We start from the raw sequence: 144,179 nt of genomic DNA, 5'->3' as shown, positions 1-144,179 counted from the left end.
TTTGTGTTACTGATTTCCAGTTTAATTCTTTTATGGTCCAAGAAGATACTTTGTGTTATTTTATTTTTTTAAATATATTAAGGTTTATTCTATGACCTAGAATATGGTTTATCTGGTCACTTGTCATACACTTTCAATGAATATGTATTCTGCTGTTGTTAAGTGGACTGTTTTTTAAATGTCAGTTAGGTCAAACGGGTTGAGAGAATTGCTCAAGTCTTCTGATCCTTACTGAGTTTCCTCTTTACTTATTCTATTGATTACTGGCCACAGTGTTAAAGTCTCCAACTGTAATTGTACATTTGCGTATTTTTCTTTCAATGCTATCAGTTTTGCTACTGTATTTTGAAGCTCTGTTGTTAGACATACACATGTAAGATTATTACAGCTTCTTGGTGAATTGACTCCTTTGTCATTATGTAATATCCATCCCTATCTGTGGTAATATTTGTTCTTCTCCGTCTGCTTTCTCTGATATTAATACAGCTACTCCGACCTTCTCTTTATTAGTGTTTGCATAGTACATCTCTTTCATCTTCTACTGTTACACTATTCGTGCCTTTATATTTAAGCTAGGGTGTTTTTTAGACAGAATAGAGTTGAGTCTTGCTTTTTTATCTAATGTGACAAACTTTTTCTTTAAATGATGTGTTTATGCTGATTGTATAAAATGTAATTGTTAATATTGTTGATTTAAAACCTAACTTTTGCTAGCCATTTTCTATTTGTTCCCTCTGTTCTTCATTCCTTTTTAACTATTTTTCTGCCCTCTTGTGAATTGATTATTTTTCATGATGCTATTTTATCTCCACTATGGTGAAGATATATTTTATCTCCAGCTCTGGTGGTCTAGTGGTTAAGAGTCAGCACTCTCTCACCACCATGGTCCAGGTGCATTTCCCAGTCAGAGAACCAGACTACCTATCTATCAGTTGTCGTACTGTGGCAGCAGTGTGTTGCTCTGATGCTGAAAGCTACGCCACCAGTAATTCAAATACCAGCAGGTAGAGATATTATTCAAAATCTATGCATGGAGGGGCTGGCCCCGTGGCCGAATGGTTAAGTTCGCGCGCTCCGCTGCAGGCGGCCCAGTGTTTCGTTAGTTCGAATCCTGGGCGCCGACATGGCACTGCTCATCGGACCACGCTGAGGCAGCGTCCCACATGCCACAACTAGAAGAACCCCCAGCGAAGAATACACAACTATGTACCGGGGGGGCTTTGGGGAGAAAAAGGAAAAAATAAAATCTTTAAAAAAAAAAAATCTATGCATGGAAATGGCAGGCCTCTCTTTTTGCTAATCGTTTAGGGTGTGAGGTTGAGTAAATCGAGGTAGGGGTTCAGCTGAATTTGGAATTTGTTGGTGCTATGGGTGCTCTCAGTGCACACAAGCTTCAAAGTCCTCTAGCATTACCTTGAGTCAGGGCAGAGGCTAGTTTGTGAGAGGATTTTTCCCAATGTCTGCTCCACTCTCAGCTTTAGTTCTTCCCTTGGCATTTGCACCTTGGAGAAAGCCTCTCTCCACATTTGTGATCCTCCCCCAACAGTAGACACGTTGTTTGTTACTAGTTGCTCACCAGCTTGGTAGTGAGGGGCAGAGGGAGGGGTGCTCTCTGTTGTTCTGGTTCAGCTTTGGTCTTAGATGAGCCTATGTGCCTGGATCTCAGGATGCAGTCTGCTCAATGATCCTACCTCTTCCTTAGTGACAGGGGACTTCCAGTGATCTGGACCCATCACATATTCTTGCCCCTCTCCTATGGATGGAGAGCTTTTGTTCTGTGGGTAAGATAGACCAAAAGATCTGGACAGTGCCTTGTGTCTTTCTCATAGTGGCTTCTTCCAAGCCTACACCACGAGAGAGGCTTTCTCAATATCTCACTCTCCCCAGTCGTTCTCACGACCACTCAGTGAGGTTTGAGAAGACCCTGCAATCATCTCTCCTTGGAGGTTGGGATGGTCTGAATGTTTTGTGTCCCCTCCAAATTCGTGTGTTGAAATCTGAACTCCCAAAGGTCATGGCACTAGTAGGTTGGGTCTTTGAGAGGTGCTTAGGTGATGAGAGTAGAGCCCTCATGAATGGGATCAGGGCCCTTATAAAAGAGGCTCCAGAGAGACCCCTAGCCCATTCTACCATGTGAGGACAAAGGTGCCAGCTGTGAAGGAGGAGGGCCCTCATGAAAGCATGACCCTGCTGGAGCCTTGATCTTGAACTTCCTAGACTCCAGAACTGTGGGAAATAAATATGTGTTGTTTATAAGCCACCCAGTCTGTGGTATTTTGTTACAGCACACCAAAGGACTAAGACAGAGGTATCGTTTTTTCTTAGGTTAGATCTTTATATCCTAAGCAGAAGCTGGAAGTCTTTCAATTTGGTTTTAATTTGCATTTTTCTGACAATTAATATTGTTGAAAACTTTGCCATCTGCAAATTTCCATTTTTCTATCTTGCTTTGTGAAAAGTCTGTTCAAGTCTTTTGCCAATTTTTATTGGGTTTTGTCTTTATTATTGAGTTGTAGGCATTGTTTATGTGTTCTAGATATACATCCTTTGTCAAATATAAATTTTGCAAATATTTTTTCCAGTCTATGGCTTGCTTTTTCATTTTCTTAACAACGTCTTTTGATAAGCAGAAGATTTTTTGTTCAACTTTAATGAATTTCAATTTATCAATTTTTCCATTATGGTTTATGCTTTTTGGTTCCTGCTAAGAAATCTTTGTCCAGTACAAGGTCATAAAAATACTCTATGTTTAAGCATAGAAGTCTAATACTACAAGATTTTATGTTTAGATTTACGATCTATATCAAATTCTTTTTTGTGTTTGGTATGAGATAAGAGTTGAGGTTCATTTTTCTCCATTTATCCAGATGCCCCAGCATGATTTGTTGAAGTGATTTTCTTGTCCCATTGAATTGACTTTGTGTGTTTGTCAGAAATCAATTGGCCATAATTTTGTGGATCTATTTCTAAACTCTCTACTATGACATTGATCTATTTATTGATTCATAACATCCAGTACTATAGCTTTATAATAAGTCTTGAATTTAGGTAGTATAAGTACTTACACTTTGTTCTTCTTTTTAAGATTGTTTTACCTCTTTTAGGCCCTTTGCCTTTTCAAATAAATTTTAGTATCAGCTTGTTAATTTCTACAAAGTGCCTTGTTGGGATTTTAATTGGGATTGCACTGAATCTACAGATCAACTTGGGAAGGATTCATCATTTCTTAAAATATATTTCCTAACTCTATCTATAGAAAGGCCCTAGAAACAATGATACCCTACTAGCAAGGAATACATCTGGCATTCCCCAATAAATACCATTCCTCACTAAAAAGAACCAGGGCTCCGTGGAGCAATGTTTGATCCCAAGCCTTAGAAAGTGAAATTACAAGGTGAGACTAGAACATTTTGTTTTACCAGAAAGTAAGGATGTATTTTTTTAAAAAACTAATAGAGACACATCAAAGGACACAGGAGCTAGCTTGACTGGCCACCATTGGACACATTTTGAATAATTTGAGAAAAAAGAGCATAGTAATGGATCATAACACATGGAATTTTTCTTGAAAAGAATCTGTAAGTCTGTGGTGATATTCAAAGACGAGAGAGAAAGAGAAAAAGAGGGGACAGGGGAACAGTGAGGATGGGGAGTTCTTCTCTACAGAAGAATGCCAACCAGTAAATGTAGAAGGAATTTTAGAATTAGAAAATCACCATTTGCAATCCCCAATGTTATAATTTATTCAATCAAATGTTGTTAATAAATGCTAAAACCATGGAGTGAAAGGTTTTTGGGAAAGAGGATATTCACCTGCTCTCAAAATTTCAACACACAGATTATTTATTGACTAGGAAGAAAAGGTACCTTACAACGGAGAGATCGTGCAGAAACCATCTCAACCAAGTGATCAGAATTACCATCATGAGTAATGGAACACACTGTTATCACACACTTCTTGATGGAAGCAATAAGAAGTACATCACATCTTCGATGTGGTATTCTTACTAAAAATGTTTAACCTGAGTCTAAACACGAGGAAACAAACAAATGCAGAATGTGGGGCATTCAACAAGATTCCTAGCCTGGATTCTTCACACACACGCACACACACACACAATCACAAGGTTAACAACTGGTTAGTTTAGGTAAAGAGTACACAAGTGCTCATTATACTCATTTTGACTCTTCTGGAGATTAGAAAATTTTCAAAATAAAAAAACTTGGGGTTAAAACAGAGTGCACAGTAGCCATGTGGGCAACTCCCTTATTTTACAAAGGGTATAGAGGAGTTGTCATCATGGCAGAACACTGACAAGCCTGCCATCTCTTCAATAACAAAGTTTGGTTGTTTGAAAATAAGCCTAGGAGAGAAGGAAAAACCAGTCAGGAGTGAACAATGAATTATTGTTTGGGAAAATCTCATTTGCACTTGTGAGCTGCTGCAGAAAGACTCTTGAGAGCAATGATGTTCTCATTTGCAGCTCTGGTTCAGCCCAGATTTCTCTGCATGCTCTACGGTACAACATCAGCGATACTTTCAGCAAAGACTGGGACCCGAGGTGTGCCTGCTGCTCACCAAGATGACTGTTCAAACCTCCCTTTCCTATAGGAAAACCCAAAGAACCCCAGGAAGCTCAGTGAGCCATCCACCTGATACACAGAGCGTGAAATGAGAATAGTCATGTGACTGTTCCCGTGCCGCAGAATGGGAGAATAAGTCTTGGATGTGCAGAAAGAAAAGTAGATTTTTTAATGTTCAAAAATGCAGTGGGAGGGGGAAAAGGCAGAATATAAAATAATGTCTGTGCTCTGCCTGCAAATACACATAACCCAAGTTTTCTCAGGCTACAAATCCAGCTGCTCATGCCTCGGTCTGAATAACAAGGGACCTGCAGAGCTACACCACTCCCAACGCCAATGAGCTATTTCTGGGGATGTCTTAAATGAGCTCCTGAACAGTCCTCTTTATTCTTCCAGTTCCAGCCCCCACCATGATCACATGGATGTCCTTCCCAAAGCTCCAGACCCTAATGGACCAAAATGACATTATCCCCCTCAGCAATCACTGGGGTAAAGTCAAGATGTGTTCCACAAAACTAAATAGCTGATCATTTCTCTTCTTCTTGAGAGACTCACTTCCCTCAAACTTGTCTACAGAAATATTCATATATGCCATTTGTTAGTGCTTCCCATAGCTGCTCGTCTCGCCTGGGACTCTGGTTAAAATACAGATTCTGGCTCATTAGGTCTGGAAGCTGAGATTCTGCATCTATAACAGGCTCCCAGGGATGCTGAAGCTGCTGCCCCATGGACCACACTTTGATCAGCAGGCTCCTATAGTACTTGGTACTAAATACTGTAGTACTAAGCACCCATGTTCCTCATAATTAGTAGGTATCCAATAAACATGCTTTAGAGGGATGACTGTTTCTATAATAGCAGAATAAAGAGATGGGGGATTGTTAGGTTGTTAGGTGGAAGCAGAACTGTCAAAGGGGTGTTTGTCTTTTGGCCCGTGGAACAAACCAAGAAAGAGCATCAGTAGTTGAGAGCCCTGCCCCTTCAGCCCACTGATCTGGCATCAAAGAATGAATCTGCTTTTCCCACTTGTAACAGCTTCCATCCCTACACACAAAACAATTACTGGCCAACGTGGCAGATTGATTCATTGTTCATTCTCTCCCTTCCCCTATCTTGAACACATATATATACATACAAGCATACTCCTTTTAATCTAAATTGCTTCTTCTGCTTCTATAATGGAAATTAACTGTGTGATTTTACACTATCAAAAGCAAACTATAAGTGGTATTACTGCCTTCTAACCTAGCCCCAGATTTACATAGAACAAAACACACATTCTTTACCCTTCTTTATTAGAGATAAAATGTAATCTCAATATAATCTGACTCCCTACACTTGTCTTTTTTAATAAATGTCTAATAATCTCTCATTTTTATTTCATTTTAATAATATTATCTTCCATTACAGGCTCCATGTCTAAAACAATCACTCACTCTCAAGGCAAAGTTCGGTTTCTCCTGGTGGTCAGAAATGCAGCATCATCCAGCCTTGCAAAAGACGAGACTCTGGAGAAAGTTCACGTCAGGGGCCTGAGCCTGATACTAACATGCGTGTGACCTAGTCTAAGTGATTTAACACATCAGTGCCTCAGTTTCCTCTTCTGAAAAATGAAGAGACTGAACCAGACTATGAGGTCTCTTGTAGGCCAAACATTCTATGATTCTAGAATAGTTCACAGAAACAAAATCATTTAAAATACCTAAAGAATATCTGTTCAGGTATATGTGATTGATTGCAACCAGCAATCTCACTGTCTCTGTCTCTCTCTCTCTCTCTCTCTCTCTATATATATATATAAATTTTCTAGTTCTAACTTGTTCTAAGTTTTATAGATTAAACAGATTAAAATATAACCCACACAGGTCTAGGAATCAAATAAATTACTTACATGCTTTCCTCACTCTGCCATAGATTCCCAGCTTGATCGTCAACAAGAGTTATACAAACACACATACACACGCATACACACACCACCACCAGCACCACCAGCACCCATCGTATTTCTTCTTCCATTGACCCACTCCTCTCTTTGGCAATGGCATTTTTAGACTTGTGGCCTGGAAGGGTTGTTTGGTTTGGGTTTGGGTTTATTTCATTTTATTTATTATAAAGTAAAAGGCTTGTTTCAAAGAAGATTTTGTGCAGAACTCCATTATAGAAAACAAACGAAAGTAGACATTCTGGTTAAAGTATGGAGGGCAACTTGAAGCACCACCTCCTCAGTCATCCCTCACTCTCCTGCCCCCCACTAAGAAACATTCCACAGGATCCCAAAGTCTCCATATCCTGATCAGTGGTCATTTCATCACTGTGCTTTGTGCTTTTTTTTTTTTTTTTTTTTTTTGGTAGGATGAGGGAAAGTCTAACAGCTCCAAGATTAAAAAAATTCTGTCCCTTGGTAATTCTTATTCATTGAAACTATATCTATCATCTGTAATCATATTTTTACAAAACTCTACTCTCTCCTCCATACAAAGCCCTTCCAACGTGACTTAACATTTCTCTCCTCTGTCTTCTCTTCTTCAGATGATATTTCCCCGTTTATTTGGCTATTGTGGCATATCTTCAGGTCCTTTTCCTTAGACTCTTCAAGTCAAGCTCCAGTATATAAACATTGTTTTAAGTATCTAACTCAAAAAACCAATGATATTCTCAATACATACATGCCTTCAACCGCATTCTCAAATAAAATGTTTTGCCTTTTTCATTATCATCTAGAGCTTTTCCCTCCTTTCTCAATGTAGACACCAGAATTCAAGCTGTTGTGATAGCAAAACTTCACAAATAAAAGTATCTTATCATTGAGGATAACTTTGCAAATATAAATATCTATTTTGAACTTTACAGTGCATTTCGGGGTCCATCTTTCATATGTAAAACTGAGCTCCTACTGCGTGTCTTCACTCATCGTGAAAGTGGGTTTACAATTTTCGAATGTAAGTTTCCAATCTGTAGTAGGCACACAATCATGAGTCCTGCTCCACTAGTGCCACCCTCCACGCTCTTTGTAGAGGATAGGGATTAGGATATTCTGTTTAAAAAGCCTGCTTCTTATCCCAAAAAATAAAAGCCCAGGACCAGATGACTTCCCCGGAGAACCCTACCAAACTTTCAAAGAGAATTTAGTACCTACCCTTCTCAAGCTATTCCAAAAACTTAGGGAAGGTGGAATGCTTCCTAACACATTTTACAAGGCCAACATCACTGATACCAAAACCCGACAAGGAAACAGAAAAAAGCAAAACCACAGGCCAATGTCACTGATGATGCAAAAATCATCAATAAAAAATGATGACTGAAGATGCAAAAATCTTCAACAAAATACTGGCAACTTGAATACAGCAATATGTCAAAAAGATCATGTATCATGATCAAGTGGGATTTATACCAGGGATGCAGGGATGGTTCAACATCTGCAAATCAATCAACATGATACACCACATTAACAAAATGAGGAATAAAAACCACATGATCATCTCAATAGATGCAGAGAAAGCATTTGACAAGATCCAACAGCCATTTATGATAAAAACTCTCAATAAAATGGGGATAGAAGGAAGTTACCTCAACATAATAAAGGCCATATATGACAAACCCACTGACTACATCATACTCAATGGGGAAAAACTGAAAGTCATCCCTCTGAGAACAGGCACAAGACAAGGATGCCCACTCTCACCACTCTTATTCAACATAGTACTGGAGGTTTTGGCCAGAGCAATTAGGTAAGAGAAAGGAATAAAAGGAATTCAAATAGGGAGTGAAGAAGTGAAACTCTCTCTACTTGCAGACGACATGATCTTATATATAGAAAAACCCCAGAAATCTATCGGAAAACTAGTAGAAATAATTAACAACTACAGTAAAGTTGCAGGGTACAGAATCAACTTACAAAAATCAGTTCCTTTTCTATACTCCAGTAACAAACTTACAGAAAGCGAACTCAAGAATACAATTCCATTTGCAATCGCAACTAAAAGAATAAATACCTAGAAATAAATTTAACCAAGGAAGTGAAGGACTTATATAATGAAAACTATAAGACATTACTGAAAGAAATTGATAATGACATAAAGAAATGGAAAGAGATTCCTTGCTCACGGATTGGGAGAATAAACATAGTTAAAATGTCCATACTACCCAAAGCAATTTACAGATTCAATGCAATCCCAATCAGAATCCCAATCACGTTCTTCACAGAAATAGAGCAAAGAATCCTAAAATTCATACGAGATGACCAAAGACCCTGAATTGTTAAGGCAATCCTGAGAAAAAAGAACAAAGCTGGAGGTATCACAATCCCTGACTTCAAAATGTACTACAAAGCCATAGTGATCAAAACGGCATGATACTGGTACAAAAACAGGCACACAGATCAATTGGAACAGAACTGAAAGCCTAGAAATAAAACCATGCATCTACAGACAGCTAATCTTTAACAAAGGTGCCAAGAGCATACAATGGAGAAAAGATAGTCTCTTCAATAAATGGTGTTGGGAAAACTGGACAGCCACATGCAAAAGAATGAAGGTAGACCACTGTCTCACGCCATACACAAAAATAAACTCAAAATGGATGAAAGATTTGAAGATACATCCTGAAACTATAATACTCCTGGAAGATAATATTGGTAGTACACTCTTTGACATCAAACTAAAAAGGATCTTTTCAAATACCATGTCTTCTCAGACAAGGGAAACAAAAGAAAAAATAAACAAGTGGGAGTTCATCACACTAAAGAGCTTCTGCAAGGCAAAAGAAACTAGAATCAAAACAAAGAGACAATTGGGAGAAAACATTTGCAAATCATATATCCAATAAGTGGTTAATCTCCATAATACATAAGGAACTCACACAACTGAACAACAAAAAACAAACAGCCCAATCAAAAAATCAGCAGAGGATATGAACAGACATTTTCCCAAAGAAGATATACAGATGGCCAATAAACACATGAAAAGATGTTCAACATTACTAATCATCAGGGAAATGCAAATCAAAACTACACTAAGATACCACCTTATGCCTGTTAAAATGACAAAATCATCCCATTTGCAACAACATGGATGGACCTGAAGGGAATTATACTAAGCGAAATAAGCCAGACTGAGAAAGACAAATACCATATGATTTCACTCATATGTGGCATATAAACACATGGACAAAGAAAATAGTTAAGTGATTACCAGGAGAAGGGGGTTGGGGGTTGGGCACAGGGGGTGAAGGGGAGCACTTACGTGGTGACAGACGAGAAATAACGTACAACTGAAATTTCATAATGATGTAAACTATTATGAACTCAATAAAAAAAAAGAGCCTCCATCTATGACAAGGAATTTTCTCCATATTATTTCCACTCTGTTGTCCAAACAATCAATATTCCTTGTATGGATTACAGTACATAGTATTTACCGCAGTTATGACAATAAGGAAATTAATTACTTCTGCAGCTAAATGGGATTTCTAAGGAAATGAGGGAGAGAGTTTACTGAGCAAAGGTCTTGCTCCTACACATCTATGTAGTATACGCAGAGGGATAATATTTTGATGTATTAAAGTCTTTTTTTTTCTCATGATGGCCCATTTTTCTCTCCCCATCTCCTGTTTAATCAGTTGGGCTAGCCTCTTGTCAGTTACTCAAGGGAGAGATGGGACAGGCAGATACATGAGAAGTCTTCTTGACTTGGGTTTCCAAAGACTCAAGCAAAAAAGACAGCAGAAGGGACTCCTGGCATAAAGCAGATGTTTGGGAGAATCAGAAAGAGTCAAAGCAACGGTCTCCTCTACAAAAATTTCACCAAGTTAAAAGTGGGCAGTGGGCGGGAGGGAGGGGATCTAGAGGGGATGGGAATGGAATAGATAGGTTAGGGGCACCCAGTGTGAAAGAGGGACATCACTGCGGCGAAGAGCCACCAGCAGCCCACCTCAACTCAAGTGACTCCAGACATCTCCCACCTCCGGTTCACACAGCTGTCCCTCCCAGCTCTCATCTCCTGGCTGGTAGCAATAGCATCCCAATTTAACTTGGGCTTAACCATTTTAACTTGACCTTAAAAATGAATATTCCTGGACATACCCTAGATTCTTAAACATGTATCCTGATCCTTATCTCTATTTTTTTTTAAAGATTTGGAGAATAGAAATTATTGGATAAAAGAGTAAATAAACTTCTTAGAGATTCTTGATAAAATGATTTCAGAAAACTTTTACACCACCACCAACAGTGTCTGAAAGATGTTCAGCCTCATTAATACAAAGAAAAGCAAATTAAAACAAACAAGCAAACATTTTTATAATACTAATATTCAAAGGTGACAAGGGTATGAAGAGAAAGTTTCTCTCACACACTGTGACATTATTGGCTTAAGTTAGTGGGCTTTGTATTTCAGTTGCCAAGAAGAAAGGGAGAAAATTCACATCTTGTAAGCACCTTTCTGAGGCTGGGTACTATGCTAGGTAGTAACACAGATTATCTCACTTAATTCTCACAACAAACCAACACAGTGGGCATGATTATCCTCACTTTTGCTAATGAGGAATCTGAGGCCCAGATTGTCTAAAAAACTGCCAAAATATCACCCACATTAAAGTGTGGCAGAATCAGATTGTAAAAACAAACTTGTGTAATTTCAAAGTGCAAGATCATTTCACGGCACAGTTTCGACCTCCACAAATACATTATCTATCTGGGAAAGCATGTCCAAGTGGAATGTAATGTGATAATGGCCTAAGTAATTTTAATTTGTTCAGCCAAATTTTAAAAAGTAAAAGAAATAAGTGAAGTTAATTTGAATAATATATTTAACCCAATATATCCAAAATATTATCATTTCAACATATAAGGATATAAAAATTTGTTAATGAGATATTTACATCTTTTTGTACTAAATCTTTGAAATTCAGTGTGTTTTATACTCAGAGCCCATCTGAATTTAGACTAATCACACTTTAAGTGTTTGACAGCCACATGTAGCAAGTGGTTACCATACAGGACAGCACAGAGCTAGAGAGAGCAAACTTTTCTTAGAAAAATTGTGATAAGGCACTTCCATTGTACAACCCCAGAAGTGCTGACTATTTAGCACAGCCTTCCAAATCATAGGGGAAAAAATTCTACCATTCTAACCAAATATTTTAATTTCACAAATTCATTCAGTTCTCACAAGGAGCTAATTTTGCATTTAAGGCATTTTGAAGTTCTTCTCATTTCTATGTTAATTTATCTATGGAGGTTGTGCTCCTACAGAGAGCTTTTTGCAAGGGTCTCAGTTCTAACAACTAACCTTGCATGGCTCCAAGACCCTTGCCCCTGGTCCCACACAGACATTAAAACCAATGTCCCTGAATACTAGGACCAGGAATCTTCCCCAAGAGCAAATGTGGCAGGAGCCTAGGTATTTATTACTTTGATTTTTAGTCCCTCATGTCCTGGCACCAAAGGATACCCGCCACCTCCCTTTTTCCTCACGAGCTCAGAATGCATTTTAAAATGATGTATTTTTAACCAGAATGTCTATGTGTTCATAGTTGGAGGTTTTAGGTTATTGCAGTTTGCCATCTTGCCCAAACAGAAAGTTCTTATTTCTCTTGTGTTCTTTCTATTACATCACAAGAAAGGCAAAAAGCTTAAGGGAACTTGGTGTTACAAATGAAAAACTTTCAGTCGTAGCTTCAGGTTTCCTGTTTTTCATTCATCACATGAAGTTGATCCTCATTATTCACAGATTCCATAGTTTCCTGTCACTAGAGAAAACTTATTTATATCCTCTAAGCGGATCTGTTGTTATTGATCGTTTTGTCTACACATCATGTAAACAGACCACAGTGATTGGGCCCAAGTTTGGGAAGGTGGCAGTGGTACAGCCATGCAAGGCTATCCAAGAGGGAGTATGTCCTCCCTTCCCTGGAGAGAGACAGAAAGCTTTTGATTCTCTGTTTCAAGTGACCCTAATAGAGCCAGCTGCATCTTGCTGGTGGCCCCCAGGAGCTTTGTTCCATGAATCAATCAGCCACCAAAGTCCAATAGAGAGGACTATGAAATGTCTGATAAATCACCAGTGCACCTGGACATGGAGACAGGCTGGAACCTTTCCCACCTGTTTCCACTGCTGCTGGTTTCAAGGTGGATGCAAAGTCCAAAGAAAACAATTTCCGATAGGCCCATGAGAGGAAGTATTGGAGAACCAGTATCAGAAAGGATGGAAATGACTGCAGTGTAATGGGAATGCTATGCTGGCAGAAGGACTAAGTCTTAGTTAGGACTAAATAATCCTGCATGTTGGGAGAAACATGAGTCAAAGCAAGAGGCTCCCCTGACCAACAGACTTGAACAATTACCAGGTTAAAAGTGGCCCCTGGGGGCTGGTCCAGTGTCATAGTGGTTAAATTCGTGTGCTCCACTTAGGCAGCCCAGGATCACGGGTTCAGATCCCAGGTGCAGACCTACACACTGCTCATCAACCCATGCCGTGGCAGCATCCCACTTACAAAATAGAGGAAGACTGGCAACAGACGTTAGCTCAGGGCCAATCTTCCTCACCAAAAAAATAAATAAAAGTGAGCCCTGTTTATTTTCTGTGGGGTGCAGCAAAAGCAGTGCTAAGAGGAAAAATTGAGGCTTTAAATGGTTCATATTATAAATTAATAGAGGGAAAGATGAAAATGAAGAACTAATCAATCCAGCAGAAGACAGAAAAGGAGAAATAGGAATAAATAGAAGGAAGAAAATAAGGCAAATGGAAAGCATAACGTAAGACAGCAGAAAATCATCCAAGTCTGTCAGTCATCACCATTCACACAAATGTGCTAAAGTCCTTGGTTAAAACAGAAATTGTTAGATTAGGTATTTTAAAATTTAAATATGTACCACATACAAAAGAATTCTGACACAGAAAAGACTGGAAAATATGCACCAAACAAATGTTAACCAACAGAAAACTGGAATAGCTGTTTTGATATTAAGCAAAGCAGACTTTAAGACAAAAAGTGCTATTTGGCATAAAGGACTTTACAGTAAAACGATAAAAGGAACCATTCGTATGTACCCAGCACTCCAAATATACAACGCAAAAAAGGGCAGACTTACAAGAATAAACTGACAAATCCACAAACACAGTGGGAGATGGGCATACACCCTTCAAAAACCAAGGGGTCAAGGACGCGAAAAATCAGTAAGAGAAAATAAAAGAAGAATTAAAAAATAAGGATGTCAATAACATCCTGCATTCATGGAAAACTGTATCAAGTTCTTACAAATACTATTTGGACATCAACCTTGTTAGAAAAATAGGGAAAGTACACTAATCCACTTTCATAAAGCTGGAAACAGAGAAGCAGAGGATGTAAGTGACTGTCCCAATCAAACAGCCAAGCCAGCAACAGAGGCAGAGATGACAACTCTCTTTCCTGACACCAAGGTAAGACTTCTCTCCTATAAATCATGAATTCTTGCAATTCCCTACTTCCTTCTTCCTATCTTTTTCTTTGCTTTCTTCCTAGCTCAGATGTTAAGAAAATAATTAGGTTATTGCATGTAAGTACTTTGAGCACTTTGGAGAGATGAGCCATTTCTACTCATATATGAAGCCAATCAGCCTTTTCTTCCCACCCTGGCCCTCCACATATTCTCTACAGAGTATTTACATCCCTCGACAACATTCTAAAGCTGAATTCGTAGAAGACACCAATGGCTCAACAAGGCCAGAGAAAAGTTCAAGCGTAGCAGAAGGCCACATGCGCACTTCAGCAATGGGTGGGGAGGAAAGCAGCATTTACCGGAAAGGACACCCTGGGGATTTTGCTCACCAATCATCCTCTTTCTGTCCGAGACTTTCCAATCTTCCATCAGATGCAGCCAGAAGCAGTTTTTAAGCTGTAAAGCAAATAGACTGTTTCTTGAGGTTTCAATCTCTAAGAAAAGTACCTTTAAGGCTGCATCCTTAACCACCACCCAGGTCTGTGATGCTCCTTTGGGGATTGTCCTACTACTCACCTACTGGTGATCCCACTGGGGATCGAGCTAGCTACTCACATGCTGAGAGCTCGTGGGAGCCATTGGCCAGTCCCACAGCCACCCCAGGATGGGCCAGTGGGAACCGAGGAGCCTGCCTCTGTCTGAAAAGGGGACAGTGGGCTCAGGGGACAGCCACCAGCCACTGACACCAAGATGGTCAATACTGTGGAGCTTTGGACTCAGGTGGGGAGGTTTTCTAGGAAACTGAGAGGAGACAGGGCAGATCAGCAAGAAAAGAAACCAATGTTTATTGTCTCTCTTTCTAAATTCCATACTCTGGGGCAGTGGTTCTCAATTGGGGGCAATTTTGCCCCCAGGGGACACATTGGAAACATTTTTTGTTGTCGCAACTGGGCAGGGGATGGTGTGCTGCTGGCATCCACTAGGTAGAGGGATGCTGCTAAACATCCTACAATGCTCAGGACAGCCCCCTTGACAACATTATCTGTCCCACAATGCCAATAGCGCCAAGGTGGAGAATCCCCACTCTCGGGATGTTTGGTGACTTCACAAGACCGCCTCCCTGGTGTCCTGGAGCTCATAAAGGCAGAGAAGGGAGTTAAACTTGGGTTTCCAGCTATCTACCCCTCAACCTACACAAATCCCATTACTGCCTAATCATCTGAAATGGGGGAAAGGAAAAAAACCTTCTCCCAAAGACTAGAATATATGAATGAATGAACAAATGAATGAATGAACCTGGATTAGATCTCCTAGTTTCATGTGGCAACTAATCTCAAAAGAATCCCAGCCAGGCAGCTGAGGAAGAAGGAGCAGGGGTGAGGTCCAATCCCATGTCTCCTGATGAAGATTGAAACTGTGGGCGGCTTGGAGTCCTTCTCAACGAAGGTTTTCCGTTTGGTCCACGGAATACTTGTGAGCATTAAAGAGTTTCAAGAAATCCAGAAGTCCACCGACCTCTTCATCTAGAGGAATTCCAAGAGGGAAGAGTGCCTGTTCAGGATGAGGAGTCGAGGTCCAGGACGAAAGCCTGGAGAGAGCATGGGTCTTGCCTGGCCCTTCCTAACAGCTAAGCCTGAGGTTCAAGATAGATGTGAAAAGAGCTCTGGGCCCACGTTAGACCTGGAGTCTCGCCCTGACTCTGCCTCCAAGTACCTGCGTGATCCCTGGTGAGTGACTTCTCCCACAGGCTCAGCACCCTCATCTGTGAAATAAGGGGGTCACGTGACTAATTCCCCAACATGTCCGCCATTACATTTGGAAGAAAATCCAAACTTTCCAGTGTGAATCCAGCCTACTAGGCCCCACTGCCCACCCATCTTCCTTCCCACTAGTCCTTCTCCGCAGTGGGTCTCTCCACCCCAAACCTCCTTTCTGTCTGAAATCCCTCTGCCCTGCTCTCCAGGCACGCACATTACCTGTCTTGAGTCTCCAGGACAGGGAATCTCCTCCCTCTAAATATGGCATTTGCTGTGCTGAAATTAGGCTGTGAATGCCCTATCAGAACACAGGTCTCAACTTCTTTGAATTCCTGAGGGCTCTGGCAACACCTGGCACGCAACAGGTGCTCAAAAAATATTGGATGAATGGATGAATAAAAATAGGTAAAATTCAAGTGACTTCCCATCAAAAATCTTGGTTTATTGTGCCTGCCCCTTTGCGAGCCCTCTGATAAACACAAGCATATAAAGCTTTGTGAGTAGCCAGAGATAAAAACTGTGCATCAGAACCCACATGAATTACAAGACAAGAGAAGAACTCCAAGCTGCCTTCTCTACTTTCAATATGGGTCCTGACTCCAGATTTCTAAAGGAAGGGGTAGAGTGATGGAGAAGCAGGAAGGCTGAAATTAGTAAGAACTAAGATCAGTAACAAAACTACTCAAAGAAACTGCTTCTCAGTTTAACAGAATGTTTTTTCTTTTTATCAATGAAGCAAGTTGCCAGGGTGGAGGAGAAGTGGGAGGTAATGGGAGGGCTGGGCGGGAGGAGGGGTCAAGGGTACAGAGTGCCTGTCAGCTCTGACGTTGACAGCTGCTTCTGGTTGTATTTTAAACAAAATCTCATCCCAGTGTAGACACCACGTCTGGAATTACGATCCACCCTGTGATCTGTCACTTTTATATATATACATGAGGGAGCAGAGCAGTTTCCATAGCGAGGAAATATCTCAGCCCACTGACCACTAATACAAGAAAAGAAGGAGCCGGTGACCCCAGTGGACACAGAAGTTAAGGGGGATGTTCCTTGGGCAGACCTCCTGGTCCTGAAGCTGCCGCCCACCTCACTGAGCATCCACCGGAGGGAAGTCCACTCTCGGGTAAGACTTTGACTGGGGACTTCTTCATAAAGGATGTATTTATTTGTCCTAAATTAGTCAGGAGGTGCTGGGGACTGGATAGGGGTGAGAGATGAGAGTTGCAAGCACCCTGGGTGCCAGCCCAAGGGAACACACTGCTGGACACCACAGGCTATGTTTTAAATAAGGAGAAATTGGCCCCAAAGAGACCATGGGGAAATTTCTTAAGGGGCAAAATGATCCTCCTCTTGTTGGTACAGAGAGTCCTGCTTTGCAAAAGGTGTTAGATTGGTTCTTACAACCTATTTTTCTCAAAAGAGTTCAGATGTGAACACGAAAAGCAGTCCTTGGTAATAGTTGATAATTGGGGACGAGGAGGAGGAAATAGAAACTACAGGATATTATTCCCCACTGCATGCGGGGGGAGGAGGATGCTTGCATTTACTGCTTACCAAGTGCCAGATCTTTCACCCTTATCATCTCCTTACATTCTCTTGATACACCTCTGAGGCAGGTAATGTCTCCTTTTTAGGATACGGCAACTGAGAGGTTAACTGAGTCACTCAAGGAAAGTAAGAGGATGAACGAGGTTTTAAACAAGGTCCTCTGGCCTCAAAGCCCAGAGTCCTTTCCCACTTGCTACACTGGGGACACTGGAGGAAGGGGACAGACACCTGCAACGTTTAGGTGCCGCCCGAGAAGAGGAGGGACTGTAAAGATGGACATTTGATGTCTCCATTTGATTTCCAAGTTTCCTGAGAAATCCTGTTTGCAGTTTTCTCCTCAAACATAGCAATCTATCAAATGCACACACACCCCCCACTTCTGAGAATGGGTGAAATAAGAAAATGAATATAAATACTGCCAATGACCAGTGTTATCTTTAACATGTCAACTTTCTCCTGGCTGTTCCTCTCTCTTCAGGGGAAAAGCCTTTCCTGTATAAACGCTGACTGCTCACTTTGAGGGTGAATTGTTCAGAGGTCTGTGTGTGCATGTGTTACACGCAACACTTGCATGAGTCAACAAGAAGAGCTCCTTACTATAATACCTTTGAAATGCTTAAAGTTTCCCCAGTTTCTGCAGCCGCGGTTTAGAAAATGTCTTTTTATACAACTTCTTACTGGTGTGTGCAGACAGACAGGGTAAAATGGAGAATGATGCCTTCCTCGCTGCTGGAAAGCGGGGCGGGCAGTGGGCAGAGCTGTGGAGTCAGCACGTTTGCCTTCTGGCTTCACCGCCAGCACTCCCTCCCTTTGAGTTCTCTCCCTTGTGGGTGCTCTGAATGTGAGGCCGGCCCAGGTCGCTCACTGCCTCCATCCTAGGGCGTGACTCTCACAGATCTTGGAGGCACTGTGTTTCTTTAAAGCCCCTGGAGAAATACTGCCCTTACAACCCAAAAAGAATAGCGGAGTTTCAGGTAGCCTAAGGAGAAAAAACTAGAGCTTTACCCCTCATTCCAACTAGATGGGCGTCAATCATTTTCACAGCAGGGAGCGGGGACTTCCTAAACCTTTCGGTTGTTTCACTAGGATCATGGCAGAAGAACCCAAAGAATGTCAGAGGAGAAACTTGCTTAGGAATTAGCCTTAGTGAGGAGCAAAGGACCCTTATCTTTGTGGAGAGTTTTCCTTTACCGTGCAAACCCCAAACAAAGCTAAACAAAAGAAAGAGAGAATCTCAAATTCAACCCCTTGATCTCACAGATGGAAATATTGGAACCCAGAGCATTTAGTGCTGAGTGAGGACCGGGTCGGTCTGTGAAAGGAGCCGGGGACAAATGGGTGGAGTGATGGAGAGGAGGTTTCTCCACAACTCTCCCATCAGTATTAACCCTTTCTCTGTGAATTGGTTTGTGGTTTTTTAAATCCTTTCAGGCTTAACAAATGCTTTGAAATTGCTGCCAAGCTTTAAGATGCCCCCCAGGTATAAGGCAGCTAAAACCGTGATTCATACTATATTTACACAGAAACAACTAACTGAATCCTCCAAAAGTGAAAAAGTCGCAAGTCTGGTTATTGAACACAATGTTTAAAGAAAGAATAAGTCTGTTTTGCCACAGTACAGTACATACAGTACATACATACAGTACATACATACATAGAGACAGTACATACAGCCCTGTAAAATGTCCTCTGGAATTTGGCACACGATTCTAAGGAGCTCAGACAAGGAATGGAATAGTGAGAAAGGTGGTACTCAAAGTGTGTCCGTGGACCCCCAGCATCAGCCTCCTCTAGGAACGTGTTAGAAATGCAAATTCTCAGCCCTCGTCCCAAACCTACTGATTCGGAAACTCTTGGGATGGGACCCAGCAGTCTGTGTTTGAACAATCCCTTCACATGATTCTGAATCACTCTGAGGCTGGAGAACCTTTACTTAGACTGAGTTCAAGGCAAGAAGAACCTGCCTGGATTAGGGTGGAGAGGGTAATGTATAGCCAAAAATAAAAGCCAGAAGTACAACACAAGAAGGATATTGGTCTGCAGGATCAAATTACTGGATCAAATTACCTGGCAAATATAGATGAAGACGTAGATGTAGCTTTAGATGTAGATATAGTTGATTTAGATAGATAGAGATAGAGATGGAGATGATGGAGATGGAGATCGAGATGGAGATGGAGATATATCACTTCTGAAATGATTTTGTGTGAACTGAATCTCATCCTATTAGGACCTGGGGATTATTTATGTATAAACTGATATGAACCAGCCTTCTTTATTAAGTATGTGGTTAGACCAAAAGCTTTTCCTTTTCAATTTAATTTTTCACTTAACCTTTATGAGGGAGTTATTGGTGTCCCCATTTAACAGATGAGGAAGTTGAAATTCACAGAAGTTAAGTAATCTGCCCAAGGCTGTCAGGTGAATAAGGACAAAGATGGAATCAGAAGCTACGTCTATCTAACACAAGTCTGCATTGCTTTCACTGCACAACACAACAGGCCCACATGAAGCTAGTTCATACACTTGGATCACATAGATAGTTTAGATAAAATAAACTCCAAAATTTTTTAATACGAGACAAATGAACAAGCCAACAAAACAACCTGGTTTCTTAAAAAAAATAAGAAAGAAAGAAAAGGAAGGCAGTAGCTGCAATGTAGAGTGCACCTAGGAAAACACAAGTTTCTACAGAAAACTTGCCAAGTTGGAGTGTGTGTATGTGTGTGTCCAGGGTAAGTGAAAGCACAAGGATTTATATGATTCTCCTTTAGAAAGAGAACTAGGCTAAGATTTTTATAAAGGGTTGATTCTAGTCCCATCCATTCAGTATAAACAATTTGGAAGCGGGCTTGAGTTCATTCCCACTCGTTTCTTGGGAAATGACCTGCTCAAGGTCTTGTTGACAATAAGCTACAGAGCTGAGGCTAGAACTCAGCCTCTGACTGCCAGCCCCTCCTTGCCTCTACTCCACACTGTCACCACAGAAAACAAAGTGATCCTAAGCTAGCCTAGCACTGCTTAAAGCCCAGAAGAATCCCATGCTGATTTACTTGTCCAATTTTTCTTGTTTACTGAAAATCTACCTTAATAAAAGAATTCTCCCAAGTTCCATAGCTAATCACATCTTTCTTGTTTTCTTTTGTGGAGGCCAAGGATGTCTCATACAGATAATGACATAAACTCCAAGTTCAGATAAAGCACCCAAATGGGAGCAGTTCAGCTTTCACTCTCTGTGTCTCCTAGCATAGTCCGAGGACTGTTCATTCTGATGACGCAACTCAAGAACAAGAGTATGTCGGGGTATCAGGATGTAGGGGCAGACAGAACAGACAGCTGTGCTTATGCCAGGAGAAGATGAGATGAAATCCCAGACATTTGGACCTCACATTTTTTCTCATGCATAATGAAGGGATGTAAATGAACTTTATGTCCTTATTTCAGAGCTGGAAAGAGAATGTGCCCACAGAATAGGCAAAGGGGACCGGGGTGCGAGGTGGGTTGAGTTCAAGGACACAAGAGGTAAATTCTGCTCACTCACAATTTTCCTAAGGCCCAGTGACCACAGATACCCCAATTCTGATTATCTTCTGACACAATTGTGAATTGTTCCTACAACGGAGACTAGGCAGAGCTCTTCGCCCCCGCTGAAAAGCAATTTAAAGTCTTCTTGTGCCCTATTGATCAGTGGGCTGATAACTATGATGGCTTAAAGCTTGAACAGTCCCAGCTATGGGAAGGCCACTGATCCAGATGTTTTTGACGCCACAACATACTTTATACAGTAAGGCTTAGATTTTTTTCATTTTCTTTTTTTAAATAAAAGAGTAGATTCAAAAGGTCACTATAGACTATGATCCTTTCATGCCTCTAGTATCTCATGCTAGCCCTGGACATTGCACAACCTACCTTTCATTTAGAAATGCCAATGAATAGGCACCTAAAGAAGACATTGAGTCACTCCCAATAAAGCATGTCCTTGAACATCAGTGTCCTTGGATTGAGTCCCAGACAATCGCTCTCATTCAGTCCAACTGATAACCAAGAACACACAGATATTAGAAGTAACTGATAGTTTTAGGATTGAGGTCCCATGAATCCTAAGCACGGGAGACGATAGGTGTTCTTTGCAAGATACTTAGAGTCTCGCATAGAGACCAAACTGACTTCCACTTCATAAATTCTATAGGAAAACCAACCAAATTAACCAACTCCATTGCTCTTAAGAAACTCCGACAGCCTAGGAGGGGACGAGACTCGAAGATCTGCCTCAGAAACACTGACTGCACCACCAACAAAGGTCTTGAAGCGATAGGGGTGCAATGAATCAGCCTCATCAGTGATGAGAGAATTAAAAGTCACTTGGCCACTAAAATCAACCAAATTAGGCTACTAAATGCTTACTTAGAATATTTGTTGTTCATTTTTCAGGGCCAGTGGTTACCTGCAAGATGAATTAGATAAAACTAATCAATACTAGTAGAGTAATGATTCTCAAACTTTAGTGATCATCAGAATCATCTGAACCATTTGTTAAAACACAGATTGCTGGCCCCAGAATTTTTAATTTACTAGTTCTGGGGCAAGATCTAAGAATTACTTGCATTTCTAACAAATTTCCACATGCTGCTGCTGCTGCTGGTCCAGGGGCCACACTTTAAGAACTGTTGTAGTAGAATATTAACAAGGCCCTACTGGATTTTAGTCTGAGCCTTAAGCCCTTCTCACACCCCTCCCCATATTCTTCTTCTCTACTGCAGGGAGAGATGCTGCTGCCAGCCCACTTCCTGCTGCTACTGCTGCTGCTCCTCGGGGCCCCCCGGACAGGTCTCTCCCATAAGTTCTACAAAGCTGAGTCCCTCTTCAGCTGCATCAACACAGCCCTGTCTGAGGCCAGGAAGAGCCAGCTGGAGGATGCACCCCTGCTGAGCAAGAGAAGCTTCCCCTACCTGCCCAGCCAAGACCCCTCCTCAGGGGAGGATGAGGAGAAAGAGGAGGAGGAAGAGGACAAGGAGAAAAGAACCTTCCCTGCCTCTGGGGGTGGCGGTGGAGCTGGAAGCGCTAGGTACAAATACCTGTCCCAAGCACAGCTCAGGGGGAAGCTGTACCAGGACAAGGCCAAGAGTGACAGGCGCACCAAGCTCACTCTGTCCCTCGACGTCCCCACTAACATCATGAACATCCTTTTCAACATCGCCAAGGCCAAGAACTTGCGAGCTAAGGCAGCTGCCAACGCCCACCTGATGGCACAGATTGGGCGGAAGAAGTAGAAGCAGAGGTCAGCAGGAGCGCCACCCATCAAGGCCAGAGGTCACAGTGGAGGGTGAGGGGAGACCAAGGGTTTGCCCATCCAGCCCGTTTGTATTTTGAGGGTTAAAGGCTGCTTCACTGCTCATCCCCTCTGATCCTTTCCTGCCTCCAGCCCAGCTCCCTCCTCCTCTGTACATATACACAGAACGGCAGTACTGTCCCACTTTCACAGGTACGAGGCTGTTAATGTCTCTCCTTATGTTCTGTGTCTCCTTTCTCCTTCCCCAGGATGAGAGGCAAAGGTCATGCATTCCTGTCCTCCACGCTTCTCCCTGACGACACCATGTCTGAGAAGAGGAAGCACAGGGCTCCTCTTCTCTCCGCACATCAACTCCTGCCAAGGCTGGAAGACAAGGTGACTCATTGCTCACCATCCTCCCACCAGATGCCTTCCCTGCCCTCTCGCCCCCATTAAAACCAATGGCTTTTGAATTCCTGGCCTGTCTCATTCTTCCTCCTTCACTTAGCTGCCTTCAAACCTCTGAGCTAAGATGAAGGAGGGATGTTACTGATGAGTCGATTCCTGATCTCTCCCAGGACGGGAGGTCTTGGGATGAGTACAGACGAGCCTGAGAAAGGCCAAGCTGGCAGGATTCTGTCAGCTGTCACTTGATCTAGCGCCATCCCCATGGCCATCCCACCCAAGTGGCACAGCCTGGGATCTGCTGCAGAATGGGCACCTGGGCTAGGAGGGAGATGGAGATTTCAATTATCCCCCTTGTCATATCCCGAGCTCCTCCATGGCTCTCTAGGGCATGGGGCTGCTAATTCTTTAACAAGTGCCTGTTGAACCCACGGTAACTACCCAGCACATGCTGGGCATGGTGAGAGATACTGACGTGTGAGGCAAGGCCTCTGATCTCCATGAGTCAACAACCTAAGTGAATAGACAAAACCAAAATCTGAAAAGAAGATACCACCAGGGAGTGTGTAAGTGATGCACTGTGAAGTGATAGCAATTAGTGTAAAAAGTATACATGAGGAATTCAGAAATGAGAATGTTTAATATGAGTAAAAGTTCACTAAAGATGGACATCAGCAAGAACTCTGATGGCTTTCTGGCAGCAAAGCCTGAGGGCCAGATTCCCAGAAGACGGCCCATGTTCCACTCACTTCTGCATGGCGATGAGTTGTAAACACATAAAATAAACTTCTGCACGGTACAATACACACACACACCGGCAACTACTACCACCACCAGAAGCAAAATCAAAGACAAAAGAGGGACAAATCCAGAAAAATGTTTGCTGCTCATACAAAAGACAGATGGCTTATTGATCAAATGTATAAAGGGCAACTAAACATTGAGAAGGAAAAGAAGAAACCCAAGAGAAACATAAGCAAGGATATGCATAGATCTCGCACACACACAAATACCAATGACCCTTAAATGTATGAAAAGATGCTAAACTTCATTCCTAAGGAAACAAATAAAAACTGAACTCACATACAATTTCTCATCTATTAGAACGGCAAAAGTTCATAAGTGTGACAATCAGTCCACACTCCATCGATGAGCTGAATAGCCACCCTCATCCATTACTGGCAGGTGGGAGTATCAACTCTAGAGAGGCAACTTGGAAATATTCATCAAAATTACAAATTCATTTTGCCTTTAACTCAGGAATCCTGCTTCTGGCAGGCATGATTGGAAAAAGTGAAACTTTATGTTTTAAAAAATGTTAAGTTAAACTTGAAATGAAAAATACCCATCTCTTGACAGGACCAATGCTCAAATTGTAACTGTCATTTCCATCCTGGGAAAAGCCACATGGTAGAGCAGGAAGAATCCTGGCCTGAGACTCAGGATACCTACGTGTGAGTCTAGATTCTTCTTTTTCTTACGTGTCTCTGAGCAAATCCTTTACTTCCCAGAATGCTGATGTGCCAGGATCCCTGCTTTACGAACATTATCTCATTGAGTTCTCACAAGAATATTCTAAGGTAGCTACTATTTTTTCCATTTTGAAGATTTTTTATTTGCATTTACCTTTATTTATTTTTGCTTTAATAATGCATATTCTGTTCACACTAAAGGTACAAAGGGCAGGAAGCAGGGCATGAACTTGGCTGAGGAAAAATCAAGCAGGGGTGACATTTCTAGTTTCACAAACAACCTACAACTAGGAGAATTTAAAAGTTGCAGCTGGCACCACAAAGCACGCCCAGCCTAAATTTTGGACCTAAAGTTGCACATGGGGTAGAATCCTAGACGGGACACCAAGTGAGGCAGCTTTCCACCTGAAGCAAAAGAAGAGAGGGAGGCCCAGAGAAGTGAGGGAACACGTCCAAGTTCTCCCGGCTGTTAGCGACAGAGTCAGGTCTGTCTGGCCACGAAGCCCCTGCTCACCCCTCCACGCACAGCCGACCCTTCCTGTGTACAAAGGACATAAAAAACCAGCCATGGGGCTGGCCCCGTCGCCAAGTGGTTAAGTTCGCGCGCTCCACTTCAGTGGCCCAGGGTTTCGCTGGTTCAGATCCCGGGCGCCGACATGGCAGCACTCATCAGGCCATGCTGAGGCAGCGTCCCACACAGCACAAGCAGAGGCACTCACAACTAGAATATACAACTACCTACCAGGGGGCTTTGGGGAGAAGAAGAAGAAGAAGAAAAAAAAGATTGGCAGCAGATGTTAGCTCAGGCGACAATCTTAAAAAACAAAACAAAACAAAAAGAATCCAGCCATATCCCTGCCTCACAGCATGAGCCCCAATGAACCACGAATGTGGAAGCAGCAGGAAAAGCACCACAGGCGTTCGGACTTATGCTTATTATGTCTCCAGCAGGTGAGTCTGGTGTTTAGAAGGCTTTTACAGTTTCACCAATGATTTAAATGTGAGTATAAGCATACAGTTAATGAACCAGGAGAAGTTTGCCAAAACCAGACCCACCGACAACAGCAGAAAGCACAGGTCAAGTCCAGCGCCCCACAATCTGAGCTCGAGCACCCAGAATCAGGCCCCGATTTGAGTGCAAGCAGCACCTCCAAGCACGTGTCCACAGTCACGTCCACAATGCATGGGAGGCAGAGACGGCCACTTTAGAGATCACCTCCACTTCTGTCTGCCACCCTTGATTTCGCTTTGGAACATTTTGGGGGGAAATAAAGGAGAACTGCTGTCAATCTTTATTGTCTTAAAAGCAAGAAAATCCCCAGGCCCCCGGCCTTCTCCTCAGGGAAGAATAGATACATGGAGAAGGCACAGCCTCGCCAGCCCCAGGGATCTAACATTCCACTTTAATGCAAGGAGCTGTGGCCAGAGTATTTTACTAGAATATGGTAAGCCCCTGGTAATCCCTGGGTGACACATCAGGCCCTTGGAACACAAGGATTTATCACTGTGATTGGGACATCTGTGACTCCTTGATATGCAATAATTTGTCACTTTCCTGAGATGCAATTCTGAATTATTCTGCAAGGCAGATGTGCACGAACAGGTTGCTTGCGTGGTTATGAGCCCCGTCAATTACCTAGCATTTGCATCTCCAGGCAGATGGCGGTGCTCTCCACTAATTATCGCGGATGCCCTGTATTATTAAAGGCCTGAAGAAGGCTGCCCAGGTGCCTTGAGTTATGCAATACAGCATTTTGTGGAGGAGATTACTGATGAATGTGGCGATGCTCAAATGTCTTCAGCATAGACTCTCTCTGATTCTGTTTTAGGAACACATCAGAGAGCCACACATGACCCTATGTCCTACAACTGTAATGCACAGACACGTTAGAAATAGTCAAGGAGGGAACACTCAAAGAGGAAAGGATAATAGGATTCACATATATTGTATAATAAATATATTTTTAAAAATTAAAAAATAAAGAGGTTAAGTTATCCTATAAAGATTAGTGTGTTTCCTAACAATCAGAAGAGTTTATGAAGGATTATGCTATGTTAGCACTCAGGACCCTTCTCTGAAGCAAATTTAAATAATAATAATAATAATGCTTTGGCTGGGTCAGCATAGAGACCCTGGAATGAATGATAACAAAGAGGATGGCGATCTTTCCTTGTCAAGGATCAGTAAGAATGGTGGGGCCACAGAAAACACTAAAGTATCGATTCCTTACAGTCAGGAAAGGAAATCACACCATCGAAAAGAGAAAAAGATGTAATAAAAATAGTATAAAGAAAAATACAAAATTTTGGAAGAGATTTTTTGGGGAGATAAAAATGAGTTCATGTGAGTGAAAATTCTCATCACAATCTCTGTCAGATTATTTGTGTTGGTTTGAGCCTCCTTGGAAAATCTCGTTTAAGATCTCTTTTAAAAATAAAATAAGGCTGGGGGCTGGCCCAGTGGCATAGCGGTTAGGTTCACGTGCTCCACTTTGGCAACCCAGGGTTCACAGGTTCAGAACCCAGGCACGAACCTACACACCAGTCATCAGGCCATGCTGTGGTGGCATCTCACATATAAAATGGAGGAAGATTGGCACAGATTGGCTCGGAGACAATCTTCCTCAAGCAAAAAAGAGAAAGATTGACAACAGATGTTAGCTCAGGGCCAATCTTCCTCACCAAAAATAATAATAATAATAATAATAATAATAAAATAAAATAAGGCTCAAAAGCCAAGCTGAACCTCCTCCCAGGAGATAAGATGCACACATGGAAAACATGATCTCTAAATGTTCTACCTAACAAGAAATCCTGAAAACAAATGCCAACAGCAGACAAAGGTGCCTCCTTCATGACAGAAGGATAATTTTGGAAACTTTAACCAAATAATCAGGGAAAGCTGAGTGATATCCAGAATTCAATTAGATATTTTATAGAATTCTAAGAAAAGGGAGGTACACAAGTTCAAAAGTACATAGTATTAAACTAAAAAGACATTTACATATACCAGCCAAAGAAATACAAAATCTAATCAAATGGAGTAGCTAGCTACCTTAGTAAGAATTACAGATGTGATCTGACTTGAACTTAGATAATCACGTGACTCAAATCTAAGCACGGGCTATGGGGCACCTCATTCTTTAATTAAGGAAGTTCACATTACAAACTATTGCTAGGGTGCAGCATGTTCCACTAGAGTCACAAAGAACCTGGCACAGCCTGGTCAACATCACTAAAAAGCCTCAGCAAGCTGGGAAAGCAAAAGACAAAATAAATTATCTTGGGAAGGTAACCCCAAACATATGGGATGACACAGTGCTCTCTTAAAGGGTAAGCATATTTAGTCCCAGCAGATAGTTCTCCCTCCTTCCCCCTAAGCCATCACCTCCTAGTTTGAACCTCATGTCCTCATATTGAATCATCCTCACTGTCCCATTGTTGCTGTCACTTACCAACACCTGGGTCAGTCTACCTCATTTCCTGATCATTTCAGTCCTTGGCTCATCAATCTTTCTGACATCACTCCTGCTTAAAGTTTTGGGATTTCAACATACACACAGATGACCTGGCCAACACCCTGGGTCTCATTTCTACTCCCTGCCCGTGCTCTCCCTCCCCAAGCCACTCACTCCCACGGCCACACCCAAGATTTGTTGTTACAAATCATAAACTGTCTGATTACCCCCGCCTACTTTCCAGCAGGCTCTTTCTAGGATGCAACTCCAACAATCATTCAACCCCACAGAGACAGGTAATCGGTTGATCCTGCTGCCTTTTCACTGTCCCTCACCCCCACTTATAACTTCTCCTCACTCCTTGCCAATCAAAATGCGCGGTCAATCATTAGCATTGTTCTCTTCTATACGTCTCTAATCCGCTTGTTCCACTTTTGCCTTGCCTTGTTGACTAAGCCCTGATCACTTCAAACACTCCACTATTCTGCCCCTGCACCCCGAAGCTGAACACACCTTAAAACACACACACAAGCACATTCACACACATACGTGCACATGCTGATTGATCTCACTTTAAAATCCTGACAAGACTCTTTAAGTGGGCGCTTTACACCGTGCAGCAATTACATCACGTTTGCACACACCATTCACACTCCTGCCAGCCTAGACTTTCACTCATTTTCTTAGCATATCCTCCCCTACCCAATCTCAGCTGGTGATCTTACTGCCTATTTCTCTAAGGAAATTGGATGCTTCAGAAGCAAAATTTCACAAAATTCCACCACCACGTCCAGCTACCTAAAAGCATCTGTACTCATACAGTCTGCCTTCCTTTCTGAGTTAGATGAACGATCCATGCGCCTCATTAAGGACAACCCTGTCTTATGCACTAAGTTCCCATCCCTTCCTGCCTACTTAAAGACATTGATCCAACAACCTTCCCTTCTTTCCCCCGCGTCATCAACACTGCCCCCCACTGCATCATTCACATCACATACAAATCTACACGAGAGCACACAGACTCTTGACCAGCCACCTCTTCCAGATAGTGCCCATTACTCTGCTTCCTTTTACAGCAACTCTCTTTGACGAATCTCCCTGTACGCACCCTTCTTTCATTCTCCATGAAATCCACTTTAGTCAGGCTTCCATCCCTATGTTCCACTGAAACTGCTCACCAAGGTCCGCCAAAACCTCTACATCGCTAAATTCAACGGTCAAACCACAGCCTTCATCTTTCTTGACCTATATCATCATTTGGCACAGTGGACCACCACCTCCCCCTTGACACACGTTTTCCAGTCTGCCTTTCAGGACACCATACTCTGTTTTCCTTCTGTCTTAACGGCCACTCTTTCTAAATCTCTTTTTCTGGCCCCTTTTGCCAGGTACATTCTTCCACCAGATAGCTGCATTCTCCCTCTGTTACTTCCTTCAAGTCTATGTCGAATGCCTCTTTCTCATGGAGGCCTCAAGGGACCACCCTATTTAAATCTGTGGCCCCCTTTTCCCCTTACCATGCTCCCTGTTGTTCCAATATTTCCTATCACCTTTCAACATGAAATATAACTTAATTATTATGTTTATTGTCTCTCACCCCCGCCTTCACTCCCACACAAACTCCACGATGGCAGGGATCATTCATGTTCTGTGTAGTGATCAGAATAATGAGCAGCACATGATAGGTGCTCAGTAAGTAATTGGGGAAAACATAAATTAAATAAGAGGGTATTAAAGTTTTGGTGATAAGGAATCTGTCCAAACTTAGCATTTAAAGTACAGTTTTTATAATACTTAAGAGAATTTGGCCTAATGGAATCATACTCAGCTTTATAATTCCAATTTTAAAATATATAAATTGAGTACATAATTTATACTTGTGATAATAAGTAAAAATCGTACTAGTTTATAGACAGTTTTGGAACACAAGAGTACTTAGTCACATTTATAATTTAATTTATTAGATTTTAAAAGATTTACTCAGGATACTTGAGAAAATTTTTCAGACAATTATAGTTCTTAAAAGAAAATAAAATATATTAAATTTATAAATGCGATCTAAAATGTTTAAGAGTATTTATCTAAGATGGCAAAGGGGACCAAAAATTCATGTGTATTCTCTTTCAAAGCGACTATTTAAATTTGCTAAACTTAGAAATAATAAGATTCACAATCTGAACTTAAATGTTTAAGAGTAACTACGCTGTTTATCTTCATTTTAGTAGATTGTTAACTTTTAAAAACAAAAGAAAACCTCTAAATAGCCTTTTCTGGATGTGTGAATGCACACACATGCACAGACACATACACACAAATACACAATGCCCTTCCGAACACCAAAAACTCATGAACTGAGCAGTTATTTAAGCATTTCATTAGTGCCCTCCAGTGTCTGAAGAGAGAAACAGCACATGTACACTAAAGAAAATTTTTAAATATTTAGTAAAAGCCTAATAAAAGTTCAAAGCACTATGTAAGATACGCACAGGAAAAAAAATTCTCATCAATGAGTATTTACTACAATACTTTCAATATAGTGAGAGATTTCGTAGTATCTCAACTATCCATAAATCCTGGGGTGGGAGTAAACGGGATGATATAGATGGCTCTGGTAACTCATGGAGAGCACAAGGAAGAATCCCAAGAGGCTACAGGGAACAGGTGACATTTGAACTAGGTTTGGAGTGGGAATTACATCACACGGTCACAGAGAGAGAGGAGAGAGAAAGCAGTGAGAGGAGCGAAGGCAGAGCAGAGACAGAAATACGCGCTGGGAATAGTGAGCAGCCTAGCCCGAACGGACTGCCTGACAGCACAGTGAAGGACAGGACTGGAAATTTCAGTTGGAACTGGTTGGGACGGGTTCTGCATGTCGTGTGCAGGAGTTCACCCTTTCGGTGAAGACAGTGGGGAGTCACTAGAGCTGTGTGTCGGGGGGAATGATCGAAGCTGTGCTTCAGAATGCTCAGTCACAGCGTAGCATGCAGGATGGATCAGCATGACAAAGAGAAAGGCAGAAACGCATTTAGATGCTAGGGTGCTGGTTACGGGGAGAGGATTTGATGACCTGAGACAGGATGGCTTCAGTGGGAAGAAAAGGAAGGGAATGGATTCTGGAAACATTACAGAAGTAGAATTGGTAGGACTTGATTCTATGTAGACAGCAAGAAAGAGAGAGAAGTCAAAAATGATGGCGTTGTTTAGAATCTGCCTAAGTGGGAAGATGATGACATAAATAAACAAGATAGAAAGCACCAAAGGAAGAGCAGGTTTCTTTTGAGGAAAATGAGGTAGTTCTTCGAAGAAGTTAAATTTAAGTGTAGGCAATACATCTGAGAAGACAGCTCGAGCAAGTAGGTGGAAATTCGAAAGTAAAACTCAAAGAGAAGGGAAACAAAAGTTTCCATAGTTACTTATGTAGAGCTAATGTGGTTGTGAATAAGATAAACAACAGGCAGAGAAGACAACCCAGGGTATCTCCATTATGGGCAGATGATGGAGAAGAAGAAATGTCAGATGTAGGAGAATCAAGTAGTGCTACAGGAATCAATGGGAAAGTTTCAAGAAAAAAGAATTACCAAATGCTGAAGGTCAATAAAGTCGTTGTTTTGATAAATAAGGTATAATCAGTGATCTTTGAGACAATCATTTCATAGGATGGTGGGGAGGACACAAAATTACAAAGGTTGAGGAGTGAGCAGAAGGTGAGGTGAAGGCACCAGTGAATATTCTTTTGACAAGTTGGAGAGTGGAAAGATGGGAGTAGCAGAATCCAGAAAAGGGTGTTGATTTTTTGGAGGAGGAGACCTGGACTTGTAAGTAGGAAAAAAGAAAAAAAAAAACAATGGAGAAAGAGAGACAGAATATTCAAGGGAGATTGAAGGGGCAAAGTCTTCTAGAAAATAAGTGCCAAGGGGAGAAGGTGCAAAAATAATAAACGGGCTTGGAAAGGAGAGCATTTTTCCTCTGGGATAGTAGAGGATATATCAAGATTCAGAGTAATTTTAAGGGGGAGATCGAAGAGGAATTTAAGAAGTTAAAGTCAGATGGATGTGATTTCAATAAAGTAGGAAATCAGGTCATTTCCTGGAGCTTTTCAATTTAATAAATATTTGAGTACCTACTCTAGGCCTGACACTGCAGATGCACAGATGAATAAGATAGTCCTTGCCTCAAGATCACATTTAATTAGCACTTAGAGTCCTCAGAGTTAGTTCAATCATGATCTCACTCTTTGAGAAAAAATAGGAAAATATCATTCCCTCTCAACCCCATATCTACATTAAAAGAATAGTAAAGGGAGTTATTTTGTCAGAATGAAAATGATCCCAGATGGAAGTATGATAATACAAGAAGGGATGAAGAGTACCAGAAAGGATGACCATGAGGGTAAATCTAAGCAAACACCTACTGTTTAAAACAATAACCAGCGTCTTGTGGGAGTAAAATGTATGTGTCATTGAAATACAGAGTAACAATACACCAAAGGCAGGAGGACAGTAAATGAAGTTGAAGTGTTCTATGGTCTTTTCATTGTCCAGGAAGTGGTAAAACCACGAAGGCATGGTAGATGCTAATAAGTCAAGATCGAATATTGTAATTGCTAGGGTATCCACTAAAAGAATTTTTTAAAAATAGTGACTGTTTAATGAGCTAATTGAGAGAATACATAAATTATAAAGAAAAATACTTGGTAAATCTAATATTTATGTATGGTATGTAGAGGCAAATAGCATCGCAAGTTAATCAATTCTTAGACTCACAAAATCTTGGAACTAGAAAGGGCCCTAGAAATAACCTTGTCCAGGATGAGGAATTTAAGGTATGGAGAAGCTAGGTACAAGATCATATAATTGTAACAGTGCCATGACTTGGATCCATCATTCCTAATATCTAGTTAAATATTTCTTCCTTGTTATTCATTACCATTTTATGGTGATAAATTTGATTAAAAGAAAACAGCCTAAAGAAAGCTATTCGAGTCTTGATGACTACTCTTTAGGAGACCTAATCCTAAAGTTCACAAGTATGGGAAACGTCCATAGTATTTAGTTCACCAAATAGCTTTATTTACTACTCAATAAGACAGATATGATTTTGAAATGCAAATCTGAGAGACATTGGTTAATTGAAAAATAGAGCCCCCTAGTAATTTGGACACTAGCATAGGCTCCTTCAATCATTGAAGAGATTTTCTTCCACATTTAAAGAGCCAGACAGTCCACTATTGGTCTATGTTGGATCTGGTCAAGTGGCAGTGAGGCTCACTAAATCACTCCTTTTATTTGAAGAAAAAATTTTTTTTTTTTTTTTTTTTTTGCTTTCTTCCAAATGTTTGATCATGGCAAGTCAGACACATGAGAATGAGAATCATATTCCTTTCCCTGTTACCATACTGGGAGTCCTGGCATATCTTAGGAAAAACAGGTCTCAGATTCCAAAGGGAACTCCGGTACAAAGCTGTTTTAGTGTCGGCATAGACAAAGCCCTTGGCAGAGGCCTTGGAAGTAGATTATAAAGGGGATCCAGCCAAATACTTAGAGACTTGAGGACTGAGCAACAACTCACTGATAGGTGAATGGGCTAGAAAACCAAACCTTCACAGGCATTGAAGGGTATCTAAATATCATTTCCACCAAACTGTGATCATTGACCTCCATGGTGACAACGGTTTGAATTGAAAACAGGCAAAAAAAAATATATTGCTTGAGTTGAGCTCTTGAAGGCCACTTCTCAGGGCAGTGATTCTAGTACAAAAAAAGCATCTACAAAGGAACTGTTAAAGATGGAGTGCCAGTTCTGGGGTCCAGGTTGCCCATGCAAGAAGAAGGTGGTAGTGTTGTAGTCTGGTATATTTCACAAGAGGACACACAACTTTTTGCCTCCTGTCAAGACTTTAGAGCCCACTGCCTTAGATGTCTAGCTGGACCAAAAGCACTGACCATGCTGGGCCAAAAGAGAGTATAAGTGGAGGACTAAGGCTGAAAGGTCAACACTATAGATGAATGAGGCATCTGAAAACTATCTACCATCAACTTAAGAGCAACCTAAGCCTACGTGAGCATCTTTGCAGTAGCTAGTTCACCTTAATTCCAACTATTAGTCAATCTAGACATCATGGATTTTAAAAATCTGGCTAGTGGTTTTAACGTATTTATAGCTGTTTTGTCCATTTTAAATTATTAACATGTTTGAAAATGGGACAGTTTAATACCAAAAATTAGTTCCTTTAAGTGTTTTTTAAACTTTCAAATCCTCAGGTCACACCTCCTGCAATCCCCAGGGCTTCTCATTTAGCAAGACCGTAGTGAAGTTCAAGAATCTGCGAGTTTTCTAAACCTCTTAAACGGTTCTGATGCAGGGTTCTGCTGACCACACTTTGAGAACACCTCCTCAAGCACAGGGGAGCTGAAAGAGACCACTTTCATCTTCTGAGCTGCAGGACACATAGATTCAAATTTTTGAAAGACTCAAGAATATTCTTGTTTTTCGTTTGTTTGTTTGTTTGTTTGTTTGTCTGTATAAAAAGCAAACTGAGACCTTAAGGCCCATATTTGGAAGAAGGAAAAGAGTCATACTGAAAATATTTATTATTTGATCAATGTAAAAAATATAAACATGGAGACATAACAATAATCAATATGTGCTTCCACCTCAGGTACAAGAAGGAGAAAGCATTAACGTTAGCGTTTCACAGTCTCTCGGTTTAGAAAGCAAAGAATAAATCCAAGTTGCCATCCGACAAAAAAAAAAACCAACATAGACAGGATCCAGAAGTTCAAAGGACTGCGAGCCTGAGAAGGTTCCCAGGTAGCAGGCTGAATTACAAAACGGACAAGGAAGCATGTGATCATTGCTAATATTGACCCGTTTGATTCAGTTTGGGACTTCAGGTCTTGCTTGATTTGATTTCCTTTTTCTTCTCATCAAGGGAACTCTACCCACTAAGTGTATAACGTCTTGAAAAGAAAGCATGACACCTCAACTTAACAGTCATTTTCACCAGTCATATTTGCATCAGAAACTTTGCCCCACTTCTTCATAATCCTTCTCCAGGGCTGCCAAATCTTCCCTGGCTTCTGAGAACTCGCCTTCTTCCATGCCTTCTCTGATGTACCAATGTAGAAATGCCCTCTTGGCATACATGAGGTCAAACTTGTGGTCCAGGCGGGCCCACGCCTCCACAATTGCTGTGGTGTTGCTCAGCATGCAGACAGCCCTCTGGACCTTGGCCAGGTCCCCTCCTGGCATCGCCACGGGGGGTTGATTGTTGATGCCTACCTTGAAACCAGTTGGACACCAATCTACAAACCGAACAGAGTTCCTTGACTTCATGGCTGCAATCGCTGCATTCACATCCTTAGGGACCACATCCCCTCTGTAGAGTAGGCAGCAGGCCATGTACTTCCCCAGTCGAGGATCACACTTGACCAGCTGGTTGGAGAACTCAAAGCAAGCCGCAGTGATGTCTGACACGGAGAGCTCCTCGTGGTAGGCTTTGTCAGCAGAGATGATGGGGGCAAAGGTGGTCATGGGGAAATGTATTCTCGGATAAGGTACCAGGTTGGTCTGGAATTCAATTAGGTCCACATTCAAGGGCCCTTTAAACCGGAGGGATGCAGTAATGGAAGATACAGCTTGACCTATCAGCCTATTAATGCTGGCGTAAGAGGGGCGTTCCACACCAAGTTTACGATGGCATATGTCAAAGATGGCTTCATTGTCCACCATGAAGGAACAGTCTGAGTGCTCTATGGTGGAATGGGTGGTGAGGATGGAGTTGTAAGGCTCTACGACAGCAGTGGAGATCCTAGGGGCTGGATAGACAGAGAACTCCAATTTAGTCTTCCTGCTATATTCTATCGAGAGCTGCTCCATTAACAGAGATGTAAATCCTGAGCCAGTGCCTCCTCCAAAGCTTCGGAAAATCAAAAATCCTTGAAGTCCACTGCACTGTTCTGCCTGGGGAGAATAAGTGATAAGGGAGAACTCAGCCAAACAAACCCAGAAGCAGTGGTCATGGTGGGATCAAGTTCGCAAAAACAAGCAAAAACTTTCAGACAGGACTGGTTTACCATTATTAACTCCGCAACAAATCTATCTACTTTGAAACATACTTGAATGGTTACTTCTGGAGTGCGGGAAGCACTATAGAATTTTACTATAAGGAAAGCACAAACATTCAACTGTTTTTCACTGCCCCCCTGAATTTATTTGTATGTGATCTAAAGCAAGGTCTTTATCAATAACAAAATGACTAGCAAAATATTGAAGCAATATAATTTCCCACCCCCCCCCCCCCCCCCGCCGCCCCACAACAGATGAAGCATCCAATCTACTATGGGGGGTCTAAAGGTAGTGTATTACCTAATGATTATGCCAAACACCAAAACATTGGCTAAACAAAGGATTCTCCAGACACAAGTCCTTAAAGAAGAATTAACTGTCAGTAAATAGAGTAACTAATCTCCAGGTAGGATGTACTTCCTGTTAACTTCACAAATAGTGGTACTATCAAAAATGACAAGTGTACAATGCTTTGGAAGTCTCTGATAAGACAAACCATGAGTTAGCCGAAGCAAGAGTAGATGGAGGCTAATTATTAAAGGGAGGAAATCCTGCCATTTTTGACAACATAGATGAAACTTGAGGGAATTATGTTAAGTGAAATAAGTTAGACAGAGAAGGACAAATACTGTATGATCTCTCTTAAACGTGGAATCTAAAAAAGCCAAATTCATAGAAACAGAGAGTAGAACAGTAGTTGCCAGGGGCTGGGTGGTGGAGTAAATGGAGAGACATTGGTCAAAGGGCAGAAACTTTCAGTTAGAAAATTAGTAAGTTCTGGGGATCTAATGTACAGCATGGTGACTATAGTTAACAATACTGTATTGCATATTTGAAAGCTGCTAAGAAAGTAGGCCTGAAATGTTGTCACTACCAAAAAAATGTAATTATGTGAGGGGGTAGATGTGTTAACTATCCTTATTGCAGTAATCATTTTGCAATATATACATGTAACAAATCATCACACTGTACACCTTAAATTTACACAATGTTATATGTAAATTATATCTCAACAAAGCAGGGGAAAAATAAAACAAAACATTTCCTTATAAATCTAAAAAAAAACAAAGAGTAGACAAGGGCTATACAGTAACTATGAAAGCTTCTTTTGCCCTTCCTATGGAAAGCGTAATCAAAGCCAACATCAGGACACTTCCCAGGTCTGAGCATCCACAGGAGGTCCCCAGGTGAGAGGCTGGGTGGTGATGATGTTGGTGGTAGACAATGCTGGTGATGCTTGGGAGGTGTCCCGCAGGATCCCAGGCACACAGGCCTGGCCCCATCTAAGGAGAAGTGAGCCACTTGCCAGCTTTCGGATCCTCTCTAGCACAAGGTCGATGATCTCCGACCCCACAGAGTAGTGACCTCGGGCGTAGTTGTTTGCAGCATCTTCCTTTCCACTAACAAGCTGCTCTGGGTGGAAGAGTGAGCGGTACTTGCCTGTACGGATCCCATCTGCAGAGGGGAAAGGAGGTCAGTGCGCTCCACTGCATTCAACTGCTAACCCTCGGCTAATTCTCGCACAGCCCTGTGCTCCGATCCCCATACTTTCCCCGGTGTTGTGGTAAAGGAATTGTGCTGAATTGGCCTTCCTTACTCTAGAAAGAGGTATTATTATTTTCATATAAATTAAAAGTAGGTTTTTCCATCAAACACTCTTTGTTAGTTTTTTAGGGCTGCTGTAACAAATTACAACAAACCTGTTGGTTTAAAATGAGAGAAATTTATTCTCTAAAAGTTTAAAAGGCCAAAATCAAGGTGTTGGCAGGGTTGGTTCCTTGTGGAAGCTCCGAGGGAGAAACTGCTCCACGCCTGTCTCTCGTGACTGCTTCTGGTGACTGCTGACACTTCTTAGAGCTCCTTGGCTTATAGCTGCATCATTCCAGTCTCTGCCTCCATCATACATGCCCTTTTCCCCTGTCTATGTGTCCTCTCTTCTTCTTCTAAGGACACAGATCATTGGATTTAGGGCCTACCCTAATCCAGTATGACCTCATCTTAACTAAGTACATCTGCAAAGACCCTATTTCCAAATAAATCATATTCTGGGGTTCTAGGCAGACACAGATTTTTGGGAGACACTATTCAACCTACCACACACCCTGTGGCACTTTGACATTTTAGGACAAGTATCTCTATCTACAAATAGCCAACTGTGTGCTGGAAAAGCATGCCAACGTAAATTATTAGTAGTGTGTTTTAAAAGAGGCTTTAACAAACAAGGCATGGCCAACTCAAAGGCCCAGACAATTCAAACGTACAAACGTGTGAAGCAGGGAAATCAGTGTGTAGATGTCGGCAGTGTTCAATACAACCAAGTGCAAGCCTTGCCTGGTTTCACTGGCTTTTAAAACCCTGGGCAGCACGAGAAAACATCAACACACAGCATGTCTGAGGCCCATGCCCCACTACCCCGACCTCAGAATTACCCAGATAGCACAATTCCTGAAGAATTATGCAGTGGTGTTTGAGGGCTAAGCAGGCTGTGGAATGTTGTCCCGGTTACACTGCATAGTAAAGAGCATGTGTTCAAGAATCAATTTCCTGGGCTCACATCTTGCCTTCCCCTCTTAGCCATAGAGCACTTGCCTAGTTCTCTAAGCTTCAGTTACTTCATCTCACTAGTAAGGATGATAAGAAGACCTACCCCACTGAGTTACCATGAGGATTAAATGAGGTCATAGGGCATGATGCAGGCCCCAGATAACAACAATTATAAATAATACTGATAAAATTGGCCTCATGACATGTATGTACGCAGATTTACTTCATTGGCACCAGATACCTATAGTTAGTCCTAGAAGTTCACTACCTAAGGAAAAATGCACTAATTTTCTAAAAGCAAGATGGTTCTCTCAATTCACCTTGCTCTCCTGTATATGACAATGAATTTCTAAACCACAATGTTTAAATTTACTAAAATTGAGTTTAAATTATTTTTAACTAACATATACACACCAAAAAAAAAAAAAACAGAAAAGTTGGGATTTTTAAAAGATAAATATATAAACAGGATATAAGAGGGCATATAATTCTGGGTAGACTATGCTTCTCACCTGAAGCTGTAAGGCTGAGTTCAGGGTAAGGAAGGAATTTCTGGAATTTATGGAAACCTGCTTCTTCATGACAATGTCCAGTTGAGACCTTGAGTGTAGTTAGGTCCATAAATTCTTTCAGTAAAATCCACTTTCTCAGGGATCAGTGATTATAGCACCGCCATTCATAAGCATGCCCAAATCATCCACTCTAACTTCCTGACACTTTTCCACTTTTCTCTGACTTCAGCACCTGGCACAGCATCCTTAACCAGCATCCTCAGGGATTTCCATGGTTTTTAAACACAATTATTTGACGGTTCCTTAGCTTGCTTGCCTTCAATGCCATTCAGCTCCACTCCACTTGAGTCACCATCACTCACAACTCTCCGCCCCAAAATCTCACACTTGCAAAATCCCTTCTCTGACCACACTTCCTTACTTCCCCCAACCTGGGCCCATGACTAGCCCTGATGATCTTTCCAGCCTCCTCTCCCATTGCTCTCCTACTCACACCCTAAGTTCCAGCCTCACTGAGCTCCTGTTAAAGGTCCCTCCTCCCTCTGTGAATTTACTAATGCTGCTCCCTCACAGGAGTCGTTTGATGACCCCCAGTCAATCATTCCTTCCTCAGTAATACCCTTGCACCTTGCAGAAATTTCTGTTATTATTAAGTTGCATTATATGAAATTCACCTTTTTAGATGAAAAATGGTCATCTATTGGCAACTTTATGTGGCAATTTTATATGGCTCAACTTAATACATTTATTAGTGTTGTGATAATTATTTACATTTTCTTCTCCACTAAATTATCCTGCTTTTCTCTTTTTAAGAGAATGGCTTTTATGAGAAGGCAAACCTGGGATCAAAACCAGTTCTACCCTCAATAACTCGATGATCTAAGGCAAGTTCCTTAACATCCCCAAGACTCAGTTTCCTCGTCTACAAATTAAGGATAATAGAGTTGCTGAAAAGATTAAAGGGAAATATCTGTGCAGCTCCTCAACTAATAAATAGTAGCTGCTATGGACTGGAAGTTTGTGTCTCCTCCAAATTCACATGTTGAAATGTTGAAGCCCTAATCTCCAATATGATGGTATTTGGAGGTGAGGCCTTAGGACATGAAAGTGGTGCCTTTACGAATGGGATTAGAACCCTTATAAGAAGAGGCCAGAGAGATGATCTCCCCCCCTCTCTCTCTCATGTGCAGACACAGCAAGAAGGTGCCATCTGCAAAGCAGGAAGAAGGCTCTCACCAGAAACCGACCATGATGCCACCCTAATCTTGGACTTCCAGCTTCCATAACTGGGAGACATAAATTTCTGTTTAAGCCACTCAGTCTACAATATTTTGTTAAAACAGCCTGAATTGACTAAGACAGTAGGAGGGAAGGGATCAGTGTTTATTCATCTTTATACTCCCATCACCTTGCTGAAGTAGATGCTTATTGGAGTTTGTTAAATTCTTGCTCATCATGACCTTGAATCTCTCAGCCTTTTCTTTTTTCCACCTCCCTTCACATTATTTTCATTTGACTCCTCACACAGCCTGGTTCCACGATCAGAGCCACAGGGGCACTGCCAGCGCAGAGCCCTCCTCGCCCTGTCCCTACCTCATACGCAAGCCTGACTAAGCACCACCATCCACTCCCGTGCAGCTGCAGACAGGCAGGAACTTTGCTCTCTGGGTCCCCTTCGAACCCACACTCAGCAGACCCTTCACTCTGCACTTCGACCCTCTATTCTATTTCTCAAAATGAGTGTTCTAAACCTCTTTAAATTCTCACACACTATCACCCTCATTATTCCAATCATAGGATGCCTGAATGAACACCTCCCTCCTTGCCACGAAATCCCTCTGTCCTCTACCTCGCAGAAAATAGAGAAAGAAGGGAGATGTACAAAGCAACTCACCCTCCCTGAGTGCCTCTGATCCCTCCCTCCCTCTCTGAAACCTCTGCCTCTCACTCACTCTCTCTCCTTTGTTTCTGGCTACAAATATCATCAATAGAATTCTACTTGAAAAATGTAACCCAAACCTATCTTTCCTTTATTCTAAAACCACTCAGACTGACTTTGGTCAGGAAGATCATCCACTTTCCCAGCTTTCAGCATCATCTCTATTGGATAATTCTGCACCTCTAACTTCTCACTTAAGACCTCTGGTTCCACAATTTCTCCTGGGACCAACCTGCTAACACTTGAAATTCCTCATGCCCAAAACCGAACTTATTTTTACTCTTACAGAACTGAGTCCCCCTCTGGAATTCCTATTTCATTTATCAATCTCATTAGTGAACCAGTAAAATCTGGGTGGCATCTCTGACTTCTCTCTGGAATACTCACTGACCTGTAATCAGTTGCTCTGTCTATTTTAAACAGACATCTCTCAAATCAGCCAATGTTCTCTTTTCCGTTCTCAGTGTCACAACCCTAGATGAAGCCCACACATTACAACAATCTCATAACTTTCTCCAATCCATTCTCTCTTTCTAGATCAGTACTTAGCACACAGCAGGTGCTAAATAAATGTTGAATAAATTAATGAATAAATCTCTGTGATTAATTACTCAAGTATAGCTCTAAATCTGCCTTTCCCCTGCTCTAAAATCATTACTGGCCCCCTATTTCCTATCAAATTCACACCAAGCATCTTATTCAAGGCAGTTCCATGGTCTGCCTCCATTCCAGTTTAAGCCTTTCATGACTCCCCTAAATCAACATCCTCCCCATTTTCAAGCTGATACAATATTCACAAGTATCCGAATGTGTCTTTGTCCATGTTTTCCATTTTCCCTCAACTGTGAACTCTTAAAATCCTCCCACTCAGTCTTCAAGACTTAGAAGGAATATCACCTTGTCCATAAAGTCTTTTCTGATCTCTTCCAGAGAGGTAAGTCTCACGTCCCCACTTCTTTCACATCCCTACACGTCCCCTTCTCAGTAAGGCCTTCCTTGACATGCCTTTAGAAAAAGAACCCCCTCCACCTACACACAACATTCCCTACCCCAATGGCCCTTCTTTATTCTTCTCCATACTGCAGATTGCCATTGGGCACACTATTTGGTTTTTATAGGTCTGCACCCCACGAGAAAGTAGGCTCCGTGAAGACTACTGTCAAGAAGAGTGCCTAGCATATGTGAGGCTCTCTTATTTGTTGAATAAAACAAGGAAAATCAGTGCCTTCTACCTAAATCCTGGAGCTTATGTCTCTTTGTTTTGACCAGCTCAGGACCCTAAAATTGCCCTCCATCCAGGCTGTGTTCTAGAGGATTGGGACATTTCTTCTGGTCTTTGCCTGCTATCTATCTCTCCTCTGACTTGCTTACCATTGATCTTGGGCCTTAAACTTCCTATTTGCCTAGCATCTTTGGTTTGGCATGAGTTAAAATATCTGCTACAAATATCCATGGTACTGGGCTATGGCCTCTTATGATGCTCCTTCTGCTACCAATGTCATCTGGGGACATATTCCACCCCACCCAGGTTCCTGGGACACCAGACTCCAGCCAGGGCTCACACTTGCAAACTCCTATTTATCTGCAACAAAAATTCAGATATTCTCTTCGCACCATTATAACTCAAGTCAGAATACAAGGTATTTGCCTCTTTTAGCCTCCATACTAGTCTTACCTGTTCTTGAAGCCATCAGTACCTCCTTATTTTTAATTCTTTCACAACATCTAGCAGAGTAATGCTGAATCTATATATAGGCATCATGGCCTCCACAATTCTTAGCTTCCCCCTTTTAATAAAACTTTCTATCTTTTCCTTCACATTGACATCAATCTATTTTCCCCATCAGGTTCTTACTTGGTTCTGACTTTGTTCTGATAAGGAAATGAACCCGAATCCAGTATGTACAGATTGTATTTTCCCAAGATGGCCACAACGATATTTCCCATCTCACTATTTCCATATCAAGATGTTGGGTCTATGTCCCCTCCCTGAGTGGATCCTTGTAACTGCCTTGACCCACTGAGAACAGCTGAAGTGACACTATGTGACCGTCAAGTCTTGATTATAAAAATGCCATGGACTTCTGCCTTGTTCTCATGAGATGCTTGCTCTTGGAACTCAGCCACCACTCTGTGAGGAAGCACAAGCAGCCCATAGAGAGGCCCATATCCCCTAACAGCCAGCATCAACTTGCCAGCCATGCAAGTGAGCCACTTTGAAAGTGGACCCTCCAGCTGTCATTTGAGCCTTCTTAGCTGACATCCTGTGAGGCAGAGAGGAGCTCTTCCCTCTGAACCCTGTACAAATTGCAGATTACTGGACAAAGTAATGACTGCTATTGTTTTAAACCACTAAATTTGGAGGTAGTTTATTACACAGCAATAAATAACTGATACATAGTATCAAACCCAAATTCTGTCCCCCCCCCCACTTTTCTCTTAAGTAAGACCCCTTCTCTCCCCAGCATTTCTCTAGCTCCATTTCAAGTGTTTTTGCACAAGATACTACAAAGTTTGCCATTAATAATCATAACATTGTACTGATTTTCCCCATAATTTGAAGACTTATTTGGCTCCTTGCTTCTTTGGAATCATTTTCAAATATTCTACTCTTTATAAGCAAGTAATGCCAAATTTCAGATTTTTTGTCAGAAGCTTCTAGCAACTGGCTTTCAAATCCAGGAAGAGATTTAATGTTCTGTTACAACAGATGTGTGTGGAGAAATCAGCAAGGTTTTACTTCGTTTTATCATACAGAAAAAGAAGGCTAAGCTCCTCTTCCCTTTGGGTACATATGTCACGCTGATCACCACCCTAAGTGGCCACTGAGTGACCTTGTCTATGTGGAAAAGGTCCACATGATCCTGTTCAGAGAGATTCATATGATCTGATAAATCCCACGCACTGATACTTAATTTATCTGTTTTGATTGCGGACCTGGTTAAGCAGAATGGAAAACTTACATTACCTACAACGGTTGGCTCCAGGTCCATGAAGAGTGCTCTGGGCACATACTTCCCAGCTCTGGTCTCACAAAAGAAGGTATCGAAAGATGCATCCATGTGCTCCACGTTAGCATTTTCCAACTGATCCTTTTTACTGTCGAGAACACCACCATCTGGCTGGATTCCATGTTCCAGGCAATAGAGTTCCCAACAAGCATCCCCAATCTGGATGCCAGCTTGGCCAATGTGAATGGAAAGGCACTCCCTCTGAAATAAGCCATGGTAAGTTAGAACCGAGCAGGCCTTCTTAGGTACCATGAGCTATGTCACTCAGCACTTCTGCTACCAACTGACAGAAACCAAGCTATCTTAAACCAACAAGAGAAATCTATTATAAGGCTAATTACAAGTGTCTCACAGAAAGCAAAAACAAGGGTACAGTCAAGCTTTAGGAACAACTGAACCAAGGACTCCAATTCCATCAAAAGGTTTCTTTCAACAATGTAAATTAAGCACCCATTAGGTGACAGGATAAGAATGAATCAAGTTGTCTCACCCAGAAAAAAATTAGCTAGCTATTGGAAAGAAATAAAACCAAAATCAATGTATAGCCTTGACATATATTAAAACCCACTGCTGATAAAGATGTCACCTTTTCATATCTTGAGATTTTACATTTACTATTCATATGTGCTCTAAATAAGGAAAGATGTTCTAAGCTTAAGAGTGTGGGAAATTTACGGAGGAAACATGCAATAGATTTCACAACCCCAAAATGTAAAAACTCTATACCATAACAAACAAAAATACTGATGTATGTAAGAATTACCGTATATATAGCCTTTCATATGTAAGGACTATATATAAGAAATTTTATATACACCAATTAAAAAAAAAAGACTTCGAGACATCTGCTAGATAAAAAGGCAAATTACATAAACAAGTGAATCACAAAGGAAAGAAATAATCTAAAATGCAAAGATTTAGGCAGAATAGCACTCACAGTATTATTATTTATAATAGTGAAAACCAAAAACCAATCTACTTAACTATTTACCTTTTGTTGGGCATTTAAAGAAAGGTACATCAATACAACGGCATATTATACAACTTTTAAATATTTACCAAAAATAATTTATGACACGGGAAGTGCTTATGATAAAATATTAAGTAAAGTGTATATAATTTGCATAATTGCATATAAAGTATGATGTCAAATATATTTAAAAATAAGCATAGAAAACAGCCTTTAAAAATGCATCAAAATATTACCTCTAGTTACATCTGGACAGTAAGCGATGTTTTTCTCGTTTAAACTTTCCTGTTTTCCCTCACCCTCATCAGCCTCCGCTCCACTATCCCATTTTTAAATCATCATTCACATTTTTTTTCCAAAAGGGAAACAACTTTTTTGGTAATTTAGACAGACACAATATCTACTCATCTAAGAGAGGGAAAGAAAAAGTTAAATCCTAAAAATCTAAAGGGGCCACAACCGCTGATATTAATATTGTTGAGTTTTGATCGCCAATGGTCATACAACAAGTCTGTGCTGGGTGTCTTACAGGGTGAGAAGCCTGCTTTCTGCATTATCAGGGCCCTTCAAGCTCATTGCCTGATAAGGTAATAGGCAACCTCGTCCTTGTCCATGGCTGCACTTTCCCAGGCTCTGAGATTCAATTACAAAAAGACCGCTGTCGGAGGGTGCGGGGGACGGAGCTCTGGCTGGTCACACCCCTCCAATCTGACTTGGACTCTGTTCCTGCTCAGTAGCATCAAACCATTCTACTTTGTCTCCTTGATTCGCAAAGCATGACACAGCCCTCTTTACTTTACGGGGAATTCAAGTTCACCACTTGAGTAGAACTTCCCTCTTGTTTCTTCTCTGTGCAACTATCGGTCTCTCAGGACAAAGGCTGTGAGCTCAATTTAGAAAGCCCTTCACTTAGTCCAACAAATATTCCAACCTCTATCAGGCACATAAAAATCAAGTCAACGTATTCCATCATAAATAGCCTTCTAACACCCTTATCTGCAAAGCAGTTTCGTCCCTCTCCCCTCCTGCTGGACTTAAAATGGTCTCAGGACATTAGCTACCATGATCAGATCAAAACTTACCTAAATCCCTAGATTTATGGAAAAATTTAAAAGAGATGGGAAATTCACTGTTTTTACATCATTAAAATCACTTACATGTAGATTTCCCTCACAACATCCCTCCTCAGCTATTTACCACCCAGTCCGTGTGGGATGCACACGTGGCATTTGCTCACAATAATCACGGTAATAATAATCACCAATAAAAACAATTGCTGCTCTTCATGTGGTCTGTTACCCAAGTGGTTCAGACATAAGAGTCCTTTTGGAACTCGGCAGGAATACTTGGCTCAAGAAGGACCAATCTTGCCCTTCCTGGTTTGAGAAACAGCTGAGTTAGTTTGTAACATGACTGTGCTCCAGGGTACAGAAGGCTACCTTCACCTTATTTATCTCTTAGCCTTTCCTTACTCCCCAAACTATCTGTTAAAATATTAGTCCCACTATAAAATAAGACTGTAAAATACCCACTGAATATCAATAATGGTAAGTCACAGCATGTTAATAAATGCTGCTACAAAGCTTATTTGAATTACTAGGAAGGCATAATTTTCTAATTAACTTTTTATTTTGAGATAAATATGAATTGTAGATTCACAAGCAGTTGTAAGAAATAATAAAGATCTCATGTACTCTTTACCCATTTTCCCCAATGGAAATATCTTTCAAGACTCTAGTACAATATCACAGCCAGAATACCAAAATATATACAGTCAAGACATAGAACCTTTCCATACCACAAGGATCCTCCATGTAGGGAGGCATAATTTTCAAGAGCAAAACCAGGGGCCGGCCCGGTGGCACAGCGGTTAAGTGCGCACACTCCGCTTCAGCGGCCTGGGGTTCGCCAGGTCGGTTCCCGGGTGTGGACATGGCACCGCTTGGCACGCCATGCTGTGGTAGGCGTCCCACATATAAAGTAGAGGAAGATGGGCATGGATGTTAGCTCAGGGCCAGTCTTCCTCCACAAAAAGAGGAGGATTGGCAGCAGTTAGCTCAGGGCTGATCTTCCTCAAAACAAACAAACAAAAAGAGCAAAACCATTTGTACATCCTTAAAATGTTGGAGAGAGACTCCAACGGGGAGAGATCAAAGATGAAAAAGCAGTTGGAGAGGCTGTTTCCATTTAAGAATTAAAAATTCTAAGATACTAAAACTTACCGTGAGTGGCACATAAGAGATTAAAGGGAAAGTGGAGCTTAAAAGGTTGACCCCAAACAGAATCATTGTAAATAACCATATTCCTTATCACCCCCAAAGAACTAAACTCAAGACAGGACTAAGAAGAAGTCTGTGGACTTTACCCAGCCATGCATTTATGAGTTTAGCAATGAAACCTGGGTCTGAAGTCCCCAGAAACTCTGAAAGCACAACTGAAACCGAAGCAACTGAGTTCTACAGAAAAATCAGCACAGCAGGTCTAAAACAAACGTAAAACTAAAGGAGGGAGAGATGTTTGCCTCAGGGCTGCAAGTAAAGGCAGGGACAACTGCCAATCAACTGAGCTTTTCCTAAAAGCAGCCAAACCACAGATGAACACAGGAGAGCTCATCCAAACCCACTTCAAACATGGATATTGAAAGAAACAAAGGTGCCTTAAAATTTCTTCTCTCGTATTAAGAATCTACTAAGACTTTGGTAGGGAAAAGGGTCAAAGATGATGAGTAAAATTTGCTATGACACCGAAGCAACACTGTCAACAATATACAAGCACCGTAGCCACTCACCATGCTGATCTGAAGGTGCCCGTAGGCCTGTGGTAGTGAGGGTGGAGCACGCCCAGGTAAGCTTTATCACAGGGCAGGAAACGACTCCACCTGAGGGCTGAGACGCTTCTCCACTTAAAGCAGCACAGCCTCTTTTCAGTTGCTCAGTTCTCTATTCTCAAAGAAGCTGAGGTGGGCCTGAACACCCTGAGATAAGATTTGTGCACAACTATAGATGAATTAACCCGAGTTTAATCATGCCCCCCCGAACTCCTTCTGCATCTTCTATCTGTTGATTCTGCTTGGGGAGTGCCTCAATCATACTGTTCTTTGGCAATTTTCTCCTGAACTTATTATGAGTTCTACTTGTCTCTCTGAACTTGATCTTCATAAAGTCAATCCTGTCTATCTCTGACTGCCAATAATGCCCCCAATTTTTTAGGGTTCTGGTAGTTCTGTATAATAAAGAGAATGGGTAAGCTAGCTCCATTTTATGAAATTAGAATCTTTTTATTTCTAGCTGTATCAAATTTCTCCCATTGGCCTTTGGTATAATTTTTTTCTCTCTTTTTTTTTTTTTTGAGGAAGATTAGCTCTGAGCTAACATCTGCTGCCAATCTTCCTCTTTTTTGCTGAGGAAGACTGGCCCTGAGCTAACATCTGTGCCCATCTTCCTCCACTTCATATGTGGGATGCCTACCACAGCATGGCTTGCCAAGCGGTGCCATGTCCACACCCAGGATCCAAACCAGCAAACCCCAGGCCGCCAAAGCAGAACGTGCAAACTTAACCACTGCGCCACCGGGCTGGCCCCAACCTTTGGTATTTTTAATCTGAAACAAGATAAGGAAAAATCAGATGATTTGAGTATCTCATTTCTGGTCTACTGACATGTTCCATATTTTTCATTAATTTTTTAAAGTTCTCAACCTCACTTAGAGGTATGATTAACTTAGATTTGCAAAGGAATTAGAAGAAAATTAGAAAAACCTCTTTTGTAATATAAGAAATGCATCTTTTTTTTTTTAGTAATTCCTTTTTTCCTTGAAAAACTAAGTCTTAAAGGAAAAAAGTTTCCTCAAGTAATAATAATTGGGATTTCAAGTCTAGAGAAGTCTTCTTGTGAGATGGCTAGTTTTATGTGTCAACTTGGCTAGCCTACAGTGCTGTTATTCAATCAAACACTAATCTAGGTATTGCTGTGAAGGTATTTTGTAGATGTGGTTAACAATGACAGTCAGTTGACTTTAAGTAAAGCCTACCCTAGATATTCTGGGTGTGCCTCATCTAATCAGTTGAAAGGCTTTAAGAGCAAAATAGCACCTTCAGCTTCAACTCCTACCTGAGTTTCCAGTCTGCCCTTCCAATGTCAGACTTTACAGCACCCACAATCACATAAACCAATTCCTTGAAATAAATCTCCATATATATATACACTATTCCATTACATCATGTATATACAAATAAATGTATAAATAAGTCTCCATATATATGTGTATTGTATGTATGTATGTATATATGTGTGTGTGTGTGTGTATATATTAGTGACTGTTTCTCTGATGGAACCCTCACTGACACATGGAGTGGCTGTCCTTAGGTCCTGAGAGTGAAAAAATGCGCAAGTATAAAAGCGCCGTGTTTACACTCAGGATTTCCTTTCTTTTCAAAGTTCCTTTCTTAAGTACTTTTTCATATAGGCCAGTCAATTCACTGCCTATGTAATGGAAAAAAGAAAAACTTCTAAGCAGGGAATTGTTATATCAAAAATATTTCAGTTCTAAGAAATGATTCTGATTGATGTTCTGACATTTCTTAAGTTATCTTTGCTCATTCTCTGTTGGCAGCAATCACTGCCATAACCAAAGTCACTTTCCATTGTCATTCCCGCCCCTGCAATTCCCTCATCCCTCCCTTTTCCTCCTCCAGCCTCCTCTCCCACGACTAACATGAGTCAGTATTGCAAAGCTTCACTGGCCTCTTCGAAAGATAGTCTAAGCATACAAGAAATTAGTCTCAATCTACTTCTAATTAACAGTGCTTTTTCTGGCCACACATTTTTCTTCTCAAGTTTTATTCTCCTTCTTAAACCCTACAGCTAACACTCTAGTTTCTAATTTTTCTGTTTTTCTCATTGGAATATCAGACAGCAAACCAGTATAGGAAATAGATGATTGACAGCTAGATAGATAGATGCAAAAGAATGAAACAACTTCCCCTCCCCTCATACACACACATAATAGATTTTAAGGAACAACAAACCTGATTTCAAATATTCTGCCCCTTTGTGCCTATAAACACTCTTCTGCTTGTCAGATAAGATTACTGAAATTTTTCTTCATAAAATAAGTTTACCATAAGAGAAACCTTCCCATTGGCAGCTTAAGAAATCAGAGCTTCAGTAACTTTAAGGCATTCTCCTATTTCTGATTTTTCTGCATAACATGAGTCTGAGGGCTTGATGAAAGAACCGAAGTACCTATGACGCAGAGTGGGAAACCAGATGCTTGGAAGTGGCAAAAGAAAAAGAACCCAGAGCTGGCAGGAGGAACTGTGCATTCCTAGCATTTTTCCTCCAGAACCTGAGTTATATACATCTGGTACATACCAGTGTGACCTTATGGGGTGCTAAAACCAGCATGATACGTATCACTGGTAAGCACTTCTACAAACATAGAATTTGATTTATTTGGATAATGTAAGAGAATAGATTTTAGAATTACTGATTTACATATTAATTTATATTAGTATACTGGTTGTCAATGTATTTAATATCAACTTGCATATTGATTGACGTCATTGTATATGGCTGACAATTTTGAAAAGAATCTTTGAGGGAGACCCCATAAAGAGAATAGTTGTAAATCTATGGTTGAAGAAATTTGGGTAACTAACATTTAGGCCCAAACAAGATAACAGGAATATCTTCTCAGCAAGCGAGATCTAGTCTGCTTTTATGTACATATATATAAATCAATTTCCTCAAACCCTGTCCTGAGGAATATGTTAATGGAGGGTACAGTTTGCATGGACCTGGGTAAAAGAGGATTCAGGGAACGTTTGTCATGTATGTGGTACTGTCTCAGGCAGAGTAAGACATTGCATTTAGGGGCAGGGCATTCAGACACCGTAAGGGTGCATAAGGGAGGCCATCTCATTACGCTAAATGGCACCAGCCCCTCCTCTGTGTGACTGCTTGCTCCTCTGCACATACTCTAAAAACAGTCGCATGCTCTCCTGATTTATGGCCTCTACTATATATGTACTCCCCGATAGCTTAATAAATTAAGTTTCTCTCCAGGAACAGGCTGACCACAGGTGGGAAACACACCTACAAGGTATCCATCACAGCTGACAGAAGAATGGAACAATGTGATGCCTGGAACCCATCACGCCTGGGGACCAAAATCCCTGGATCCCCTCCTCACTGCCCATTTTCCCTAAATAACTGCCTCAAGATTCTGCAATTTTTGCAGACGGCTTTTTTGAAACATTAGTCTGCCATCTTCCCAATTGTGCCAGCTAATCAAATTAAAACTTCCTTTCTAAATCCCTAACTCCTTGTGATTGATTGGCTCAGATCGTGGCGAGCAGAGTAGGCCCATTGCTTGCTATCAATTCTGGCACCCAGATAGGACCATAGCTTCTGCCCAGGGCTAGTGAACTTGGAGGAAGCTGTTTGGGATTTTTCCCCACAGCTGCCAGGAGCTTTTTCTTTTCCTTTTTCTTTTATTCTGCCTAGGGAATTCCCTTGTGGCTTCCTCACTTGTGACTGCCTCTAATGCTTCAGTGATCAGGAAATGAAGGACTGGATCCTGAGCTGACGAGCGTGCAGCTAGGTGAGTCATCGGGAGTGCACTCCTGGGCACTACATTCCTTTTTCCTTGTCTGGGGGCCTTGGTCAGGTCAAGGTCCATCTGATTTAGGCACCGTTGCTTAGGAATAAAGGAAAGTACAGACTACCTAGCATATTATCTAGAAGACTAGTCTGGTTTTGCTTGTGGCATGCACACCTGTATGGTTTGTTCTCCTGAGTGTGTGTGTCGTTCCAACAGTCTGTGTGCCAGTTTTATTTTATGTCAGAATCCCACAGCATACTTCCGGTATACATCATCTGTGGGGATGTGAAATTTTCGAACTTTTCTGTCAAGGGTCAAGCCGGAATTGTATGCCTCCATGTGGGTGCTGCTGTTTGTGTGCTAACCCTTGGGAGGAAACCATGAGACCCCAGTCTGACCATCTTCTCCCCCTCTTCATCTGTCTTGTCTGGCATCTTCTTTGCCGTCATTGTGTGGAAGTTAGGTTTGGATTTAAAGTAAGCCAGACTTGGACTTCCTGCAAAATAGAAGATTTTAAAACTTTCCTCCAGGCACCTGACCCCCTACACTGGCGCTGGGAAGTTAGATCTTTACCCCGCCTTGAGCCTCTACTGCCTGTCTCTCTGGCTTGTTTAGCACTGGTGTGAGAACTGTGTGCCCACGCAGAGTGGGATTTGGATAAGTCCCATAGTTATTTGGACGCCTGGAGTCAAGCCCAGCACCCTTCTCCAGGTCCATTAATTGTCGGACACAAACTTTATCTATGTGCACCACTCTGTCTGTTCCCCAAAAAAGGCCCACTAGGGTACATGGTGCATGCTGGCCAATTGGGCTGATTTCACTTATGAGCCCATGACAAAGAAAAGGATGATCTTTTACAGTAATGTAGCCTGGCCCCAGTATACACTGGGCTTAGCAGAAAAGTGGCCCCGAAATGGGTCACTTAATTATGATACCATCTTGCAGCCAGAATTATTCTGAAGGGAGGAAAGGAAGATAAAATCCCCTATGGTCAAGCGTTTATGCTGCTATATCTAGATCAGGGAAGAGAGGAAAATGGATGGAGGAGTCTCCTGGCTCCTCCCCCTCCTCTCCCTTTTCTAGGCCCACCACTCGCCCAAGGGGAAATGCCTGAGGGATTGCCAAGTCTGAGAGAGGGACTCTCTCCTTCTCGAACCCAGCAAGGGACACAATTTGGTCAGGGGGCCCTTCCTGGAGTGGGGCAATGTTCACTGCAACAATATCCCACAGCCTTAAAAGGACAAGGGCAACTGGCTGGCTTTGTTTGGATGCACTCTCCTTTCTCTACCTCAGATCTTTTAACTGGAAAAATTTTATATGCCTGAATGCTCATGTGACTTTTGCTCCAGGCCAGCCAGAGGTGCAAGTGCTGCCAGAACAATCCTTATGGTTCCAGATGGCCCTGCTAGATGTTCAAACACCACCACCGGACCTGCTGCCACCAGAGATTCTCCAGGAGATAAGACCGGATGTGTGGGCAGATGGGAAGCCTGGGAAAGCAAAGAACGTCCATCCAATACATACAGCCTGAAACAATATCTGCTAATACAGGAGGCTCAGAAAGACATTCAGCCAGTGTTGCAGAAATTCCTGGTGGCAGGATTAACCAGACCTTGCCAGTCACCATATAATACTCCTATTCTCCTGGTCAAAAAACCCAATTCAGAGAAATATCAGTTTGTTCAGGACCTTCGTGCCATAAATGAGGGGGTTCAGGACTTGCACCCTGTGGTGCCCAGCCCTTATACTTTGATAACCAACATTCCAGGTGAATACGGCTGGTTTTCAGTTTTGGACTTACAGGATGCATTGTTCTGCATACTGCTTGCAGAAGAATCACAACTTTTTGACTTTGAATGGCATGACCCAGATATTCAGACCACTCAACACTGTTGTTGGACAGTGCTCCCCCAGGGCTTCAAAAACTTCCCTATGCTATTTGGGACGGCCCTAGCTAAAGACCTGTGCCACTTACAATTACAAGAAGGATTGCTGTTACAACACGTGGATGACTTGTTGATAGTGAGCCCCACTTACGAGCAGTACCTGGCCAACACGATAAAGACCCTGAATCATTTGGCTGAATGTGGGTATAAGGTCTCACAAAAGAAAGCACAGATCTGCCAAAAGAAAGTTACATACTTAGGATTTACCTTATCATAAGGCCAGAGAGGGGGCCAGCCCCATGGTGTAGTGGTTAAGTTCACACACCTGGGGTTTGCAGGTTCTGATCCCAGGTGCAGACCTACGCACGGCTCATCGAGCCATGCTGAGGTGGCATCTCACATACAAAATACAGGAAGATTGGCACAAATGTTAGCTTAGGGCCAGTCTTCCCCATCAAAAACAAAATGAAACAAACAAACAAGAGGCCTGAGGGAACTACTGCCAGACCAAAAGAAAGCTATAGCATGCCTAAGTCCTCCCACCAGCCCGCAACAACTGCGAGGATTCTTGGGCAGGGCTTGTTTCTGTCAGATCTGGATTCCTAACTATGGTCTCATAGTAAAGCCCCTCTGTGAGGCTCTAAAAGGGCTAGACCAAGAACCACTAGAATGGACAAAGGAATCTCAGGTGGCCTTTGATACCGTCAAGAGAAAGTGAATTTCAGCTCCAGCCTTGGGGCTTCCTAACTTGGACAAGCCCTTCAGCCTATATGTACATGAAAGGCAAGAAATAAGTTTGAGGCTTTTAACCCAAAAACTGGGCATGACCCCCTGGCCAGTGGCTTATTTTTCCAAGTAATTGGATCAGACGGTCAAGGGCTAGCCCTGCTGCCTCAGGGCAGTGGCTGCTACGTGCGACATCCTCAAGAAGCTGAACGATTTACCCTGGGCCAACCCACCACAGTATATGTGCCATATCAAGTACACTATTGAAATGAAAAGGGGGATCCTGGCGCAGTGGAGGACAGATGGACAAATACTAGACCATCTTTTTGGACAATCCAAACGTACAGATGCAAGCATCATCCTCCCTAGACCCAGCCTCCTTGCTCCCTACTGAGATATCAGAAGCCTTAGGACATGACTGCTTACAAGTTATCGAGATGGTGTATTCTAGCTGAGCTGATTTGTTGGACTGTCCATTGGAAGAACCGGACTTGGAACTCTTCCCAGATGGCAGTAGCTTCATGGATCAAGGTAAGAGACATGCAGGATATGCAGTCACAACTTTACAGGAGGCTTTAGAGGCTAAAGATCTACCCGCAGGGACATCGGCTCAAAAGGCGGAAATCATCGTCCTCACTCAGGCTTTACATCTAGCCCGAGGGAAGAGAGTAACTATCTATACAGATTCCTGATATGCCTTTGCTGTGGTTCGTGCTCATCGGACAACCTGGAAAGAAAGGGGATTCTTAACAGCAGGAAAAAAGGAAATCGGACATGGCCCTAAAATCCTAAAACTGCTTGGTGCTATTAATAAGCCTGCTCAGGTAGCTATGGTGCATTGTCCTGGCCACCCGAGGGAGAATCTAATGGGTCCAGAAGTACATCATAGGGTGCCACCTACAAAAGACTACACAACAGGTGTCTAAAAATTGCATAATCCGTGCAAAGAACAACCCCAAGACTGCATCCGGTCCCCCCACATCTGGGCACCCAACATAAAAACATTGGCGTACTAAGCACTGACAAATAGACTTTACCAGATGCCCCGGGCAACTGGAAATTTCAGGGATGTGTTAGGGTTTGTGGACACCTTCACTGGTTGGGTACAAGCCTTCCCCAATCAGACTGAAAAAGCATCAGAAGTCACTCACATGTTACTAAAAAATCATCCCTAGGTTTGATCTGCCTAATACCTTGCAAAGTGATAAGGGACCAGCTTTTGTCTCCCAAATAACCCAACCAGTGTCCAAAAGCTTAGGCATCTGCTGGATACTACACCCAGCTTGGAGACCTCAATCAGCTGGAAAGATGGAGAAAATGAATCACACCTTAAAGAAGACTACTGCCAAAATTTGTCAGGAAACACAACTACCTCGGGATAAGGCACTGCCCCTTCTCTGCTACAGGTTAGAGTAGCTCTCCAAAGTGGTGTTGAGTCCTTTCAAAATTCTACATGAGAGACCTTTTCAGGCATCGCCCCCGGGGACTGAATCTTTGGACATTTTCAGGAATGTCAGGTTTGCTAATTATGTTAAATCATCAAGCTCTGTATTAACTTCTGTCCATGAGCTTGCTTCTCATAGGTCTGCATATCTGTCTGACATCTCTCTACATGCCTTTCCACCTGGTGATCTTGTTTTGCTAAAAACTTGGACAGACCAGGGACCCGGAAAACAGTTGTCACCCAAATGGACAGGCCCCTTTGAGATTCTTCTCACCACTCACTCGTCTGTAACACTTAAAGGCATGAAACCCTGGATACGTCACTCCTGGATCAAGGCAGCCCCCAAATCACAGGAAAGTATCCCACCGGTTTTGAGGGGAAAGTGGGTCACAGAACCCCTTGGAAAACTAAAATATGTCTTTAAAAGAAAACTTTCTTCTATAAATTCAAAAGGAAAGTAACTTTTCCATGCTATGGTCCCCCCACAACATCCTGATTCAGCAGGAAGTAGCTAGAGAAAGTATGACGCCCTGTCTCCCCCTTGACCCTAAGATTATAGGTTACTACTGACAGGGGGGCAATTTGTAAGTGAGCATAAGCAAGGCTATCTTGTTACACTAAAAGGCCCCAGCCCCTCCTCTGCATGACTACTTGCTGCTCTGCACATACTCTAAAAACAGTTACATGCTCTCTTGATTTATGGCCTCCACTTACGTATGTACTCCCTAATAGCTTGATAAATTAAAACTTTGTTCTATGAGTTTCTCTCCAGGAACACGCTGACCACAGGTGGGAAACACACCTACAACTTATCCATCACAGCTGACAGAAGAACGAACGGAACAATGTGATGCCTGGAGCCCATCATGCCTGGAAACCAACATCCCTGGACCCCCTCCTTAATGCCCATTTTTCCTATATAACTGCCTCAAGATTCTGTAATTTTTGCAGATGGTTTTTTTGAGACATTAGTCTGTCATCTTCCCGATTGTGCTGGATAATCAAATTAAAACTTCGTTTCTCAATTCCTAACTTATTGTGATTGATTGGCTGAGATCACAGTGACTAGAGTGAGTCCATTGCTTGGTATCGACACCAGAAAGTTTAGCTCTTATAGGGTCAAGACACTTCCCCAGACTTCTCCATGTCCTGAATGACCAACCCTCAAAATGGTCCACATCCCTTTGCTCTGCTTCTATGGTACCAGCAATTTTCTGATTAAAAATTTGTCTTCTATTCATTGTTCCCTAGTATCTAGCACAGGGACTGGCATATTATAGTTTTATTTATTCAATAAATACTTGTGAATAATTTAAAAAAATAATAAGTTCCCAAGTATCTGAAAATTAGAAAAGGGTGCTCTGTGTGCAAGATGACATGAGTGGAGTCAATTAAAATAGAGCTGGGGTAGCCATTTCAGAGGAATTGCCTTGCATTTCTTGTTTTCTTTATCTTCCAAACTGGACCAAACCATCAACATTCCAAGAAGTCAGTAAGGACAAGAATATCTTGTTTGTAAGGAATGATAAAATTGCACTTTGCTGATCACTGAATTGCCAACCAATCAATGAAGTACAAGTCTAGCTTTTTGCCTGATGACTGAATCTCAAGCCAATCTATGAAGTACAAACCTAGCCTTAGCTCATCTACCACCAATGAACTCTTCCTTAATAAGACTTACCTCATCTTCCTCCTTTTTTTCCCACAAAAATCCAGAGCCATCTCCTGGAACTGGAGCACATTTGAGTTTCTACTTCAATTTGTGTCTCCTGAATTGCAGTTCTTGAAACCCCAAATAAACTTTTTGCTTCTCTTGCAATTTATCCCTCTCGTTTGTTGACATCTGCAAAAAATGACAGTATCCTGATCACTGGAAAGAAATCCCTCCCCACTGAGAATCCCCACATCAACCACCTGGATTACCTATTACTTTGGGAACTGATTATGACAAATTTCCAAAGGACTGACCACCTCTAATTACACCATCAAAACCAGTCTCAGGGCCTGCAGAGCTGCAGAAAGACTCTAACTGTACCAAAATATTAGGTTGACACCACGAAATTGTTGTGTCTGTGAGGGAAAATATTAAATGTCAGTGATTTCATATGGTTCGAACTAAATATGTGCATCCTATGAAGCTCTGTCTGGGTGGAGACCAGCTCCCCAGATGACATTTCTGTATTATTTCACTCTAACTGCTACAAAGCAGTTACTTTCTTACTTTTTGGGAGGGGTAGGATAACATGGAATAGAGGTGCTTCTTAACTAAGGGCATCTTACTCCCTAACTCCTTATCTTTTTAAAACTAAAATATTTTCTCCTTTGTGTCATAAAGGTAATGCAAGCTCAGTACCTCTCTATTAAATATATATATAAAATACAAGAGGGTAAAGAAAAAATTTTAAATACCGGAAGTCTGATCAGTTAGAGACATTTTCATACATTTCATCTTTTTTCTCTATTAAATCTCTTATAATTCATAACTCTGAATATATCTCTAAATTCCATGTTTTTATTTAAAAATTACAATATGCTATTTTATTACACACTTCATAGTTAATTTTTACTGGCTGGAAATATTCTTTCCAACAACCCACCAATTGGGAGAAAATATTTGCAAATCATATATCTGACAAGGGTTTAATCTCTATAATATATAAGGAACTCACACAAATGAACAATAAGAAAGCAAACAACCTGGTCAAAAGGTGGGCAGAGGAAATGAACAGACATTTTTCCAAAGAAGATATATAGTTAGCCAATAAACACATGAAAAGATGTTCAACATCACTAATCATCAGGGAAATGCAAATCAAAACTACACTGAGATACCACCTTACACCTGTTAAAATGGCTATAATCACTAAGACAAAAATAACAAGTGTTGGAGAGAAGGGAACCCTCACACACTGCTGGTGGGAATGCAAACTGGTGCAACCACGATGGAAAACAGTATGGAGATTCCTCAAAAAACTAAAAATAGAACTACCATATGACCTAGCTATCCCACTACTGGGTATCTACCCAAACAATTTGGAAGCAACAATCCACAGTATCATATGCACCCCTATGTTCGTTGCAGCACTGTTTACAATAGCCAAGACATGGAAACAACCCATGTGCCCAGTGACCAATGATTGGATAAAGAAGATGTGGTATATATACACAATAGAATACTACTCAGCCAGAAAAAAGACAAATTCATCCCATTTTCAATAATATGGAAGGACCTAGAGAGAATTATGCTAAGCGAAATAAGCCAGTCTGAGAAAGACAAACGCCAGATGATTTCACTCATATGTGGAGTATAAACAAGTACTCGGACAAAGAAAACAGTTCAGTGGTTACCAGGGGAAGGAGAAGGGGTAGTGGGGGGACACAGGGGGTGAAAGGGAGCACTTATGTGGTGACAGTCAAGAAATAATGTACAACTGAAATCTTACACTGATACAAACTATTACGAACTCAATAAAAAAAATATTCTTTCCAGTGGACCAACCATAGTTAACCATTTCGCTATCACTGTTTATTTAGATTATCTTTACTTTTTCTGATATTATAAATGTCATTAATATCTTCATGTTGTAGAGGAGAGAAAAATTTACTTTGACTTTCTTAGGGGTCAGCGGCAGGTCATAAGAATGAAAATAACAGAAGCCAGATTAACAGGAGAAAAGCATACAGATTTTCGCATGTAGATGACAGGAAAATGAAGACCCAAAGAAGTGTCAAAACCTAAGTGCTGATAGACTAGGTCAAATAAAGAGAGGTAATTGTGGAAAAGTAACTAAATCATATAAGGAGACCAAAGAAGGACAAGAATTATTTTAGTAAGGTCTGTTCGTACAGAATTCTCTATGCCTTGACTCCCCATCTCTGGTGATAAGAACTTTCTTTCCTCCCGGTACAGGGAGGGCATCTCTCACAACTGTTTCATCTCTTGCTCTCAGGAAGCAAAGCGGGGGTCAGAACGTCCTTCTCGCACCTGCTGTTTTTCAAGGGCCTGTAGCTCAAAATAATCCTCATGCCAAAGTGGTATATTCTGCCACCCTTCAATGCAAATATAATTTTATTTCTTAGGATAGATTCCCAGAAATGGAATCATAGTGTCAAACGAGAGATTTTTTTAAAGCCTTTGACACATACGAAATATTTAAAATCAAAGAATGTGCTCATTTAACAACTGTCTTTTTATTTAATAAGGTCCTTTATGTGACGCTGTGCCTTTTGCTGCCTTATTATAATCAGAGGATGAAGGCACTTTCACTCTCTTTTGCTAAGGAGAGACTGTCTTCAGCACTGGGAGACAGGAGGGCTCATAATTAGATATCACTGGTTTCCTAAAGACAGCCCTGATAACAGATTTCCACTCCCTCTGGTAACTGGGATTTATCGCACATGAATAATTTAGCACGTAAGGGGCCAAAAACCAAACCTCATTTAGGTCATTACTTTCAGCCTCTTTTCTCCCCAAATGCTAAGACCTACAATGCTTCCAATTTTCTTGGCATTCGGTGAAAGTCCTACTAAACAGTGTGGTAGGTACCAGGGCTTGGAAATTTAGGAACGGAGTCAGAATTCAGTCCGAGGCCACCCACTTATCTGCAGGACCACCCCCTCCCACCAAGCTCCAAGCTCCTTTTCCTGCCCTCATTTAAGAGCCTGGAGGGGCACGCCGGGGGAAAGGGGCGGGACTCACGTTTCCTAGCAACCTCCCGCTGTCCCCTGATTGGCTGGTCGCCGCGCGGCCGCCATTTTCAAACCCCGGAAGATGGCGGCGGTGGCGGCGCCTTCCTGACAGAAACTCCTCTCCGGGCAGAAGCGGTCGGGCGCCGTGCCCGTCCCTGCGGGCGTCCCGGGCACCGGGCCACCGCCCCAGCCCCCTCCGCGCCATGGAGCCCGAGCTGGCGGCCCCGAAGCAGCCCCGGCCGCGGAGGCGAAGCCGCCGGGCCTCCCAGCTCAGCGTGGACGGCACCGCAGGGCCTTCGGCCGCCACCCCTGGGCCGGGGCCGGACGGGAGGTGAGCGCGGGGGGCTGCAGCGGCGGGGCCCTGGGCGTCCGGTCCGAGGCTCGGGGGTGGGGGAAGCGAGAATGGGGGATAGAAGGGGGCGGGGGAGACGGAGGGGAGGGGCGAGGCGCAGGCTGCTCCTCCTCCTCCTCCTCCGGCCTTTCCTCAGGCGGGGGCGCGGGAGGTCACCCTCCTCCCCCTCCCCCCTCCCCCTCCTCCCCCTCCTCCCCCTCCTCCTTCTCCTCCTCCAGCCTTTCCTCAGGCGGGGGCGCGGGAGGTCACCCTCCTCCCCCTCCCCCTCCTCCTCCGGCCCTTCCTCAGGGGGGCGCGGGAGGTCATCCTCCTCCCCCTCCTTGTCCTCTGGCCCTTCCTCAGGGGGTCGTGGGAGGTCATCCTCCCCCTCCTCCTCCTCCTCCTCCTCGGTCCTTCCTCAGGGGGCGCAGCCCCCTCCTGGCCCTTCCTCAGGGGGCCGCGGGAGGTCATCCTCCTCCCCCTCCCCCTCCTCCTCCTCCTCCTCCGGTCCTTCCTCAGGGGGGCGCGGGAGGTCATCCTCCTCCCCCTCCCCCTCCTCCTCCTCCTCCTCCTCCGGTCCTTCCTCAGGGGGGGCGCGGGAGGTCATCCTCCTCCCCCTCCCCCTCCTCCTCCTCCTCCTCCGGCCCTTCCTCAGGGGGGCGCGGGAGGTCATCCTCCTCCCCCTCCTCCTCTGGCCCTTCCTCAGGCTGGGGTGCGGGATGGGCACCCTCCTCCCTCTCCTCCCCACCTTTCCTTGGTAGGAGTGCTGGGATTTCACCCTCCTCCAGACCTTCCTACTGTTGGGGCGCGGGCTGCTCCCCCTCGTCCTCCTCAAACCCTTGGTGGGGGGCGCTACACGGGTTCACCAGTAGAGGTGAGCTCTCCACACCCTGGGGTACCGGCTGGAGTGTGGGCGGTTCCTAAACGCAAAGGACACACAGAAACTGCTGGAGCCTTCCAGGGTAGGGGGAGAGGAACTGTCACCCGGGCCGCGATAACTTCTCACAGACGCTAGACTTTTAGCCTAAAAGAGAGCTTTAAAACGAAATGTTTGGCCGAGGCCAGAATCTTTCTTGTTGAGAACTGGCCAAGTCGGTGAACAGAGCACAGCTCGGGAGAGTCCAGCCTCCGAAGTGAAGAGACGGAAGAGGACGGTCGCTGACGTTAACTGTTGACACATTTCACCTTGCGTCTCGTGTGTCCGGAACCGGTGGACGCTAGATGAGGGTTCAGGAGGCTGTTTCTGGAAGAGGAGCGGTGTAAGAAAGTACTGAAGACATTGCTTTCCCATCACGGTGTTGGAGGTGGTAGGTTCCAATCACTGGTTGTTGGACCTTACATCTCTAAGGCTATGTCTTCATCTGTACCATGGGCATCATAATAGACTCACTTCCTATAAGTTGTTGTGAAATTCCGTGATAATGCCTGTAAGCTGCATACACAGTACTTGTATACAGAGAGCGCTCAATAAATGTTAAACTGTTATTTGTTGATTTTTATAAGAATAATTCCACATCTGCTTTATCTTTTCCAAAGTCCCTGTAATCTGTTTCACATTATTACTTTAGATAAACTACTTTCCAGTCATGCCTAGATGTGCCAATCTTTTTTTAAGAGATAGGAAAACACCTTGCTTTCATCAACAAGGCATTTATAAAGCTAGACTTTTTTGTTAGATACTGGTTTTTATTATTTTGAAGTTTAGGGTAATCCTTGCCTGAATATACCTTTGTGATGCCTTTGTACAGATCACACCCTGTATTTAAGAGGTAGATCAAAGAGCAGAGAGAAGGAAGTCTTCATCTCTGAGAATGAGAAATAGGAGAACCAGGAAAGACAGGTTAAGAGAAAAGGAAAATGGATTTCAAAAACATCAGACAAAGGGGGGCCGGCTCGGTGGCGCAGCAGTTAAGTGCGCATATTCTGCTTCGGTGGCCTGGGGTTCACGGGTTCTGATCCCGGGTGCGGACATGGCACCACTTGGCACGCCATGCTGTGGTAGGCATCCCACGTATAAAGTAGAGGAAGATGGGCATGGATGTTAGCTCGGGGCCAGTCTTCCTCAGCAAAAAGAGGAGGATTGGCAGTAGTTAGCTCAGGGCTAATCTTCTCAAGAAAAAAAAATCAGACAAAGGTAATGTTACATTCATTCTGCGTTCATTCGGTAATACTATTGAGCACCTGCCTAATGCCAGGCCTTGTTGCAAATACTGGGAATTCTGCCTTACAAATGAAGATGAAGTCCCTGCTCTCCTGAAGCTTAAATTCTGGTTGGGGGAAGAGGACAGTAATCAAATAAATATATAACATAGCAGGTGGTCATGCTGTGAAGAGGATTAAGGCATGGTACAGGGGATAGAAGTAAGGAGAGAGTGATGTTGCTATTTTAGGAAAATTCAGAAGGAAAAGCCTTTGTTGATAATGATGACATTTGAGCAGAGATCTGAAGAAATTAAGGAAGTAAGTCATGTGAATATTTGGAGAGAGGGGCAGCAAGTGCAAAGGTTTTGAAGTAGAATCCTATTTGCTGTGTTTAAGGAACCGCAAAGAAGCCAAGATGACTGGAGTGGAGTGAAACAAAAGGGAGAATGGTAGAAGATGAAGTCAGAGAAATGGCTGGAGCCAGATCATGTAGTACCTCGTAGACCGTTGAAAAGACTAAGTGTGAATGAATGAGTTGAGAAACAAGAGGAAATGATGTGATCTATAGTTTAAAGGGATCAGTCTGTTATGTGGCAAGGATAGAATCAGGGAGACCAATTAGGAAGTTATTATTGCAGTTGTGACATCTTATGAGAGTGGTAGTTGTGGTGAAAAATGTTCCTATTTGGGGATGTATTTTGAAACTAGAGCTGATAGGATTTGCAGATGGGTTAAATGTGGAGTTAAGAGAAAAAGTGGAATGAAGGATAACCCCAAGAGATTGGCCTAAGCATCAAAAGATAGGTCCCCATGTTCTCCGAAACGAAAGACTAGGATAGAAGTTTGCCTTGGGATGTATTAATGAGAGTCCTGTTAACAAGTTCATCACAACAATTTTTCTTTTCTCTTTTTTGCTTTTTTCTTTTTTTAAAGCTTTTATTGAAGTATAACTCTCAAATGAAAGAGTGCATGAATCACCAGTGTTTAGCTCAAGGAGAGTTCATAAAGTGAACCCATCTGTGTAACCAGATAAAAATTTGGGAATTGTTTAATTTTTTAGGTATTTTATTTTTTGGAAAAATTAGAGAAAAATTGGAATTAATTTTTTAAATGTTTAGTAGGATTCAGGGGTAAAGCAATCTGGGCCTGGGCTTTTCTTTGTGGGTAGTTTTTTGATTACTCATTCAGTCTCTTCCTTTGTTACAGATCTATTTCTTCTCAAGTGAGTTTCAGTAGTTTGTGTCTTTTTCGGAATTTGTTCATTTCATCTAAGTTATTTCATTTGTTGGTATACAGTTATTCATAGCATTTCTTTATAATGCTTTTTAACTTTGTAAGGTAAGTAGTATCCCCTCTTATTTCTGATTATAGTAATTTGAGTCGTCTTTCTTTTTGTCTTGGTCAGTCTATCTAAACTGCTGTCAATCTTGATCTTTTGGCTTCACTAATTTTTCTCTACTGTTTTTCTCATCTGTGTTTAATTAATTTCTACTTTAGCCTTTATTATTTCCATCCTTCTGCTTGCTCTAGTTTGCCCTTCTTTTTCCAGCATCTTAAGATAGAAGGTTGTTACTTATTTGAAATCTTTTTCTTTCTCAATATAGGCATTTATAGATATAAATTTCCCTTTAAGCTCTGCTTTAGCTGCATCCTGTAAGTTTTGATATTTTGTGTCTTGGTTATCATTAATCTCAAATTATTTTCTGATTTCCCTTTGATTTCTGCTTTGACCCATTGATTATTTAGGAGTGTGTTATTTAATTTCCACATATTTGTGAGTTTCCCAATTTTTTTCCTGCTGTTGACTTCCAATTTCATTCCATTATGGTTGGAGAAGATATTTTTTATTATTTATATCCTTTTAAATATATTGAGTTTTGTTTTATGCCCTAGAATATGGTCTATCAAGGAGAATGCTGCGTGTACACTTGAATTTATATTCTGTTGTTGGATGTAGTGTTCTCTAGATGTCTGTTAGATCTGGTTGGTTTATAGGGTTGTCCATGTCTTGTATTTCCTCGTTGATCTTCTGTCTAGTTATTCTGCCATTATTGAATATGAGGTGTTAAAGCTGGTTTTATTGAATTGTCTATTTTTCCCTTCATTTCTGTCAATTTTTGCTTCATGTATTTTGTTTTGTTGTTAGGTGCTTATATGTTTATAATTATTATATTTTCCTGATGGATTGAGCTTTTTATCAATATAAAATGTCCCTATTTATCTTTGGTAACTTTTTTTTGTTTTAAAGTCTATTTTGTCTGATATTAATATAGCCACTGTAGCTTTCTTCCAGCTTGCTGTTTGCATGATATATTTCTCTATCCTTTTACTTTCAAGCTATTTGTATCTTTGAAGCTAACATACATCTCCTATAGACAGCACATAGCTGGATCATATTTCTTTGTTTTTTTAATCTATTCTAACAGTCTATCTTTTGATTGTTTTCTTTACTCCATATTTAATGTTATTTATTGATATAGTTTTATTTGTCTGCTGTTTTACCTTTTGTTTTATATGTCTTTTGTTTCTCTATTCCTCCTTTATTGCTTTCTTTTGCATTAAATGAACATTTCTAATTTATAGCATTTAATTTCTCTACTTTTCTTCTTCATTTAAACTGATTTTGTTGGTGCTCTTTTTTGTGTGTGTGTGGATTCAGATTATCATCTGGCCTCACTTGCTTTTAGCCTGAAGTACTTCCTTTAGTACTTCTTGCAAGATAGGTCTACTAGCAACACATTTTCTCAGTTTTTGTTTATCTGGGAATGTCTTCATATTTGAAAGATAGTTTTGCTTGATTTAGGATTCTTTGTTGATAGTCTTTTTTTCTTTGAGCACTTTGGAAGTGTTATCCCACTACTTTCTGGTTTCCACTGTTTCTGCTGATAAGTCAGCCATTAATTTTTATTTTTATTTATTTTTGTGTGTGTGAAAAAGATTGGCCCTGAGCTAACATCTGTGCCAATCTTCCTGCATTTCGTATGTAGGATGCTGCCACAGCATGGCTTGATGAGCAGTGTGTAGGTCTGCACCTGGGATCTGAACCCACAAATCCTGGGCCGTATAAGCAGAGCAGGCAAACTTAACCACTACACCACCAGGCCAGCCCCTCAGGCGTTAATCTTGTTGGGATTCCCTTGTAAGTAGCAAGTCATGTGTCTCTTGCTGCTTTTAAGGTTTCCTCCTATCTTTGGCCATTTTTACTGTGAAATGCCTGAGATCTCTGTGTTTATCCTCCTTGGAGTTCATTGCACTTTCTGGATGTGTAGGTTATTGTTTTTCAGTGAATTTGAGAAGTTTTCAGCCATTATTTATTGGCATATTCTTTTTCTCCTTTTGGTACTCCCATTACGCATATGTAGGAGGGAAATCTGTTGGATAAAACAAGATTTTAATAAGGCATACATTGGGGCTGGCCCCACAGCCAAGTGGTTAAGTTCACGCACTCCACTTTGGTGGCCCAGGGTTTTGCCAGTTTGGATCCTGGGCATGGACCTAGTACCACTAATCAAGCCCTGCTAAGGCAATGCCACACATAGCAGAACTAGAGGGACATACAACTCTAATATACAACTATGTACTGAGGGGCTTTGGGAAGAAGAAGGGGAAAAAAGAGATTGGCAACAGATGTTAGCTCAGGGTCAATCTTTAAGGAAAAAAAAAATAATAATGCATATATTTAAACCAAGCAGCTTTACTTATAGAATTTTATCTTCAGAAAGTAATTGCATAAGCATATGTGGGTGGTTGTACAAAGAAGTATATGACAATATATTTTTATAGTAAAAAGCTTAGAAAAACAGTGGGAGAAAATTAAACTCCATGGTACTTTTATACAGTGAAATATCATTAGCTATAATAGTTTTTAAAATCTCTTTTCATAATTCAGATGGAGTTTATTTGGTATTTAAGGTATATTTGGTTTTTAAGTTCATTTCTTTTGTGAGGTGGAGGGTACATTTCCTCTGTGCGCCTGTGCAGGTTTTCTCTAGGGCAGCAGTTCTTATTTTTGTGGCTTCAGGACCTCTTTACACTCTTTAAAATTGTTGAGGACACCAAAGAGCTTTTGTTTATGTGAATTCTAGTTATCATATTAGGAATTAAAACTGATTAATTTTTTAAATATTTGCTTTGAAAAGACCCATTACATTTTAGCATAAACAGCATATTTTTTGAAACAGTGATTTTCAAAATCAAAATTAGAAGAGAGGCATTGTTTTCTAAGTTTCACAAATGTCGAATATCTAGCTTAACAGAAGAGAGCTGGATTCTTATGTCTCCCCTCTGCATTTAATGTGTTGCAGTACATAAAGTTGAAGTATGTAAAGAATGAAATATGAGTATATAAAGAAAATCTGCCCTGATGTGTATTTTTAGTTCAAAAAGGCATGAATACTTTAAGAGTCTTTTCAGATAATTGTGGATAATCTTTGATAATACACTAGAACTTGACATGTGGTAGTTTCTTAATGATTGGCTGCAGTTTGTAATCTGAAACCATATCAGTGAACTTTTCCTTCTCTGTTATGTTAAAATGCTTTGGTCTGCTTAACTTTTTTTTTGAAGATTGGTACCTGAGCTAACAACTGTTGGCAATCTTCTTTTTTTTTAATTCTTCTTCCCAAAGCCCCGCAGTACATAGTTGTATATTCTAATTGTGAATGCCTCTGGTTGTGCTATATGGGATGCTACCTCAGCATGGCCTGATGAGCGGTGCCATGTCTGCGCCCAGGATCCAAACTGGTGAAACCCTGGGCTGCTGAAGCATAACACGTGAACTTGACCATTCGGCCACAGGGTCAGCCCCTGGTCTGCATAACTTGTGAATAGATTTCTTTTTTTTTTACCCATTCATGATTTTGTGACATTTGTCATTTGGAAAATATTGATGCACTGAGTTATGCAGATCTTCCAAAATTTGAAACACTTTGTTGCATATCAAAAAAGCTATCAAAAATCACCATCATTAATGTCACCACCAATCTCATATGACAAGCTTGTTGAGTCTTAGGAAGATGTCACGCCCACAGTGATGGATACCAGTTTTCAAAAATTTGAATTTTCATTTGAAAGCTCAGATTTTATCTTTGGCAGCAATGCTTCATTATAGAATAAATGTCTGCAAAATACGTAAGTCCAAATAATAATGATTTCTTTATCTTTCTCTCAAATAAAAATATTGTTCTATGAAAATAAACAGCTAACTTCAGCTCACTAGATTGATTGCACAATTACTTTTCCTTATGAAAACCTCGTTTCACTGCCCATGTTTCCTTGCTCAGAAAGGATCTTCCCTTGGCAATTTGTGTCACTAAATTGTTACGTTTCATACATTTACACTTCTTAATTCTCATTCCTTTAGAGTTAATGAGTTTTGTCTCTGGCTGCTTTTAAAGAGTTAGGGAAGACAGGATATGACCCAGTGTACAAATGGAGAGTTTGGCCTTAGAAAATACAGCTTATCCATTATAACAAAAGAGAAGGAAAAGTTTAAGGTATATTGGTAGATTGGACAGTATAAGTATGTGGGATATTATATAATGAGATGCAAAGTCATAAGCTAAAAGTGAGGTGGGGGTAGGGAGGGAGTATTGGAAGAGTAATGAGAGAAAGACTTGAAATAGTTATTTTAGAGGATAGGAGAGGAAATGACAAGGGGAATGTAATGGTGTTGCTGGGTAGAACTGGAGACCCTCTTGAAATTTGTGGTCAGGAATTTAAAATGAAGCTAGTCAGCATGGGTTTGTGCGTTCACGTGCTGCTGTTTACTGGGCCTGCCCTTTAATCAACTTGACCCATGATTGGACCTCATTTCCAGCCACACTCATTGCTAATTGTTAATCCTGACCATCCAAGCAAGAAGCAGGAGCTAGACTAGAGTATAAGCTAGGAAATAGAAGTGGCTAGGATGTGCAGAACCTAGGAGAGATGGCTTACTGTTTTAAATATTGTCAATGCAAAATAACTAATAACCATTCTGTAGATAAGAGAGAGAAGGTGAGTTTTGCTTGAGCCAGGGTAAAGATTATAACCTACAAAGGCAGTTTCCACAAAGGAAGAAAGCATTCCAGAGAAGCATGGTTTTCAGTACAGTTTTATACCTTTTTAGAACAAAGAACATACATTAAACACACCCAGGATACATACTCATCAAAGTTTCAAAGAGGTATTCAGTTGCAAATTAGCAGGTCAACATGACCCTGATGTCCAGGAAAGGGAACTTATCTTCAAGAGTACTAATACACTGTACCCATAGGGCATTACCAGTACTGGCTTGTAGGAGGGGAAGTATGCATTCTTATCTGAAGAGAGTGCATTCTTTACTCTAATGGTTAAAGCAGATATACAATGCATGTTTGATTGGCCATAAGTCAGGCTTCTTTAGTTCAAGCCGAATCAGTTTTGAACCAGAATAGCTACCCTATGTACCTCAAAATGTGAAAATCTCTTGTCATTTTCCCTTTTGATCAATAATCTTTTGATAACAAGCACTGATGATCAAGATATTGGCCATCAGTGCCAGGGTGGTTGCTACCTGCCCTAGGTCCATCATGTCCATTGGTGCTAGGCTTTTCTTTCTTTGATTGCCTGGTTATCCACATTGAGGGGAAATAGTTGGATATAGTGGATAAGCATAGACGTATATATTGACAGGGGAAGCATTTCATAGGTTATGTAATTTATCAATTATCCTTAGGTTATTGCACAAACGTATGTGTGCTTTTACATAACTTATGGTTACATTGTTTATAACAATGGTAATAAACTTAATATTTGAAATGATTAGGTTAGAAGGATGAGTTTTGGGTATGGTCTTTATCAGGAAAAGAAATTCTTACAGAGTTACCATCACTCTAGGCTGCATTCCAGTCTTATACCAAAGGGTTTAAATGAGGAGATAGAAGGTTGAAAATACAGGCCTGGTCCAGAGTCTTGGGACAACTGTCTACAACAGGTGCTATCTTCTCATCCTGGTTTGGAAGTATTTGTCTTGGTCAGTCAAAGTCAGGTGTCAGAAACAGGAGTTGAAATCCACTCTATGGGCTGGCCTGGTGGCGTAGTGGTTAAGTTCGTGCACTCCACCTCTTCAGCCAGGGGTTTGCGAGTTCAGATCCCAGGTGCAGACCTACACACCACTCATCTTAGCCATGCTCTGGTACCATCCCACATACGAAGTAGAAGAAGACTGGCACAGATGTTAGCTCAGGGCCAATCTTCCTCACCAAAAATAAAAAGAGAGAGACATTAAAAAAAGAAAAATCCACTTTGGCGAGCGGCCTTTTTAAATGAGAAATGTGAATTGTGAGTCTTTGCCCTTTAATTTTGCAGCCCATGGATTGGTTAAAAGTGCCTGTTGTGGTTCTTTCCAACAGGGCTTCAGAGAGTCTTTTATTTGATGCTTCTTCCAGTAAGCAAATTCTCCAGGTTGTAGTCCATGATCCTTAAGATCTTCATCTCCCGGGAGCTCTTTGTGAAAGGAATCAGCTACCAAGCTTTCATTTCTGTTAAGCACCTCAGTGAGACCCTGACAACAATGTAATATATATCTCTTAAGCAAAGTTGGTTCATATGGTCCCTCATCTAATTGCATAGGCTCTCCTGTTAATTCTTTCAAAAGGAGACAGCCAATGTTTACCAAAAGGTATAGATCTAAGATTGAGAAGTACTAGTGGAAGAACTTTTGAGCATGAGAGAGTAAATGCTTCTGAAAGTTTTGCGAATTGAGTTTTGGTAGTGCCACTAGTTCTTTCCATTAATCCCAAGGACTGGGCATAATAAGACCTGAGAAAGTCTGCATTAGTGGCCAAATGTCACAGATGGGTTTAACTACTGGTCCAGGGAAATGAGTTCCCCAGTCACTGGTTAACTTGGTAGGAATTCTTCTAACAGGAATTATCCTACTGCAAGGTCACTTACCCCTTCCTAAAGGATCCTTTGAGGTATGGCTAACTCAACTTTGTTCAAATGCCACTGTCTCAAGGATATGAGTATATCTTAGTAATGATCTGTGTGTTCTCACATTGGGTTGAGGCCTTTCCTTGCAGAAGGGCAACAGCTTTAGCAGTAGGTGTGGGATGTCACCACAGCATGGCTTGATGAGCAGTATGTAGGTCTGCGCCCAGGATCCAAAGCAGAGTGTGCAAATTTTACCACTCGGCCACAGGGCCAGCCCCTCAAAAGGTCTTAAACCCTTAAACAAGATCCTAAGTCACTGTGAAAAAATGCTTAGTTATCCGTTTAACCATGATGACTATTAAAGATTTTCAGGCAAATGCAGAAAATTAAATAGCTGTAAAGAAAACCTTAGCTCCTATGATTAAAGACCTGATAAAGACAATACAGGAAACTTATTTTGATAAAAGATAAAATCCCTACCCTTCTGGTAGACTACTCAAAAGATACTTCATCATCTCTTTATCAAGAGCAGACTTAAAGTCCAAGAAAATTATCCTTTTAAAGGAAAGAAAAACCAAGTTCTGATTTTTGTATCAGCTTGCTTTTGATATTAAAACTTAAATTCATTTTAGTCTTAGCCAACTTGATCATGCACAGAATTCCTTCCTCAGGGTTCCTCGTCCACAATCTTTCTATAACTTTCTTTTCCCGTCCAGAATTTGTCCCATGCCTGCCCTCCTTCTTGGTACTCTAGAACAGAAATATCTCCATTCCTTATACTTGTCTGCTTTACTGGGAACATACATTTACTTTTCTTGTATACAAAGACATTTTCCCTATATTTTACATTATCACCCTGTGGATTGGTAGACCCACAAATACTGTCTAGAAATATGTGCGTCTTCATAGAAAATTTCTCAGTGTGGCACAAAGCATATTTATTAATAAACCCAAGCATTTTTCTAGTTTCTCTATAATAAGACAAAGGTAGATAAACCTATGTTTAGTAATTAATGTCTAAATTTTGTCTTATGTGGAAATGACCTAGATACTCAATAAATTTCTATCATTTAACTTCCTTTAACAAAACTCTTAAGATTTGTTATCAAAAGATCTTGAAGTTATTTTAAATACATATACCATAAGAATCATTATTCTTAGAAAGTTTACCCAAAAACTTTTCTCTTACTTACATCCATTTAGTTTGTTTCCAATTATTATGTTTAGATTGCCTAGAAAAACTTCATGAGACATTAGAGAAAATCACCTATCATTCTAAGCTATTATTTTTGCTGGCAAATTTTGTAACAGAGGTAACGTGTCTGTATCATATCCAATGCTAATAACCGTGGAAGCATGTTTATTTCAACCAAACCAACAAGCTTAAATAAGTTTTTGTTTACCAAGGATTATTTTATAACATGTTAACTTGAAAAATCTTTGGGTTAGTTTCTATTAGATTTAGAAATAATTTATGTAAGCACATATTTAAGCCGATTGGATAGCACTCTCTTATAAACTGGTCTTTAATAATACCATTTGGTGGTAGAAAAATATCGCATATTTATAATATACATATATAGACAAACACATAAATACACAGATGCAAGAAAGATTTTATAGCCTCCATTTTTAAATTTTTCCTGAGATTTTTGGGCAGTGCTGCTTTCGTAGCAGTCTACATGTCCAAAGCTGCTTTCCTCCCCTTTCTTTTTCTTTCAGTCTTGGGAATCTGGGATTGTCTAGATAATAGCTCCCAGAGAGATAAACAGTGGACGTTAGTTAGTTATCAAAGGACTGACATGTCTACCCAATTATATTACCCTTAATTTTCTTCATTCTTTCTAGATACTTAGTTTTATCTTAATTTAGGAAAGAAGGCCTAAAAAGTTCCTACTGGGCTTTGAATATCAGCTTCCAATTTGGCCAAATTTCTGATCATAAATTGCTAAATTCTTTCAAATATCTTGTCAGGTTTCAGCCAGGACAAACAGTAACTATACTTGGCAGCATTAAACAACTCTATTGATTTTTAATTTTGGTTTTCCTTTGACTATTTAAGGGTAGCACTTTCCCAGAAAATCAGTCTTGTTAACTCTGGGAGGGGTTCATAGTGGGCCCTCCTTCTAAGGTAGAGCGCGTCTGTAAAGCTTTGACGTAGTAGACTTCTTTTAGGTACCCCTTATAACCTAATTTTTTGTTAGCTTTTTGCAACAAAACTTCCAATAAGGCTATTTCGGAAACTTAAAGGCGTTGCTTTTAAGTGCACTTCTTAAAATGATCTTATCTAATTGGAACATTCCTTCTAATGGCCAATGTCATTTCCCTGAGGCTGACATCAGTTTGGTGGAACTCTAGCTGCAAATGGAGTGCAATGCACATTTCTGTCCAACCATCTCAGACCGCAGTTGAGGGCAACCCAATGTTTGTCTGACTGTGTTTTGGGGCCCCCAACCTGAGGATTATCGTCTAAGCTCTCAGGACACAAAACAAGCTCGGGAAGATTTTGCTGTTCTTTATAAATATTTACAGGTTCTGGAACCTTTAGTTTTTGATCACTTGTGCCAGAAGGTGGCGCACTTGGCTCTTTGGAGATTAAAGATTGTATTTAATCTCCGCTCTGCAGCTCTTAAATTTAGTACACAAAAAAGACAAGTTTTGGGAGCTCAAAAGAGCCCCCAAGTGGCCACTGTAATTTTAAATTATCCTGGGCTATCCTCTTCCAAAGATCCAGCCATTTACAGTTACCTCCATTTTGTTAAGCACTTGCAAGTATTGGCTCTGTACATATTGTACATGAAGCCAGCCACAGTTCCCAGAGGGAAGCTGCCTATTCCAGAACTGGTTGGCTTTTAGAAGTGCAATTTCTCATTTTAGTTTCATTTCACTTTACTATAAAGTCTGAACAATTTCTAAGGACAGTGTGATAGGTGAGAGATGTGCTGTTTGTGAATGTCACATCCTAAAATAGCCTGTGACAGGTGTCCCATCTCTCCAGAGTTGGAGTTTTCAGTCTCTCATTTTGCTATTAAACAATTTGCTCAGACTTTATATAGACACAGTTCTTTCCAGTTTAAAGCCAAATTAAAAGGTCAGCCTGCCCCATACACTCCAAAGTTCCCCTTAGGCTCTCCTGGCCTAGGAAATTCTCCTTAAGTTCCTCTTACCTAGTAAATTCCCCCTAGGTTCCTCTTACCTAGGATGTGTACCAGTACCCGCTTAAGACACCTAGTGTTAAGACTTGAAACAGCTCAAGTGAAAGTCAGGACCTACAACTTTAATAAGGAGGTCGGGGTTTCAGGAGGAATTCATCAGGGCACCCAAAGAGTGCAGTGAAGCTAGAGGGAGGGGAGGGTGCTCAATGGGCCCATGCTGAACCAAGCACCAATCAAATGTAGATTTCACATGGTCTCCAGTGGGTTTCTCTGAAATCTTGCCACACTGTGCCAAGAAATGTCAACGCAAAATAACCAATGACCGTTCTATAGGTAAGAGAGATAAGGTGAGTTTTACCTGACTCAGGGTAAGCATTATAACCTACGAAGGCAGTTTCCACAAAGGAAGAAAGCATTCCAGAGAAGCATGGTTTTCAGTACAGTTTTATACCTTTTTAGAACAAAGAACATACATTAAACACACCCAGGATACATACTCATCAAAGTTTCAAAGAGGTATTCAGTTGCAAATTAGCAGGTCAACATGACCCTGATGTCCAGGAAAGGGAACTTATCTTCAAGAGTACTAATACACTGTACCCATAGGGCATTACCAGTACTGGCTTGTAGGAGGGGAAGTATGCATTCTCATCTGAAGAGAGTGCATTCTTTACTCTAATGGTTAAAGCAGATGTGCAATGTATGTTTGATTGGCCATAAGTCAGGCTTCTTTAGTTCAAGCCGAATCAGTTTTGAACCAGAATAGCTACCCCATATACATCAATATGTGAAAATCTCTTGTCAATCTGTACCAAGTTAAAAGAAGGATTATGAAGCTGATTGGTCTCTGCTAAATGTTGATACTTGGGATTGTTTCACACTGAGGTAAAAAAAGTTTTTGTCCATAATATATGTGCGCTGACTGCTAAAGGATATGACAGAGGAAAGATAATTAGGGAGAGAAAAGAGTAGAAACATCTGATATCCAGTGGGATGTAAGCTTTCAAAGTAGGTGCTTCATGTTATACGATAGGCCTCTTAACTCTTTTCTCCCCTTTTCTCCCTTTTTGTTCTGGGTAGTAGGCAAGGGTCTTGTCCATAGACAGCCCTGGGCCCCACGACATGATTCAGAGCTCAGAAGGCCTGCATTTCTGGCCTCGTTTTCCTGACACTGAATGGCCTGAGCTTTGATTCACCTAATTATTTTCTCTGGGAATGTACATTCCTTTAGACTGAGACTCACAGCCAAATAAAACTGTAGTGTTTAAAGAGCTTAGTCTTTACAATCGGACTTCCTGGGTTCAAACTCTGGCTGCTGAGGACTTAATCTCTTTAAATCTCATGTCATAATATCTATCTCATAAGGTTGTGAAAATTATGTGAGATAATTCTTGTAAAGCATTAGAACACTACCTAAACATAGCATATACTCCATAAATTTTAGGTATTATTTTTACTTTCTGCAGGAAACACTAGAGTTATCTCTTACATACCTTCTATCAAAGAATATTTAGCAATTAGCTCTATTACCAGCTCTTGTTGAGGTGGTGTAATGTAATTGTTAACAGCACAATGCTGGAGCCAGGCTGCTTGGATGTGAATCCTGATTACTGATTGGCTACTTTGAGACTGATACCAAACCTCTTAATCTTAAATTGTGTACCTGATGCACAGTAAGCCAATCACTAAGACACTGGTGCTTGGAGATGGAGAAAGGTTTGTTCAAGTTGGCCAAAGTGAGAAGGCAAGAGGATAGGTTCTCTCAAATATGCCTTAACAAAGAAGAAAGCAGGGGTTCTTTATAGAGCTAAGGGGCTTGGGAGGAGGAGTTTCGGCGAAACGAAGGGGAAATCGGTATTTCTTTCATTCCAGATAAGCCCTTGGGCAATGAGACTTCTGGGGTCAGCAGCAACTGGGGGCTGGTTATTTGATGGTTGTAACTTCTTTAAAGGCATTCTTTTTCTTCTGCAAAGCAAGCTCATAAATCCTTGTGACAGTTGCATCATCCCTCAGGTTAAACAAGAAAACAGCAAATTAACAAGATTAACTTCTTTTCATCTGTGTCTGTGTGGGGAACAAGGTTGAAGGGTAATCATGTTCTTAATTGAGTATTTACAGTAACCCTTAAGTACCCAGCTTCAGGACTTAGACCAAGTTAGTTAAAGAAGGCGGGAATAATATTAGTACCTACCTTATGGAGTTGCCATGAGGATTATGAATTAATGCATATAACTCATATAAGCATCTAAAATGCTTAGAATAAGTAGTGCCTGGTACATAATAAACATTCAATAAATTTTTTTGTTGCTGTTATTATAAATAACCATTGACATGCATTTTAGGACTGAAAGAGAAGGCCTTCAAAATTAGTATAGTCTCTTTTTTTTTTTTTTAAGATTTTATTTTTTTCCTTTTTCTCCCCAAAGCCCCCCAGTACATAGTTGTATATTCTTCGTTGTGGGTCCTTCTAGTTGTGGCATGTGGGACGCTGCCTCAGCGTGGTCTGATGAGCAGTGCCGTGTCCGCGCCCAGGATTCGAACCAACAAAACACTGGGCCGCCTGCAGCGGAGCGCGCGAACCTAACCACTCGGCCACGGGGCCAGCCCCCTAGTATAGTCTCTTTTATATATGAAACCCTTAAAGCTCGATGAAATCTCACAGCTAGATACTCGAAGAATTTTGTCTTGTATCTCCATTTGCCATGCTTCCTCCACTTAATGTCTCTGAAGAGATATATCAATATTAATCAGTGAAACAATTACTATCACTCACATAGCCACATTTAAGAACATTACACATTACCTGTATGGTGGGAATATAAATACATACTGGTCTTTTTAAGTATTTTATAATATACTCTTTGAAGTTCATTTTTCCAGTAAAATTGATGAATTCGTAGAATGGATATCCAGGGTTAAAGGTACAGTCTTAAGCCAGGCTAGCTGTTGTACACTCAGATCTGAAGATTCCTATTCCCTTTAAGGGAATTTAACTTTTTAGATGGGATATTTTTCAGAACGTATTTTAAACTAAATTAGAGCATATAAACATAAGTAATTGAGTCCATTCTTGGTAACTCAATAATTGTCTTTGTTATTGCCATTTATATTAATAGTTGCTAAAAATAAGAGGATGCGCATGTCAGCTCCTAAGGCTGTTGGCTCCCACACTTTTTAACAGTGTTATTGAGATACAATTTTTATATCATAACATTCACCCATTGTACATGTGCAATTCAATGATTATTAGCAAATTTATAGAGTTATACAACCATCACCACAGTCTACTTTTAGAACATTTCATCACCCAAAATATTACCTCAGTCTCCGCTCCCACCCCCTAGGGCTGGGCAGCCACTGATCTCCTCTCCACCTTTATAAATTTCTATTTCTGGACATCTCATATAAATGGAATCATACAATATGTAATCTTTTGATTCTGCATGTTTTTGCAGTTCATTCATATTATAGCATGCATCAATATTTCGTCCTTTTTATTGCTGAATAGTATTCCATTATATGGAATGAATATTCCATGTTTTGGTTTGCCATTTACCAGCTGTTGAAGATTTGAATTGTTTCCAGTTTGGAGCTATTATGGATAATGCTGCTATGACCATTTAGACACAAGTCTTTGTGTGAACATATGTTTTCATTTCTCTTGGGTAGATTTATAGGAGTAGAATTGCTGGGTAATATGGTAAGCTTATGCTACTGCATTTTTAATGATGTATGCTTTTGGATATTTTTCTCTTCGCTCACTGTTAACTTGCTGCTGCTGTTTTGCCCTTTATCCTTCCCCCTGAATTTGATGCTGTGGGCAAGGCACCCTGATACGTGTATTCGAATTGCATAATACAAAGGCATTAAAGGTTGGTCTGAGTATTAGTGTAGGATATTGTCTGGAATGGTGTGTATCTGCTGGTTTCTAGATGTTCAGCTGTATTCTAGACTAGAGATGTTTCAAAATGTATCTATTATTTGGGACTCTCAGATACAAGTGAGAAAACTCTGGTATGGTAGGGGAAATAGTCTACTTGATTATCAGCTCCTCCGGAATCTTTATGAACTAGAAGAGGAGGCAATTATAGCAAAGACACTGAGCAGTCAAAACAGTAGATGTCTACTACATCAGATATTTGACGTACATAAATGGATTATTTCTGTAATAATATTCATTGTTTTTTGCCTAATTTGCAAAGAAATTGGGAATCTGAGTAGTTCAACACTCCAAATATCAACAAATGTTAACTACAGAGAATAGTTTACATCATTTTTCCTACATTCATGGTACCCTTGGCATTTACAGATTAACGTTTTTAATTTTTGCTATTTGTGAGTTACGTGTAGTAGTTTGTAATTAGGCTGAGGCGTTTATTTGAGGTGCACTGCTGATGTGTGGGAGCAACTTCCTTAGCCCAGCAGCTAGTTTTTCAGTGCTATTGTATTCTTTTCTTGTTTTCACATAGGAAGTCATTGTTAAAAGATCCAGAGGAATTCCAAACAATTTTAAATTATACTTTGTCATATTTCAGGTGTCCCTATGCCTCAAGTCATCTTTCTTGCTAATGTCAATGACCTCCTCTGCTATATTCCTATCATTAGTCTTTCTGTTTCACTTGCTTTTAAAAAATATTACTTTGCTCACTCATTTTGGTTGTTTTTCATTGTAAGCCTCTAAATATCTACCTTATTATAAGCCTGTATCTTTATATCTTTGTGATTTATTTTCCTTTTGAATTGGAAGAGTTATCTCACTTATATTGTCTGGTACACCTTATGAAAATGTTCATTGAGCTACCTTTCTGCCATTTATAATTCCAGTTCAGCTCTTAATTATCTGCTGTGATGGAGGAGGGCAGTGACACAAATCATAATCGCTGCAAATATAATTTAGTTAAAGAATGAATCAACAGAAGGATTAGGTTTTTGAACATCAACTTTACCATTGTAATTATGCTTTGTTTAGACTAAAACTAGTTTAGTGTAAAAATAATTTACGTTGTTTGAAAACGCATCAAATGATACGAAAGGAAGTATTTTGGAGGCCAAGGAATAATCACAATGGAGTTGATAGGAAATGTAATTTAATATACCAAGCTAGTTCCTTCAGGTATTAGTTTATTTTATGCCTTAAATGTTATAATTATTTGGATATATGAGAAAAGGGGATTGGACAAAAATTCTTGAAAAAATGAAGGACCGTCACTTATTTTAGCCTTTAAACCCCCTTTAAATAGATTATACTGGGTACCTTCTAGTAAGGCCACTTATAATCTTAATGTTTTGTGAAATCAAAAATTTTTTCCCACAAGGATTTAAAATAGCTATTCCATTTTGAGTCAGACCTCTGTGAAAAATGACTGTATGTCTTTCCAAGATTTTTGAAAGTTGGCACTGTCTCACATGTGTTCTGGGCACAGTTTGTTTTTTGGGTTCCTTTTTTCCATGAGTAATCAAAATAAATAGGTACTTGTTATTGAAATGGGAAAAAATAGCATTAGTGTAAAGCTGATTTCAGCTCGTGCTGGAAAGAATCTTGCCATCCAATTGGAAATACTTTTTCAATTTGTTGCCCTATTTAAAATTCCTGAGAGCTATTTTTCTGTCTAGCTTTCAGACATCAAGTTCATTCTGAGGGTCAGTATGGTCGATTCTAGGGAATAAAGAAATGAACAGCTTTGGTTTTGTGTTCTCCTTAACACTTGTCTTATACCTGAAAGGAAGTGTTTATTGACTACTTTAAATGCCACTGTGATTCCTACTTTGCAATGAATTTTTATATTAGATTAAAAATAATCTTCTGAGAAATTATAGTTGCTGCTTCTCTACCCAGTCCCCACTGATGGCTCTTTTTAATCATGTAGTATATGCTAGCACTTACCTAGAGCAGTGTTTTTGAAGAGTGTGGTCTATGGACTCATGGTCTGAAGGTCCGTTTTCCCTATAATCTTTAAGCATTTGTTTATTATATATATATGTATTGTTTAGTCATATGAATTATGATTTATTTCAGATGTCTTTTTGTCCTAGTGTTCTATCAAGAAATCATACTGTTTTCTTTATTGTTGCTTGACTTTTCTGCAGTGGCAAGAAAAATCAATTCCTTAAGTTATCTTGTTCCACTAAAGAGGCTCTCAAAAAAAAATTTGAGCTCTAGGAGTAATAAAAGGCTTACTGTGTTTTAATCTTTCCCAAATAATTATTTAGGAAATGTTTGCTTTAAATACCTAAAGATCTTTCTCTGTTTCTAATTACTATTAGTGACATCATACTTCACTAGGCCAGGAACCTTGGTAGTAACTGAACAGGCATAGGGAGGAAAAGGAAAAATCTACCAATTTTGTCATTGTCTCCTTCTTTTTTTTTTTTTTTTTTTAAAGATTTTATTTTTTCCTTTTTCTCCCCAAAGCCCCCCGGTACATAGTTGTGTATTCTACGTTGTGGGTCCTTCTAGTTGTGGCATGTGGGACGCTGCCTCAGCGTGGTTTGATGAGCAGTGCCATGTCCGCGCCCAGGATTCGAACCAACGAAACACTGGGCCCCCTGCAGCGGAGCGCGCGAACTCAACCACTCGGCCACGGGGCCAGCCCCTCCTTCTTTTTTTTTTAAAGATTGACACCTGAGCTAACAACTGTTGCCAATCTTTTTTTTTTTTTTCCTCTTTTTCTCCCCAAAGCCCCCCAGAACATAGTTGTGTATTCTAGTTGTGAGTGCCTCTGGTTGTGCTATGTGGGACACTGCCTCAGTATCACTTGACGAGCGGTGCCATGTCCACGCTCAGGATCCCAACCAGCGACACCCTGGGTCGCCGGAGCGGAGGGTACGAACTTAACCACTCAGTCATGGGGCCGGGCCCTGAGCCCTCTTTCTAATCTCTAACCCTGCTGCTATTGCCTCAGCCGGTTACCATCTGTCTATTGTAAGCAAAACTGGAGCTGCCTCGTAACTAGTCTTCCTAACCAGTCTTACCTTCTTCCAATCCATCCTCGTGACAGAATTCAATAGCTGATAGCTGCCATACGTATTCAAGATCAAGTCCATACTCTTTAAAGGTTGTGCAGAAGGCCTTTTATCATGATCTAGCCCTTCCTTATTTATTTTGATACTCAAACATAAGGAACTACTTGCAGTTTCCTGAATGTAATTCATTTCACAACCCCTTAACATGTGCTATTCCCTTTGCCCAGAGAGCCTTCCTGGCTCTTGCACACTTTACTAATTGCTATTTCTCTTTTATTCAGCTTTAGAATTACTTAAGAATTAATTCTTCCATGAAGTTGGTTTCATCCCCTCTTTCTCCTTGTAGCCATTTTCCCTTGTGTTCCTTGTCAAAATACAAACAGACTTCTGCTTTATATTTAAATAGCTTAGAAAACTACAGAAACCCTTCTGTTTGATTAAAGCTTGTAAATTTTTGTAGGAATAACAGCTATCTGTGGTGTTTCTGTAACTTAGAATGAAAAGAAGATCATACTTGGACAGTCAGAGTGAGAGACAGATATACAAATGGATGATGGCCTTACAATCCAGGAAACTAAACAACTTCTGTAACAGTCAGCCCAAAATGGCCAGGACTTGAACAACTGCCAGCTTCCCTAATTTTTGTCCTTTATTCCAACTTAGAACCAACCACAAAAAGCCAAATATGCACCCTAATCAATCACATAGGATGCCCTGCTCCTAGTTCTGCCTGCAGCTTCCTCTTTGCCAACATCCTCCAGTCAGGGCACACCGTTGTTTCCCCTCTAAAGCTTTCCCACTCCTCAGCCTGCCTTTCAGTTTGCCTAAACACAAGTGATGGTGGCTGACTCCCTTTGCTATAGCAAGCTCTGAACAAATGGCCTTTGCTTTTTTTTGTTTGGTTGGTCTTCATTTATTTCCACAAGGGGGAAAAAACCTATTTATTTACATCTGAAGCAATTAACAATAAGTATAGTTTATAAACTGTCTTTATTTCCTGTGCTAGCTTTGTTTTGTGATTTTCTACTTGTTTTATAAACATAGAGTTTGTGTTTTATAAAGGTGAAGATAGATTTTTGTCACAAGAATTCTCTTCCTTTATTTCTTTACATTGAATGGAAAGGTGACACAGAAGAAAAATCTGTCGATAGTAAAGAACAAAATCCTTGTCAAATTTAATCTTACTTGAGACCTTTGTCTCATATGTAGTTATTTAAAACTTTTTATTTGGTTTAAGTCATAATTTTTTTAAAAAATCAGTACATGGAAGATATGTAAACATGAAATGCAAATTAAATGCTTTTAGGTTTTGCTTTTTACGTTGAGTATCCTTTTATTCTTTTATTTTGAAGAATATTGGCCCTGAGCTAACATCTGTTGCCAATCTTCCTCTTTTTGCTTGAAGAAGATTGTCACTGAGCTAACATCTGTTCCAATCTTCCTCTATTTTATGTGGGATGCCGCCACAGTGTGGCTCACCGAGTGGTGCTGGGTCTGCACTGGCAATCTGAACCTGCGAACCCTGGAGTTTGCAAACTTAACCACTATGTACTGGGCTGGGCCCTCCTTTTATTCTTGTTTTTAAAATATTAGGCATGAATGTTGAGTTTTATCAAATAATTTTTTGCATCATTTGCTGTTTTTTATTTAAGCTATTAGAACAATGTATTAAATAAATACCTTTCATATTATTGAATCATGTATCTGTTTCTAAAATAAACTTGGCTTGGGTTGATGAATTATTTTTTTTTTAATCTTCTAACTCTTTTCACTAATTTTATAAAGGCTCTTTAACTTTTGTAAAGATTCTGAAAGTGACCAGAACCTAAATACCCTGATTTTTTGTTTTCCATACTCTCTCCTTAGTTCTGCACTTGAATAAGGCTACTTTAAACAGTTTTGAAACTGAAAAAGGTAGCTTTTAATCTGTCTAGTGCTTTATTTTACTGAAGTTACTCTCAATTTGTTTAATGTTTGAATTTTCTCTTAACAGATATTCCCTTCGGAGAGGTAGCTCCTTCACATTTTTAACACCTGGCCCCCATTGGGACTTCACTTTGGTGAGTAGATATTTGAGTTTTTTATTTCAAGACATTAGATATAGTTACTTCCTGGGTTGTCTTTCAGTCTGGTATACAGCTCAGTTCTCTGTACTTCTCTGAAAATCTTGAGGTACAGAATTTCTATTGCTATCTTTGGCAGCTTAATTTAATTATTTTCTTTTCTGCTAACAAGCTGAAAGAAGTTTTTATTTTAATTAAATATAAAACATGTTTTGAAAAGTATCAGATCTATTCATCTTTAACTCTATGCAATCCTTTCTCATATTCCTACCAGTGTTAAAATTCAGAATATATTATGAAACATGAAGTTAATTTTATGTACATACTTTAACAGCTGTTTTTCTTGATTGAAAAATATTAAAATGATTGCAGATAACTATTTAACGAATGAATTATTTTCTATTATTAATCATCCTAGTGTAGAGGGACTATTTCATTATTTTTAGAATGAAACTTTACAGAAGCCTCTAACTTTGTGCAAAGTGACACCAGAAAATTGATTCTTTTTGTAATTAAAAACTCATTACCTGGGGCCGGCCCCGTGGTGCAGCAGTTAAGTTTGAACATTCTGCTTCTTGGAAGCCCGGGGTTCGAGGTTTGGATCCTGGGTGAGGATGTGGCACCACTTGGCAAGCTGTGCTGTAGCAGGCGCCCCACATATAAAGTGGAGGAAGATGGGCACGGTTGTTAGCTCAGGGCCAGTCTTCCTCAGCAAAAAGAGGAGGATTGGCAGTAGTTAGCTCAGAGCTGATCTTCCTCAAAGAAAAAAAAAAAGATTAAAAACTATTACCTTATAAAACTCATATAAATAAAGTATGCACAATAGAGCATGATTCTTAATGTTTTTCTTATTTGAGGGAAATAGCAAAAATGATTCTGTTTCTAGTTTGCCAAGTTTGTGTGCATGTATTGATGTGCTGATGGGTTTAACAAAACTTATTTAATTTGTATTCTGTTCTTTTGTATTTAATGTATATTTCTGTTGAGGACTTCTGTTTAAGATTTCTGTCTTCTTTATTTATTGCATGTGTTAATTGGTCAATAAAGCCTTCATAGCAAGAGTCTCCTAATTTTAATGCAATTCTGCATTTCCCTTTGAAACCTTTTTCATCTTGGTCCCTTTCCCTTACTAGTTGACAAGCCTAAACTTAAACAGAAGAACTTGGGTAGGGAAGTGTCACCAAAATTGATTTTTCCAAGCCTATCAACAAAAATATATATATTTTTCTTTTTTTCCCCAAATCCCCCCAGTACATAGTTGTATATTTTAGTTGTGGGCCCTTCTAGTTGTGGCATGTGGGACCCCGCCTCAACATGGCCTGATGAGTGGTGCCTTGTCCATGCCCAGGTGAAACCCTGGGCTGCCAGAGCGGAGTGTGCAAAAAGCCACTCGGCCAGAGGGCAGGCCTGAGCAAAAATATTTTGATCATGTACTCCTGATATATTTATTTATAATTTTTATGCATGTACCACTGTTATTAGCTAATATCTCAAAGCACAAAACTCAGTTATACTGAGGTTAATGATAGTGGATGTAAATCTGTATTTCAAATAATCATGATAATTTCACAGTTTGGGGCTGACTTCCCATTGGATCTGATTAGATTACCATTGTCTTTAACCTTATAATGTGCGTAATGGTGAGCTCATCAGCTGTATATTAAATATTAGTAAAGCTTATTTTTAAGGATTAAAAAGTACATAAAAATAAAAGTTCTAACATTTTCCTTCTGCACTCCAGAGAAGGTATCTTTCGTATCCTCTGGGATTGGTGCATCCCACTTGAGAAAGCTCTTTTGTAGAGGTCTACCGTACAAAAGAAATACCTCATGGTTCATGTATTAAAACTTTTGGAAGGCCTTAATTAAGGAGTACTAAGGGGGAGATTTATAGCTTTTAAATACATAGTTTAAGAAAGGAAAAGAACAAAACTTACGCGTCTAACTCAAGAGGATAGAAAAAGCAATAGAGTAAACCAAAGAAAGTAGAAGGAAAGGTAAGAGTGGAAAAAAATAAAATCAGTACCCAGTCATTATAAAATTCTTGGCAAACCAGGAATAGACTAGAACTTCTTTAGCCCGAGACCTACTGCAAACAACATGTATAATGATAACATGTTAGAAACATTCCCTTTAAATTTAGAAAAAAGCCCACTGTCACCAAGTGTTTCAGCATTGTACTATAGTGTTCCTAGTCAACACAGTAAGACAGGAAAACAAGTGGTATATAGATTAGAAAGGAAGAGACAGAATGACTTCATTACTTAGAGACATGATTGTCTACATAGAATACCTGAGAGAATTGTAATAGCTATTAGAAGTAATAAGAGTTCACGCAAGTTTGCTGGCTATGAAAGTTATAAAAAGAAATCAACAGAATGTATGTATACTAGCAATAAACAATTAAATGTAATTATTAAAGATGCTTTTATTGAAATAAAAACAATTTTAAAAACTGAATAAATCTATGAAAAGATCTGTGAGACGTTTATGGGAAAAATTGGAAAGCATTAATAAAGAACATAGGACACCTAATTAAATGGAGAAATATACCATATTCGTGCAAGGAAAGACTCAATAGTTAAAAATGTCAGTTCTCTCCAAATTAATTCATAAGTTCAGTGCAGTTTTGATAGAACTCCCGTTAAGTTTTAATAGCTCTTCTTCTATGATTCATGTGTAAAAGTAGAAGACCCAGAACAGGAAAAGTAGTGTACAAGTCGGGAAGCATGTGGCTTACTGTATTGGCTAAGACGACTTATCAAAACGCACAGTAATTACACAGCATAATATGCGTACAGCTATAGATAAATAGACAAATGGAATAAAATAAAGAACTCAAACCTGACCCACATATGTATGAACTTACTGTATCACAGGCATTGTGAAGAACTGGTGCTCTCAACAAATGGTGTCAGGCATGGGAGCAATTGGCTGTGTTACCTCATACCACATACATACAAAAATAAATACTAGATGGATTGAATAGATAAATGTGAAAAGCAAAACTCTAAAATATTTAAAAGAAAAAAATAGTAGAATGTTTTAAAATCTGTTAAATTTCTTTATGCATATGCCCGCACATGTACGATTTTATATAAATGCCTGAGAATGATCATATACATGCCTTTTTCCCTCAGTACAGTCTTCTTTTTGCTTGGCAGTTTTCACCCCATGTAAGTCCTTTTATCCCCCAACCTCCACTCTAAAGCATGTCAACAACACTGTTGTATGTATCCCTCTACATTTTGCTTGTATAATTATTTATAAATACACACACATCCTCACAGATAAGATACACATATGCAGGAGTTTTGCTTAGTTTGCTTTTCAAAATTAGGATCATATTATTCATATTTTCTGCATCTTCTAGATAGGACCTTAGGATCAATAAAGATTTCTTGAGTTCCATCACCTCATTTTTTAGTTTTTTCCAATTCTGATTTATATTGTTCTTTCATGTCTTGTATTATTTTCTTAATGTCTTTTAGCTAAATTTGAAATAGTATGTTTTAGTTTTGCTCTGCTTCTTTGAGCATTTCCTTCTGAGGTGACTTCATTCCCTGTAGTGATTTTGTTCTGCCCCTTATTCTCTTTTTTCTTAGAGTTATTTTGTGTAGGATTTGACTTGGAAAATTTTCTGTTCATTTTTATATGAATTTAGTTTTCCTGAACGTTTCCAAAGAGGCTTGGTTCAGATACCTCTTCTAACTTCACAGAGCCCACTCTTTTGTTGTTTTCACAGTAGCTTACTTTTGAGACATTCAGGCTCCATATATTTTCCCCACTTCTTTCTGGACTTTATCTTTCCTTTTGTCTGTTGTCCCTATGCTGCTTAACTTTTATTCTATTCCCACCAGTTTCTCTTTCGGGTGTGGGGCCAGATCCTGGAAAGGAGCCCTGGCTAGTCTATTTTGAGAGTTCACAAGAACTAGACTGCATCACAAGTAATCTGAAAAGTCATTTTGAGATGTGGGAGAATGAAGTGTCACTTAAGGATTCTTCAGTATTGATTAAGGACCAGAAATTAAAGCTATTTACACAGTTTTGCCACTGTTGGCGCCACTGGGGCTAAATGAAGGTGATGCGCCGTTACTGGAAGGTCCTCCAGGGAGGCGTGTGTTCATCTTCCAGCTGATAAACCCTGCTGTAAGCAGCAAACCCTAATCACACTGGACCCTGAGAGAAGGCTATTTCTTATCTAGTGAGGACCCCTCTCCCCCATAGGGTAAATTATGGGTTGCTTTTCTAAAAATAAACTTGTTGCCTTTATGTATAAATATTTTTAATTTTTCTCTAACAGCTACAGACAGCCCTTGACTTACATAAGAGTTCTCTTCTAAAAAACTTACATAATTAATTTTTTAGTAAGGTGGAATCACTTCACAACAAGAGATGATTTAGTCAGCAGGTACTATTTAGATAATATATATGCTAGGGATAATTTATGAGCATCCCTCATAAAAATAATTTTCTTATGAATACAGCCAAAGGCTTCGCTTCTTTAAAGTGATTTTTCTAGTTGTGTGGAGTCTTTGTTTAATGGAGTAACATGCATTCCTTCTATATAAGAATGAAATCTTTTTTCTTATAGAAAAGAAAACGAAGAGAGAAAGATGATGATGTCATAAGCCTTAGCAGCCTTGATCTGAAGGTAAGCCTTACTTTTAACTCTGTCGAAGGAAGTCATTTAAAAATATGCAGATAGCATTTTTATTTCTGTACTATACAAATAATGAATGCTGATTTTTTTAGTGCAAAACTGAATAGTATTGGCTCTTATAGATATCCTCTTTTCTGTTCTACTACTTTAAAAATGAGGAGAAAACCTCCCTCAAAACATTGTTAGGCTATAACTAGTGATTACAAACTGAAATGCCTAAGGAGACCAAGCCTAATAATATGTGCAAAGAAGGGAGGTAGGATGGGGACTGTGGGGAAAAGGAAAGAACCAAGCCCCTCCCGTAACAGGCAGCTGCTACTGTGCTATAGCCCATTGCTGTGTGTAGGACTGTGGAAATCTGGAATTTTACGTAAAATCTCCTGAATTTTAAATGTCAGATCAAATTTTTTCTAAAAAACCGTGCAAGCCAAACAACTCGTCTACAAGTCAAATATGGCCCATGGATTCCAATGTGTGATCTATGATAAACTAAAACTCAATGCACACGTAAAAATAATTATATATCCTTTTATGTAAAATTATAATTAAGTCCAAAAACCTGGTATCTTTGGAATTACTTATTCCATTTTTGTCAGTTGGCAGATTTTAGAAAACTATCTTGGTTTTCAGGAATCTTTTTTAAATTGTCATGAAAAAGTTATATAGTTTTTAAGGGAGATTTTAAAAAATGTTTGACATCGTGTTTAATGATGGCAGCTGCTGCTTCTTTTTAAAGACAAGGTATTTTCTAAAAATTAATTTTTATAGATGTGCCCATCAGCATTTTGGCAAATCCAGCAAGCCAGGTTGTATGTGTGTGTGTGTACATAATGTCTTTATAGAAGAATCATATTTTAAGTGTTAGACTTTTTGAAAAACAATTTTAGTTACATTTTAAAAATGTTGTATTCAAAGAAAGGATGAAATGTGAAATAGCAACCCTGAGTATTGTTAGGTATGCTTCAAATCAAATCATATACAGAAATAAGGCAATATTTATAGTTTGCCACAATAAAATCCATGGTCAAATCTACTTAAAGATAATCCTCCTTTTCTTCACCCCAGCTTCAGCAATTATCAGTATATGATCAGATAAGTCTCACTTCATCTATCCATTCACCTACCCTTCCCTGGATTATTTTGAGCAAATCCTAGACATTATATCATTTCATCTATGTCATCAGATTTAATGTTTACACTTTTCTTGATTGTCTTATATGTTTTTTTATCTTTGTTTTTGTGCGTTTTGTCTGTTTGAATTGGAACTCATACAAGATGCAAACATTGTGATTGATTATATCTCTGAAGTATCTTTTAATCTATGAGTTTCCTCTCTAGCTCTTTTTTCCTTGCAAGTTTTTTGTTGTTGAATAAACCACATCTTTTTTCCTGTAGATCTTTACACAGCCTGACTATTCATGATTGTATCCCCATGGTATCATTTTCTATGTTCCTCTATTCTCTGTATTTCTGATAAATTGGTAGCTAGATCTAGAGGTTGTTTGGAGCTATGTACTTCCTGCAAGAGGTATATAATGTCTTTTTATGATTTCTCAAAATTAATTATCATTGCCTACATCCATTTATTCATTGGAAGTTGCATAATGGTGATATTGTACCTTTATCAGTCCTCTGTTTATTAACTGGAATACTTCTTCTATAAAGAGAAAATTCCCGTCGTCAACCATTTGGTTACTCCGAGGTACTGATTTATAATGAAGGCAGGTCAAGTGCTTGATTCCTTTCCTTTATCCGTTTTCAAGAATAATAAGTTTTCTTCATTAAAATTTTCTAAAAGTAACTAATGATATTTTTCATTTTTTAACATTATGATAAACTCATGGATATGAACACATTTGTTGTGTTTTGATCCATTTCAGTTATTACTCTTACTGTGCTCAAATTATCCTATCTCTGGCTAGTGGATGCTATTTCAGGATAGCTCTTATGTCTTTTTTTCCCCCTAGCTTTACAAAGATATATTTGACATATAAGATAGAGTAAGTTTAAGGTATACAACTTGTTGATTTTCTGTGTCCTTTTGACATGACTCTCACCTCATATCTGCAGGCTTAATAGCCACCTTTTCTTCCAGGATGACAACTTATTCCAGGCCCACTTGCACTTTTTTTTTCCTGCTCCCCACATGGAATCAGTCATTTCTCAAAAGCCCTGGTTTCCTTAGGAAATGGTAGAGGCTAAAATCTGGGCATTATGGCTACTGGATTGATCACTGTTTCTAGGCCTTTGTAATGGACAGAGCTAGGAAATATATATAGTTTTTTTAAAGATACAATAAATTATTTCAAATTCAAGCCTAAAGGATTTTTTTACTTAATCTCTTCAATCTTACTATCTGGATCTCTTTCAACCACACCAAAAATCTGGGTTCTCAAGGACATTGACATCATTACTCACTTGATTTACCCAAGGTTCAAAGACAACAGTCTACATTACTACAAATTACTACAAATCATACTATTACCAAAAACATTTTATGATTTATTTTTTAGGATTTTTGTTTTGTTTTTACATAAGGGTTATAGTAAGGACGTGCAAATTACTATGTTTTTAAATTGTTGAACTAGTTCTTTTCTATGAGTAATTATGCCAACTCACTTGTTTATATTTTCAATTTTTAAGATTTAATATTTTTTTTCCCCAGCAATTTTTTTTTCATTCTCTAGCACAGGGATCAAACTGTGGCCCACAAGCCATATCTGACCCTCCCATAGTGTTTATGGCTGCTTTTATAAATACTACAGTGTGGCAGAAGTTGAGTAGTTATGACAGAGACCATATGACCTGTAAAAACTAAAATATTTACTGTTTGACCTTTTACAGAAAAAGTTTGCTGACCCCTTCTCTAGAGTTGTGTAAATTCAGAGGAAGTGTTCATGGGAACAATATTCTCTGAGTTATTGAATGTTCATATCCGTTTAATTGCAACCTTTATACTTGAAGATTAGTTTGGATGGATACGAAATCCATGGCTTCCATTTTCTTTCCTTGACTATATTAAATATTTTACTCCATTGTGTTCTGGCATAAAAGCACCACTGTTGAAAAATTATAATAAATACATAGTTTTGAGTCATCTTTTATTTTAGGAACATTTTTTCTTGAACAATAGTTGTTGGTGTTTTGGCTATTCTGTTGTTTTGTCTCCCCTCCTTGCCGTTGATACTTAGGTTGGATCTTCTCTATTTATCTTTAATATTTATCACTTTCTCTCAGAACATTTTTTTATCTGTCTTTTTTATTTTTAAACTCATCTTCCTTTTTGTCTTCTTTTCCTCTGAATGCATTAGTCATTTTTTTTCATTTTGAAATAATTTTTCTTTTATTTTTAATTCTTTCTGTGGTTCTGTCACCTCATTTCAAATCTTCCTTTCTCCACTCACCTAATTTCTGAATTTTATGTTCTTTCATAGCTTCTATAATTTTCTTAATTAATATTATGCTATGGAGACATTATTCTACACATTTTCTGTTTTCTTATAACAGTTGTAAATGGGATTCGCCATTCTTTTTGTTGCTCTTTTTGTAAGTGCTGTAGGTTTTCCTGTCTCAGGTGAGAGGAGTGGGCTAAGACAGCCTGTCTGCAGCTTCATGACTCTAGCGCTTCCTCTTCGGTTGCTTTCACAAAGTCATTTTAAAAAATAATGGCCTCTTGGGTAGTAATTAGTCTTGGGTGGTGAATGTGATGTAATCTACACAGAATTCGAAATAGAATTATGATGTACACCTGAAAGTTATATAATTTTATAAACCAATGTTACTGCAAGAAAAAAAAAATACGGCCTCATGCTTTCTGAGATCTTTCTTTTCTGATCCCTTTCTAGCTGGACTTTTTCTTATCTTTACTTCTGTTGCCCTATTCTGCTCAATTTGGATCCTACTCCTGACAGTTTTTCTCAGAGCAGTGTTAGTTTAGAGAGTTTATATGGTCCAGACGGCTTTAGCACCAACAAACCTTATTGCTTAGCAGTGTTCTTGCCCTCATCCTAAGAATTTAATCCTCGCAGTCCTTCTCAAGTTAGGCTACTGTTCTCTGACTCGTATGCCACTTGGAGGGCGGTGCCCTTATTCTCAGGGCCATCAGAGAAGCCCAGTTGCCTTCCCTCTGCTTCGTCATGAACAATTACTGACACCATGTGGGTCTCATAGCTGTCTGGTTTGTCACTATCTGACAAACAAAAGGTTTTGGAGGAAATGTTGTCTCTTTGTTTTGCTGTAGACTGTATTTTCTGTTTGGCTATGCTGGTTGCTCTGTCTGCTTTTTTTTTCTTTAAAGAGTGAAGACCTGTCAAAGATTTAATTAACGTGATGAGTAGACCAACAGAATGGTAAAGTTGTTAAAAGAACTATAGGAAACACTGAAGTAGTCTAATCACTGAAAGAATGGGGAATAAGATTGCTAAATTAGATGCAAAACAAATTAATATCTTCATCTACATCTCTGCCTATGAAATGTATTTGCATTGCTTTCAGTTTTCTGCACAGATAACATCTACCCTCATGGAGTTGTAAAAAAGACCTAATCAGTAACAAATAGTGAATCATACAAAAGGTATGTGACCCTACAAAAGGAGATATCCATTGAAAGGGAATTCAGCCATCCTTTTTGTATGATTTCAAGTTTTGGATATTTTCTTTATTTCTGATTCTTTCCTTAATTTTATCATGTTTCTAATTCTGATTTATGTTCTTTCATAGCTAATTTGGGGATATTATAGTGTTTTGTGAGCATGTTTTTCTACCATGCTTTTATTTTTTGTAGAGATGTTATTTTTTTACCTTACACCTTTTTTTCTTATGAAAACTTTGTAGGGGATTTGACTGTGGTTCTTTTCTATTGGTCATTATTATATGACAGTAGTTTTAGAAGGGAGAAATGAATCAGGAGAGCTTTTTTACCTTCATGATTCTAAAGCTCCCTCTTCTGTTGTCTTTAAGAAATGATATAGATATACTTTCTGAGTTCTGCAGGATCTGTTTACCTCCTCAGCTTTTATCTAAACTTTCTCTTTCCTGTGTATCTGTCACTTCTATTCTACTCTATTTGAAATCTGTTCCCAGAACTTTCTCCATAGTATAGGGCTTTGTCCTGGTGTCAGCTTTGAAAGTTCCTACGGCTCAGGTGTTCCAGCTACAAACCCCTTACTGTCACCTTTAAGTATATAAAACTCTTCCTAGTTTCAATTACTATTATCAAAATGGCCTGCCTCACAACAGCAGTGAATAGCTGTTGATAGTTTTGGGATTCTTCTCTTTGCAAATCTGGCAGGTGCTTTGTTGTTTTTCTCTGCTTTCTCTTCCAATACCATATAGTAGGTCTTACAGTTGTTGGTAGTTTATCCATATTAACTTGTATTTTTGGATTCATGGGGTTGTGTACCTTGTTACATAGTAATGTACATATTGACTTTGGGTTTTTAATTTTGCTGTTCTTGTTCTGTATGTTTTTATGGAAAGATTGGGAAAAGTTGTGAAACTATGCCACTGTCACTGCCTTATTCCCAGAATTCTGCCTCATGTTATTTTATTCCCAATGTGGTAAAAGGCAAATTCAGCTTTCTTCTAAACCTAAAGTCATTTTATCGCATTTTATTGACATTGGATTTACTGGAATTATTTGAATTACTATAACCTTTAAGGTGGATACTATATTATGAACTATCCAAAGATAGGCTTCTATTGTCTTTTAGAATTTAGTAAGCTTGGGGCAGTAGTCATACATTTGCATATACTATTGTTAAGTTCTTGAAATTGAGGAATTATATTAAAAAGTAAGTCCTTATAAAATTTTGGTTACATTAAACACATACTCAACTACAAAGAGCATAATGCTACGATATATATATAACATTATATATATATAGTCTCCATTTCTTCCAAAGCTAAAGAATCCTACAACTATGATAAGAAAAGAATGAATTTGAAATAATTATTTATTGAGTATCATCTTTGTCTACTCAAAACTTCACTAGGGTCTGGTCTAAGTTCTTCCTTTTATTCTTTTTTTTTTTTTTATTTAAATTCCACAAACATTTATGGAGTACCCACAATGTTCCAGGTACTATACTAGACTTTAGAGATAAGACTATAAGAAAGTGAACATGAACTGGGGAAAACCAACCCAGATAGAGGAGGGACATCTATGAATACCAAGAATTACAATCAGTTATGTGTAAGGAATGATAAGAAAACTATTTGGAAAGAGTTAAAGAAATATATGAGGAAGAACTAAGAAATGAAGTAGTGTAGGGTGTTAATTGGCCTCTTAGTTGAAGGCTATAAATGATAGACTCTAGAATTTATTGATCTCCTATGAAAATCATCAGAAATAACATTCTGCATTTGTGAACTGGATTTGTGATGTATAGTCCTTCCATCTATGTAGAAAGTATTGGTTAGTGAGGGCCTAGTATAGAGTCTAGTGGCCTTGAGTTAGAATAATGAATAATGGCTGTGGAAATGAAAAGAGCATTCTTAAGGTTCCATCTGCATCAATCTTTTCTTCTTACTTATTGTCTTTCTTTGGAGAACTGTTCACTCAATGGATTCAACTGTCTATAACTGATGACTCCCTAATCTGAATCCTTAAGCCAGATGACAGTCCTGATTTTCAGATCCTTTTAACCACTTGCTTCTAGAGATATAGCCCTGTAACTGGCCTCCCCGCCCGTAGCCTCTTTATGATGCCATATTGATCTTTCTTCATAATTTGGTCTTTTCACTTCCTTGCTTAAGTTCTCTCAATAGCTACTAATTGCTTTAAAGAATAAAATCCAAAATATCTTTCAGTTAACATATAAACCCCTTTGTAATGAGCTCCACTACTCCATCTCTCAAATTTCTCTCTTATCATACTTCCTGTTTCTCTTTGCCTTGTACATCCTTGTCCCTTTTGTTTACCTGGCTAATGCCTCCTTGTCCTCCACTCAGGCATTATCTCCAGGAACCCTTCCCAGGATCTCACCCCGCTCTCTGTATCCCACCCCCACCAACCTGGGCTGGTTAGGCCTCCTATATGCCCTCTAGGTAAGGAGAATTGCATGGAGAAGTAGCAAATTAGGGTTTCATGAGAAGGAAAAAAGTCAGCAGTGAAGCTCTGATAATCACATTAACATTAAGCCGTATTTATACCTTGAAAATAATGACTGGTTAAAACAGGTCATTCAACCCTGGCTGTAGGTCACCTGGGGAGCTTTTGGGAGAGGAAATGTGCTGCTGGGCCCTATCCCAGACTATATGAATGTGGGGAGATGGAGTGGGGAATTAGGATGGTTAACACTGGGACCTGGTTTTAAGATGTCCAAGTGATTCTTATGTAAAGTCAGAGTTGAAAAACACTGGGTTAGAATGTGGCATTCTTAAAGTTATCCCTCCCCCACAAAAAAACACACCCTGAAAACAGACACTTTGCCAACTCCCCCACCCCTGGTTTTTGCATGGACCTTCATCTAAGTACAACAGTTAGTATATAATTAAATATAATCGGTTTGTATGATCATTTGATGACCGTTGCTAGGAACCGTTCTCCTTTTTTTACCTCTATTTCAATCCCCTAGCTACATGGCCACATAATAGGTACTCAGTAAATATTTGGAGAGTGAACAGGTGAAGTAATATAGGTCAAATGAATGAAATAAGACCTTGGACTTAGGTAAGCATGTAACATGAACATTGTGTTATGTATTTTGACTTTGGATATCTTATATTAAGAATTTACTATTGATGTTCATTGAATTGTCATGTAATGGATCATTGGCTATTTAGTCTTGAAGCTGTGATTATCAAATTTGTCTCTAAATAAAATTTCAGCACTATCTTTTATCTGGTTGCCTTACTACTATATTATGTATAAAATTATTCATTTTAAAAAGAACACAATATTTGTTTTCCAAAGGTGTTTCTCTGCTCTTTTAGCAACTATAAGCTTGCCTTTTTCTTCTGATAGGAAGAGTCAAAAGTGACTGTTTACTTTATTAATGTGAAATAATACTGGGATGAGTAATACTGAGTCATATTTTTATGACTGAAGTTCTTTAACTCTGATAGTCAGTGATCAAAAAACAAACCGGAACACTTCAAAATAAATGTTTTTAAATATATAAATGGTTGGTTCCTTTTCCAAATGTTCAGATTGGGGAATCTCATTTTCTTAAAAGCTAAATAGTATGTTTAAGGTTATATTTTGAGTATTGATGTACTCTGAAATTTTAGATTAAATGTAATAATGAATTGTGTATTTTATTCTCAATAAAATAAAAATGATTTTAAACGCATTTGTGATTGTTTTGAATTATAATAGTCCTTTGGCAGTTCCTGATTTAACATTCAAAATACCACTTTTGAGAAACCACCTCTTTAGAACTGTGACAGGTAACTGGTAATTTTCCTGAGACACAGATTTGAATAGTTTGAAACTAGCAGGCATACTAAAGCTAGTGACTTAACTTATAAGGCTAGCTTACTGCCCTTCATCTTACATTTTGGTGTAACTTATGATCTCTACTAGTTGCTCTGTAAAATAATAAAACATTGTTTCTCTGTGACAGAGGTCCAGGAAATAAAACCAACTACTGGTACAGGTGATGAAAGTTAAGAGAAACCAAAGATAGGTATAAGAAAATAGTTCTTCTTACCAAAAGTATAAAAGTTAAATGTAAAAGAATTATTCCTGATAGTGCTCTGAGAAGCCATTGAAGTATCCAGAGCTGTTTGTCCTTAAGCTTAATCACTCCTAGACTGCTATTGCATTTAAATACTTATGTCAGCTTAATTGTAAAAGTAATACACAAATTATTGTCTTTGTACAAAATTAAATTTTTTAAGTGCCCTTTTACTGCTTCCATCCTCTGAAGTAACGAGTTATTATTTGATATGTTCCAGGTCCATTTCTGTTTATTTACATACATTCGTACACTGTGCATAATGATGACCTATATATGATCATACTATATTTGTGCTATAGCTTGCTTTTTTCTGTTTATATCTTATCAATACATATAGAGCTACCTCATTGTTTTTGGTTGCCATATAGTATTCCATAATATTAAAGTACCATTATCTAACCAACCAGTCCTTTAAGAATGGCTCTTTAGTCTATTTTCCCTTTTTCTCAGTGTTAAAAATAATGCTTCAGTCTACCTTTTTTTTTTTTTTTTAAAGATTTTATTTTTTCCTTTTTCTCCCCAAAGCCCAGGACTCGAACCAACGAAACACTGGGCCGCCCGCAGCGGAGTGCGCGAACCCAACCACTCGGCCACGGGGCCTTCCCCCAGGAGGGACCATTTTTATATCTCTAATATAGATAGCTGGAAGTGGAATTGCTGGGTTGAAAGTTTCAGTTTTGATAATATTGTTAATTTGCCTTACAAAAAGTTTGATAAATTTATACTTCTCCATCAGTTTATGATAATAAATGTATCCCTACTCTCTTGTCAACCTTGGATTTTATTAATCTTTTAAAATTTTGCCAATTGTTGTGATAGACAACCAAACATAAAATTAAGGAAACAGAGGACTTGAACATTATAAACCAACTGAACCTAACAGACATACATAGAGCACTCTACCCAACAACAGCAGAGTATACATTTTTCTCAAGTGCACATAGAACATTCTTCAGGATAGACCATACATTAGGCCACAAAACAAAGCTTAATAAATTTGAAAAGATTGAAATTATACAATACCAACAAATACAGATTATTTTTTTGATCACATTGAAATGAAACTAGAAATCGCTAACAGAAGGAAAACTGGAAAATTCACAAGTATGTAGGAATTAAAAAACACACTATTAAACAACCAGTGCGTCAAAGAAGAAATCACAAGGGAAATTAGAAAATACCTTGAGACAAATGAAAATGAAAATGCAACATACCCAAAACTAATAGGATGTGGCAAAAGCAGTGCTAAGAGGAAAATTTGTAACTTTAAATGCTTACATTAAAAAAGGAAGAAAGGTCTGAAATCAGCAACCTAATTTCACACTTTAAAGAACTAGAAAAAGACAAGCAAATTAAACTCAAAAACTAGCAGAAGTAAGGCAATCATAGAGATTAGATTAGAGTAGACATAAATCAAAATGTGGTTCTTTGAAAAGATCAACAAAATTGACAAGCCTTTAGGTAAATTGACTAAAAAAAAAAAAGAGAAGACTCAAATTACTAAAATCAGAAATAAAAGTGGAGACATTACTACTAATTTACAGAAGTAAAAAGGATTATGAGAATACTGTGAACTGTCATACACTAACAGATTGGATAACCTAGATAAAATGGACAACTTTCTAGAAGCACACAATCTACCAAGACTGAATCGTGGAGAGAATCTGAATAGCTATAGCAAAGGGATTGAATAAGTAATCAAAAACCTCCCAACAAAGAAAAACCTTGGACCAGATGGCTTCACTGGTGAATTCTACCAAACATTTAAAGAAGAATTAACACAAATTCTTCTCAAATTCTTCCAGAAAGTTGAAGAGGAGGGAACACTTCCTAACTCATTCTGTGAGGCCAACATTACCCTGATACCAAAGCCAGACAAAGATACAACAAGAAAAGAAAGCTATAGACCAGTATCCCTTATGAATATTGATGCAAAAATCCTCAAGAAAATACTAGCAAAATGGATTCAGCAGCATATTAATAGGATCATACACTATGACTAAGTGAGGTTTATTCCTGGAATGTAAGGATGGTTCAACAAATGAAAATCAGTCAATTTAATAACACCATATTAACAGAAATAAGGGGGGAAAACCATATGATCATCTCAATTGACACAGAAAAAGCATTAGACAAAATCCAACACCCTTTCATGATTAAAAAAATAAAACCACCCAAGAAACCTAGGAATAGAAAGAAACTTCCTGATGATAAACAAGATGTGGTATATACACACAATGGAATATTATTCAGCCTTAAAAAGGAAAGAAATTCTGATACATGCTACAACGTGGATGAACCTTGCAAACATGCCAAGTGAAATAAGCCGGACACAGAAGGATAAATGTATGATGTTGCTTATATGAGGTACCTAGAATAGTCAAATTCATAGAGATGAAAGGTAGAAGAATGGTTACCAGGTGCTGTGGAGAGGGGCACTAGGGAGTTACTGTTTGATGGGTACAAAGTTTCAGTTTGGAAAGATGACAGAAGTTCTAGAGATGGATGGTGGTGATGGTTGCACAGCAATGTGAATGTACTTAATGTCTCTGAACCTTACTGTACTGCACTGTTAAAATGGCAACTTTTATGTTCTATATTTCACCCCAATTTTTTAAACACAGGAAAAAAGTAGAGTTCTTTAAATAATAGGTCTACTATATATGTTGTAGATTTTGTTTGTCTTGTCTCTTTGTGAGATCATTTATCTAATATTTTTCATAGTTTGAGGTTTTTTGTTAGATTTTTTGTTCATCCTGTTTCATGTTCTTTGGACCTTCTTAAGCTAAAGATTCGTATTTATTTTAGCCTTGTGAAATTTTCTTGTTTTTTAGATTATTTTTACCCTCTTAGTCTCTAGTCTTTGCTTCTAGAACTCCTATTAGGAAGATGTTGGAACATCTGGAATTATTTGATGTGTTTATTAACTCTCTTTTATTCTTTCTATCTCTTTAGTCTCCTGTGCTGTTTTCTGAGAGAATTCCTCAACTTCATCTTCTAGCTTGCCAATTTCTCATAAGTGTCTGTTCTGCTATTTAGCCTAACCATTGATATTTTTATTTTGACAGTTTTTTCCCCAGGATCTGTAGGTCTTTGTTCTGTATTACTACAGTAGTCTTTATTTTCATTAACATATTATCCTCTATTACCATTCTGGGGATACTAATTATGTTCCTTTTAACATTTCCTTCTGTTTTTTCTGTTAACTAATATAAAATAAGCCATAAATCAAATGAACTTATGCTAGGGCCAGTAAAGATTGCTTCAGGGTTACGAACTCTAACTTTTGGATTTGTCAGTTGTGTGTTACTCATTGCGTAGCTTTGTGTAAATTATATAACCATTCTAAGCCTCTGATTTCTGTATTTAATGATAAAATTTTAATGTCAAACTTGATTTATCGCTCTTCTTCTCCACTCCTTAGTACATTTGGTCTTCATTCATTCATTCATTCATTCAATCCTGTATCACTGAGTTCCTGCTATGTGCCAGACACCGAGAACAAAAGAAAGTCTTTGCCCTCATGGAGCTTACATTCTAGTGGGGACATAGATTACATCTGCCTGGGACTCTAGAAATTTGTAGGGAAGATATGTATTCTACTCTTTGCATACCTCTTCTTCCCACATCCTTGAGACCCAGGCTCCTCCAGCATGTTAGCTGGGAAGAAAGGAATAAAACTAGAATAGAGTCTCTTTACCTTATTGGATGAGATTACAATCCTTTTCATTGTTGGCTGTAACTTCTGTTCTAACTTGTCCTCTCTAGGATCAATGAGAATGAGTGATGACTCCATCTTACCCTGCTAATGAGGAATCCATTTCTCTGAAACTCCCCTAGGTATTGGTAGTCTCTTGTAAGATTTAGCTACGTCTTTTGAATGACCTCTAGCAGGTAGCCTACCATGTACCCTTCCAGTACATCCTACTCTTTGCCTACACTGGTACAACTATCCCAGCAAGATCATATCCCCAATCTTTTCTCTATTCCTTGTACAATCAGAAACTCATGTGAGGTCAGTGCCACCTGGGCCCTCTTTCCATGAAAACCACAGGCCGCCAAACACCAACTTTATTTCTCTGCCTTTTCCTCTTTTGCTTGGAGGGATGAAGTGGAGATGTCTATAGCAGGTATGAATGGTTCATTCCCTGATCAGGCTCTTATGAGTAAATCCTATAGGGAAGCCATAATTAAAACACTTTATCTTACTCCTCTACCACCCATAATAGATTTCTCTTACTCTCAGCTGGTGCCACTTGCTAAAGACTCCTTTGAATTAAACATGTGGATGCCTTAGCCTAGGTTTCCCCCAGAAGGTAGAACCTGAGGCAAGGCTTGCATGCAGGTAGTTTATTTGAGGAAATAGAGGACTGAGGAGAATGAAACAAGGAAGAAGGAAAAACCAATGCCAGGATGTGTTGTTGACTTGGCAGGTTGGGCCCTCTGAGGAGGCATATAGAATGTCCTCACAGGTGAAGGAGGAGCAGTTTCCATCCCCTTTGAGTTCAGAGTTGCCCCATAGGGTGCGTATATACTCCCTAGTATTTGCAAGTTGTACATTCATGAAACATTAAAGAAGCCCTAGAACAGAAAATGAGTGATTTGTAGTGCAACTGATTAAAAGATAAGGTGAGGGTATGTGAGGAGGAGAATACAAGTGATGTTTGATACTGTATACTCCTTGCACTATTCGCATGTGCTCTTATGCTCCATTAAATCCAGTCTGCACAGAGGCTTTCAGGTAGTGGTCAGCCACAATCTCTGCAAACATTTTAATACAGGAAACAAGCTACAATCTCTGCTCCTGCATGAAGCCATAATTGATAAACATCTCACTCCTCTACCTCTATAATAGATTTCCCTCACCAATGGCCAGCAATTCAATGGGATCTAAGATGCTTGCTCCACCTTCATCCTTGAGGGATCTGAGCTCTTAGTTTCTTTATCTTTGTTTAGCTGTGATAACTACAGTTGCCTCTTTGCAACAGAGCCAGGTTATAGCAATGGAAACACCACATCTGGGAATCATGATGAGAAGGACCAATTCTGCTTCCACCCCTTGATTCCTGGTACCAAGAGTTATAGCTGTTGAGAACATAGCACCATATATAGGCTGTTTCATGTGTATTGCATTCTGAAGGACAGTGCTCCAACCCTTCAGAATTTTGTCCCTGAGCTGGTCCAATAGCTAAACCTTAAATAAACAAATCTATCATTCCGTCAAGCTATCTGCTTCTGGATAAGGGAGTGTATGGAAGAACCAGTAGACCAAGTGATTATCTTTCCATTGTTGTAACTCCTTTGTTATAAAATGGGTCCCTAAGACTGAGGCAAGGTTGTGGGGGATGTCAGGCAAGTAAAGCAGGCACTATACAAGCCCATCACATGATGGTGCTACCAGAGACCCTGAAGATAGAGAAGGAAATTCAACATCCAGGTGAGATGTCTGTTCCAGCAAGGATGAATCACTGCCCACTGTAGAAGCAGGGGGTCTGAGGTAATCACCTAGCCACCGGGTCTACTCAAGTCTATGTGTCCAGGCTTCAGCATCATTTCTTAACTGCTGGCAGGTTGGGTATTCATCAGTAGCAATGGCTAGATCAGCCTTGGTAAGAGAGAGCCCTGCTGGTGGACCCAAACATAACCTCCATACCTACCATCATAGCTATTCTTTCCCCGGGCCTATTGCATAAGCACTGGAATGGTCCAGGAGAGAGATGTGCTGATAGGCACAGGATAAATCATTCTGTTTAGTTAGTGACTCTAAGACACCAGTAGCTTTGTACTCTTGATAAGCATTAACACAAGACAAAGATCCTCCCACTTTGTGCACACTCCATAGGTTCATCTATATACCTCTTTTCCAAAATTTGATGTCTCAACATTTCCAATCTTGCTTCTTCCAGCCCCTTGGCCAGTCAGCCAAGTCATTCACCACATCTCAGAAGCCTATATATATCTGTACTTCAGGCCCTTTCTCCCTCCATACAAAGTGACAACCAAGTGTACTGCTTACAGCTCTGCCCATTAGAAGTGTTTCCCGTTACCACTGTCCTTCAGAATTATCCCTAAATGATTGCAGTGCAGTAGTGGTCCATAGTAGTGCTCATAACAACAGATGAAGCTAATCCACCCAGGAACTAGGACCAAGTTTTTCTCCTCTATCAATTGGTTATCTAGAACCATGTCTACCTCAATCACCAAATGAAGAACTGAAGGGGAAATATCAGTGTAATATACTGGGTAAGTGGCATTCTGGGACATCTGTTCATGTGTAATTTACTTATGCCCTTTGGTCTTGCTCAGGCCTGATTCCAGATAGACTATTTCCGTCATATAATAGATTGCCACTATACCTGCCTAACCTTATAATTCCATAGACCTGACCTTGTTCATTTGGGCAGCTCTGCTTGCATTAGTCACATGGTGTCCTGTGAGCAGGTCCTCAGTCTTTACTAGGGCCACTAGCACACCAGGAGCTGCTGTTCAAACAGCAAGTAGTCTCCTGCCATGAAAGATGTAGCCTGGCTTCATAACCCTAGGAATCTTCATTGCAGTTCTCTTCCTGGCCTTACCAGAGACATCATGCAGCATCCTTGTGCATAGATACCTCAAGCTGGATCAGGTATGTTGGGTCACATGGCCTGAGCAGCAGCGCAGCTTGCACCACAGCCTGAAACTGCTGCAGAGACTTCTCTGGCTCTGAATCCCACTCAAAACTATGAGCATTTCAGATTATTCCATTAGTGAGTCAGAGCAGAATTTGCAAGTGCAACATATGCTCCCTTCAACAGGTAAAGAGTCCTACATAGTGCCGTGCCACTTCCTTAGTGCTAGTGGATGCAAGGTGCAACAACTTGTCCTTTACCTTGGAGGGGAGATCCCAGAAAGCCTCAGACTGTTCGACCTATTAGAACTTTTCTACTACGGCAGCCCCTGAATTTTCATGGCACGCATTTGACTTCCTGGGGTGTCCAGCATCTTGCCATTTCCCGTTCACCAGGTCCTGTTAGTATAATGTCATCAGTATACTGGACTAGCATAATATTCTGTGGATATCGAGGTCCTTGTGGATTCTCTGTGAAAGAGATCAGAAAAGTTAACAGCCTCAGGACATGAAATACAGACTGCTGTCCTTTCCATGTAAAAGCTAACTACTTTTGATCCCCCTTACTAATGGGAATTGAAAAGAACACAAGAGCCAGATCAGTAGCCATATACCAAATGCTAGAGGATGTGTCGATCTATTCCAGTAAAGATTCTACATCTTGCACAACAGCTGAGATTTAAAGCTACCACTTGAGTTAAGTTTACAATAGTCCACTGTTACCCATCACAGTCCATCTCATGGTAGGAAGCAGACAGATTATTTGAATGGAGATATGGTCGAGACTTCCACTTCTCCCTGCTGTAACTTTGATGGTTATCTCTGTATTTTTTCTTGGTGTACAATCTTGCTTCTATTTCTTATTTTGGCTCAAGTGTAGGAGGTGAAATTTCAGGGGCTGCCACTTGGCCCTTCCCGTCATAATGACTCTAAGAACATTATAAAGGTTTCCTGCTGCTTTGTCAAGGCTTTTAAGGCAATTAACAAAAGCCAGCCAACTCTACTATCCTTACAGTTACCATTGCCTCCTATGTTGCTCATTTGCCACCATTGCCACTGCTCCATCTTTATCCAATACATACCTATAGTCCTTATCACCATTTTACCAATGAGTGACCCACTCCCAGAATCTCATCCTGTGTATCTAATCTCCAGGGCCAGTCTCAGTGTCAATGTCTTAGCCCAGGTTCCCTCCAGAAATCAGAGCCTGAAACATGAGCTTATTGACAGGTAGTCTATTTTGAGGTTTGGTCCCAGGAAACAGGAATAGGGAAGCAAAATAGAAGGAGGCAGTAATGCAAGTGTCTGTAATTAGGCTGGTCACTGTGAGCAACGGAGTCTTGATCTCACTGGGACCTTCTGAAGAGCTGTGTAAAATACACTGCTGAATTGTCTTCTCAAGGGACTGAAGAGGGAACTTTTATCCACCGGCTCCTGTGCTCCATTAGTCAGCCATTGCCCTGTAGGGTATTATTCCCTCACTACCTACATGTAAATCCCACACTCTAGCATCCAAGAAGCCCAGGGTGAAAAGCAAGAGAGACACGGTGCACCTGAGGCAAGGTGCTGTCCTGGAGCTGGCTACTGCAGCAATGACTGAAGTAAAAAGTGGGCTGAGAAAATAGGCTGGGCACAAGGCACTGTATCGTTTGTCTTCAGGTTTTGGCCTTAGCCGAGTTGCCGGGAAAAATCCCAATCAACTTCCTGTTACATAAGCATAAGTAATCCTACATTATACTGGAAATTATTTGTTATCCTGTGTACTTGAGATTGAAAGTCACCACTAACAGCACCAATACCCTGTTTTATTCGCTATTTGTATTGTCATTGCAAAAAGAACCATGGTTTTGATAATACCAAACTTCTTAGCCTGTCAGCTATTCTGTTTACTGTCTTTCTAGTAGTGTTTAATTGATCTGAATTGATCTTTTCCCAAACCAAATTTACTAAAGCTTGGAGACACTCAAATTTGTATGTGTGTGTGTGTGTAAGATTGGTCCTAAGCTAACATCCATGCCAATCTTCCTCTATTTTTCGTGTGGGACACTGCCACAGCACAGCTTGACGAGTGGTGCTAGGTCTGCATCTGGGATCCGAACCTCCAAACCCTGGGCCACTGACGCAGAGCGCATGAACTTAACCACTACCTCGCTGGGCTGGCCCTGAGACACTCAAGTTTTAATCCAAATGATATTTAAAAACTCAAATCCACATGTAACTTTATGACTAACTTCTTTCATACTCATCTAGTCCAACTGTAACTCCGTTTTTTTGTTGTCTTTTTAACTCATTACTAGATACTTTAGAACTCTGGTTTCTCAGAAGTTCTATTTTGTTACTGTTTCAATCAACGCTTCCTTTTTTAGTAAAATTTGAAATTTTGTTTTTAACTAACCTAATTTTAGTGAGATTCATGGAAGTTATTTGTAATTTTGAACTCTAGAGTTTTAAAGTGGAACATAGTTTTCTTTTTTTAGAAAAAGTCCTTAAAATACTTCTTAGGAACTGTGGAATCTTTTCATACACTTGTATGATTTTTAAATATATGTTTAATTTAATATATAAAACAGCGCTCCACAAGGGCTGAAGATACAAATTTTACTGTCATCCATATTTCTCTACAGGTTAAAATGTTGTTTATGTAGTCATCTATATAACGTCCTTACAAAGTTGAAAAAAGCAAAGCAGGTTAGCGATTGCATTTCACAATATCCCATGTAGAGGGCAGCAGAGAACTTAAATTTTGTTTTCTCTTTACCCATTATATGGCTTTCCTAGCCTAATTTCCAATTGCTTGTTATTGTTCCAGACAAAAGTAAATAAAAACAAATAGTATCTAGACCAAAGTAATTTTTCTCCAGCTCTAATTTATTTCTAAATTCCAGAATTCTAATTTCACATTAAAAGAAAAAAAAGGAAATAGCCTAACAGTCCTTTTTCTATAGAGAAAGGAAGCAAGGTTATCTTTCTCTTTACTTTATTCATGTTTTAGGAAAGAAAGCATTGAAGACTCCATACAAGCCGAAGAACAGAGGTTATAACTACACCTTTGGTCTTTGGAAACCAATAATTTACCCCAAAAATTGGATATCTTTTACAAAGCTACATTATTACTTTTAGATAATTCGGTTAAGTTTTTTAATTTATAAATTTAAAACATCTTAAAAGCTCTAAGGAGACTTTTAAACCTAGCTCTGCTCCCAACTCACAGAATGACAACTAGCACTGTTTGAGCACTGAGGATGTACTGAACATGTGCTAAAGGTGTGACATGTCTTGTCTTACCTGGAAGGTATATTGTAATAGGAGTTGAGCAGCCCAGATTCAAACCTGTCCAGCCATTGATTAACCATGCAATTTTGGACAAGTTTCTTAAACGTTCTGAGTCCTGGTTTCCTCCATCTGTAAAATGGAGGTAATAGTACATACTTCTTAAAGTTAGTTAAATAGATTACATACATAAAACTCCTAGCACAGAATAAGGACTCAAATTTCTCTTTTCTTTTCACTGCTGTCCTTCAGTTTCCTCCTAAGAAAACTGGCGAGGATGAGTTATTGATCTCAAAGGACCTTTTCAGCTGTCTGATTTTATGGAGTGTTGCTAAGACTCAAGAGTCTCTCAGGCTCATCACTCAGAGTGCTAATTGAACACCCCATCTTCATTGTTGCCTTTTTAGATGCTATCTACAGTTGTCTAAATTATATTTAGACCACAAACCTGAACATTCAAAATGAAACTAAGATTTTTAGGGTTGGTGAGCTAGGATTTTTGTGCTGTGACTATCACCTTTAGACCTTATTTGGCTCCTGTACACTTTCTGATTTTACATATAAAGACTTCTACCTTTACCTCTTGGGTCCTCAGCTAAAGGAGAGAAATGAGAGATCTCCCCTCCACTCATTATCTTGACTTTACAACTCTATCAGAACTAAATGGAAAAACATAATTTGGAGAAAGACGTCAGATAAGAGACCCATGAGAATGCCCTAGCAGCTTCTTTCCTAACTCTCGCTGGGCATAAGTCCTTTATTCCCTTATGAAACTAGTGGCCATAAATTGTTGACCTTGCACCATTTTTTATCTGACAAAAGTAACTGAACCAGACTGCTGAGTTCTAGCCTAGCCTCTTATTATCTCTGAGGGCTTAGGCAGATCAGTGTTCTTAGCTGTAAAATTAGGAAACTAGATTCCATGGTCTCTGAGGTGCCTCTCCTTTAACGCTTTGTAGAACTATCTTCCACAAATAGTTAGCCACTCTTAAGGCCAACCACACTACACACATTGCCCAGATGTGAGTGAGTAATAAAGGGTAGATAGAGGAAATGTAACTAACCAACAACCATTATTTTTTAAAAGATCTCAAAGCAGAAAAATGAATTATTAACATCAGTGTGAATACAAAACACACTGGTGTTTACAGAAGGGTAGTGTTGGTCCTTCCTGCAAGAAGTAACACTGTGCTACAAATCTTAGTAAACTGTTTTTTTATAGATTGTCATTATAAATAATCTGTACCCACTGTTTATTCTGCTCTATTCACTCTTCAGCCTCTGTCATTTCTCTTCTGTCTTTATTTCACTGAATTAGCACACTTGAGGTCATTAAACTTGTAATCGCTAAATCCACGAATCTTTTCTTACCCTTCCTTACCTTTTTGCCTGTTTAACACCTTTTCTTCCCTTGGCATCTTGCTTTGTTTCTTTCCTTCTGACTGTTCCTTTTGCAAAATTCTTTTTCCTTGGCATTTCTCCTAAGTTAGATCCTTGGAGCCCTGTTCTTTTTTCTCTCCCAGGCATGTCATTCACTCCCAAAACTTAAACTCTGATTTCTGTGTATCTGACTCTCCAATCTAAATCTACCCTCTGGCATCTTCTAAATCCTTGTTCAACATTTCCAAGCACTAGCTCAGTATTTTCATTTGCATTTTCTTCTACCACTTCAGACTCAGTATATCTGAAATGAAACTCAGAAGTTTCTTTCAAAGCTTTTTCTTCCTTATTTCTTTATTTGCATTAATAGTTACCCATCCTAGCTTTAAAATCGTAGGCATCTTTGACTTCTTGCATATTTTGTCTCTCGAATATGTCCTTTTCCTTTCCTACTGTCCTTACTTTAGGCAAAGTTCTTGATACCTGATTGTGATTTTTGCATTAAATTTCCAGTCATCTTTCAGATCATCTCAAACACCAGCTTACAACATAACATTCATTATCTCTCTTACCTGCTCAATAAAACCATCTGCCTCTCTGTCTTTACCCACAGCCTGTGACTACACACTGCAAGTTTACTCTTTACTCCCTCATGCTCCTTTCGTAAAGGCTCACACTTTTTCCTTGCTCAGACCTACAGAAAACATAACACGGCCTTCAAGGCACCACTGAAATAACATCTTACAGCCTCTTCCCTAGCGTCTTTCCCAGCCCCATCTCAGAAGTGGTTTCTCCTCCTAAACTCCTGTAGCATTTACTAGCTATACAACTTATTTTGGAATTTTCAAAAGCTGCCTTGTATTAGTTATCTCTTTGTGTGGCCTACCTTTACACAATGGTCTATTAGCACTTTAGCAGCAGATATGAAACCTGTTTTTTTGTATCACCCATAGTATCTAGAATAATGCCTTCCATGTAGTAGATTTCTCTGATCCTAATAAATCCTAAGAATAGAAACTTTTTTTTGCAAATTACCAGCATCATATTATTCATAGTAGTATACAGTTAAGATAAAATCCTACCTTTCAAAATAGAATACAATACTTTCTGTTAAAGAAGAAAATCTGCTTCATAGCAGGCCTACCAAACGAAAGGACATAGTAGTGCTTTTCCATTGAGGAGAAAGGAATTTAGACTAGAAATTTAGAGACTGTCACTAGTACATGACTTTGGGCAGGTGACTTCACCTCTGTGAACCTCATTTCTTCATCTGTAAAATGGAAGACTTCTTAAGTAGGTCTTTTGACCCTATTAGGACTACATCAAAATTGTTTAATTCAGAACAGAGAAGGACCTTTCAGAACAGAAATCACCTTTTGTGTATTTGTTATAAAACATCTATTACACAGATAGCAAGTTTTTAAAACATGTAGAAAAAATGTCTACATTTAAGTCTAAGAAATTCTGAACTTTAAAATCTGAGGTAGCCCAATTATACTTTACCCATAGCCCTTTGGGAGGGTTACTTTAGGAAGAGTGACCTGAAGTGTGCCTCCTGTCCTTACTCTGTTAGTCTTAAGAAAAAATGAGGGGAACCAGTATGTAAAGACTCAGATGATTTTACAATTGTGAGTATTCTTGCACTGATGTGAAACAAGAGCAAGGTCCCTGGATAATTGGGCTTTTCTTTAGTATACACACTCACCTGACACTGAATTACGACTGTTTTACTTAAAGTTGTCACGTTGTCCATACTAAGTTCCTTTCTAGGTAATAGGGCTTTATAGGAAAAGTATCCTGTCTGTAACTAAGTACTAGAGTAGGTAACCTAGATAAGCAATTAGTTTCCCTTTGGGAATGTCTTTTAAATCAGGAAAAGCCTTACTTTAACCCAGTTTCCTTTTCCCTTCTTGTCTTACTATAGAAATTCCAAACCTCTTGATAAAGAGCTTTCTCTTGCAGAGCGAAAACTGAGAAGCTTAGGTGTGCCCAGCTGTCAGTTAACTGGAGTCATGTGTCCCTTAGGTGCCCGCCCACTAGAGCCGGGTCCGCAGTTGGTCCCTCCCACAGAGCCTTGAGGTCTGTGCTTTTTCACTGCTGCTTGTAGAAGCCGCTCCACCACAGGGAAGAGGCATGGGCAAATGGCTGCCCAGGGTGGCTGAGCGCTCCGAGGAGAAGCTTGTGTGCTGGTTTAGAGCTTCCTTATAGGGCTGACTCGGATGTGGATTAATTCTAAAGACTTTGAGGGATACTTGGTAAAGCATGGTGGCGCATGATGAGATTGGAGGTCTTCTACCTATTAAAAGGACTATACGAGTCCTAGATGTTAATAATCAGTCCTTCAGAGAACAAGAGGTAAGACTTTAAGAGAAAATTAAGCTAAAGGAATGTTTTCTAATTCCATGGAACTTTTCAGATTTTTAACAATTTATTAACAGTGTAATTTTAAACTCAACTTTTGATCTTACTGAATGTTAAAATGTATGCCTTTGATTTATATGCAAGTTTGAAATGTGTGTAGGAACTATGGTATAAGTTTAGGAACTGTGATAAGGTTTTTACATAGCATAGCCTGAGTGTACACAAACTTTTATACAAAAAGAAAAAGATTTTAAATGTATATGCTTCTCAATTTGGTTAAATAGGTCGTGTTTCTGATGCTTCACACAGTTGTTTTTTTGTAACTTGCGTTTATATTTCCTAGTCTTAGGAATTGCCTCAGAGAATAAGAGGAAAATAAGAATCCCTTCCTTGTAAGTGAATGCTGGTGAACACGTTGCAGCTAAAGTACTCTCTGACCTAGTGCTCATTTTTATCTTTCTTTCCACATCTAAGTCCATTGTTTGCAAGTTTGTTTCTTCAGAAAGAAAAACACGTAAAAATATTTAAACCAATGAATCATTATTTAGGTACTTCTATCCTCCTTGCCTTAATTGTCTGAAGTCATTGTGATTTTTAAAAGTCTTTATGAACATTTATCAAAATAAGTGATTTTTATGCCATTTTATTTAATTTTGACAGTTAATTTAATACTATATGGGTATTGTATTTATACTGCATAATACAAAAAATATACTCTATGATAGATACTATATTATCACATGATAGAAATAGTGTTCCTGTATTCAATTAGCTATATACTTATCTTGATTGTGGTGATGGTTTTGTGGCTATATACATATATCAAAATGTATCTAATTATATATTTTAGATATGTGCAGTTTATTGTATACCTCAGTAAAGCTTTGTATCATACATACACCTTTTGGTAGTTAAAATAGCTGCCATCTTTAGGAGGTATGCTTTCATTTGGTGTGGTTTGGCTTTGGTTTTTATTTTATGTTTGTTTGGTTTTGGGTTTTGCTCATATGTTTCAGTTTTCTCAAAATGTATAAGCACTTCCTTTGAGTTGCGAGTCACATGTGGTCGTCAGTGTAAATACTGAAACTGATCCTCTTTGGGACCATCAAGAACTAGTCTTTTTTGCTTGATATCAAGCGTTAGCCGTGTTTCTGGCATACCTTTATTCCAAAGATTAAAAACACCAGGAATGTTGTCGGGATTTTAGTAGTAGCAACACAGCCTTAAGTAAATAACTAAATTTGACTGTTTCTGTTGCTAAGTAGAAAAGGAAGAAATACTATGTGATCATAACTTAGTTCTACCTTTTTATAAATAACTTTTTCTTTTTATTCTTCTTAAAGTTTTTGCCAGATAGAGAAAATTGTTTATCCAGTAACCCAAACGAATAAACCTAGACATGTACTGGTTTGTTTTTTTAAGTGTCTTGATTTGGTTGACTATAGAAGTGACCGTCCTAAATTATATCCTCTTACGTGACATCATTAGTAGGAAAAAACTTCTTACCAAAAAAACAGAGTTTACAACAGAGTTGTTCCATGTTGTTGCTTTTATGTGCAGGGTACATCCCAATGAAAGACTTTAAATTGATCTTAATAATTTTCTCTTTATAGAATATTTTAAGGCATAAAATTTGACTGCAAGTGGATTAGTAAAACAAAGAGATTGATTAAAAACTTGGTCTCAAGGCAGATTCCCTGTAATAATACATGTGATTACCTAGCTAAACTAGATAGTCTGGTTAAAAGGTAATGTAAATAAACAACATAAATTTATGTTAGAGGGTGTTGGGGTTTTTTTCCCATCTAAGTGAACTTTAGCCCTGGTGAAAGGTTGCCTACAGTGGAAAGTTCCTCAAGCATGTAAAACTTGTTGGTATTTGTTTATTCCCATAGATTTTCAGGTTGTCTTTTGAAGAGAGTGCATAATTTGAATATCTGTACCCATTCTTTAAGTGTCTTGTATTCACCATAACACTCTTAATAACCCTCCAAAACAGAAATAAGCAACAACAGCAACAAAACCATTATCTAAGATAGGTAGACGCCTAGCCCTCTCTTCCTTCATCTCCAGACGCTGTACCTGTGTCCTGTGTCCTGTGTGCGTGGAGGGACAGATATGGGTGTAATACCAGTTCTCGAAAAATTTTGTCTTAGAACTATGTTTCTGACAGTGTACATTTTTAGGTTCTTAGTAGCCAAACCAAGATAACTAAAATGGTTCATCTAGACCTCTAACGAAAAACTGCTTTTGGTCGTAGCTCATGTGGACCAAATCCTAACCTGTATTTTAAGAGACAAATTTTTGTCCCACACTTATACGTGACCCATGAATGCCTACTCTATATCACTTTTCCACAAAGGTTTTCTGTATGACATTTTTTTCAAATAGTGTATGTATCCTGAAATTAGTGATGAACCATATTCGATATTACACCTTTACATTTCAATCACATTTAAGTGATTTTATTCATTAAAATTTTTTATACTTTTGAATATATATGCTAAAAGTTTGTGTCGTCTGCCAAGCGTTCTTCACATATATCCTTTTAGTAAGGCAGCAAAGTTTTATTGAATCCCCAAAAGCATGTGTGAAAAATACGAAGTTGTCCTCCCACCCTCCCTTTCCCCCCACCACCCATATTTCCAGATTTAGTACCATACTCTCTTACCAAGACATTTTAAGACTCTCGTGCTGTACTGACTGAGCTAGAGGCATTCTTAACAAGACATCTTAGATTAGATAAACTCTTAAGACTAACATGTTCTTTGTGAAGAAGTGAGGCTATAGATGGGTTTCTAAAAGACTGTGGGACATATGTATCCTGCCACCCTAAAGAGACTCCATAAACAAAATCCACATTAAAGATGTTTTAGATATATTTACATTTTGTTATCTAAATCTAAATTCTGTAGTTTTAATTTTAAACACATAATTTTGAGTCACCAGGAAATTAGTAGTTGTACTGTAACTGATCCTACAAAGGCAAGAATTTTTTATTATTAATTTGATATTATGTAATAAAATAGGAATCAAAAATTCCTTTCCTCCCAGCTAAACTAACCTTTCCTTTCAAATTCACTGGGAAGAGCACCTTTCCAAAGACTTTTAAATTGAAATTAAATATTTTGTGATTTACTAGGAAGTCAAGTTTGTTATGCTTTAAACAAAGAAGCAGAATTAACCTCTGTTTCCAAAAAGTGAAACAGAATTTTCTGACAACTGCTTTGTTTCTAGTTAACGTTACCATATCTTACTTTGTGAGGTAATTATATCTCTCTTCAAACAGAAGACTCTTTGTGCTGTCTTTGCTAAATAGAAAGGAATGCCTTATGCTGGACCTTCTGCCATGCATGTGTCACTTCAGTCTTGCACAGATGTATATTGTAGAGGCATTCACACATGTCCTTGACCACACAGTGTGTCATTTAACTACATATCTTGAAGGTTTCTTTTTCAGTTCACTTAACATTTTCACATTAGTGGCTTTATATTCAAAGTTTGACTTTGGAGTTAATTATTTTGGCAGGGGGGGGTTGATCTACAACTCCACCTCTTAAGGCTTTCAAAGGCCTGAATTCTCCTTGGCCATCTGAAGTCTGCTTAGTGGGTCACGCTCCTTTCTGACATGTATGTAGACCTTTAGGGCACGAAGGCGTCTTGTTGCTTCTTTGGCTATTTGAATCATTTAAGTTTCTTTCCAGAGAATTTTAACTCTTTCTGTCGCTATATTCTTAAATTATTCTAAGGGGATTATTTTTATTCAATTTCCTCACCCCTTGTTTATATAACTTTAGTCATATCAAAGGATTTTTAGAAAAAATGTTTCATCTGTCACTTTAAAATAATTTTTATTTTTAAGTGGTAATTTTAGTATAATTTTTAATTATATGTCCTTCTGAATTCTTAGCAAAATTATTTTATCAAGTATGCTACAATTATCAAAGGCACTAAATACAAACCAACAGTTATACTCCATGGACATTATAAGGGATAGGCCTGGTTTGTGATCTAGCCTTCTTTATTTCAATAGCTGTATGAGTCACCTAATGGTATGCCTCCATTTTCCTAGCAATAAAATTTGAATAATGCAATTTTTGAAGTTTCAAGATCCTTGAATGATTGATATGTTTGCTGTACTGTTATTTTAAAAACAATATGTGTAGAGTAATAACTATTTCTTCTAAATTTATATATATTTTTCCTTTAAGTTAATACATTAAATGTATGAGAGAGGATCCAATTATTTATAAATACAAATATTTATGTAAAGTGGGAATATTCCTAAGAAAGAATGTTAGTAATAGCTAAAACTTAATATGTTCCCAGCACTGTTCTGAGCCTTTTAAACATATCTTAATCTTCCTAACAACTTTATAGAGACATTCTAATATTAATCCCATTTTACAGATGAGGAAACTGAGACCCCAGGTGTTCCCTAGCAAGTGCTAGAACCAGGATTTGGGCCCAGTCAGTCTGATTCCAGAGCCTGAGTGCTCTTTTAACCATTGTCTTGCCTCTGCTTGAACACCTCACCTGACAGGGACCTCACTGCCTTAAAAGTTAATCCATTCCAGTGTCAAACATGTTCTTTAAAAGCACTTCTCTAACTAAAGTATTTAAGAATGAAATGATATAATGTCTGGGATTTGCTTTAAAATATTCCAGTTGGGGCAGAGATGAAACAGATTGTTACACCAAAACCTATTGAAGCTGAGTGACATAAGGACATAGAATCCATTATGCTATTCTCCACTTTTGTGTATGTTTGAAATTTTTCATAATAATAATTTTTTTAAAGTTACTCTCTATATTAAACTTAAAAGTTCTATAGGATTTTAGAATCTAATTTCTTTGTTTTAATTTTAGTTTTTCTTCTGTTTAATGATAATATTTGTTATAGTCTCAGAGTGCTATTCAGCTATTCAACTGGTCTTTTCTATACCATTTATTTTTTAATAAATTACTGCAACTCAGCAGTGTTCTTAGTGTTTTAACAATGAAGAACAACATTCATTTTCAGAGTTCCATGTTTCTGTATTTCATAATGTACAAATATTGGTTTTTGAGAGGGCTCAACTTTGTCCAAACTTGTTTGAAATTATTACACCTAAACACACATTTAGTATAACCTGTTTTTGTTTTTATAGGAGCCAAGCAATAAAAGAGTTCGACCTCTAGCTCGGGTCACATCCTTAGCAAATTTAATCTCTCCTGTAAGAAATGGAGCAGTCAGACGCTTTGGTCAAACAATACAGGTAAGGGGGGTCGGAGGGAATGTAGTGAGGGTTTTTTTTTTTCCCCTAAAGATTTTATTTTTCCCTTTTCTCCCCAAAGCACCCCAGTACACAGTTGTATATTTTTTTTAGTTGTGGGTCCTTCTAGATGTGGCATGTGGGACGCCGCCTCAGCATGGCCTGACGAGCAGTGCCATGTCCGCCCCCAGGACCAAACCAGCAAAACCCTGGGACACCAAAGCGGAGCATGCAAACTTAACCACTCGGCCACAGGGCCAGCCCCGGGGGGTTTTTTATAGAAACCTAAAATTTGTATTTTTCTTTGAGTTGAAACAGGTTTGTGCTATTATACTTAAACATAACTTTCCCTTTTGGAATATGCTGGTAAGAAATACTGTTACCAGAATAATATTTATATAGCCTCATTATGTTAGTTTCCATCTTATATCAAAGCATGGTCTTGGATAGTTTTTATTCCCAAAAAGTAATTTTGGCTGATAAATATGTATATACTCTGTGTGTGTGAGAAAAATTGGCCCTGAGCTAACATCCTGTTGCCAATCTTCCTCTTTTTGCTTGAGGAAGATTGTTGCTGAGCTAACATCTGTGCCAGTCTTCCTCTATTTTGTATGTGGGACACTGCCACAGGATGGCTTGATGAGCAGTGTGTAGGGCCATGCCCAGGATCCAAACCCACAAACCCTGGGCCGCTGAAGCAGAGCACATGAACTTAACCACTATGCCACTGGGCCAACCCTAATAAATATTTTAGAATGATAGATTGAAGCTTGGATAAATGATTGTTTAATGCATTGAGAAATCCTCAGAACTTTGTTCTTAATTTGTCTTTCTAATATTTTTAAGGAAAAAAAGAGAATAATTACTGTAGCCTCCAAATCTTTTCTCTTTTATTCACCTCTTTGCTTTTTCTTTTAAGTCATTTACCCTTCGTGGTGACAACAGATCCCCAGCTTCTGCCCAGAAGTCATCGAGCAGATCAACAATCCCAACGCCTGCCAAAAGGAGAAGTAGTGTACTGTGGTCAGAGATGTTAGACGTCAGTATGAAGGAGTCTTTAACTACCAAAGAAATCAAACGTCAGGAGGTATGCTGGCATTCAATAGCAAGACCGTATTTATTAGCTTATATTAAAAAAAAAGTAGTCCCCTTTTTTAAACGTATGTTTTACCAGAAGAATAGCAAACTAATGGCTATGTCAAAATCAACTTGCGTTTTTGTATTTGAGCATTAATTCATAACGCATGCTGAGCAACACTTTGTGATAGGTGGTAATCATCAAATTTAACAACTCAAATGGGGTAAAATTATAAAACATACGGCAACCTTTTATTTGAGATTCCATTCTGAATTATAATTTTCAGATTGAGTCACTTTAAAAAAGTGCCATTTAGAACATAAGTGATGGTAAATATCAGTTGTATATAATTTTCTTTTCTCAAAGGAAGAAATGGCCAATGATGTTTGCTGAATTTCTTTTAGGCAATATATGAAATGTCCCGAGGTGAACAGGATTTAATCGAGGATCTCAAGCTTGCAAGAAAGGTCAGTAAATAACTTTTTATCATATATTCTAGTTTTTAAAAATTATATTTTACAAATCCTAAAGGATAGTTTTCTTACCTTTAGAAGTAGAAAAGTAGAAGATATCTATTGGCGAATCCTTTTTTTAGATTAGGTTTATTAGAGACATCTCTTCAAATATGAATATCAGTAAGAGAGTCTATTTGGGGATTAACATTGCTTTAATTTCCTTTATGTGTCACAAATAGAACCCACTATAGCTTTTATGTAGTTAGTCATGCTTGCATTCAAAGATCCGTCATCATGTTTTATTTGCTTGATCTCTTTGTGTGACACATTTCTCCCTCTCTGACAGGCCTACCATGACCCCATGTTAAAGTTGTCTATTATGTCAGAGGAGGAACTCACACATATATTTGGTGATTTGGATGCTTACATACCTCTGCATGAAGGTAAGATATGCTACATAATTTTCATTAGTATCTGAACAGCAGTAACACAAGTAATTTTAAATCTAAACTTCTAATTTAGTGCTGAATTATTTTTTAAATAAACCTATTATTGGTATTTCTGCTTTTTCACACTTCAGATTTGTTGGCAAGAATAGGAGAAGCAACTAAGCCTGGTGGAACAGTGGAGCATATTGGTCACATCCTTGTGAGCTGGGTATGTAGCGGGTTGTTTACTCCAGACAGTTTCTTACAGATATGCCACACTTGTCATTTGTGATGAATATCATATCCATTTGATCCAGTAACTGGATTCTAAAAACAAATAACCAGGGCATTAAATTTACATAGCTATAAGAAGTTACAGGCTGTTTTAAAAAATACTTCATGAATGATACAGTTTTATTTGTTATAAAAATATGTTCCTCCCTAGACAGCCTTCTCATATTATATTCCATTAATTGTCTGTTTCACTCTTTCAGTTAACATTTGAGTGCCTGCCAGATGCGAGGCACTGTTCTAGGAGGGATCACTCAGGGATTCACTGATGAAAGACAGTCTCTACATTTATAATCTAGTGAGAGAATAGTCTAGTAAATAAACAGTCTCAAGGTCGGTGGTGACCATGATAGAGAAATGCTCGGGGGTCCTGGCAATACAGAAGACTAGCATCTGACTGAGCTTGGGGGAAGTGGAAGTTATGAATCTTTGGCTGAATTGGGGAAATTGGAAAAGGGCATCCTGATGTTGGCCCAGAATACTCTCCTACTCCCATTATCACCTGCAGGAAAATTTCCACACCTTGTTAAAATGTTCAAGAATAGCTGTATGTTTTATTTTTGAGATCATGGGCTTACTAATGGACTCAATTGTAAGAGGACCTTATTGTACTTTGTTTTCTCTTATGACTCTCCAGTTGCCAGGCTTGAATGCCTACAAAGGCTACTGTAGTAACCAGCTGGCAGCCAAAGCTCTTCTCGATCAAAAGAAACAGGATCCAAGAGTCCAAGACTTCCTCCAGCGGTGTCTGGAGTCTCCCTTCAGTCGAAAACTAGATCTTTGGAGCTTCCTGGATATTCCTCGAAGTCGCCTAGTCAAATACCCTTTACTGTTGAAAGAAATTCTTAGACATACTCCAAAAGACCACCCTGATGTTCAGCTTCTGGAGGAAGCTGTAAGTAGTCCAATAAATGATTCTTACGTTTTTCAAGTTTATCTATTAGCTTGCCGTAGAAGGTATACAGTCATACTCTCAAATCTTATGCCTATTGAATCTGCATAGTGAAGTGTTCTGTTGTCATTTTAAGTTCCCCATACGTTAGTGCACTGTGCGCTAAGCAATACAGAGATGTAACGCATTTTATATTTATATTTTAATCAAAAGGCTCGATTCTAATCTGATCACTTCCGCTAGCTAGAAGTGTGACTTTGGGAAAATCTCTCAATTTGGCTGAGGCTGTTTCTTCTTCTGTGAAACGAAGGGACTAACTGAATTAACTGATTCTAGAGTCCCTTCAAGCTTTAAAATTCTATCATTTTAATGTGAAGTTTTAGCCCTGTACGAAACAGGATAAGTTAATCTGCTGAAAATGCTCTATCAATTTTTTGATAATTTTTAGATACTGATAATACAAGGAGTTCTCTCTGATATCAACTTGAAGAAAGGCGAATCAGAATGCCAGTATTACATTGACAAACTGGAGTATCTGGATGAAAAGCAGAAGGATCCTAGAATTGAAGCAAGCAAGGTGCTGCTTTGCCACGGGGAACTGAAGAATAAAAATGGACATGTAAGTATGTTTATTTGGATACTGATGTGAAGTGAGCTTTTACTTTCCCCTTCCCATCCTGTTTAAATTTTTCCACATAAATTATGAAGCAGATTTGTAAAATAAATTCATCACATAATGAAGGAAGGTTACTGGTTTTCTTTTTATGTTAGCAGCTTTGATAAAGCAAACATTTGGTTGCTGTTGTTACAGAAGGACTTAAATGTCTCAGTGGAGAATCAGTAATACTTTCTTTCTTAGTTTTGAAGCATAAATCAACTTATTTAGCTAGAGATTCCTTTCTAAATAAATTGTTAGTTCCATAATGTTTAATAAAACAGCATATCCTTTAGAAAGTTTGAAGAGTTAACTTTATAGTGATGGAAGTAGTTTTTAGCACTACTGAACAAATTTCTGCAGCGGACTGAATGAAAGCAAACCTATTTTTAAAATCTTAATCACAAAAGTACTGGCTAGAACTAAGTATAATCATGGAATGGTATTTTTGTTTCATTATGTGCTTTTCAGAAGCCCAGTTTATAAGTTGAGGGTTTTTTTGGAAAAAGCTGAAATCTGATTTCTATCATGAGGCCTAATTATTCTTTAAAAGCTTAAATTTGTGTGGGACAAAATAGCATCATTAACATTTTTACCAGCTTGCATTTTTTAATCCTTGCTTTGTTAGGAAACTGTGGTATACAATACTGGTGTTTCCGTTCATGTTACTACTGATAGTCAGGTCTTTGTGGTGCTTAGCGTTTACTCAGCTACTGCTTAATCTAATGTTACACACCCATAAAAAAAGTGTTATATGGTCTGAAATTAGAAAAGCTCTCCAAGTATAGCACGCACAGCCTTGAAATCACATCTTTATGGGGTCATTTGTAAGGGGGACCTTAGTAAATAAATTTGATGAAATTAATGTCAAATCAAGCTATTTAAACAATGGATTTGAATCACTTAAAATTACAAAGTTTCATATTTAGGAAGGATTTGTTTCCTGTTTCTCCAGAAACTTTACATTTTCCTGTTTCAAGACATCTTGGTTTTGACTCGGCCTGTTACACGAAATGAGCGTCACTCTTACCAAGTTTACCGCCAACCAATCCCAGTCCAAGAGCTGGTCTTAGAAGACCTGCAGGATGGAGATGTGAGAATGGGAGGGTCCTTTCGAGGGGCTTTCAGCAACTCAGATAAAGGTAAAACTACAAGCTTTAAAATAGTTTAAGTAAACGTGAACTCAGAACCTAAATGATTTTTGTTTTGATCTTTAAGAATTCTGTCCCTACATAAAAGATGAATGAAATGGGTTCCGTTGTCCTCTACCTGTTATGCCCATTAAGTTGTCAGGTGGTTCACTGCTGTAACACCAGCAGGTGTGTCTAATAAGTAACGTGTAGCCTTCATTTAATGTATCGACCTAACAGAATGCACATTGCGTAAATACCAGCCCCCGTCCTAAGATTCTATGACCACTTTATGTAGAATAAACTTTTTTCTTACGTCTGATTTCCTTCTTTTCCATTTTTATTTTTCTAGCTAAAAATATCTTTAGAGTTCGCTTCCAAGACCCCTCTCCAGGCCAGTCTCACACTCTGCAAGCCAATGATGTGTTCCACAAGCAGCAGTGGTTCAATTGTATTCGAACCGCCATTGCCCCCTTCCAGCAGGCCGCCAGTCCCTCCGAGCTGCAGGGTCTGCCAGAGCTCCACGAGGAGTACACAGAGAACAACCCCTCAGCCGGGAACGTCAGAGCCCAGAGAAGGGTGTCCACAGCATCTAGTGTGACTCAGGTCGAAGTTGATGGAGATGCTTCAGAATGTGGCTCCCCAGTACACACAGCAGATGACATTAAGAGTGTAAAAGCACCCCGAACACAGTCCAGCTTCCGTAAAGCAAGGGACAAAGCCCAGCTGAGTGGCAAACGGAAAGAGACTCTGGTGTAAAGGAAGCTCTGTGTTCGCTGGTGGAGAGACTGCTTATTTATAAATGTGTACAGTTTGTTGTTTCTTGCTATGTGAGCATGGGGCATTGCAGGGTTGCTTAATAGTAGTCTTAACATTTGCTATGTTTTTAGTTGGTTTGGGTTGTTCCTTTTTTTTTTTAATGGCAGCTAAAGATATATATACAGATTATTGTTAAAATCCTTTTTTTTTAGGTATTTCCTCAGATTATTTAGAACATGCAAACCTGGTATTTTTAATCAAATGAAATATTTATGAAATTTCTCCTCATTCAAATTCATCATGACTTTCCAGTATCAACCAGTAGTGCTACAGTTTTTGCCAAAACTTAAAATTTTGCAGATACTGGGATTTTACCAGACTTTATTTGATAAACTTTGCATGCAGAATTTGAAATTTTAACATTGGCACCTAAAATCTACATGGAATATGTGTTTGTAATATTTCGGAATTTACATTGAAACAGACCTTCCTTGGAAAACGAACCATAAAACTTAATAGGTTTTCCATTTTATCAACTGGAATGCTTTATATTAGTTTTTTTTTCACTGCACATTCCTCATTTTTTCATTCATTTAACCGGCCAATATTTAAGTTTTTTATTGTAAAGTAGTTTTTAGTATTTGCTTTTATTTTTTTACTTTGATGCCTTTTCAAATTGGCATGTCTTTAAAGTATTTTTCTTTCTTGATTAAAAATGTGTGTGTATGTGTGTGTGTGTGTGTATATATATAAAATTTTTTTGATCATATTAACTTTACCAAGTGAAACCAAGCCATACTGTTTTTGAGCCAATTAAGAAAATTACAATTTTTAACGTGTAGCATTTCAGGGTGGTGAACACACATGAAATGACTCAGTATGTTCTGGACTACTGCAAGAAAACCACCTTAAGGATTTTGTTGACAGTTTTAGTGTTGTCTGAAAAGCAAAAGGGAAGGCAATTGACTGGTAGTAAGTAAAAGAAAAAAAGAGGGAACAAGAGAGTAGGTTTGTCTTAAAGTAAAAATGTCTGGCTGTGCCAGAACGTGAAAGAGATAGCAAGAGCTAAACCTGAGGGCGTGTAGTAAGTTGTAGAAGGTTGGGGGATGTGAGCTTTATTTGCCTTGGTTTATAATAACCTGCGAATAATGGGTTTGAAAAGAAACAATGAAATGTATTGAAAATTTGACCATATTAGATCAATTGTGGTGGATTTATTCTTAAGAGAGAAAAAGACTGATGAATCTTTTCCTGTAAAATGTTCCTGTCCGAATGAGATCATGTCTCTAAGGGAGGACAACAATCCCTGTGTCGTGGCAGATTTATAGTGGTGATCAGTTCCGTAAACATTGACTCTTCTGTGAACTATATTTGGCCAGTGGAAATGAAAATTGGAAAAGACTGTAAATAGATCAATCCGAGTGATTTCTCTGTATAAATGAATTATACAATTAAAACAAGCACACACATAATCACCCTTAAAGGTTTCTTGCCTGTGGATATTTGGGGACATTTGCCAGAATATGTTGGTATGGCAAAGGAGGTAACAGCAAGCCTCACAAAAGTTTTAGAAAATCATAAATACTTAAACCTTTGAAATTCATTGATGAGTAAGAGAAAGAATCAGTTACGTCAAGTTTTATGAATCTTATTAAAACCATTTAGAATGCAGTATAATCAGAAATAGCAATTGGATTGAAGACAGCTAAACATCTGGCCACTTTCTGGTTATGATAGTAAAGGTAATAGCAAAGCATCCTGATTAACTTCAGATTTTCATTTAGGTATCTCAGTTTTCTAACTTAGGAAATTTAAAGTCGAAAGTATAGATAACACTGATGGTTGTGGTCTGAAAAATCAGAAAACAAGATTTCTAATCATTTCTGAAGATGTTATGTAGAATATCCTTCCTTCCAGAGTTACCTTAATCAGCTTCTGAAGTTATAGAAACCAGTGGTAGTTCAAATGTTGTTAATGGAATGATCTTTTATCAAAAACTGTATCTTCCTTTGGTTCCTTCAAGGGAGAAAATAAGACCCAGAAACTGAGTAATTATATAGAATGAACACTCTTCAGAAATACCGTCTGTATTTGAGAGAATTTGATGATCTAGCCCAGTAGTTCTCAAACCCATTTGGGCATCAGAATCACCAGAGGTGCTTTAAAAAAATAAGGGTAACTGGGCCTCACCCCCTCGCTTCCCCCCCCACACACACACCCATGTCACTGAATCAATATGAGGGGAGTAGGGGGTGGGAGTAGAGGGCTGATAATTTAGATTTGTAGACACTCCCTCCTAGTAATTATGACACAGCACTTAGTAATCATTGATCTAGCCAATAGCCATTATGTAAATGACATATAGTAAGTATTGACACATATCTACTATCTTCTCAGTTTGCCTTAAACTAGGCAGTCTGAGTTGAAGTTAGTCTGATTTTTCTTTCTTTTCCTTTGTTTTTGCTGAGAAGGATTCACCCTGAGCTAACGTCTGTTGCCAGTCTTTCTGTAATTTGTATGTGGGCCATCGCCACAGCATGGCCTGATGAGTGGTGTAAGCCCACACCCAGGAACCAAACCCCGGCCACCAAAGCAGAGCGCACCAAACTTAACCACTAGGCCATAGGGGCTGGCTCTTCTTCTCTTTTTTAACTTCTTTCAGTGAGTGTGCTTGTATATTTTGAGCATGGGATAGCCTCTACCTAGGAAGGTCTTTTTAAACTGAGTGCTTAGTCTCAGGGTGTGTGCACACAAGTGGTAAGGGAAGCTAAGGCAGAATTAACTCAAGCAGTCAGTGCAACGTCAGGGGGATGCCAGTGTCACTAAGTCACCCTTGAATCTAGTAAGACTGACGTTTCCTCGACTGACCCAGGAGGTGCCTAGCTACTCTTGTGCCAGCTAGGTCTACTGTATGTTTAATGCTTTCTGAATATGCAGATGTAGCATACTACTTTTTATATATGTGTGTCTATATATATTTTTAAATATATATGGCTAACTATAATGTTACTAAGTTAATTTTACAAATATCAGCAAATGCCTAGTGAAGGCTTCCGTCTGTCAATCTTGATGACTGAAATGCAGAAAGACATAAAGTAGATATCTTACAGTTTGTCTTCATCATACTTCTCAATTCAACCTGCCTGTCCCTAGGGTTGAAACTGGCTAGTACTGTTGTCTTCATTATGTTTAGAAGTTGTAGAGATTCGAAGTAGATAATATCTCAACTGCAAACTTGGGCTTTTCTTAATTGATGTTAGAGAACACCTCTGAAAGAATACTATCCCTTTGTCCATTGAACCTAAATCTCATGAGAGGAATGTCATAACCAAGAAAATCTCCCTCAGTCCACAGGAGTCTGGGACTTCCTAGATCCAGGGGAGTTTGGGGTTTTGCCTGCACATTTGAGCAACTCCAGAACAAACCACAAGTCTGAGATGTCTCAGATGTGGGTGGTTCCTCAGGTCTGGTTGTATGTGATCTTATTTACAGCATGGGTACTTTGAGACTCCAGTAAAAACTATGGACCTGCTCCCCAGAAAAATGTGTATGCATATATACACATCCACACAAATTAGGGGGTTCAGGGATGTTCCCCAAGCCTGTCTGTGGACTCCACATCAATATTCACTCAAGTCTGTCCTGACTAGGATTTTTTTAGGGAAACATGCTGGAAAGCAAGGATTCACTTTTTTCTATGGATTCTCAAAGACTTTTATAAATAATAGTTGAAAACTATCATATTCCACACTTTTAACCACTATTCTCACACTTGTGACACATTTGACTGATCTGAGTATAATTTTCTTTGAGATAATATATAAATGTTGAGTATGCTTTTTGTAAGTACTTTCAATTTGGTGTCACTTAGTACTATAAATTGCTTCCCTGTTCTCAGCCCTTTTCTCTCCAGAAATATCCTGCTCTGCTTTCCCAGAAGATGGGTTACCCGTGAGATGTAGGAATATGGACTTGGATAAAACCAATTCTTTCCCAGCGTGAAGGGACACTGTCAAGTAACTGCAAATCCGCAGGTGTCTCATAGTGGAGCGTTGACCTAGAAGTGCCTGAGACAGTGGGAGCATCAGTTAGGATAATGAACAAATGTATTTAAATCCATAGCTTCGTAATGATTCTGTAAAAAAAAAAAACAAAAAGCTTTTAATCCCCTTTGGAGTATCTCAGGAAACCAACTTACTACTTTGAAAACTGATAAATAAAGGAAAAGAATCAAGCATTCATTCCACCCTTTCCTTTACAAACTATACCTCAGGGTAACCAAATAGCTGAAGAAGGGAAGATTTTCTTTATAGCAGTAGCCCAGCTAATCAATGAAGAAGGAACGATAGAGTATCACCATTTTGTAGGCCCTCATGAATTGATGCATCTAGATGTCAATCGTTAATAAAGACCTCCGACACAACGTGCCTTGTGATGGAAGTGCATCCCACAACCTAAGGTGTCTCACCAAGAAAATCAGCCTGAATTGGATCTGCAGGAAACCATAAGACAAATGGCATAGTTTCTTCAACAAAATAAAATTGAGAAAAAGAGAAAGATGGAGGAATCTATAAGACATATCAAACAACCACAATATATGGACTTATTTGGATCCTAAATCAAAGAAACTTTTTAAATAAGACAATCCAAACTATCCAGTATTGACCGAATATTTGAAGTCCAGTAGTTATTATGTTTTCGTGTTTGACGGTGGTACTATGATTACAGTCCCTTTAGAGACACATACTGAAATATTTATGGATAAAAATGTATGATGTCTGGGATTTCCTTCAAAATTATGGGCAGGAGCATGGTTGGGAATAAAAATGAAACGAGTCCTAAATTGAGAATTGCTGAGGATGAATGGGAGATAGAATTCATTATACTCCTTGCATGTCTTTTTTTATATGTTTGAAATTTTCCACTGAAAAGAGCAAAAGTTAAAAAGAAAAAGAACTTAGGGAATTCCAGGTATCTGGTAAGTTTCCAACTTCTCAACCTCTTAACCCCCTCTGAACCCTCCGCCTTCACTTTTCAAAATAAAGGCCGATGTTCATCAAATACAGCTGCCTTTGTTGTCTGCCCTCACAGAAACTCAAACCTCTTGCCTCCATTCGACACCCGTGCGCTCTCCATGACAGCTCAGCAGTAGTGTCAGGCTAATCTGGATTCTGGCTTAGTTCATACAGCCCTTTTCCCCCTCTACTCTCCTCGTCCCTCTCTCTCTCTCCCTCTACCATTGTCTGCTTCCTTCACCCACCCTTTTCTCTGACACAGAAACATGTATACGAGGCTCTGTGAGCTGAGGTGATGAAAGTACGTGTTTCCAGCTCCCCCAGTGAAGCAACTCTATGCAGCTCGACCCTGAGAATTTCCAGCAAGGGCCACTTTGTTAACCACGGTCCTGCCTTTTTAGAAAGGAGAGAGCATTATAATTTCTGGTAATGTTTGTCCTGTTGAGTACACCAGGAAGTAAAACAAAATTAGCCACATTCCAAGAATTCAGATAATCTCCAGTAGAATTCAGATTTCTCCAGAGCGGCTGCTGGGGGCAGGGAGAAGGGTTTTTGTTTCCCTCCCTTAGTGGGCAGGGCAAGCACGGACAGATTGATCACGTTAGGCCTGGAAACCCATGCAGAGTTTTTAGTCTGATCCCCTCTTTACCAGCTGAGGCATCTGAAATCTAAAAGCATCAGGTGACTTCCCCAGGATCACACAGCCGGTGGGTGACAAAGCTGAGATTAAAGGCAGCTACATGCCAGGCTTGTGTTCGTTCCACTGAAGACACTCCCTCTGCTACCAGCCCACCGTAAAGCTGGTCTTAGTTCACCCGCCTGTTATTGGACTTCTGCAGACAGACTTGGAAATGAGTATATGATGAATGGAGAATATGGGGAAGTTCATGTCTGGTTTCCATTGAATAGGCAGCCCGTATTACCCTGATCAATTTACTTCTTTCGACAGCTCTACAGGAAATGATTTCATTCTGTTTCCAGGAGCTAAACACTATTCTCAAATTGGAAACCAAAACTCAGAGCCCTTTCCATCCTCCTGATGCCTTATGTTTCCCAAAGCAAGTATCTCATTTACAAGGACTCTGAGAAGGGCAGAACGGGTGCCATCTTCCCTGTTACACAAATGCAGGCTCAGAGTTCAAGCCCTCACCCAAGGCCACATAGCTAACAAGTGACAGAGATGGAACTAGAAACCAGGTCAGACTCCTGGTCCTATTTCTCCACTCAGGGTATTCACAAGTTCCAGTCCCAGGAGGTCTAAGTGGGGAGGGGGAATGTTTTAAAGCTGGATCTCTGCTGCCCTGATTGGGGGAGTGGGCAGAAGGCAGCCTCAGTGTACCCTGCGGTGTTGCTGACTGGCACTGACCCTCCCAGAGTGGCTGGAGGTAGGTGCTCTTTCAATGTGAAGTGGAGGAGAGGGGCACAGGGTTGGCAGAAGCAGCAGGAGTGAACAGGAAAATATTTGGACCCCCATTTCCCCTGGTTTAGATAAGAGGAGATTTGACCTGGGCTCTGCAATCTACTGCTGAAAGGAGCTCTCCAGCTTGCACTGACGTTAATGATCAGCAGGTCCCGGCCCTCAAACCAGGGCACTAGCCCTCCTAAACTAGAAAGCAAAGGCTTACCTGGACATCCTGTTGCTTGCCCTTTCTTTCTCCTCAAACTCCTGGCTTCTCTGGGACTTTCAGGGGGACCCTCAGATTTGGCTACTGCCTAGTGTCGTTCACTCTCAGTGACACTCAGCCTGTGTGATGAGGTGGCTCCCTAATTCCATGACACAACCAGCCACTGAACACTGAGGCCCAATTTCATCTCTCGAGATTCTGGCCAAAGGATTCTGCTGCCTGGTCTCCACGCCAACCCCTCCCTGCTCGGACAAGCCTCTACACTCCCAACCAACCTACCCTCCCTCGACCCTAGAGTATGGAGCCTCCTCCAGGTTTCCCTCCGGGACACCAGCTGCTCCTGTTGGAGGGGCGACTTCCTTGCCTCTCCCACCCCACCCTGACCCATCCCAAATAGGAGACTCAAGACTCTCTTCACTCTTGCTGTGCTCCAAATGCTCTGCAAAATCAGCCCCACACCCAGGGGCAGGCCAGCTGGCCCCAGCCCTTTGACCAAGCTTGCTTGTCACCCTAGCATACCCCCTGCAAGCTGCCACCATTCAGGGATGCTCCTCTGGTGGAAAAGACTGTCTGTCTCCCTGGCCGCGAGCGTCTTGAGCTTACACTACTGCACTACTACCGCACTATTGCCCAGTTGTCCCAGCTCATTCTGCATCATAACTCATCAGCTCCCTCTAAGAAAATTTAACCAAACCCACCATGCCTCCCATCTCCAGTGGCCTATGTCTGCCAAGGTTAATTCACCAGATTCAATCTCCCAGCAGCATATGCCTCCTTCCTTCTTGACACACCTTCTGCTCCAGCTCCTGTCCAGCCTATTCTCCTTGTCCTCTTCCTACCTCCTCAGCATCTTCCCTCTTTTGGGCCCTTCTCCTCTTCCAGACCTCTAAATGTTGGAAAGTCACAGGGCTCAGTCCCCAGACTTCTTTTATGCTCCTGGGAAATCTGATCCATTCTCATGACCTTAATATCACCAATGCCCAACAAATCCCAAATTTACATCTCCAGTTTTCACCCCTTCCCTGAGCTGTAGACTCACTACCCAGCAGCCTATCTGACATGCCCATTTGGACGTCTGATATATCTCACACTTGACCTGACCCAAGAGAACTCCTGCTTGTCCATCCCTAATCCTGTCCACCCCTAACTTTCCCCCATCTCAGTAAATGACACCACCATCTGTCCATCCTTGATACCTCTAATTCACTCAAACTCCATGACCACTTCGTCTATAAGCCATGTCACTTCCACAATATATTCAGAGCCTACCACTGCCCACCACCTTCATTGTTCCATCATAGTATTAGCTGCAGTAACCTCTGGTCTGAAGAACAGCAAAAGCCTCCCCTCTTACCACTCCGCCCTCCATATGGCATCCAGATGATCTTTCCAAAGCAAAAATTAGACCATGATAAAATGTCAAAGTGAAACATTAGAGCTTTAAAAATAATTTTTTTCTGATGCTAAAAATCGTGGAAAATGCTGGAGCCAGCCCTGATGGTCTACTGGTTAACATTTGGTGCTCTCACCACTTCCGTGGCCCAGGTTTGCTTCCCGGTCGTGGAACCACACCACCTGTCTGTCAGTTGCCATGCTGTGGCCATGGCACATATAGAAGAACTAGAAGGACTTACAACTAGCACATACAACCATGCACTGGGGTTTTGGGGAGAAAAAAAAAAGTGGAAGATTGGTAACAAATGTTAGCTCAGGGTGAATCTTTCCCTGCAAAAAAAAAGAAAAATAAATCATGGAAAATTTGGAAAATTCAGGAAAGTATAAAAAAGAAATCCACTTGAGAGAATGGGAAGACCCTCAACCCAGACTCTACAGAGTCAGAGAAAATGTTTGTAAAAGATACATCTGATAAAGGACTATTATTCAAAATATACAAAAACTCTTAAAACTGAACAATAAGAAAATGAACAAACCAGTTAAAAAATGGGCAAAAGATCTGAACAGACACCTCACCAAAGAAGATATTCAGATAGCAAGTAAGCATATAGAAAGATACTCCATGTCATATGTCATTAGGGAATAATAAATTGAAACAAGAATGAGATACCACTACACACATATTAGAATGGTCAAAATCCAGAAAACTGACAACACTAATTACTGGTGAGAATGTGGAGCAAGAGGAACTCTCGTTCGTTGCTGGTGGGAATGCAAAATGGTTCAGCCACTCTGGAAGACAGTTTGGCAGACTCTTAACAAACTACAAACTAAAAAACCTACCATACGATCCAGTAATCATGCTCCTTGGTATTTACTCAAAGGAGCTCAAAACTTATGTCCACCCAAAAACCTGCACAGAATGTTTATAGCAGTTTTATTCATAACTGCCAAAACTTGGAAGCAACCAAGATGTCCTTTAGTAAACGAATGGATAAATAAACTGTACTACATCCAGACAACGGAATTTTATTCAGTGCTAAAAAGAAATGAGCCATCAAGCCATGAAAAGCCATGGAGGAAACTTAAATACATATTACTAGGTGAAAAAGAAGCCAATCTGAAAAGGTCACATACTGTATGAATCCAACTATATAACATTTTAGAAAAGGCAGACAGTAAAATGATCAGTGGTTTGGGAAGAGGGAAGGATGAATAGAGCACAGAGGATTTTTAGGGCACTGAAAATACTACGTATGACACTATAATGATGGAAACATGTCATTATACACTTGTCCAAACCCATACACGGTACAACACCAAGAGTGAACCCTGATGTCAACTACAGACTCCGGTTGATGATGACGTGTCACTGCAGGTTCATCAGCTGTAACAAATGTACCATCTGGTGGGGGGTGTTCATTGTCAGGGACGCTGTGGGTATGTGGAGGCAGGAGGTGGATGGGAAATCTCTAAACTTTCTACCCAATTTAGCTGTGAACCTAAAACTGCTAAAAAAAATAAAATCTATTTTGAAAAAGTAAGAAATTACTCAGACCCAGACAAAAATGTGATATCAGGAGTACACATCCTTTAAGTCATATCTATAGATACCAAACTGGAATAATTCTGTAGATAATCTACAGACAAACACTGCATGCACATAAATGCTTAGCAAAGTGGCCCAGGCCTGTCTGTCTGGATGTGGGCCACAAACCCTTGCTCTCAGAGCACAGGTGCTCAAGGAAGCTTCGTCCTGAAGCCGGGATCTCAGGCTCTGACTCCAGGCCCCCATCCAGAGCAGCCTGCACCTCCAGCTCCTGAGGGGTCAGGCTCTAAGGCGTGAACGTGACTGTGGGCCTGTCCTTCACAAGCTGAGACAAAGCAGGGGACGAGGGCGACAGTGTCGGCAGCAACACCCCCAGTCTGGGTGGGAGGGACCCCTGACTTCTTTCCGTCCTTCCTCCATTGAGTGTGGGACTGAGACTGGACTCTGCTTTCAGCTAACCTGGGGTGGACCAACCTGGAGGCAGAGCCCCACTGTCTTTGGGGCTCTCACTTCTCTTCTCTGTCTTCTGGTGGGCGAGGGAGGCAGGCCGCCTCCCTGGAGTCAGAAGCAGGGCCCTCTCCCCGATCCAGCATGAAGGTGGCAGGGCTACGGCTCAGGCCCTCCTCCCCGTCAGGGCTGAGTGCTGAGCTCACGAAGGATCAGGCTGCACCCCTCAGGTTCCATGACTTCTGTCTCCCCTGCAGGCCCAGTTCTCTGCAGTTCAAACCACAGCTGTCAGTGGAACATGTCTTGAGAACTTGGCGTCAGGCCTCCCTCCATTCCTGGAAACTGCTCCAGGGCTGGAAAAGAGGCTGTTATCTGACATCGCTGACCTTTGCCAACCACGAAGCATAGCCCTTGCCTGTCTTCTCCCTGGCAGACTCCTCCCCGGCCCACAACACAACCCCGCCCACCCAGCCTGTGTGGGTTCTCTTCATCTTGGGTGATTTCCAGGTGTGAGCTCAGCCCCCAGCTCCCCACCCAACTGTACAAGAAACCACACGGAATCTGTGACGATTGGGGGAAGGGAAGGGGAGGGGAAGGCCGAGGAGAGGAATGGAGGGGTAGGGAGAGGACAGGAGGGGAGGGGAGGGGAGGGCGAAGGGAGAAGGGGTTGGGAGGGGAGGGGAGGGAGGGAGGGAACACACCATGAGGGCTGTGGAGAGGGAGAGGAGGGAAAGGCAGGAAGTACCCCAGGTCGACTCCGTGGATATGGGGAAACAAGGCTTGCGGTGGAACTGTAACCCCCACTTTCTCCCCCTGTTTTCTATCACGTTTCAAATGCTCATTTGCAGCACCTCTGTATGCCCCAGACAGGAGGGAAGGGCCCCAAAGGAATATGTAATCTAAGACAGAAGCAATGAAGCCAACCACAGGGCAAACCTCACAACTACACATATAGAAATAGCCAGCATCTCACTGTTCCACAGCATCAAAGGTATAGTGCCTTTTACGGGGTGGCAGACATGGCTGAAAACTCTCCAGGTACCGGCAGACCTGTGAGTCACGTGTGGCCTTTCAGACCTACACGTGCGGGCTGATCCCAGTGGGTAGCACACTTTTCCAAAACAAAGGAAAATAACACAGGCGTATAAATACACTCTCCTGCACACCGTATCTGAGAGCATCTGGGGAGGGGCCCCTGAAACCATGAGATTATGTTTGCCTATGGGGAAGGAGCGTGAAACCATCTTTTCCACAAATGGAAAATATTTCTGTCGTTCTCCACTGTTCTAACTTACAGCCGGGACCTGCAGGGCTAAAGCTCCCGAGAATTTTCCAATGAGATTCTTTGTTACAGTAACAGATAAACAAGCAGCCATTGGCATCTGCCTGCTTAACAGCACACGTTCAAAGGATGCGAAACTTTCCATTGCTTCCGGGAGGTTCTGAAATCAGAGCACAGGGGAGAAGTGACATCCTTTCCCGGCAATGCCCAGCGCCTTGAGTCTGCCCTGAGGAGCCACGCTGGACCCAGCTCTGCACTTTTGCCCTCACGATTCCCCACCTGGAATGCTATTCCTCTCTCCTCTCCCCTCCCTTTGCCTGGTCACCTCCTACTCAACCTTCAAGACCCAGCCAGGCCTCACCTGTTCTAGGTAGCCTTCTCTGACTCCCTGGAGACCCCTCCCCTTCTGGGTCCCCACCTGCCCTGCCCAGATGTCTATTGCTGCCTCTGTGACACTAAACACTTTCCAGTTTGAGTGGCACCTTTTCTACTAGTCTGGAAGTTTATTGGCCTTTGTGTCCCCAGTACCTACCACTTCTCCTGACACAGAGAATGTGCTCAAACGTGTTTGCCGAATGAACTAGAAAGTCTAAATTATTTCAGCTCTGCATTAGCAAGAGTCAATGCCACAGGGAACTAGCTGATCAAACACTCACAGACTTTCAGACCTGCACGGGGCTTGTGGCAGCCAGCCCTCCAGATGACCTCCAATGATCCCCTCCTCCTGGAATTCATACCTTCTTCAGTCCCTTCCCACAATGTGTCAGGGTTGGTCTGCGTAACCAATAGAACGAGATGGATGTAACAATGTGTGACTTCCACGCCACTTCTGCCTTGCTCTGCCTTGAGTCACTCGTTCTGAAGGAAGCCAGACGCCATGTTATAAGGACACTCAAGCTGGCCTATAGAGAGGTCCATGGGAGGAGGAACTGAGGCTTGCTGCCCACAGCCAGCATCAGCTTGCCCACCATGGGAGGGAGCCTCCTGGCGAGCAGACCCTTCAGGCCTAGGTCAAGCCCTCAGGTGCGGCAGCCCCACCCACTGTCTTCTTGACTGCAGCCTCAAGAAAGATGCTGAACCAGAACTACGAGCTAAGCTGCTCCCAGAGGATCTGTGAGTTAATGTGTGTTTATCATTGTTTTAAGCCACAAGAGTTTTATGCCATTTGTTAAGCAGCAATAGATAACTAATGCAAGTCCTAAAAGCTCAGCCTGGGTTGTAGCTATTGTGGGGAGAATCAAGGGAGAGCCTGGCCAGCAGGAGGTCATCAGTGCCCTGGGATCTGGGATTTGGACCAAACCAGCAGGAACAAATAAAAAGTCAATTTCAGGAAGAGAAACCAAGGCTCATCCCCCAGGGCCCAAAGCAGAGTAGGTCACACAAACATTGGCCAGGCGTGGCTGTGGTCTGAGGCCTGCTGCCCTTTGTCCAGGGATCCTACGCACCAGTGGACAAAGCAACTAAGCTGACCTTGAATGCCTCAGTCTTACTCAATCCCTCTTGATTTGACAGCAGGGAAGTGTCTTGGTGGCGGTGGTACAGCTGATGTGTGGCCATAGAGTTGAGACCTGGGCCCAGTCCTCTGGCTCCAGCTCTCTGCCCCTGGCTGCGCTGCCCCAGGCAGATGAAAGAACAGGGCTCTCTCTCACTGTCTCCTCTCTCCCTCTTGCTCCCCACCTCCTCTTCTCTCTTCTCCTCCCACCTTCTTTCCTCCTTCCCCGCACCTCTCTCTCCCACACAGAATATTCCTGATCACCTTAATCCTGGATGCATAACAGCAATGCAAGATTGGTCAGACACAGGACCATCCTGGTACAACACAACCAATAAGAACTACTATTTATTAGGTACCCACCATCTACATACAGCCCAGCCTGACTATTTGGAAAAACACTATAAACTGAGGCCTCTAGGTCGAAAAAGAAAAGTCTGTGCCCTTTGCTTCCTACCGCGACTCTGTCTTACACTGGGAGGGGCCTCCATGTGCCCAGCCCACACGTCCGCATTTTGTCCACATCCCCCCCACACCCTACCCATCCCTTCACCCCCACAACAGCCTGTCCCTGAGCCTATGGGACTAGGTATGCCAATGGCATGGGTCCAGGCCCCAGTCAGAAGCAAGCACGGGCCCTGGAAGCAAGTGTGGGGCCATTTGGGAAGGAATTCCAGGGTTCTCCACAGGAATGTGGTCTGGAAGTGAGCTACAGGAGCTCTGGCGGGCATGACCCCCTTGGCCTGGCCAGCCCCTGGCCTCAGGCATAGAGTGGGTGGGAGAGGCCCCAGCAGCCCCCGAAGCCAGCAGCCCAGAGCAGCAGCCTGATCTCCCAGGCCTGAGGACAGTGCTTTTCCAGGCCCTTGAAGCATGACTCATTGATTTAATGCTCATGACTGATAGAATGTGGAGGTTTGCTCAAGTTTGCCGAGTGGCAGAGCCAGGACTCGCTCACCACTCAGTCTGATCACGCAGGAAGCCTCAGGGTGCTCACCCGCAGACCCCATCCTGAGCTTCTGGGAGCTCAGGCTAGCAGTATTGTGGTGACCTGGCCAGTGCACGGGGTGGGAGGGTGAGGAGAAGCCGGGTGACTATGGTGGCACCGCTGGTGGAGAACTAACGAGCATCGAACACTGAACCAAGTCTAAGGCCAGAGTCCCCGCGAGGGTCAGGATGTAGGGTCCCAAGGCAGGGCTGAGCTAGGGCAGGGGAAGCCCAGGAAGGACCAGACAGTGCCTTGCTTGGCACCCCACCCAGCCTTGCTACCCATCCAGTGCCCTGTAGCTTGTGGCTCAGGGTGCAAGGAGAGCCGTCCTGGCTCTCTGGGAAGACAGCAAGGCCGCCTCCCACTGAGTCCTTCCTCTGGCTTCCTCTCCAGACCACCTGTCTCCACCTGTGTTTGCTGAAGTTAGAAGTGGGCTTCCTGGAAGTAATTGAAGGGCGTCACCTTGGGCTGTCCTGAGTACTGCTTGCTGCTGGCCTTGGCATGGAAGGCCCAGAGACAGTCACCACCCACAGTAACCAAGACCAAGGACACTAAGTCACCCAACTGGAACTGGATCCCTCGATTCTGCACGGGGTCCCTAATGGAGGCCTCCATCTGCCGAGACATCCTCCTCTTCCCATAGTCATGGGACACAGGAGCGAGGTCACACACAGAAGGCCGCTGTAGGGGAGGGACTTCACAAGGCCTATGCTCTGGAGGACTCATGAATAGCCAGGAATGTGGGAGCCTGAGGTCATCCTGAATTGCTCCCAATTTTAACCCCGTGCATGCCCCCAAATGCCTCATTTCTCCCATTTATGTACTTTACTCTCATAAATGTAATTAAGTTTCTGTCTGTTACCGAATCACAAGAAGGCACCCAGAGAGGTCTTTTCACTGACTTTTCGGGTAGGGGTTGAAATGGTCTGCCCTAAACTCATAGGCTAGGTATTCTTGAAATTTACTTCAGGGAGCATGGCAGGCATTTGTAGAGATCTCAAAGAGACTGACAGTGACTCTCAGCAGCTGAGCCCCTTGCCAAAGGGACTGTGAGGGGACACATGTGCTGTGCATGTCAAGATGCCACGGACAGAGATAACAAATGGGGCCTCTAAACATTAGCCTCAGATCGGAAGTCATGATCCTGGATGCTCCGCTCAGAGTGGCAGGAGCAGGTCTGTGACAGAGCCCTGTGGCACAGGCAGCCTGCTTCTGCAGGGTAGAGGGTGTGGGATCGACTTACTGAACTGCGTTGAAGGATTCTCCAGGGCAATGCTGGGGCAGCCAGCTCTTCCTCAGCTCATCTTGTAAATCTGAACTGAGGAGGTAAATTTCCATGATCTAAGAACCTCTTCTCTCTGCGGACATCCACTCGGGATTTTATTTTTAAAGTGTTTCACTGAAAAATGTTTGAAGGAGGCTGAAGTAGCAAGCTGTACAACCAAAACTAAGGGAATTTCCATGAGCTTAATTTAAAGAAAGTTCCCCACCAACTCAGCTAAAACAGCGTGAGAACACATAGGCTGTGGGCCTGAAAATATTTTAATCAAGACTCCCTTTCGTGCACACTAATTACCTTGATGCCTCAGACTGGCTTCCAGGCTGACTGACTCCCTCACCCTCAGCTTCTTCCTACCCTCTTCGACCCCCACCTTGGGGACAGAGGATCCTTGTCACTCCCCCAAGGGCCTGTCCTTAGCTCCCTTCCTTCTGGTGGCTCTTGCATTTCATGGAGGAGCCAACTCAAGGTCCAGGCTGGGTGACACCAGCCTCACAGCCTGGGCAGCCTTGTAATCTTCCCCAGGTTTTACCTGGTGGTCCCCACGGGACCCCTAAACTCAACTATGCACCTTCCCACCCAACCCCCAGGCCTGGGCAGGACTCCCACCACCCAGTCCTCGGAGATGTCCCTTTCTCCTGCTCCGGTCTCTAGAAAGAGGGCTTCCTCAGAACCAGTGTTGTCTGCCAGCCTCTGACAAGGTGCAGAGGGGCTGCCCTGCAGAGAACTTGGGAGGAGCACTCTCTCTCCGCACCTCCACACTAGACTTCCATCTGGATGTCTGTCTACAGTGGAAGCTACGCATTCAGCCTGGGCGGTGAACTACACGTCCGGAAGGGACTGACTTAGCTCGAGCCCCTGGCTTCACAGCCTCCGCAGGTTTACCAGATGTCCTGTCTGCTGTCATCTGTCCATGCTGAGGATGCTTCCTGAATGTCTGCCCCAAATCCCTCCTGAAGTCATCGAACTGGGCCTTCCTCCTCCACTTTCCTGGTCCCAAAGGACAATAAGCGCTCTCTCTTCTCTCCCTACTTCAGGCCAGATAGTTCTCATCCTCGTCAGAGTCCCCTGCTTCTCTGCGTCCCTCTGGGTTAGATGGAAATCCACAGGTCACCAGACAAAAAGGGGCACCTGGTGCTTTTTGATGAGCAAGAACAGAAGTTTCGAGGCCTCCGGGAATTTTTGAAAACCTTTGGTGAAACGAATCAGAAGATCTGGAAGCTGTATCTTTAAAAGGTTCCCTCTGTGGCTGCTGCCAGATTTTGGCCTCAGGCTTGAGTCCTGAGCTCCCCCAGGGCTTGAGAAAGGGACAAGAGGAAACTGGTGCTGGGCCCTTCCCGAGGTTCGAGGTTGGAGAGCCACCGTAGGGAAGAGAGGGCCCCTCTCACTCCACCTCCTGGCCCGGGGCCTCGGCCTCTCCCTGGGAGAGTTTGGTGGTAAGTTGTCTCCCTGCGTCCCTCACGATTTCTATTCTCTGTCTCTCCTGTTCCCCGACTCACACCCCATTCCCCATCACACCCTTTTATTCTCTGGAGACTCTGGTCAAGCCCATGCCTTCTGTGGCCTCGGTCCTTCCTCAGTATAATGGCAGGTTTGGGTTACATCCGGGTTTCCAAAGGTCCCGTCACTTGAAAGCCCCATCACAATTTTGCATTTTTTGTACTGTCCTCTACTTGATATTTTTTAATCTACACATTCTGTGTTTGGTAAATGTATTTTAAATGACCACTTTATGTCACAATTATAAGTGGAAAACCAACTTCCCTTGTTAGAAATAGAAGGAAACAAGAACAATCGGAAAACAAAATAGTGTTCCTAAGTCCCACCGAGACACTTTTGCCTCCGAAAGGGAGGTCTGCCCTCTCCTCTGTCACGTTCCCAGTCTATGTCCTAAAATCACCTCGGGTGCCATTGGTGGAGCAGACCCCAAAATTTGTCCAACCATGGATTCAAGATCTCTGGGATCCAGTTCAATTACTGATGTTTCTTTCTCCCCCCTCCTTCCCAGCTGCTTTTTATAACCCCCTGTAATGATCATAACATACACACAAATACAATCCTCTGCACTTAAAAAGACTTTTTTTTTTTTTGGCTCCCACCAGCCCACAGAACAAGGGACCAGCATTGTTTCGGGAGAGATAACAGGCTCTGTTTCCAATGTCCCTCCCCACTGGCCCTGACAGATACCTCGGTGGTTCCTGACAGGAAATCCCCTTCTGCCTCATGGAAAACCCAGACAAGGAAGCAGAGCAGCCCCCATGGACTGTTCAGGCTCCACCCAGCGTTGTAGAAGTAAAAAAAGGTCCATCATCTCAGGCCGGGGTCTGGAAGCCCCTGGGCTCTGACCACACTTACAAGGACACTGAAGCCTGTGAGGAGACACACACAGAACACCAGGCCTCTTACGGTGGCATCGGCACCATAGCTTACCAGGTCCACAGTGGTTTTGACTCTTACATCAACTTGATGAAGTCTGCAGAGGAACAGGTATCGCTCCCTCCGTTTGGCAAATGAGAAAACCACAGCCAAGAGGCTCTGCCAGAGATCTAACTCAAGGTCAGGACCAAGGTCAGCTTCGCTCCCCCCCCCCCCCCTCCCCCGCCCGACTCCGCTCCTCCTCCACAGTTGGCACGAATAAGGCCTCACCGAATTTACTGCCTGATTCCTTCTGGAACTCAGAAGCCCTCTAAGGCCACTAGTAAGGTTGGCCTGAGCGCCTGCAGTGGGAAGGAGGAGGAGAACCTGGCCGTGTTAAAGGCCTGTCTGCCTCTGCCTTGGTGCTCCCAGCCCATCCTGCCCCTCCCCTGCCCCACACACAGTCCTCCCAGGGCTTCCTCTCCTGACATGAGTGGCACACCCTGTCCTGCCTTCGCTATCCTCAAGGACCATGACTCCAGTCCTTGCCTCTGCCACAGCCCCAGAGTGCAGCTGAGTCCCAGTGACAGAGTCGGACACTCACGCCAAGCACACCCTGAGCCGGGCCACCTCCCAACCCATCCCACCCCCTCCCTGTTGGGGTGAACGGGTCCTGCCTGGGGGCAGCAGGTCGTGCGTGGAGGCCTGAAGGATGCCGAGTGATGACTCGAGCAGCCGTCTTCTGCTGTGGGGCCTTCCTAGGCCTTCCAAGAGACCAGGTGAAACCAGGAGGCCCTGCCCCAAGCCTTGCCCTGTCTTACTTCAGTAGGTAGAGCTAGGCTCAGGATGGAACCCTGGGGTCGGCCAAGATGCCTGGGGCCTCGCTTCTAGCTGCCTCTGCAGCCTGGGAAACCTCTGTCCTCACTTCTGTGCTGGCCTCACCATGGAGGGGGCTTTCTCTCCCACCTTCCCTACCAAGGACCCCTTTAATCCCGAAACTGTGTTTTTACCATACAAACCACAATTGCTGTGTAACGCTTCCTTCATTTTCTCAGTTTGTGCTGACCAAGGCTGTGAGAGCCATCAGACCCCTGGGCAGTGGGGACAACCCATGCCATGTTCTGCACTGCAGACTCCCACACGAGCCTGCACGTCCATCCCCTTTCTCGACACTCCTTTGTAAGTCATTGTTTGACATTCTTACCCACTCATATTCCTTTCCTATGACTGCTGTAACAAATCACCACAAACTTGGTTTGAAACAATAGACATTTATCCTCTCACAGTTCTTGAGGCCAGAAGTCTGGACCGAAGGTGTTGGTAGGGTTGGTTCCTGCCGGATGCTCTGAGGGAGAAGCTTGTCCATGCCTCTCTAGCCTCCAGTGGCAGTCAGCAATCCTTGGCTTGTAGGAGCATCACTCTAGTCTCTGCCTCCATTTCACGTGGCCTCCCCTGCTCTGTCTCACGGTCTGTTTCCCAGAGAAACATTCATACGTTGTTAGATTTCAACAAATGAATTTTGAGGGGACACAAATGTGAAGTCCATCACGCTCATTATTTCCAATAAGACAAGGATCTTTAGACTCATCTTTGAAAATGATTCTCAAGTTAGAGAACCATGGAGAGAACATCAGTGTCCATCCAGCTGAGCCCCCACGGTATAGATGAATCTCCTCTACAAGCCCCTCTCAAATGATTTCCTAGTGTCCACCTAAACACCTCCATCCACCATGTCCGGAGGCAGCCATAGAGTCCTTGGGTCGCCCTACCATGGAGGAACATTGTCCTGCTGAGTTACAGTCCAGAACCTGCAGCTCCCATTCTCAGGCCCAGTTTTAGCCCTGGGGCCGTGTAGAGCAAGTCCACATCTCTTCTCCATGGGACAGCTCTTCAGATATTTAGCAACCACTGTTCTGGTCTTCCCAGCTCCAGGGTGAACACCGCCCCCAGCCCACCGTTGCAAACACGGTGGGGTCTTCCTGGTCATCCTTCTCTGAACAGGTCCTAGTTTGTCTCTACCCCTTCATTTAGAAGTGGGGTGCCCAGAAATGCAAACAATGGCCGTCTGCATGCTGTTCATCCTGTAACACAGAATCCAGTGCTGGGATAACAGCGGGAAGCAAGACAGACAGGGTCCAGCTGTCCTGAAGCTCCTGTTCCAGCTAAGGGGGTGGGGGATGGAGAGAAACAAATAAGGAACATATCAGAGAGTGAGAGAGGCTCTTCTGAGAGCTGCAGCAGGGGTCTACCATAAAGCATGACCAGTGGTCAGGTAGCCTCTTTGCGGGACTGGTGTTTATGCCCAGGTCCGAATGACAAGAACAGCTAAAGCAAAGTCCCTAATGCACCACAGACCCCCTCCTTCACCCCCCTTTCCCTAAGGCCCCACCACCCTCCGATCCTCCCGCCCCACGCTGGCTCCTATCTCTCTCCAAATCACAGGCATTCCCCAAGCAGGGCCAGCGCCAGAAGGGTGGGCCCTGGGGCAGCTCAGCCACTCTGGGGGCCGCCGAAGGTAATCACACTGAAATTCCAGGATTGAATTCAATGACATGGAGAAGAGAAAAGAGGATTAGGTGTAGTTCAAGCCGCCCAGCCCTCTCCCCACCAGTGTGGGGTCCAGGCTATTGGGTGCCCTTCTCAAAGGTCTGCTTCTGAGCAGAAGGAACCAGGATCCAAAAGACAGGTAGAAAGGGTGCCTGGAATGGGGGTGCCCTGCAGCCTGGTCTTCAGCGAACCCCAACCTCTCCACTGAGCCCACAAAACCCACTACCCAGGTGGTCTTCAAAGATACCTGGATGCTATCAGACTCAGCTGAAACACCCAGCAGCCTCTGCCCTCTGGTGGGATCAATCCCAAAGCCCACGTGGTGACAGCTCTCCAGCGGGCACCTGCCCTCCAACGCAATCATCTGTGCTGTGTCCATGACCCCACGGAGAGCGCTGTCAAGGAGGTGCTTTCCTGCATCACCAGTGCCCAGCTCTGTGCCTGCAAAGAATCCGGTCTACACACACATTTGTTGAAGGAAGAAAAGAAGGGAGGAAGGGAGGGGTGAGAGAAGAAAGGAACTCTGAGCTGCATCCTCAGCCCTCCCATCACAGGCCAGCTCTCAGAAGTGGGCGCTGGCTCCTGTTTGCACACTTGGGACAGCTCTGGTCTCCTCCTCCTTGTCTCCCATGTGCGCATGCCTGAAGGAGCTCAGAACCCCGACTTCCTTCCACCTGAAGATGCTGGAGTTGTGGTAGGGTGCAGGGTTCAGACCGTCTCCCGGGAACGGGTTGCAGGGGGAAGGCAGGGCAGGAAGGCCCGAGTCACTCCCCCCAGGAGCTTCTGCGTTTTGGCCAGCACGGCCCTGGCCGGAGGGCAGCCCAGGGCTTTTCTCCCCTCCATTTCTGGAGCCTGGCCACAGGCCTCTGGACAGCACACTCTGCCCTGTTCCTACCAGAGGCTGAGGCCCCTCGGGCTCCCTGTGGCTCCAGGATTCTGAGAACTGGACATGTTGTCACCATTTGACATGGCAAGAGGCCAGAAGTGTCCAAGGGTAGCCGGTCCTCCGATAGTGACAAGAACATGGGCAATCCCTTCAGCAGGGCGACAAGGGTGTGGTCTGGTGAGCACAGGAGCCTTCTCCCTGAGCCCTCCTGGAGACCTCCCACAGGCACTGCTGGATGCCAGTCAGCCCAATCCCCAAGCCCTGGGCCTACTCAGCCCACAGCTGTTCCAGCCAGGAGCTGCCTTCCCCTCGTCTTGCTGTGTCCTGCCTGTCCCATCATTTACCAGCCCAGCCTCAGGTCATCAGATTAGCCTCTCCAGGCCCTGTCTCCCTGCTCCAGCTCGTCCTGCACTCCACTGTCAAAACAATCTTCCCAAAGCACAGGTGTGACCATATACCTCCTCTCACTTCAAACTTTCAGTGAGTCTCCATTTCATCTTCTGGAAAAAAAATAAAGCACTAAAATTGGTGAAACTTCCCTAAAACACTCCTGCTGTCCTGGGACTACTCTTAGCACTTCATGCATATGACTCACTTAGTCCTCACAATAATATTGAGGGAGATATTATTATTTTCCCCCACTTTACAGGTGAGGACCAAGTCACAGAGATTGTAACTGACTTGCCCAAGGTCACACAGCTAGTAAATGGCTCGGACAGGATTTGAAAAAAATCCACCCTCCTGACAGTCAGACCATAAGCTGTCTGTAATGGGGCTCCCACGTCTCCCTCATCTCCCAGACAGTGTGGATGCCCCCAAAGGCAGTGTATGTCTCCATATCCATACTTTCACTTCCGTGGTTCCCTCTGCCAAGAACGTCCTCTCACCTGTGGAAAACTTCCCCCAATCCCAATACACAGCCCAGGGCCACCTCCCCAGAGTCCCTGCCCTTTGCTGTGCACGCTCGTGATGTTGGAACCCACTGATGAGGCATGCGCCACCCACAGTCTTTGCATTTGGTCATTTATACCTAAGTCTCATCTCCCATAGAAGGCAGAGGCTGCTGTGACACCTCCCTCTGTGTCCTCGTAGACCCATAATAAGGTGGGTCACTCAAGAAAATATTTGTGCAATGAATGAATGAATGAGTTAATGTCACTATCACAAGCACTAGCACCTCCCCATGCTGTCACAATCACGAGGCTCTGGATGCAGGAAAATACGATTCCTCGAGAGCACTGACATCCCCTTCCCCAAGATTTGACTTCCATCTGGGTCAGAGGTCAACCAGGCAGAAAGGAGGGCGCTCCCAGATTGTTGAAGTTCCTGGCACTAACTGTCTCTGGGTGGCAGAGTGGGTATTGGGGCTGGCAGGTCACCAAGCAGAGCACCATCTGTTCCCAAACAGTGATTCAGATTTGACTTGTGCAACCAGCAGTCTCCCACGGTGGAGATCTGTAAAGCCAAGTGCTTTCTCCCCAGTTCCTCCCCGCATGCTGTGCCCATCTGTCCATGGGGCAAAGGAGGGGCTGAACATGGGGACATCTGGTAGAGTCATTGTTTCCAGGGACAGGTTGGAGAAGTGCTTCTTACTCGGCTTCTCAACCTTGGCTGCACAAGTACCAGGGAGCATAAACCGGATGGCTAAGCCTGGGACCCCAGACCAATTAGGGAATCAGAACATCGGGGGCTCCCACACCAACTCGGGGGATCAGAATATTGGAAGGCCCATATCTGGCCTTTTTCAAAAGCTCTCTAGTGCTTTAGTTGTGCAACCAGGACCAGTAATCACTGAATTGTAGCAAACGGTGGGTGCAGGCTGGAAAGGCAGAGGGGAAACGGAAAACGCATGCCAACACCCTGGGGGGGTAAGGACCATCTGCAGTGGGGAAAGAGATGAGAGCGCCCGAGATGGTAAACAACTGCAAATAAGCAAGAAAGAGCTTGCAGGATGAGGTGTCTGGGCCTTTTCCCAGATTATAGTGAAGCCAGAGAGAAGGGCAGGGAGGGGCAGGTGAGGTCATCTGTGGGCTGAGGTAAGGGCAGGCCCTGACTTCACAGGTGTGGTGCTAGGAAAGGCCGCCCCTGCACCCTCTAGAGGGCAGTCCTTGTGAACAAGGGGGAGGGCAGCCATATTTGATGGCCGCGAAACTCAGAACCTGGACTAGTTTACAGAGAAAATAGGACAGGATAATTGATCTAGATTGTTCCTGAGAATCTGGAATATACAGTCTCCGTATCTATTGAGAATCTGCTCTCTATGACTTTTCAGGGTGGGAGGAGTGGGGTGTACTGTGAAGAGAGAAGCACTGATCTGAAATCTTATAAACTGGTACAAGTGGCCCGACATCTAAGTCTTTGTCCTACGAGTTACATGCCCTGGAATCCCCGTATTTCTACACCAAGAGGGAAAAAAATTGTGATGGTTAATCTTATGAGTCAACTTGGCTGGGCTAAGGGATGTCCAGAGAGCAGGTGAAACATTATTTCTAGGTGTATCTGTGAGGAGGATTTTCCAGGAGAGATTAACATGTGAACTGGTGGACTGAGTAAGGCAGATGGCCAG

At 40.9% G+C, this 144,179-nt stretch overlaps 3 protein-coding genes and 1 long non-coding RNA gene across 5 annotated transcripts; 2 read left to right on the top strand and 2 right to left on the bottom strand.

Annotated features, from left to right (window-relative positions):
* The first annotated feature begins 16,626 nt into the window (after nt 1–16,626).
* Nucleotides 16,627–23,046, top strand: UCN3 (urocortin 3). Its single transcript, XM_008516871.2, has 3 exons — nt 16,627–16,879; nt 22,065–22,582; nt 22,843–23,046. The coding sequence occupies exon 2, from the start codon at nt 22,071–22,073 to the stop codon at nt 22,572–22,574; it is 504 nt and encodes a 167-aa protein (XP_008515093.1). The 5' UTR covers nt 16,627–16,879; nt 22,065–22,070; the 3' UTR covers nt 22,575–22,582; nt 22,843–23,046.
* Nucleotides 23,047–34,393: 11,347 nt separating this feature from the next.
* Nucleotides 34,394–47,759, bottom strand: TUBAL3 (tubulin alpha like 3). The gene is made up of 4 exons (XM_008516870.2): nt 47,740–47,759; nt 43,939–44,182; nt 37,278–37,430; nt 34,394–35,866 (listed from the first exon to the last, which is right to left on the bottom strand). Exons 1-4 carry the CDS (start codon nt 47,740–47,742, stop codon nt 34,926–34,928), a joined length of 1,341 nt encoding a protein of 446 aa, XP_008515092.1. The 5' UTR covers nt 47,743–47,759; the 3' UTR covers nt 34,394–34,925.
* Nucleotides 47,760–60,336: 12,577 nt separating this feature from the next.
* NET1 (neuroepithelial cell transforming 1) lies at nt 60,337–122,239 on the top strand. Of its 2 annotated transcripts, XM_070601948.1 has the most exons (12): nt 60,337–60,630; nt 82,780–82,846; nt 87,443–87,502; nt 114,964–115,071; nt 115,988–116,155; nt 116,551–116,613; nt 116,948–117,044; nt 117,182–117,258; nt 117,958–118,215; nt 118,661–118,831; nt 119,823–120,009; nt 120,350–122,239. In XM_070601948.1, exons 1-12 carry the CDS (start codon nt 60,503–60,505, stop codon nt 120,754–120,756), a joined length of 1,791 nt encoding a protein of 596 aa, XP_070458049.1. In that variant the 5' UTR covers nt 60,337–60,502; the 3' UTR covers nt 120,757–122,239. The 2 variants fall into 2 exon arrangements, with proteins under 2 accessions (XP_070458049.1, XP_008515094.1); XM_008516872.2 differs by lacking the exons at nt 60,337–60,630; nt 82,780–82,846; nt 87,443–87,502 and adding an exon at nt 109,413–109,807.
* A 17,192-nt stretch (nt 122,240–139,431) lies between these two features.
* Nucleotides 139,432–142,225, bottom strand: LOC139080561 (uncharacterized). The gene is made up of 2 exons (XR_011535165.1): nt 140,975–142,225; nt 139,432–140,342 (listed from the first exon to the last, which is right to left on the bottom strand). It is a non-coding gene; the product is annotated as an uncharacterized lncRNA (long non-coding RNA).
* Between the last annotated feature and the right edge of the window lie 1,954 nt (nt 142,226–144,179).

The sequence above is a fragment of the Equus przewalskii genome, chromosome 30, assembly GCF_037783145.1.
Source record: "Equus przewalskii isolate Varuska chromosome 30, EquPr2, whole genome shotgun sequence".
Taxonomy (NCBI): domain Eukaryota; kingdom Metazoa; phylum Chordata; class Mammalia; order Perissodactyla; family Equidae; genus Equus; species Equus przewalskii.
Note: the sequence above shows the minus strand (reverse complement) of the source record. Positions and strands in the feature narration are given on the sequence as shown.

Excerpts from the sequence above, each read along its gene's own strand:
- TUBAL3 (XM_008516870.2), bottom strand. Across the intron at positions 37,431-43,938 it reads CCTGGAGCCAACCGTTGTAG|ATGGGATCCGTACAGGCAAG; the intron begins GTAATGTAAGTT and ends TCCCCTCTGCAG. Across the intron at positions 35,867-37,277 it reads GAGGATCCGAAAGCTGGCAA|AACAGTGCAGTGGACTTCAA; the intron begins GTGGCTCACTTC and ends CTCCCCAGGCAG.
- UCN3 (XM_008516871.2), top strand. The coding sequence starts at position 22,071 with ATGCTGCTGCCAGCCCACTTCCTGCTGCTACTGCTGCTGCTCCTCGGG.
- NET1 (XM_070601948.1), top strand. The coding sequence starts at position 60,503 with ATGGAGCCCGAGCTGGCGGCCCCGAAGCAGCCCCGGCCGCGGAGGCGA. Across the intron at positions 60,631-82,779 it reads GGGCCGGGGCCGGACGGGAG|ATATTCCCTTCGGAGAGGTA; the intron begins GTGAGCGCGGGG and ends TTCTCTTAACAG. Across the intron at positions 116,614-116,947 it reads ATCTCAAGCTTGCAAGAAAG|GCCTACCATGACCCCATGTT; the intron begins GTCAGTAAATAA and ends CCTCTCTGACAG.